We start from the raw sequence: 144179 nt of genomic DNA on the forward strand, positions 1-144179 counted from the left end.
GCCATTGACATGTCGAAGAGGTTAACACGTGTGGAGCGGATCTAAATTGTGTTGATATCTGGTGAACGCAGTAACCGGGTCATTGCAGTAGACTGCAAGACACCCTACGAGACCACCCATCTCCCATGCTTTCGTGAAACTGGTTCAGTGTTGGATTTGCCAAAATATGGACGCAAGAAAACTGTCACTAATGAAGAAACATCAGTGGCTGTCCTAGCTTCATTCAGCAAGACCCTCAGTTCATGCTGAAGATTTTGTTCAGTGATGAGGCAAACTTTATTGTGAATGGTGAAGTTAACAAACAAAACCACCGCTATTGGTCTGACACTAACCCACATTGGATGGATCCCTCCAAGACTGTTGGAACAACAAAAGTGATGGTTTGGTGTGGTATATGGGGTACAATGATAGTCGGTCCATTCTTCATCAGTGGAAACCTCAAGGCCACTGGATATTTGAAATTGCTACATGATGATGTGTTTCCCTCTTTATGCACTGAAGCTGGCACGTTTCCTGAGTTTTTCCAGCAAGATGGTGCACCACCACATTATGGGTGCCAGGTCCGAGCATTCCTAGATGAACAGTTTCCTGGAAAGTGGATTGGTCGTCGTGGGCCAGTTGAACGGCCCCCAAGGTCTCCCGATCTGATCCCCTTAGACTTTTATCTGAAGGCAATTGTCTATGGTGTGAAGATACGAGATGTGCAGCACCTGAAACTACGGATACTGGATGCCTGTGCTGGCATTTCTCCTGCGGTGTTGCTATCAGTGTGTGAAGAGTGGAAGAAGAGGGTTGCATTGACAATCCAACACAATGGGCAGCACATTGAACACATTTTATAAGTGGTCAGAAACTTGTAAAAAACTCATGAAAGAATAAAGTTACATTGAAACCAAGCACACCATTGTTTTTCTTGTGACATTACCCAATAAGTTTGATGTGTCACATGGTCCTCTTCCTATTGAAAAAACAAAAGTTGTATCCAAGATGGCCGACTTCTAAATGGCCACCATGGTCACCACCCATCTTGAGGAGTTTACCCCCTCACATATGCTAATGTGCCACAAACAGGACTTTGAAATCACCAAGCATTCCCATGTTATTACGGTGTATCCATATAAATGGCCCACCCTGTACATGACAAAGACAAAGATTTTTAAGCATGATTTTAAGGATAAAAGGCATTTTATTAAATTTTGATCTTATTTGACCTCATGAAGAGGTCAGAGATCCAAAGAAAGGTGATAGCTAGAATCCCCGTATATCACTCCCTTTATGTCAATATACATATAATACAAACAATGGCAATAAAAAACATAGCTTTAAATAGCCTTGTCTAGAATTATTATTACTTTGACCTTCAGATCAAACTACTGATCTTGAAGCAGAGGTCAGAGGCCAAATGTATTTTTATTCAGTGCTTTCTGTATGTTGATAATACACATCAAAACTTGTGAGATTCATAGTTTCAAGTTATAAGGTTTTCGTCCATTTTCCACCAGTAACCATTAAGTTGACCTTGAAGTCCTCGATGGATGTAAATCAACTTATAATGGACTGTTCACATGACCTCACTCTACACCTCTACAAAGTTTTATCAAAATTTATTCAGGAATATAAATTCAAAGTAGTAATGAGATGAAACACCAATTATTGATCACGACTAATAAGGACAGGGCGTCGTGTGCAGGCAGGAGTGGTGAAATGGAGGACCTACAGTGCAGACTCCAGAGACAAAACATGAACTCAAAAAAACAGCTTTAATGCCGAACTCAAAAGTAACAAACTTCAAAATACAAACACTCAAGCACGCAGCCAAAACACACAGCTTGAATGAGGGTGGATCACGACACAGACAGATGAAAACACAGGGCTTAAATACACAGAGGGAACAATCAGGGAATGAGAGACAGTAGGGAAACACAGCTGAGGCAAATCTGGGCTGACAAGACAAAGGAAGCAAAACCAGATAACATGAGACAGACTTTCAAAGTAAAACAGGAACTACAGACTGAACTTACAGACACAGACTCACAAGCAGGCACTGCAACAGAGGGAACAGAGACATGGACTGACTGGACACAGAATAGAGGGAGTATGGAAACCAAAACTTAAGAACTACATAATCACACACCAAGAAGAACTTGGGAAAATATTAATGCAAAACAGAAACCAAGACCTTCACAATAATAAACTAAGATGAGAACACAAATAAAAGGTACAAAACTGAAACCACTGGGTCAACGACCCAGGTACCCTAACACAGAGCAGGCAATTGCTAAAGAGGGAAAAAAAGATAACCTTGGCAGGAAGTAAAAGAACAAAGGGAATGCAAGAAAGGTTTGCTTCCAGTAAAGTTTCATAGAAATTTTCCACTTTTTAATGTTTCACAGGCTGGTTAGTGCTCTTTAGAAAAGAGCTCAGTTTCATGTGCAAGATGAGTGGGACTAGTCATGTTGCCTTTTCTTTGACATACTGGATTTTCCCAACTAAATAAACTTGGTTTGGATGACCATCCACTGCACCTCCTCTGCAGTGTGGAAGTCAGAGAGCAGAAAGAAGCAAAGCTGCGCTGGGGTTTAATGTGTGCGCGCGATCTGTTTGTGGCTGTAAGCTGAAACAGGTAGAGTCAGATGATTTTTCAGGTCCAAACCAGGACTTGGCAACAGTCACCCTGCAGGACAGAGCAGCTCTGTGTGTTGCTGATGGCTGTGACCGATGAGCCTTTCCCACTGTTTGTCAACGTGTGGGAGGATAAAGCACAACTTCCTCAGTTTACAATAAGGATGCTCAGAAATGAAGACTATTGAGGAAGCTCTAACTAGTTCTGCATTCTGTGCTGCAGTTTGAGTGGTGCGGATATAAACTGTGAAACAAATATTTTGCAAACAAAAAGCTGCCAGCTTGTTAAAAGTTGACGAATGAAGCAGAAGCGTCCCCGTGCAGAATTGCAGACGTCCTGGCTGGAATCTCATGTGCATAACTACACGTAACATGACCCAGCATGATGAGGAGACACGAGCTGAGACAGAGAGGGCGTTAGTGATTGTAATGGAGTCATTAGGGGAATAACAGCGCCACTTATTCTTGATGCATATCAATGAATGAGTATCAGTGTCAGGGCCCGACTCAAAGAGCCACTGTTTGATCTCTCAGTCAGCACAGGGTGAAAACAGAGGGGTGAAAGCTGGCAGATTGGCTGCCCATTCTGATGAGAGGAGGTGGTGATGCAGTGGTGATGGTGGGGGGGCTCAAAGACACGCACACACACACAGTGAATGGGTGGAAAGAAAAAGAGAGAGGTAAAATAGAGCTGATTGTTAGAGTAGCTCCTGATCAGCCACAACTGCAGGAGAACAGAGAGAGGCACTGTTAGGATACACACACTGCACAAACACACACACATACATACTGTACAAAGACGCACTGTACAACGCTCACATATATGTTACCCAGAAATCTACACACGCTCACCCTCACACCATGTAATGAGTGAGGGGGAGAGCAGCATGTGACTGAATAGCAGGTTTCACATCTGTAGGTGGACTTGGCTGCCTGATCTCAGATCAGCCACTCTGTGGAAGTCTGTACAAGTGCTGCAGGATGAGCATTTACCCCCCTTCAGTAACATCATCTGAAAGGCTACTACAGGTGTTTCAGACAGGGGTGCACTGGCCACCCCCACTCCATACTGAGAGAGCGAATTCAGATTTCAAAATCTTATTTGCTTTCATATGTACCTATTTTCAGTGATATTAACTTTAATAGCAGGAAATTAACAAGGCATATAATTCTTTTCTTTCTCTCTTATATAACTTATATTTGACAACAACATAATAAAACCGCTAATTCTCTTTTTGGTGTGCCACCCCAATATTTTTAATGGCCCTCCATACAGCCGCCCCTGTGAAAGAAAATCTGGAGCCGTCCCTGACCAGAAGGTGGCAGTAACTTATTCTGCGGTGGACGAAAGCACACGGGAAACGGAAACTACATGCTATCCGCCTCATTTTTGGCTGCAGCCTGGCTGAAATATCCAACACGGAGGCACAAGTCACCTAACTGAAGCAGTAAATTATTTAAAAAGTAGCAATGGCACTTGAATCGCGGATCACACAGGAGGAAATAAAGAAAGAACCAGAGAAGCCAATTGACAGGGAAAAGGTAACCAGCGGATTTTGATTCGCGTGCTGTTTTTGTTATTAGCTCTGAGTTAGCCCTGAAAGCTAACTGGTCAGTTTGATGCAGACTGCCTGATGTTTGCTCAGAACTGTCGCAGTTTTAGGGGTAAGAATAGATAAAGCTGCATTTGCGCTTTGTTTTCAGGATATGCAGCGTTAATGCTCAGAGTCGCCAGTTTGGATACAAAGTGTGCTAGTTAGCTAATAATCAGTTCGATAGCATCCAGCGGCACTGTTGCATATGATTTATGCAGTTTTTTTCGTTGCATATAACCTAATATAATTTTGCAGCTGATTAGTAACTGTTTGCTTAGTGTTTACGTCGTAAAATAGTAAGAAAAAAAATTAAATTAAATTAAAAAAGCAAAGCTGTTATTGAATCGTAATTCACAGCTGGCAAAAGCACGAGGCATTTCTTTCCTTTTTTAAAGCTAGAATACCTTTAAGGTCTTTATCGAAATCCTGGCGTTTTGAAATGTGCCTGTAGGCAATTGCAAGAAAAAGCATTTATCACTTAATTTAGCTCAGTTGTCCTGTTAGATTTAGCGTTAAAGAACTTCAGTGATGTCTTACTATGAGTTTACTTTTGTGGCATTTTGAGTAAACAAATAAAATAGCGCTGCAGTTTAAAGTTAGATTTGTACGCAAAAGTTCAGAAATTAGCAATAAGGGAAACATTGTGAAGTGCGTAAAATAAATCGGTCAGTAAAATGTGAAGGCTCTAATGTAGAGCAGGGCGATATGACCAAAAGTATTTATCACGATATACATTTGAAAATTTGCGATAACAATATAACTGATGATATAATTGACACGAGACAAAATACTTTACAACTTTATTAGTGCAAAACAAAAAAAATCAATGTATTTTCACTTAAATAAGCAGCTGGGTTTGTTTTATTTTTATTTTTTTATTAATGTGCATTAAAAGTTATATAAAAATGTAACAGTGCAAATTCCTTGCTGGCAGTTTAACCAAAAGGTATTTCCAGTGGAAATTGGCCGACAGATCCTCAGCATAACCATGTGTAATATCTACATAACTTAAAAAGAGCTTATACACACACAATATGGTAATATTATGTTGAAGCACAGTACATATTGCTCCTGCGTACGACCCAAATTCTATCACCATATTTCATTTTCTTATCGTTGCCCAACATTATACCCGTATTACCGTGAACGGTATGATATGGCCCAGCCCTACTCTAATGCGTCTCTTACATATCTTTAGAACAGTTTGTTTGCACCAGACAAAATGAAAACGCATTGATCTTACTACTGTGATTGAATTGTAAATAAGCCTGTGAGGCAAGCAAAGGGAATCTATGGTGATCGAGGCGATCACCATAGCTTCCCTTTGCTTGCTTTCTTGATTGAGATTGGGAAGTAGATCTTACATCTTTCAATGCAGAATAATGAGATGGAAGTCAAAGCAAACAAAACTTTCACTTAATTTAATCTTGCCGTAAAATAATTTTGACCACATTTCCATTAACTGGCTTCACTTACTGTGACATTGGTAGTGAGAGTTTATACAGTCTTTCTGTCAACTGGAAAGTAAACCCAGATTTTTCCAGTCAGACTACATTATGCTCACATGAAAGGAGCTGCCTTGGCCATGCTAGTGCATTACAACTGTAAAACAATTTGTACCTTGTTCTTTCAGCTGCAGTCTCTGGAGTGTTTAGTGCTCTGACAAAGTAAAAAATAAGAATGAGTAGGGCGAAAGCGGATCGTTGAATGAAACGGATGAACCGTGTTTTTGCGGCACACTTAAAATCAGTCCTTTGATTTTCTGAAAAATCGACCGTGCCCCTTATAATCCCGAGTGCCTTATGTATGAATTCTGGTTGTGTTTACTGACCTCGAAACGATTTTCTGTGGTACACGGCGCTCGAAAATCTGTCAAATGTTTTAGTACGACTTTGCTAAGCTACGAACCCGCACCGCTTGATGGATTGTCGGAGCATTACGGTTATCGTAGGCAGGCGCCTCGAGGAGTGATACGTACTGTGCTTCAACATAATATTACCGTATTGTGTGTGTATAAGCTCTTTTTAAGTTTTGTAGATATTATACATGGTTATGCTGAGGATCTGTCGGCCAATTTCCACTGGAAATGCCTTTTGGTTAAACTGTCAGCAAGGAATTTGCACTGTTAAATTTTTATATAACTTTTAATGCACATAAAAACAGCTGCTTGTTTAAGTGAAAATATATTGATGTTTTTTTTGGGGGGGGGGTGCACTAATGAAGTTGTGGAGTCATAAAGTATTTTGTCTAATGTCAATTATATCGTCGGTTATATCGTTATCGCAAATTTTCAAATATATATCGTGATAAATATTTTTGGTCATATCGCCCTGCTCTAGTATCAGGTTCTGTTATTTTGTGCAGGGTTTCTTAGTAGTCATTTAAAAAATAACAGAGAATACACACCTGAATTATTTGAAATCAATATTTTTTTTTATATCTCTTATGAATCAAATGTTTTCATTGTTTTTCTTCCATTGTAAACTGAATTTGTTCAGTAATATTATTATTATGTTTCTTTGCTGCAGACCTGCCCCCTTCTGCTGCGAGTCTTCACCACCAACAGTGGGAGACACCACAGAGTCGATGAATTTGCTCGAGGAAATGTTCCTTCCAGCGAACTGCAGATATACACTTGGTAAGATCACAGATGTGTCACTGGTTTTTGTTTTTTGTTTGGGTGGTTGGTTGGTTTTTTTGTGAGTGTGGGTGTTTTGGCCGGAGTCAAGGATTTGCCAGTGTTTTAAGCTGAGTTTGTAAAACAACAGAAACATAGTGTTATAATGCTCTCGGGGTTGGATAATTTTCTCAAATCAGTGCTCCTGGCCATCTCCCTGTAGCATCGCTGATCAGTGATAGCATTGTTGCTGTGGTGACAGAGGACGTTGATTGATTTGGCAGTCATGGTTAACATAATTGGGAGCACATCGGCTAAATAGTTTAAAGAGGACTAAATAAAAATATTTGCAGGCCCTTTAATTTTTTAAGTTAGAGCTATAGTTCGCATGAGTCGTCCAGTTTGTTTTCTCTGTGTCATATCCCACCTGTCTCTGGCTCTCTTTTCATATACGGTGGATTTTTCCCACAGACAAAAACAATATTGTGAAAAAGTTAAGGAGCTAAGGGTGTCGTTTTTCGGTTTGTTTTCTTTTTGAATAAGGACACTGGAGCTGGTCTCTGATTGTGTTTATGTGTTTCAGGATGGATGCTACACTAAAAGAGTTGACCAGCTTGGTGAAGGAGGTATATCCAGAGGCCAGGAAAAAGGGCACCTACTTTAGCTTTGCCATTGTCTACCCTGATCCCAGAGGGAAGATGTACAAGTGAGTATCACACCAAAGACTGCGCTCTTTGGATTCACGCAGCTAAAGAATGTGGTGATCTATGTATATTGCATCTTTAATAACCTCTCTTCTCCCACCTCCTTCAGGTTGAAAGAGATTGGCAGTACTGTGTCTGGCAGAAAAGGTGCAGATGACTCAATGACACTGCAGTCTCAGCGCTTCCAGATTGGAGACTATCTGGATATAGCCATCACACCACCCAACAGAGCACCGCCCCTTGGCACACGCATGAGGCCATTCTGAAAATACACATGCACAAACCTACACCTTCTGTATTTTGTCTTATTTTCATCATCTTGGGATGATTTTGACTCAGTTTTTTTTAGAATGTGATCTGTAATAAAATTGTCCCTTTTTTTCCAAAGTCTGAATAGTTTTTTCTGTGTCACTGTGAGGTGATTATTGAACTTGTTAAACTAGCAAAGAAACAGAAGTGAAGCAGGGAGCTCGCCTCTTCCTTGAATGCTGTATTAATTTCAAGGATTGGAAATGTAGCCATTTACTGAATGCACATTATTTCGCTACCTTTGTATTTGTAAGCTATAATATTAAAATTAACTGAATTGCATTTTAATTAAAAACATGAATAAATATTACAAATTAAGTGAAAAAAAAAAGTTAATATTCAATATTCACAGTACCCACAAATCACCAATGTCAAATGAGTCCAAGCTACATGTAAGGCAAGAACAGCTTGATCAAAATGTTCTTTTCTTTTGAATGCAAATCTATAGTTAAAGATCAATGAGAAAAACATGGTTGCCATCAATGTTCCCTCTAAACTGCGCGCGTGCACAATTGCGCACTGCTGGCACAGAAAAAAAATCTAACCTGAATTGAAATTGAAATTAAAACTTTAACAATTCTGTTTTGCAGTGTTAGTAAGTGACTGTCTGCTCCCGTATGGGATTAGAACGATGCTACCTTATCCCATAGTCCAGCCAATAATGCGATTCACATTCGTATATACGCAGCTAATCAACGTCGTTGACAGGTTATAACAGCGTCCTTATGTGCCGACACAACCATTGGAGATGTGAGCAGGACAGACGGAACAATTGACGGAAAAAGTGTGGACTTTATACCAGTTTTTAAATTGTGTTGATAGGCCACGTAAAACCAGAGTTATGATAAAAATATCTGCAATGTTTGGTTTTCTTCCTGAATACTATCGTTGTTTATATTTACTGCGGGAAGAAACGCTCGAAAGCACTCTCTGCCTGTGAGCAAAACCAAAAACGAAAAAAGTACCATGTCGACCAATCAAAAAATGATATGGCATTTAGTTGTTTAGGAAGGGGGAAGTTTTAGGAGTGACGGCGGTGTTTTGAGATGTGAGAGATTTGCGACGTTTAGCGCAAGTTTTGTGTAGTTAGTGTGTAGTGTAGTCAATAGTTTTGTTGTGTGTGTCAGAACAATGAGGCGACTACTTAATGTTATGGCAGTGATACATCTCCTGCTGTCAGGCCTGCAGGTATCAGGCTGTTGTTCTCCTTTATCTCATAGTGGACAGAAATTATTTTTTGGAGTGGCACAAATAATTTCTGTGGCATCAAATTTGATGCAGAACACCTGATTGTTCTGTAAATAGTTTGAAATGCTTATTTAAAAAAATGCCTTGGCTGCATTTTTAGGTAAACAGCTGCAAAAACTTTGTTGTTTGCATAGCTCAGTTACTTTTTTGAAGAAGTAACTATATAATTAATTGCCCAACAGTGGTCATTATTTACTGTATTTTGCAGACAGAGAGTTACAGGACTCTCTCCCAGACCACAGACTCATAATACAAGTCAGAGCCTTATTGATTTTTTTTTAAACAACAGCAGCAAGCTTTATAAGCTGTTGTTAGAATTTATTTAATATTACTTTCTAGTATCAGCTGATGTTTGCTGGAGCCACAGCTGTAAAAACTGCTGGTCATGATATCGGTTTGGATATGTGGTGAGAGGGAAACATGAAGGTGATACAAATCATACATATATACCAACAAGACAGTGTACATCACTTTCACAACAGCGTTTGTTTTAATTCAAAGGCTTTATGGTTTTTCCTATAATACCTGGTGGTGTAGTCGGCAGATTTTTTTGTCAGTTCAGCCTTATAGACCAAAACAGCCAATCAGATTTTTTTGCATCCAAGTCTGTGATTGGCTGGTTTTGTGGCACAACTATAATGGTGTACAGAAAGAGTTGAATGTGCACGGGCAGAAATGTTGAGAGCACAAGCAACACATTGCAAGCCAGCACAAATGCAAAAACTGAGTGAGAGGGGGCTGTGTGTGTGTGTGGATAATAGTAAACACTGAAATACATTTTTTTGCACACAGCAATGAATTTTGTTCACTCAAATTTAGCTTTTCTTCGCTCAAAATAAATTTCTCCTCAAAATGCAACACTTGCACCTGCAATTTTACTCTTGTTAATGTCTAACGGCGGTAGTCAGTGTGGGAAAAGTTTTATTTTGATACCTATAAGAGGAAGTTGTACGCTCTCCGTCAGCGCATGCGCGAAGCTACATACTGAAGGCTAGCAGAAAATCCAAGCGACTGTTAGCTAAAGAAACTATTTGGTTTCCGTATTAAACACGGGGTGAAATGTTTCGGAGAAAACTGGGCGCTCTGGATTATCACAACCCCGACGGCTTTGACTGCACAGGTAAGAATAAACTTATGAAAGAGCAGTTCGGTTGGTCAGTTGAGTTGAACGTGGAGCCGGCTAACGTGTCTTGTCTGTATGGAGACAGAGAGCTGCCAGATTAATAACGTAGAACATGTATGTTCAGTATGAGACAAACGTGTATATTTATGAAAAAAAGCAATGTACAAGATGCTTATGCTCGACACTTTTAATAATTTTAACTAGTTTTGACTATAGGTTGTTTGCATTTTACACGCAATAAACACACACTCGGGCTTCATTAGTAGATAGGCTGCAGATACCAGTTTAGCACAGTCATACCAGTAAGTTCAAACGCTGGCTACTCCCTGGTGCCAAAGTAAATTGTTTGCGTCCTGTAGTGAGTGATTCAGCAGATATGGTCTTGGAACCTCAGTTTTATTTATTCACTCCTTCACTTACTTGCCATGTGTAGCTGCTGATGTGTTGTTATCGCTATTGTCTAATTTCTTCTCAGATGAGACACAGTTTAGGAACTGCATTGTGTGGCTGGAGGACCAGAAGATTCGACATTATAAAATCGAAGACCGAGGCAACCTGAGAAACATCCCCAGCTCAGAGTGGCCCAAAGCCTACCAAAAGGTAAGACTGCTGGATCATCTGAAAGTAATCACTGCTGTTATTAATGGGTATTACTAACATAACACTGCATTTCTGATATAATATGAGGAGCACGGTGAGTTGTGTTTGAGTTTTCTTTACCTGTGTGCAGTACCTACAGGATGTGAACTGTCCATTTGAAGTCGATGAGAGGAAGGAGGCTGTAGATTGGTTACTGGGCCTTGCTGTGCGGTATGAATATGGAGACAATGGTAAGGGGTTTCATTTGGGTCACATTTACTTGTATAGCGCAAGAATCCCTTAAAAAAAAAAAAAAAAAAAAAAAAAAAAAAAGACTCCTGGCAGAACCAGACTGGAGGGGACCACCATCAAGTGCAAAAGTGCAAGTAGCTACAGTAAGGGAGTTTTTCCTTCCTGCTGTTTTCCAAGTGTTCTCTTAAAGTTGGTCATGTGATTGTCGGGGTTTTCTCTCTGTATTATTGTAGAGTCTTTGCCTTATAATATAAAGTGCCTTGAGGTGTCTGTTGTTGTGATTTGGTGCTATATCAATAAAACTGAATTGAATGCAGTACGTAGAGAGCTGTGCTACAGAGCAGAGGTTTATTGGGGAAACCTGAGGGTTAACTTGGATTTACAGGTTTGCAGAGGGGGTTCACATCAACACGGTTGTGTGCCACACTCCTAATCGGACTTTTAGTAGGTTATGGTTAGGATAAGGGATAATGTACACAAAATTGCCACCTACTGGCCAGTCAGTTCCCTAGGGTTAGGGTTATGTTAGCCTGTGTCACTAGTTGAAATGCCACCGATGACCAGGAGATGGAGACATTACAAAAGGAATACTTTTTGCTAAGTGCCAGATCATATGTCTACTTTTACTGCAGAATAAGAAGAACAAATTGTTACTCTTCTACTCGTTACTGTGAGCTCCCCTGTTAATGTAGTGCAAGTCAGTCTGTTCATCGGTGACGTGTTTTGTGTGTCTCTTCACAGTGGAGAAGTACAAAAACTGTCAGCCCCTGGCAGCTTCCAGTAACAGCAATAAAGCCATGGACCCTCTGGTTAACCTCGACAGTAAGTAAAACTTGGATTTGAGCTTCCTCTGTCCTGGCATTCTTTCTTCTTTCCCTCCTTTAAATCTTTGCAGGATAAAAGTTAAAGTAAGTGTGTGTGTGTGTGTGTGTGTGTGTGTGTGTGGGTTTGTTTTTTTTTTTATTTGTTTTTTTTTTTGTTTTGTTTTTTTCAGGTAATTCTCCAGATTTCAAAGCAGGAGTAACAGCTTTGTCCAACATCCTCAAGATACAGCGGCATGACGACTACCTGGTTATGCTTAAGGTGAGAGCGCACTAAAGGGCTCTTTAATACTGTAGCAAAGCTTACCTGGGCACAGAGGAAGGCGAAGTTTGCGTTTGCTTCACAATAAAAGCCCTTAAAATGATTTAATGCTTTCCATGTGAGCCGGCAGCCCTGAGTCGTTCTTTTAATGCAGGGTAATGGTCAGACTGATAACACGGAGATAATAGTTGGCACTCAAAAAATGCAGAATAGAAATTTTGCACTCTCACTTGCCACTCGCAATAGAAAGTAATCCTATTAACCATATTAAGGGAATGGTTTTTTTTGTTTTTTAATGTAAGTCTTATGTATTAGAATGATCTCAAATCATTAAGAAGAGTTTTTCTTGTTTTTCTTTGCAACTGCCAGGCCATTCGTATTTTGATCCAAGAGAGACTTTCTCCAGAAGCCATTGCTAAAGCCAGCAACAATAGAGAGGTAAACTAAAGACACATGTGCATAATATGCATCAAAAATCATATGTCTGTGTATAGACTGCTGCAAGTCTAGAGCCATGATTTCAGCGGCGTTACTGACAAAACTCAACCAGCTATATTTTCTTTTTTCCTACAGGGTGTTCCAGTAGCTTTAGACAAGCACATCTTGGGTTTTGACACTGGAGGTGAGTTATTTATTTAAAGAATTTTTTCAGCAGAAAGGCTGAAAGCCGATGAGCAAATGCTATGACGATCGGTCTGCCCACAGTTCATAAGAATTGCTTCTCTTAAAGTATTGGTCAGCTTTTGGTAAAACTTCTGTCTTTTCTCCTCAGATGCAACTCTAAACGAAGCGGCTCAGATCCTGCGCCTGCTGCACATTGAGGAGCTGAGGGAGCTGCAAACCAAGATCAACGAGGCCATCGTAGCTGTTCAGGCCATCATAGCCGACCCCAAGACAGACCACCGGCTGGGCAAGGTTGGCAGATGAGAGCGAGGACGGTGACGGACCGCAAAGGGAGTGAGGGACTGAACCTGATTTGATTTTTGAGAGGAAAAACCTTTTGTTTGGTTAAAGGACATCAAAGAATTTTTGTTGATTTTTTTTTTTCCGTTGTTGCATGAGATCGGACTGTTTAAATTGGGAATCTCATAAATAAAAGACCCAAGTGTTCATGTGTGGACAGCCTGGATAAGTTCTTAAAACTTAATAATGTATAAATAATAATAATAAAAAAAATGGTTTCCATTAATTATCCAGTAACAAAGTTTAAAGGTTCTGAAACTGCATCTTTTCTTCTGCAATATTCAAACTGACTGTTATATTTGTTTCTGGTGTTTCTGATGAAATATTCTTTGCAGATGGACAGAAATTTTTATTTTCAGGTGGGAGGGGAAAATATATAAATCCAGCTGCACACAGTTTGACTCCTGCACTTCTGTGGTGAATCAGACAAATGTTCAAAAAGCATCTCCCGTAACAAGTCACATTTTATTTTATAAATATCACACCTTATGAAAAAATTTAAAAGTAGAAGAAGAAAAAGTATTTGCTAAAAAAAATGTCATTTGTGTAAAATACAATTAGTAGTGCAGCTATATATAGTAGGGCTAATTGGATGGGGGAGGCTGGAGAAACATACTCCGATTATAGTAATCGGATTACAAAAACTGGTAAGCATACAACAGTATCAGTGACAAGGGTTACAACTATCATGATTCCTTGGCAGGTATCGATACATTTGGGGAAAAAGATGTTCTTACATTTTACTTTGCTGAAATAAAAGAATCAAGTCATCTTTAATCTTTAGTGTTAGGTGCTGTATTTTATCCCTGCTTCCACTCGTTCAGTGATGGTAAACCAGTCTTCTTCTGACTGTGGCTTTATGTTTAAGCATATACTGTATATAAAAGAAGAAAGTAGCCACTGTGACTTTACCCACTGAGGCTATGTCCCCATGTACCTGGGTATTTTTGAAAACGCAGATTTTTCTATGCGTTTGCACCTTTCGTCCACACGTAAACGACATTTCCGGTCACTAAAACAGAGATTTTTAAAAACTCAGTTTTTGCATTTACGTGTGGACGAGGAAAACTGAGAAAACGCAGCGTCAAAGGTGTGCGCCTTTTTTGACGTCACACTGTGCGCCACGTTATTGTTTCGGTGAAATAAATTTCTACAATGGTGGACTTAGACAAAATACTGTTACTGTTAATTTTACTGTTTAAATGCTTACATATATACACACAGTTTATGTCCCGCCACACATAGGACTAGTTCTGCTTCTATGCGCCATCTTTGTTTACCCTTTCCCACCCAGGCTTCTAGGCTTCTGATTGACCAATATTTCTACACGGTTAGGAATATATCGCCACCTATTGTTTTGGCATGTTCCTAGCAGCGTTGTCCTTCGTTTTTGCGTTTACGCGTGGACAGGATTTTAAAAAAAACAAAAACGGAAACGGAAAATCTCAGTTTTCAAAAATACCCGTGTACGTGTGGGCGTAGCCTGAGTGAAATGCCAAGGTGTAAGACAGCATGGCATAGATCTCACTGAGAAACTAGGACTTTGCACGCTGAGAGTTTAATGTCTCAGAGCTCTTATTCTCTTAACTGTTATTTCTTACAGACGGTTTACAAGACAGTCCAGAATGAAAGGGGCTCGGTGGAGCAGTAGCCAGACAATGTCTCCTAATAACAGTCACCAACAACCAACTTCTAAAGTGTACCTAAAGTCTAACATCAATCAAGCATTTTCTGATGTAAATCTTTAACAGACATTAGCATAATGCTAGCATTTTATGGGCAGAACTAGCTTCAGTGTAACAAAGACATAAGTGTTGTTTTATTACAATTTGGACACATTATCAAACCACATAAAGTGCTGCGACACGAAGTGCGCAAAAGTCGCCAAAATCTGCTAACTCAGTTACCGCTGAGTTTCGAACCTGCTCTGTCATTAACATCAGCACAAAAAGCTGTGTGCTAGGAACTTCATGGCATGGGTTTCCATGGTTGAGCAACTCCTTTAAGTGTAATGTGTGGCAAGGACTTTTGTCCATATATCCAGTTTTTTCTTAGTCTGTGTATTTAGCTCACAGATGTGAGTGCAGTATTATTCCCAAAAAGTATTCCCCAAAAAGCCAGACTGCACCTTTAATGTGCAGTTGTTCTTGTTGTTAACCAGAGACCACTATGAGTGCATCTGTAACTTCTCAACTTAATGGCCAATGTTATTTGTTGATATATTAAAAAAAACCCCAACAGCTTGATGTTAGTTTTCCCAAAAGGAAAAGCTTCAAATTATTCTTCTTTGGCTTTAAAGTACAATTAAACCCCCAAAAACTACAACCATGCATTTTAACATCGGATTTCATTGTTCTGCACCTTTATTCAACAGAAAAACAAAAATCTCAAGCAATACAAAAATACAGTAGAAAAAAACTAAAAATGAGGTATAAAACAAATTTACAAATCATTTACTTTGGGTTACATTAAGGTGAGATACTGGGGTTGAAGTGGGTGTAAATTTGCTCTGATTGCTGATCTGGCTGTCGTAAGCCATCTTTGCTCCCTGCTGAGTGTCCTTCTTCCAGAGGGACACCAGAGGGCCTGGACCTGCCTTATGTCCATGAATCGCCTCAGAACTTTAGCACCAAAGCACACTGCGGGTGCAGGCTGTCGTTAGTGGCTCCCTGTGACACACACACACAAAGATAAAAGCTCATCACTTTGAATCATCATCCCATAGTGGAAGTACTTTAAGGATAAGTTAAAATGAGAGGTTAAAGGTTTCATTTTCTGTGTGAATCCAAATGTGACAGGATGAAAACTTGGGCGCTGCAGTGCTCTAATGACAGAACAAACAGTCGTGCACTTTGTAACTGGAAGCGACTGAGAATTATCTCTGTAAAGAATGTGTGTATATTTATGTATTGCACAATAAGAGCTTTTAAGCCTCTCGCAAGCTCCTCCCAAAACTTCAGGATCTGTGTTTTAGACCTGTCATCATGGCAACAATTACACCACACATCGTCATCTTTAAAGCTAGCGACTATAATCTAGTCTGACTGTTGAAGGATGTGACTTTTACAGCAACACACACCAGTGATAGTGTTCCTTCCGACTGTTTTCAAAGGCAGATGCATTGTGACGAGATTATGTACTCTGCAGATGTGTGTAGCTTTAATGGTGACATTTGCCAAAGTGCTACTTTAGGGATTATCCTGTGTACTTTGTACTTTAACGTGAGGCTTTGAAAGGACTCGAAGCCATCTGCAGACAACACATCAAACATGATGCGTGCAAAAAAACAGGTAGAGGGTCGCACACAGCTGTGTAATCTTTGTTCTTTGGTCTCTCACACACGCAGGTCACAAATAGAGGGTCACAGACAGCTGTGCAATCTTTGTTCCTGTCTATTTCATGGGTGTATGTGAAGTCACCCCTCAGACACATATACCGGTATCTGCAGAGTGGTAGGTGTTAGCCAGCTGTGTGATGATCAAACACGAGCTGTGATTACTTCCAACAACAAAGACTGCCCAAAGAAACCAGTTTGATTAACCTTTATCAGTAACATGGATTTCTGAAAAAATTAAAACGTACAGCTCTGCTATCACTTCCAACATAAATGATGGCAGGAAACTAAACAGTAGTGACGTTTGTAGGGTCACAGAAGTTGGACTAGCTGGTATATAATGAAGTGCTGCGTGGTGGCTAGCTACACAGCTATGGTTAGCATAACATAGCAAACACAGTGAAGCTGGAGGATGAACGCTAACTTTTTTTCCACTTGAGAAAAGTTAACATGAGGGTTCCTGATGGTTAGGGACAAATGCAATCCCATGGCAGGATCCTGTAAATGGACCAAACTTCAGTCAGGAGAACAACTGAGATAATCCATCCACAATACGAGGTTAGTTATTAATATACTGCTGCATGGGCTGGGCTGTAGTTACATCGTAAGGTTTTAAAAACTGAGCACAGTAGCTGCATGTCCTGGTTAGAGAGAACAATAATGGGTGATAACGATTCTTAAGGATAGCAACAGATGGCAGAAAGATACCCTACTCAGAAATGTTTCTGATGAACTGAGAGAAATGTAAATCTCACACAAGTAACACCATTCATTTCAGAGGAACTGTAATCAGTGGATATGCAGCCTGCACAACATGTTGCTGAAGGCATCTAGTTTCATTTCATTCATACTGTCAAATGTCATGTTTTTCAAAGGATCTGTGAGATTATAGGAAAGTGCAGTGCAGGAAAAGCAAAGTTGGTACACAAACTAATGAGTTCACTGTCTGCAACTCCTTTAAGTTAGAGTGTGTGCATAATACAGTTAGTTTTCCTTCAGTTTAGCCCTGTGACAGACTGGCAGCCTATCCAGGGTATATCCGGCGTTTCACCCAATGACAGCTGGGATAGGCTCCAGCTCTGCCCCCTGCCATAACTCTTAACTGGACAAGTGGTTAAGAAAATGGATGGATGGGTGGATGTTCCTTCAAACTTGAAAGACGGACTCTGATTACACAATATATCTCACCTGGTAGGCAGTGGGTCGTTGCTACGGTGATGCCATACAAATGAGAGCGCTGCTCAGGCAAGTACTCATCAGTGAACAGACTTCTGTGTTTGTTCACTGCAATCACACCATCCCTGTGAGTAACAGGTTAGAGAGGAATGATATCAGCGATATACACATATCAACTTATTGAACTGTAACCACCACTGTGATCTGAGTAGAAGGAGATGAATGAAGACTACCTCCGCCAGTCAGTGTAATAGAAGTGGTTCCTGTAGTAGACCATGCTGAATGGGTAGTTGAGGTTGGCGTGGATTACTCTTCGACCTGAACCATCTGAGGATATACACTCTAGACGCTTTGTACCTGACAGACACAGGAAGACAGCATGGCTCATTACAACATCAAGAAAATATAGGTTAGGTAAATTCTAGAGTATTAACTTTTAACTGAAGAGTTTTCAACTATCTCAATAAGCAAGATATGACAGTATATAGTCTGAGAGGCAGCTGTACACTGTTTACAGATGTCTTAAAACCCTGGGACAATAAATAAGGGACCAATTCACATGAATGCAGCATCAGCATAGAGGCCATGTTTACCTGCGTCAGCCCAGCAGATCTGTTCAGTAGCAGAGTCATATGTTAGAGCATTTGGCAAACCAATCCCATCAGACACTATCACCTGGCGGTTTTGACCATCCACTGATGAGCTCTCGATCTTAGGGGCCTCTCTGTTCCAGTCTGTCCAATACAGAGTACTGCAGGGAGACACAGGAGGGGAAAACTTATTACTCTTACTCTGATTGTTCCTTTACTCTTTTCTCCATAAAGACAACATTTGATAACCTCCCCCGAAACCATGATGGTGATTTTTTTACACCTCAGAATATATTAATAAAGATGTGATTTGACGACCGTTAGAATAGTGTCCAGGTTTTTCCAACAGGTAGCTGCATATGCAGAAACCATCCTCATTAATATCTGATGCAAACCCAGTCATTTCCTTCTTAAGCAGGCCTGGAATATGACAGAAACTACTCTGTTGAGAAAAGAAATTCAAGCATTTCTTCTAGTGAGCTTTCAGGGACTAAAAGAGTTAAAAGGGACCTACTTGTGGGAGTCAAGCAAAACTACTCTAGAGTCCAACATTAAAAATATGGAGCTGGACATGAGCAGAATGAACCCCTTTCCACACCCTTCCATCTGGATTGTTGACTACAGTCATTTTGCATTGATTTGAGGTCAAGGTCAGGCTTATCTTTTTAGTTTCTGGTCATGCTTTATCTGTGTACATAGAGAACGTGGACCACACTGCCTCACACATGCAGGCATATTTATCAGTGTTTTCATATTTCCTGTTTAATGAAGATTTAAATACTATTTTAAACAGTGCACTGTGTGTGGGCTGCTTACGTGCTGGCAGTCCTCTGGGAACTACAGGTAATACACACCACATGAACGTTCAGCTTATACACACACACACACTTATGAATTTGGTGAAGGTGCAGGGCAGCAGATGTCTGACACATTCACACGTGTATATGCTTTTATAAAGCCTTTGCGTGTCATTTTGGTGTGTCTGCTTCGCTGAGTGTCGTGGTTAGAGATGAGAATATTCAGCGACCCTCCCCAATTCGGTCTATTCGCCTGTTATTGGTTAGGGTTAACTGCATGTGTTCACTTTACAGCCTAAGAAACCACAGAGGACATGCTTAATCATAAGTGCATAAGTGTGCCCGTATGGAACAGTAATTACTTTTCAAACCTGAGTTTTTGTCAGAACACACACACCCCATATATTTACCCCTAAGTCAGAAACTAAGCTGTAAAATCAATAATGTCAAGCAAACGTTTCAGGTTTTATGACCAGGGTTATTGCTGCTGTGTTTAATCATTTGTAACAACCACATTAACTAACACACACACACACACAAACATGCACGCGCATAACTGTTGATTATGTGATTAGTTGCTGTGATGAAGAGCAGATGTTATTCCTGGCGAGTTGGCCAATCAAGGCCTCTTGCTTTCATCCTATGAGCGTGTGTGTCCAGGATTAATGGCATCAGTAAATTCAGGACAGTCTTCTTGGCTCAGTTTGCTGCGACACACACAGCACTAAAAGTCACTTGTGATAGAATTAGCAAACATGTGTTACTAAAGACAGACTCCACCTAAAAATCCCCATTGCCATTATTTTTCTATGAGTGCCAGTCTCATAATGATGAAGTCATGTTTTGGTCACAGTCTAAATCTTAGAATCCAGACTCAACAACCCCCCTTACTGCCAAATAGCCTTAAAACAGAGTTTGCACTGTACTAATGAATTAGGTACAGGCCTCATTGAGTCATAGCTTGTTAAAGAACTAGTGTTTAATTTTCATTCTCGTAGTAACAGACTGAAAACCATCTGTGCCCTCTTCTTCCATAAAATCTCTGTGGATACAGTGAAGGCTATCTCAGCAGAGCACCTCCAGGTTGTTGCAAGACAGTGTGTGGGCTCTTGTTTGTTTCTTGTTCCATGTCTGCAAATCCAGATTATGTTAACATACTTTTCTTCATTTCTAAGTAGAGCTTTTATGCCTTTCTGTATTTTTTTCCATATACATATGTTGTGATGTTGTTGAGGCTTCAGACTGCTCTAAACACTCAGCCAAGGCTATCCTTATTTGTATGGGAGAACTGAGTGGTAACCCTGCAAACATTTCAATGTTCAGTACATTTTATCCTATCTAGTCTGAAAAATACTTTCAAAATGAAAGCTGTGCAGACACTGAGATGTAAGTTTGCCATCAACTCGCTGTACTTCTTGAACATCACCTGCATGCCTCTGTTTGACTGCTCAACAATGGTATTCTGTGTTCAAGGCAGACTTCATATTATCCCTTCTTACAATTCTTCTAATTCTTCAAACTATGACAAAATAATTTAAGCAAAATATTCTTGATAGTGACATCGAAAAGCCCTAACCTTTTTTGTCATAATTCTGCAGCCAGTTTCAACCCGACAGATTAGATTGCATACGCATATCTCTTACCCAAGCTATGGCTAGCAATCTGTATCCATGAACATATGGTGGATGTTTTTTTTTTAAAATATATATCTTAAGAACAATTGGCTGCTTTTATTAGCAGGTGTGCTGACAGCAGATGTAGCTAGTAGCTGTTTGCTAGGTCCCTACTATTGGAATTATCTAACAACTTGCTATGTGGCACAGACTATCAAGAACTCTGTCAGCATTAGCTGACAACTCAACATTCAGTCATCTCATCCAAATGTGATTACGTCAGGGTCTTAAAAAAAACAACATAAGCACAGCCAAATTGCTAATGTTGAAGCTTTCGTATGGGGAATCCAGAACCCCGCGGAAGACGTCACTGTGACTCCATCTGTTCAAATCTGCTCTTTGTGAGAGGCAGTGGGCTTAAGGGAAGGAGAGCAGGAGTTAGAGGAAGAGACGGGTTGCTTCAGACAGTGCATCACATTGACGTCAACAGCAAGAAGGACAGTTTTTTTCAAATAACACTACGGATCTGGAAATTGGCATTTTGAAATTAGTGAAAGCAAAGAAAGATGAACAAATGGTTTTACCCGGTGGAAGAAACCACTATGATTGCACGGGGGTTCACCAAGTCTGTGTCAAACAGGGTCCTCCTCCCACTGCCGTCCAAGTTGGCTCTTTCAATCACATCAGGAGTAGAGTCAACCCAGAACATCAGCCGGCGTTTGACATCCACTGCCAAACCTTCTGGACTGACGAGATCTGCAGAAGCGAGAAGAACAGAGATCCAGACATCATAGAGGAGATATTGAAATCATTTAAGGCATTCCACAACAATCATTACAGGAACAAGCACCACACAACTGTGAAAGCTTACTTGTGTTAATGAGAACCTCAGGCTCAGCACCAGACACCATTGAAGCTCTGTTGATTGATCTCGCAGACAAATCTGTCCAATAGACTTGGTTTTCCTTGCAGTCATAGGCTATACCAACAACTATGGAACCCTGGAGACGCACACATAAATACAAGCTTCACAAGTGTTGACATACATCAGTTCACACAAGTGTACCTCAAAGATGAGAACTCACCTCCAACATTTTGGTCATGGTGTGAACCAACAACAAAACTCAAAGTTAGTTATAGATACTATGAACTATATGCTTTTCTTCTATTGTGGTCTCTCTTTCCCATCACCAAATTGGTCGAGACAGATAGCTGCCTCTCCCTAAGCCTGATCCTGCAAGAGGTCTCTTCCTGTTATAAAAGGAAGTTCTTCCTCCCCGCTGTCACCAAGTGCTTGCTTATTGGGGACTGCCTATTCCCTGGGGTTCTTTCTCTAATATTTTAGGTAGTTTTTCCTAAAGTATAAAGTGCCCTGAGAGGACTAGAAATAACTAAACAAAATAACTAAAACACCATATTTATATATCTGACAAATTTAAAACTTTCTACCCAAATATGTAATACTTTATATTTATATACATAATATTTATTATACTAGTCAGATATTTTCTATAATCAAGGTGCCGGGTATTTACAATGACATACAATTTGAAATACACGATGTGAAGTCAGTTTTTACTTATAATTCTAAGACATAATTCTGCTTAAGACATAATGCTGACAGTTTTTTTTCTTTCTTTCTTTTAAGTAGCAAACAAATTTATTACAAAAATTAACAAAGATTAAAAAAATAATTTTATAGAGTATGTGATCTACCCATTAATTTCTTACATGTAGAGCCAATAGTGTTTTGGATCGGCTTTCGTCTAGTCTGGTCCCGTTGAGAGGCAGCGCTCCTATTTTCTGGCCCTGAGCGTACAGCAGTGTGATGCCAGTGTTTATGGGAGGGGTGACATCTGGACGGGATGTTGGACGCACCGTAGGCGGTGGCACTGACGAGATGCCTGGGATGTAATTGGATGGATAAAAATGTTTGAGTCACAATTAGTGAAAGACAAAACTTATATAATACAGTACAATGACATATATCTTTGACGATTATTGCTTACATGCAGGTTTGACAGCATCATCTGATTTGGTTCCGGGAACCATGCGTCCATTCTGGTCCACACACCAACAGTAGTTGGTCTCCCCGTAACACTGGACTGGACTGGGATGGTGCAGGCAAACGGAAAAATCAGAAGACTTTTAAACAGCAATGCAATTATTTTTTCCTTGAGAACTTCCTTTGATGACTGCATATCTGCTGCTTACCTGAACTCTCCATCTGGCTCACACTGAGGTACATACTGCTGTGGGCCAGGTTTCCCACCATAGTGCTCAATCAAACTGGCTCTCCATCGCTCACACATGCTCTCAGGGCGTTCTGTTGGAGTCACTGCAACTAAGGGGAAGCCAAAAACCCCAAAACAACCCATCAGTACTTCCATTCATAAAGCTAAAGATAAATTACAAGTCAGATGATATTCTTCTGTAGTTCATCATTATTTATTCAATTGTATTCTCAGGATGTTCCCTACTTTGCTGAGTTTATACTACAGTGTTAGTTGGAAGCTAATGGTGAGGGGATGCTTCGTGTTTAAAGAGGCACACATATACACACATCGTACTTTTGTCAGAAATGTTTACCGCGTTCAAATCCCTTTAATGACTCGCTTTATTGGAGAGCATTAAAACTAAACCTCAGAGCATTTCTGGCTTCTACTTGTGTTTACGCTAGCCTCGCTCTCTCAGTGTCAATTTTGAATGTGAGACTTTGCTGTTTGTAGACTGAGAAGGAGAGGAGGACACAATTTGAAAGGGAACAGTTCTCTATTGCGAGATAAAGACAAACCAAAATATTAATGCAGTTAGCTTTTCCAGAAGTGTTTATTATAGTGGCAGTTAGCATGTTGCAATTTAGTCTTCTGGATCACTTGGTTTTGCTTCTATTTAATGTTCAGACTACCCACTAAATATGGTGGTTTGGAAAAGAGCAACAACTGGATGATCCATCAGTTCCATCTGCAGACTGGCAAACTACAGTGGGGCAAAAAAGTATTTAGTCAGCCACCGATTGTGCAAGTTCCCCCACCTAAAATGATGACAGAGGTCAGTAATTTGCACCAGAGGTACACTTCAACTGTGAGAGACAGAATGTGAAAAAAAAATCCATGAATTCACATGGTAGGATTTGTAAAGAATTTATTCGTAAATCAGGGTGGAAAATAAGTATTTGGTCACCTCAAACAAGGAAAATCTCTGGCTCTCACAGACCTGTAACGTCTTTTGTAAGAAGCTTTTCTGTCCCCCACACGTTACCTGTATGAATGGCACCTGTTTGAACTCATCATCTGTATAAAAGACACCTGTCCACAGCCTCAAACAGTCAGACTCCAAACTCCGCCATGGCCAAGACCAAAGAGCTTTCGAAGGATACCAGGAAAAGTATTGTAGACCTGCACCAGACTGGGAAGAGTGAATCTACAATAGGCAAGCAGCTTGGTGTGAAAAAATCAACTGTGGGAGCAATCATCAGAAAATGGAAGACATACAAGACCACTGATAATCTCCCTCGATCTGGGGCTCCACGCAAGATCTCATCCCGTGGGGTCAAAATGATCATGAGAACGGTGAGCAAAGATCCCAGAACCACACGGGGGGACCTGGTGAATGACCTGCAGAGAGCTGGGACCAAAGTAACAAAGGTCACCATCAGTAACACACTACAACGGCAGGGAATCAAATCCCGCAGTGCCAGACGTGTTCCGCTGCTGAAGCCAGTGCATGTCCAGGCCCGTCTGAAGTTTGCCAGAGAGCACATGGATGATACAGCAGAGGATTGGGAGAATGTCATGTGGTCAGATGAAACCAAAGTAGAACTTTTTGGTATAAACTCAACTCGTCGTGTTTGGAGGAAGAAGAATACTGAGTTGCATCCCAAGAACACCATACCTACTGTGAAGCATGGGGGTGGAAACATCATGCTATGGGGCTGTTTTTCTGCCAAGGGGACAGGACGACTGATCTGTGTTAAGGACAGAATGAATGGGGCCATGTATCGTGAGATTTTGAGCCAAAACCTCCTTCCATCAGTGAGAACTTTGAAGATGAAACGAGGCTGGGTCTTCCAACATGACAATGATCCAAAACACACCACCCGGGCAACAAAGGAGTGGCTCCGTAAGAAGCATTTGAAAGTCCTGGAGTGGCCTAGCCAGTCTCCAGACCTCAACCCCATAGAAAATCTGTGGCGGGAGTTGAAAGTCCGTGTTGCTCGGCGACAGCCCCAAAACATCACTGCTCTCGAGAAGATCTGCATGGAGGAATGGGCCAAAATACCAGCTACTGTGTGTGCAAACCTGGTAAAGACCTATAGTAGACGTTTGACCTCTGTTATTGCCAACAAAGGTTATGTTACAAAGTATTGAGTTGTATTTTTGTTATTGACCAAATACTTATTTTCCACCCTGATTTACGAATAAATTCTTTACAAATCCTACCATGTGGATTCATGGATTTTTTTTTCACATTCTGTCTCTCACAGTTGAAGTGTACCTCTGGTGCAAATTACTGACCTCTGTCATCATTTTAGGTGGGGGAACTTGCACAATCGGTGGCTGACTAAATACTTTTTTGCCCCACTGTAGGATGGCAATTATTATGAGTTATGTGGGAGCAGATAAAAGCAGATAGAAAAAAAAGTCTACAATTGAATTTGAACAAAAGAAATTTGTCAGTATGACTAAATCAGACAAATTGCCTGTGTGGGTCAGATATCTTCAGATCCTGAACCAAATGTGAGTGAGAAATGTTGTCATTATGAAATAATAAACCTCGTTTGCAGTTCATAGACTATATATTAAAGATGTACTTGTTTTGCAGCTACAACTTAGGCATTTTGTCTGTTGCATTCTTGGTGATTTAAAACTGGTTGTGAGAGGTGAGGGGGCTGGGGGTGAAGAAGTCTCACCTGGTCTGTCACAGTCTACAGGTGCTGCACCAGGTGGAGTCCTGGTTCCTGCTCTCTCCTCTCCTCTACTGTCCACACACCAACAATAACCAGTGGAGCCATGGCACTGAAATAAAGATGAGAAATACATTCCATTTTGGGGAATTCTGACCTTTATTTGATAAACAGTGAAGAGTTTTCAGACATGAAAGAAGGGAGGAACAGTGGTGGAAACCACGCAGCAAAGCTCCCTGAGTGAGAGTCGAACATAGACTGCTGTGTTGAGCTTTTCAGCATAAAGTTGCCTGCTCAACCACGTGAGCTAAACTAACACCAATAAAAAGGGTCTTAAGAAGAACAAAAAGAAATCACTGATAAAAGCCAAAGAAGAAACTGTAGTTATTCACTAAATAAATAAATAAAAAGTCAGAGTTTCACCTGCTGAGGTAGATACTGTCCTTCTGCATCACACTGTGGTTTGTAGACTCCAGTTATGGGATATCCATCAGAACTGGTGGTCTTTACGCTGTCTCTGTGGTGCTCACAGTGAGTTTTAAGATGCTCTGGTTGAACTGAATGAGAAAAAAGAAAAAAGGAAATTGATGCTTTGTTGTGCCAACAGAAAATAAATCTGAATAAAAACAATCTGAATGAAGTACGGGCCACTGGAATACCAACGGCACCCAGAGAGAACAACTGCTCCTGAAAGAAAAGGACTCCACTAAAACTTTAATATTTGTGGACGCTATTATTACTGCGTGTCACCCCTCCCAGGGTATGGGCCTCCAAAGGTACTGTAGATCTCCAGAGATTTCTGTCCTGGGCCATTATTTCTAGTTGGGTCCAGGTGTAGCCAATCTTTTTTGCTTCTGCCTCAAGGTCCTGTCGTCAGGTGTTTCTTGGGCGGCCTCTCTTTCACTTGCCTTGGGGATTCCACCTGAGAGCCTGCCTGGTGATGTTGGTTGGTATTTTGCATAAAGCGTGCCCTGCCAAGCACTAGGGCTGGGCCATATTATACCGTTTCACGGTAATACTGGTATAATGTTAGGCAACGATAAGAATATAAAATATCGCGATAGAATATGGGTAAAACACGCATGCGCAGTGCCTTTGTTTTCATACGCACATGGCCGAAAAAGCATGGCGGCAACGGAGAATGAGAAGGGGGAAAGCGGATCGTTGACTGAAACGGATGAACCAGAATTGGTTTGTAAAAATGGTGCACCTTCAGTGGTGTGGAACTGGTTTGGTGTTTGTCCGTAAGATACCCACCAAAGCACTATTTTTTGTAGAACATGCAAAGCGGGCCGTCGTTATTGCCGTATTTGTCGGACTAAGGTGCTCGTAAATCTGGGAGCAATCTGGGTCCAAAACTCCGTCCGCTTCAGGTCCCAAAGTCAAACGAACACTGCGGCACATTGAGAGTTAAAAACTGTCGAAATTATTTCACCTTTAATAAAATGATCAGCATTGCTGCTTTACCAGGTGTAACAATTAAGTTTAACATCCAGGCATCCATGAAAACAGAATTTATTACATTTAACGGAGTTAGAAGTTAGCAGGAAGTTTGAGGAAGTTAGGTAGCTAGCGAAACTAGCGAGCTAAGCATGATATAGCATGTTCTGACTGAGAGATTTCTGAAAAAATTTAAACGTACAGCTCTGCTATAACTTCCAACATAAATGAAGACAGGAAACTAAACAGCAGCGATGTTTGTAGGGTTACTGAAGTTGGGCTAGCTGGTATATAATGATACGCTACGCTAGCAACACAGCTATGTTAGCATAACATAAACCGTGAAGCTGGAGGATGAATGCTAACACTTTTCCACTCGATAAAAGTTAACGTGAGGGTTCCCGATGGTTAGAGACGAATGCAATCGCATGGCAGGATGCTGTAAACGGACCAAACTTCAGTCAGGAGAACAACTGAGATAATCCATCCACAATACGAGGTTAGTCATTAATATACTGCAACAACATGGGAATAGAGCAGCTGTGATAGAATACAGCATTAACGAATCAATGGTACAGAAGTGGAGGAAGCAAGCAGAATGAGTTGAATAAAGTTTGATTTATTTGACCGCTTTGTTTTGCTTAATGTGCCTTATAAACCCGTGCACCTTATGGTCCGAAGAATACGTATTTGACTTTTTTATTTGGCACACTGCAGTTTAATGTTGCAAAGCACCTCTTTTTAAACCTTTGTGGTGTCCTCGGGATTCCCATATGCTTGTTTGCCATTCACCTAGGGACCATTTGTGATCCGAGGACACCACATTACCTTTAGTGGACATTATACATGGTTATGCTCAGGATATGTCCGCCCATTTCTACTCGAAATGCCCTTTGGTTAAACTTTCAGCAAGGAATTTGCATTTGCACTGTTAAACTTTTATATAGCTTTAATTCACATAAAAAACAGCTGCTTGTTTAAGTGAAAATAAATGGATGGGTTTTTTGCGCTAGTAAAGTTGTGGAATTGTATTTTGTATTTTTGTCTCGCATCAATTATATCATCAGTTATATCATTATCGCAAATTTTCAAGTATATATCGTGATAAATATTTTTGGCCATATCGCCCTGCTCTACTCGGCACCATCTTCTCTGCCTGATTTCTTCCTTAGCAGCGAGTTGACAGGTTATTTCCCGTAGTTTGATGTTACTGATTGTGTCTGGCCAGCGAATGTGGAGAATCCTTCTGAGACAGCTGTTGAGGAATGTCTGGATTTTTCTATTTGAGGTTTTATTTGTCTTCCAGGTTTCAGCCCCTTACAGCAGTACTGACTTCACGTTGGAGTTGAACAGTCGGATCTTGGTAGTCAGGGTCATCTCTCTGGATGCCCAAATGTTTTTGAGCTGGATGAAGGCGGCTCTTGCTTTTCCAATCCTTGTCTTGACATCTGCATCGGTTCCACCTAGTTAAGTAAAAGAGTGTATTTCCTCAGGGGACTTCCACTAAGGATGACTGGGTTGTTACTATTGGAGTTGATCCTAAGGATTTTGGTCTTCTCCTTGTTGATTGATGAGTCCAACCTGTGCTGATGTGGCTGCCAATATGCTGGTCTTTTCTTGGAGCTCCTCAAAGTGTTCAGACCATCTTTTCATCTGTTGCACTAGTTCTGTGATGGCCTTTCCCTCTTTGTCCTTGATGGGTCGTTCTGGCTTGCTGTACTTCCCAGACAATTTCTTGATTATTGCGTAAAGGTGTTTCATGTTACCATTGTATGCTGCCTGTTCTGCTTCAGCTCCCATTCCATCTATATAGACATTCTTGTCTTTCCTAATGCTCTTTGTCACTGCTCTGTGGGCTTCTGCCTATTCTGCTTGGGCCTTGGCTTTGTCTGCCCTAGTCCTGCTGTTGTTTATGTGGTGTATTCATAATTGTCTCTGGTACATTTGTTGTATGGGCAGTATGTGTTCACTGTTTGATTGTGTAATTACGTGTTACGCACTGGCAATGCATGCCGGTAGATGGTAATACAGGAAGTAAAAGAGATGGTCTTACCGCACACAGTGGTCCCGCATACTTATTCAGATTCAGAGTAAGAATCACACATGGTGTCAGAAGTGCTGTGTGACTCGTAAGACTCCATACATCTGCCGAGTGTGAGGAGAAGGGGAAGGTGGAAACAAAATGCCGAATGACGACGTAGACGATCGTCCGAGGGCAGGAGTTAGCACCGCGGCTAGCACTCCCAGCGCTACGTTTAGCATCCAACCACCAGAGCCCTTTGATTTTTCCAAACCACACGAATGGACAAGATGGGTCCGTCGCTTCGAGAGATTCCGTCAGGCAAGTAATCTGTCTGCGAGCTCGGAGGAAAATCAAGTGAACACTCTCATATATTGTATGGGAAACGAAGCGGATGACGTCCTGAGAGGACTAAAGTTAAGTGATGTAGACCAACGGGACTATGCTAAAGTGAGAGATAGCTTCCACAACTTTTTCATTGTCAGGAAAAATGTTGTTTATGAGCGCGCACGTTTTAATATGCGCAAACAAGAGCCGAATGAGACTGTTGATGCATTCGTGACTGCCTTGCATGCATTAGCAGAGCACTGTAACTATGGACCGCTCCACGATGAGCTGATAAGAGACAGAATAGTAGTGGGCTTGGCCGACACGAGGCTGTCTGAGCGCATGCAGATGGAAAAAGACTTGGACTTGGATAAAGCTATAAATATGGCCAGGCAGTCAGAAGAAATCAAAAAGCAACAGTCAGCTTTGAGAAGTGAAACAAATGTAATGCATGTAAATGCGAAAACAGTTGACAGAGTGATACAAAAGCACGACAAAACAAAGTTCAACATGTTCAAAAATAAAACTGTCAAAACACAACAGCAATATAGCAAGAGACAAAGTAACAAATGCTACAAGTGCGGAGGCTCTCCACATCAGAAACCTGAGTGCCCAGCAAATGATGCAAAATGTCATTTATGTGGAAAAAAAGGTCACTACCAGCGAGTCTGCAGACAAAGCAAGACAGTGCAAAGTATTGAGGAGGAAGAGGAGCAAGGTTTCTTCCTAGGCTCAGTTTCCAGTGACGGCCAGGCGTGGACAGCCAACATACAAGTGAAAGATGCAAAAATCACTTTCAAACTGGATACTGGAGCAGATGTGACTGTAATAGCTGACTCGGACTTATCAAAGATTTTTGCTAACGAACACAGACCAGTTCTCCAGCAGCCAGAAAAACCTTTGTTAGGCCCTGGAAAAACACCACTGGACGTTGCAGGTTTTACAAAGCTACAGCTCAACTACGGAGCGAAACAGACAACAGAGAAGGTCTATGTTGTAAGAAACCTGAGCACTCCACTGCTAGGCCTGCCCGCCATTACAGCTCTTGGCCTGCTGGTGCGAGTTGACGCGGTTTCAATGGACACTCTGAAGACTACTTACCCTAAACTTTGCAATGGTCTAGGGAAAGTGCAGCGGGCCTATCACATTAAACTCAAACCGAATGCTGTGCCGTACTCACTCAAAACTCCGCGAAGGCTTCCTCTGCCTCTGATGGGAAGGGTAAAAGAGGAACTCCAACGAATGGAAGAGCTTGGTGTTATTACCCGAGTTGAGGAACCAACGGATTGGTGTGCCGGCATGGTTGTTGTTCCAAAGAAAAACAGCCCTAGGCTAAGACTTTGCATAGACTTTACCGGACTAAATGAGTATGTGTGCAGGGAAAAATATGTGCTGCCATCGGTTGAACAAAGTCTCGGAATGCTCGCAGGAGCCAAAGTGTTTAGCAAACTGGATGCCAACATGGGCTTCTGGCAGATTCCCCTGTCCGATGAGTCTGCCAAACTCACCACCTTCATCACACCCTTTGGGCGGTTCCACTTTAACCGCCTACCGTTTGGGATCAACTCAGCGCCCGAACACTTTCAGCGCATGATGGCGGAGGTCATCGAGGGTCTCGAAGGAGTGGTGTGTCACATTGACGATGTGTTGGTGTGGGGACGTAACCATCAGGAGCACGATTCCCGTCTCCATGCTACACTGCAAAGACTGGAAAAAGCAGGCATAACGCTGAATGTTGAAAAATGCGAGCTCTCCCAGAGCAAGGTTGCTTTCTTGGGTCACATCATAGCGGATACAGGAATCAGTCCTGACCCGAAGAAAACGGAGGCAATTACAGAAATGACAGAGCCAACTAATGTGTCAGAGTTGCGCAGTTTTCTGGGCATGGTGAATCAAGTGGGCAAGTTCATCCCCCATTTAGCTGAAAAAGACAAAGCCCTGCGAGATCTTCTTTCCAAAAAGAACGCATGGTATTGGGGAACTGACCAAGTGAGAGCTTTCAAAACATTACGAGATGCCCTGACCTCACCCCCAGTGCTCGCAATGTATGACCCCAACAGAGACATTAAAGTATCAGCAGATGCTTCATCCTATGGTCTCGGAGGTGTTCTTTTGCAGCTGTGGGAAGAAGGATGGCGACCAGTGGCGTATGCATCGAGGTCCCTTTCTCCTACAGAACAACGATACGCACAAGTGGAAAAAGAGGCACTGGCATCTACATGGGCGTGTGAGCGTTTTCGTGATTTCCTGATTGGTAAACATTTTTGTCTTGAAACGGACCACAAACCTCTCGTTTCCTTACTGGGAGGACAAGCTCTGGATCTCTTGCCACCCAGGATCCAGCGATTCAGAATGAGACTCATGCGTTACTCGTACACTGTGCAGTACGCCCCAGGGAAATCGCTCTGGACAGCAGATACTTTGTCCCGCTCACCTCTGAAAAAACCAATGAACCTGTCAGACAAAGAGCTAATGGAAAGCACAGACATATATGTCGACAGTATTGTAGCAAACATGCCTGTCAGTTCATCATATATGCAAACACTGAAGGAACAACTGAAAAGCGACAGTGTGTGTGCTCGCGTCATGGACATGTGCACCGAAGGCTGGCCAGAACATGCAAAACAAGAGCCTTTACTGCGAAATTACTGGCCTGACCGAGCCACGCTCACTGTTGAAGACGGCCTTTTGTTAAAAGACACACGGCTTGTCATTCCTTCAGCAATGAGAAATGAGGTGCTGGAAAAACTACACGAAGGACATCAAGGTGTTGTAAAATGTAAAGCTCGTGCACGCCAAACAGTGTGGTGGCCCGGGCTGAGTCAACAAATCTCTGAGATGGTGCTCAAGTGCAAAACGTGTATTCAAGAAAGACACAATAACAGTGAGCCACTCATGCCAACAGAATACCCTGCCCGCCCATGGCAGAGAGTGGGCACAGATCTTTTCGAGCTGGGAGGGAAAACTTACCTTCTCGCTGTTGACTATCACTCTAGATTTGTTGAGATTGCTTTGTTAAACAGGACAAAATCAAACGATGTCATTACTCACCTGAAATCTTTCTTTGCCCGTCACGGCATCCCAGAGGTCCTCATGTCTGATAATGGACCACAGTATTCAGGTCAAATCTTTACAGACTTTGCAGCAGCATACGGCTTCAAACACATCACAAGCAGTCCCAAGTTTCCGCAAAGTAATGGAGAAGCAGAACGTGCTGTGCAGACTGTAAAAAAATCTTCTGAAAAAAGCAGCTGATCCTTATCTAGCTCTTCTTGCCTATAGAGCTACACCACTGCAGTCCGGATACAGCCCTGCAGAGCTTTTAATGGGCAGACGTCTGCGAACCACACTGCCGATGCTTCCATCGCAGCTGGAGCCCACACTGCCGGACAACGCACTGCTCGCTCGAAAGGAAAGGGAGAAGAGGATGATGGACATGGCAAACTTCAACAGGCGCCACCGCGCAAAACCTTTATGCAGCCTGTCCCCAGGAGAGCAAGTTTGGGTGACTGATGTCAAAACTACAGGCACTGTTATCCAAAATCACTCTACACCCCGATCATACACAGTGGAGTTACCACAAGGGACTGTGAGGCGTAATCGTGTGCATTTGATTCCTTTAAGTTCACCTGTGCATGAACCTGCTAATGTGCCTGTGTTGCAGAAGCCTCAAACACCCAGTGTGATCCCTGCTACACCTGTTAACACTGATGTGGTCAGAACCAAGTCAGGGAGGCCAATAGTTAAACCTAAAAAGTTAGATCTGTAAGAAAAAAAAAAAAGGTTGTTGTTATGTAACTGTGTTATAAGGGTTTTGTAGAGCACAGTAAAATAAAGCTAAAAAGAGTTGTTAAGAAAAGAAAAGAACAAGAAAACAAAAACAAAAGGTTAAAAATGTAATGCAGATTGTTTGCCAGATGTTCTTGTATGGCTTTGAAAAAGAGAAGTTCTGTCCTGAGAAAAGGAATATTCTGTTTTTGTTTAAAAGGGGAGATGTGGTGTATTCATAATTGTCTCTGGTACATTTGTTGTATGGGCAGTATGTGTTCACTGTTTGATTGTGTAATTACGTGTTACGCACTGGCAATGCATGCCGGTAGATGGTAATACAGGAAGTAAAAGAGATGGTCTTACCGCACACAGTGGTCCCGCGTACTTATTCAGATTCAGAGTAAGAATCACACAGTTTACTGCCACCTTCTTGTGTTTTCTCTCTTCTATCTTGCCCAAGGTCTCAGCTGTGATCCATTCTTTATGATGCTATTTCTTTATTCCGACCACTTCTTCACTGATTGTTCTCAGTGTCTTCTTTATGGTCTGCCAATTGGCCTGTATGCTGCTTTTCTCCTCTCCCTGGTGCAGCTAATTAAGCACCTTGATCTTGCTCTTGAACCGAACTCCTCCCTTTATCTTTACTCGACTGACATCATTCTTCGCTCTACGCCGTGTTGTTTTTGTCCAGTTCTTCTTTAACTTCAGCTGCATGTTGGCTACTACAAGATGGTGGTCAGATGCCACATCTGCTCCTCTTCTCACCCTAACACCCTGGAGAAAACTTCTAAACTTCTTGCTAATGCTGATGTGGTCAGTCTGGTTCTCTGTCACACTGTCCAGTGATACCCAGGTTCTTTTGTGGATCCACTTGTGCGGAAAAATGCTACCTCCGATGACCAGGTTGTTGAATGCACACAAATCAACTAATCTCTGCCCATTATCATTCATCACTCCCAGCCCATGTATCCCTATGATTTGTTCATATCCTGTGTTGTCAAACCCAATCTTGGGTTCACATTAAAATCTCCCATAAGGATAATGATGTCTCTGGTTCGGATTTGAACTCATCTGAGATTTTTATTAGATACACCTGTGGTACCAATCTGAAAATCCCATGTCGCCTTATTCTCGAGTTATTGCAGGGTGACAACAATACCCCACAACTTTTTAGGGCTGAGGGGTAATAAAACCAAACAAATGGAACTGATTACATAAATCTTTGGGGGGGAACAGTCTCACCTGGTCTGTCACAGTCTACAGGTGCTGCACCAGGTGGAGTCCTGGTTCCTGCTCTCTCCTCTCCTCTACTGTCCACACACCAACAATAACCAGTGGAGCCATGGCACTGAAATAAAGATGAGAAATACATTCCATTTTGGGGAATTCTGACCTTTATTTGATAAACAGTGAAGAGTTTTCAGACATGAAAGAAGGGAGGAACAGTGGTGGAAACCACGCAGCAAAGCTCCCTGAGTGAGAGTCGAACATAGACTGCTGTGTTGAGCTTTTCAGCATAAAGTTGCCTGCTCAACCACGTGAGCTAAACTAACACCAATAAAAAGGGTCTTAAGAAGAACAAAAAGAAATCACTGATAAAAGCCAAAGAAGAAACTGTAGTTATTCACTAAATAAATAAAAAGTCAGAGTTTCACCTGCTGAGGTAGATACTGTCCTTCTGCATCACACTGTGGTTTGTAGACTCCAGTTATAGGATATCCATCAGCACTGGTGGTCTTTACGCTGTCTCTGTGGTGCTCACAGTGAGTTTTAGCACGCTCCGGTAGACCTGAAGGCAAAAATAAAAATAATCACATATAAGCTGTGCTGTGTCAACATGAAATCAACCTGCGTAAAACAATCTGAATGAAGAAGTCTCACCTGGTCTGTCACAGTCTACAGGTGCTGCACCAGGTGGAGTCCTGGTTCCTGCTCTCTCCTCTCCTCTACTGTCCACACACCAACAATAGCCAGTGGAGCCATGGCACTGAAATAAAGATGAGAAATACATTCCACTTTGGGGCATTTTGAACTTTATTTGATAAACAGTGAAGAGTTTTCAGACATGAAAGAAGGGAGGAACAGTGGCAGAAGAAACTGTAGTTATTCACTAAATAAATAAATAAAAAGTCACAGTTTCACCTGCTGAGATAGATACTGTCCTTCTGCATCACACTGTGGTACATAGGCTCCAACTATAGGATATCCATCAGCACTGGTGGTCTTTACGCTGTCTCTGTGGTGCTCACAGTGAGTTTTAACATGCTCTGGTTGATCTGAAAGAGAAACAAAGCACATCTAAACCTTCCTGTGTCAACTCCAAATAAACCTGTAAAATACTGGTGGCCGCCAGTACTACCCCTCAGCTTCATAGTAGCTGCACCTGCATGCATCAATGTCAAAATCCTTGTTCACAAATAAGAGTTTTAGAAAACTTGACCTCTGACCTTTAGGTCAAGGTCACTGAGATTTGAACTCATCTGAGATTTTTATTAGATACACCTGTGGTACCAATCTGAAAATCCCATGTCGCCTTATTCTCGAGTTATTGCAGGGTGACAACAATACCCCACAACTTTTTAGGGCTGAGGGGTAATAAAACTAATCTGAATGAAGTACAGGACACTAGAATAAGAGTCTCACCTGGTCTGTCACAGTCTACAGGTGCTGCACCAGGTGGAGTCCTGGTTCCTGCTCTCTCCTCTCCTCTACTGTCCACACACCAACAATAACCAGTGGAGCCATGGCACTGAAATAAAGATGAGAAACACATTATTTAGAAGAACAAAATTAAGTTTTAGATGAAAGCCCAAAGCCAAACTGTACTAATTGGAGTTTCACCTGCTGAGGTAGATACTGTCCTTCTGCATCACACTGTGGTTTGTAGACTCCAGTTATAGGATATCCATCAGCACTGGTGGTCTTTACGCTGTCTCTGTGGTGCTCACAGCGGGTTTTAAGACGCTCCGGTCGATCTGAATGAGAAAAAAACACAAAGACAGAAAATTTAGGAAAAACAACACACAAACCAGAAAAAAGCATAAATTCATGAGTTGCAAGAGACAGTCTGTCAACATCAGAAGTTTCTGACTGGCAAAGACACCTGTTTGGAAAGTCAAGGGTGAACAGTTCAATTCCACCTGAAATCACAAAGCCCCTCTGGGGTTAAGGCACAAAGAGCTTCTAGTGTAAAGCTATGAACCATATCAAAACCCCTTGTCAGCAGGGACATATATTAGCCCTCGACACAACCCCTTCATGGTTAAAATCAGACTGAATTGGAGTCTTTGCCTTTAAACCAAAGGCATCTTTTGCAAAGGCACTGGTTGACTAGATTTAGCCCAGAATACAATATCCATGGAGTGCTACTGACCTTCCTGCTGAGAGCAGTAGAAACCATTCCCAAAAAACCCCAGCTGACACTGACACTGGAAAGATCCCAGTCCATTAATACATCTGGCATTGATGTGACATGGAGAAGAGCTGCACTCATCTATATCTGAAAAAAAGAAAAAAACAGAAGGAGAGAAAGGAGTCAAAAACCACAACTGGACTGGAAACTGCACTACCAATACAACTAAACACTCACACAAAAAATACTACCTGGCTGCTTAATAGATGTTATTTATTTCAGTGGTGATTTATCAGTAGTGTGATTATCTAAATGTAAAGTATTATACTTAGTTTTATTTTTTATTTTTTTGGGGGGGGCTCAAAGAAAGTTCATCAAAAGTTCACACTTTTACGTGAAAGGAGGACATGTATGCGCGCACACATTCACAGACAGACACACAAACACACACACAGCCAGGACCTTGCTCCTCCACACATTCCAAAGCAACAAACACATTGTGCCATTGCTCCATTTGTCTTTCCCTTAACCCCCACCCGCCCTGTTTAATCTCACCCTGTCGTTCTCACATTAGTTCTGTTCTCACATTTCTCATCTATCCTCCCCTCTGCCTGTGTTTTCTAGCTTTTTGCAGCTGTGGATGAAGAAATGTTGTAGCTCTGCTTGGACAAACAAGTGAACCTTTTCCAAATATTCAACTCATTTTGGAACTTGGAGGACAAAATGCTCCGAGAATACTTCTCAGGGGGACAGTTAGTCCAGCTGACAATGGATAAAATGCAACAAAGGCAGAATGGAAGAATGATGTGTTTGCCACAAAAAATATGTGTGCACATATTTGGTTAAAATTTGCATTTGCATCAAAGGTACGGTATGTGAAAGCAGACAGGATGCCACAGCTTAAAAAGTCAGCAGAAACCAGCACATTTCTAAGCAGAGATTGATCAAACTGACACGGTGTTATGGCTTTCAGTTGATTTCTTTGCACACAGGGGATATTCTTAAGTGGGATTTCTGAAATGCTAAACATTCGGTTTAGTTGAAATTAACTGTCTGTTTGCTGAAGCTAATCATCAGCCCTCCACCACCGTCATCATCATCATCAACCGAGGGACTGGATCCTCTCTAGAGAAGCAACTGAATAACACCGAGCGCCACAACACCAGTCACCTGGCTAGCCAGCTGACAAATAGTGAAAATTTTCAAAATAAGAGCTCATAAGAAAGGGTTTTCCAACAATAAATTGATGATAGATGATGCAACACATGTCAGTTCTTATGCAGAACAACTGAAAATGTTCACACTTGTTGCTGATGATGTGATTAAACTGATAGGAGGCAGTTCAGAATGTGCAGGCTGCAAGTGTCGCAAGGAAGTTGATATCAGCCCTTAACGTAAACAATCTGGGAGACAAAAGACGAAGAATTCATGCAAGAGATAGCAAAAGAGGTGGACGAGAAGTAAAAGAACATAGAAAAGAAGCACAACATTTTTGGCTTCTAATGAAATTATTGGATACAGTTCCATTGATTGATGTCAAGTCATTCATGTTTCCCTCAGAGCGACCCGTAATAACTGATGAGATCTACTGACTTTGCAAAAAAATTTCCTCTCACATTTTATACAGATGTTTTGTGCATTTCTTGAAGGAATTTCCAAACTCACCAACACAGGTACGCCCATCGTAGCCAAATTCGTAGCCCCTCTGGCAGTGACAGCGGTGACTCCCAGGCAGGTTCACACACTCAGAATTATCCCCACATGTGCCCAAACCCTCAGCGCACTCATCTATGTCTGCAGAGAGGGAGACAAAGAAATTAGCTTTTCTTTAAATTTACAAGTCTGTAAATCAGGAATTCCTTGTCAACACATGTAAAAGCTGTAATTAGGGCTCATTACTGGTGCTTTTACTGTATAAAAAGAAAAAGCAAGGTTTCATAGGACTCTGTGCAGTCTAGTAGTACACCCTTAACAGCTTCTAAAGAATTAAGAGGGTAAATAACAGGCAGGTGCTTCCCTTGATTAAGCGATCATCACCAAGTTTGAGCACCTCTAGAAAAGCAGGGGTTTTGGCAGTTTGCTGTTCTGACACATCCAGGTGTGTGCTAACACGATGCCACAATCTTCCAAGAAGCAAATGTCTAAGGTCAGTACAACTGACGAGCTACAACTCAGACTCTACAGACCTCAGTTAGCATGTTAAATATTAAAGGTTGGTGGGGGAGTGATGATTCAGGGTTAATTTGCAGGACCTGGGGACTTTGTAGCCATTAAGTCGACCAGGATCTTCTCTGCATACCAAAGTATTCTAGACAAATGTCAGGCCATCTGTCTTACAGCTGAAGCTTGGACATACATTGGCTATGCAAAAGGATAAGGATCTCAAGCGTGCCAACAAATCTAAAACAGAAATGCTGAAAAAGAAAAGAATCAAGGTGTTGCATCAAACCATTCGAAGTCCAGATCTTTACCCGATTAATATGTGTGGAGGGACATTAAGAGAACTGTGCATGAACGAATGCCTGCAAACTTCAATGACCTGAAGTGACACTGCAAAGAATAATGAGCCAAAACTCCTCCACAACAACGTGAAATAATGATAAGTCGTAAAGAAAACAATTACTTCAAGTTATTGCTGCTAAACTGAGAAATGGTGGCGAGTCTTGTGCACATTTTTTTTCCTCACATGAATGTAAAATGCATTGTGTAATACAACATGGAGATCATCTGAGCAGAAAGGCGCACTGAGGCCCATCCGTGAGAATTTAGGATGAGCCTGGGGCTTTCTTTGCTGTCAGCAGCGAAAAAGACCTGCTGCTGGGCTAATGACAGACCACACACCAGCTTGAAGTCCTGAAGGCCCTTTTAACTTGAAAATTAACCTTGAAGAGACGAATGGAGAGGAAGGATGAAGAAAAGAAAAGAAAAGAAAAGAAAAGAGTGATTACAGACGATTCTGCTCAACCAACCTGTACTTGACCCCTCTACACTGGCTGGACAGATGTTGATAAAACACAGAAACACTGTCTTGGACTTCGACATTTTGTATGCGACAGAAAACGCTAGACTAAACAAAGGCAGAGGAAGCACTCTGAAATGTACATAAACCATCTCATTGCTGCACAGTATATCCACAGAAGAATTCACTCTACGTGCTTGTTCACAGAAGGACTGACACAGACACAGATAGATACCGTAACAGTTGTGCCCATCTCCTGTATAACCAGTAGCACACTGGCACTGGAAAGCCAGGTCCTCTAACGGGATGCACTGGGCTGTGGTGTCACAGTCGTGGGTCCCGGCATAGCAAGGGTTGTGCAGCTCAGGGCCTGGAGCTTCCATTTCATGAGGGAAGAAAAAGAAAGGATTGTGTTTTTAATCACAGTGGATGCAACTTAACAGTGACCGAGAGTGACAGTGAAAAATTACTCTAAGATTCCTAACAGTGCTGCTGGAGAGAGAGGATCCGTTTGGACACCAGGTGTCTATGATTTTTAGGGTCAAGTACAATAACTCAGTTTTGTCTGAATTTAGAAACAGGTCATCCAGATCTTTATGTCTTTTATTCATACCTACAGTCTAACTAGTTGGTATTTGTCATCTGGTTTCATGGATAGATAAGCTGGGTATCATCTGCATAGCAGAGAAAATGTATGCTATTCCTTCTAATAATACTGGCTAAGGATAGCATGTATAATGTAAATAGAATTGGCTCTTGCAAGGAATCCTGTGGAATAATTAACCTTAGTGTGTGAAGAGGACTTCCCATTTACACAAATAAGTAAGCTTAAGTACTTTTTATATGCTAACTTTCATATAACTCCCTGTAACCAGTGTCTAATATAATTTCCTTATTTAATATAATATATATACTTCTGCCATGGTGGATTTTTCATGTTCAAAGTTTCATTTGAGGTCAGCCTTAAAAATAATTCAATATTTCTTCTATTTCAGACGTTATTTTGTCTTACACTGGCTCTGTATGATGACAAAGAGAGACCATATCCCTGTTATAGTCATCTCAGTCAAATTGTTTTGGCTATGGTTACAGAAGCCCCACCCACTTGCTGGTAAAACCTTCTGTTTAGGAGTAGCAGCCAATCAGATGAAAGATGGCCTAAAGAGCCAAAAGCAGGTAAAATGGCTTGTTTCAGGTAACCTGATGGAACTCATGCAAAGCTACTCTATTAGAAAAAATTGCTTGTGTACTGTCAGTAATGTCCATTTGATTTCATTTTCATTTTCTAGTCTTTCAAAGCACATTAAAAGTGGCACCTTCAACAAATGTTAAAAAAGAAAGAATTTAAAGAAGCAGACAATAACATTAACAGACATTAGAATCTGAAAATAAACTGCATTAGACATAAAAGAGCAACATTGTTAAAGCTGGTGTGAGAAAATTCAACCAGACAACCACACAAAATCTGCTACACACCAAATATCCTGAACTCAGATCAACTGAGGTCTGGATTATTTAGTGAAACTTCAGTGATTAGGGCAATGATTACAGGGCAAGTTAACCAAACACACATGTAAAATCACTCCAGACAAACTCCCACAGGATGGACTCCTCTTAGGAAGCAACTCCCTTCATGTTCTCTATGTTCAACATATGGACAAGCTTAGACGCATATGGGGGGGTAGACACATGGACAGAGGGATGAGTGAGCGGATGTGAGTTCAGGGTTTCTTCATACTGCTGCGTGGCTCAGACACACAATTTCAAAAACAAACCTCAGACGAATTTTGAGAAAATCAGAAATATAAACAAAAGAGCAAAGAAAACCATGGGGGAAAAAATAGAAATGTTAAAGATGAATAAATATGCTTAAAGTTCAAATTTGCTCTGTACAGCAGGATACAGCAATGATCCTGTTATAAGAATGCTCCAACTCTTATTTTTTTGTATTATTATAACTTTAACATTAAGCAATATTATAGTGTCGTTAAAACAAGTCTCAGCATCTTTGATCGATAACTTTGGTCTCGTGTCATGTAAAAATATTATCTAATGTAAAATACCCCACACTGCTCAGGCATTCTTTAAATATTCCTTCTACCCACACAATTTAAATATTGGCCCAAATATGGAATTTAGATTCGGCTCAAACACAAACCTTCAGTGTCTGCATGGTTTCGCTTTTATTTCAAGGACATCTATAGTTAGTCGGCTCCAGTTGGCTGGGATGTAAAATATTCTCAGTTATGCACATGAACACATCTGTTATAATATCTGTTTTTAATAATCTTAGAGTGTTTCATGCTGGACTTTTGCTTTACTGTCAGCTTCATCATATGCCATAAACAACAACACACTTGCACATAAACAAAAACAAACATACACACACGCAGCTTGTTTTCATCTCCTGAGGCCAGAGAGCAATTTTGGCTCATTATCAGAGAGAGAGAGAGAGAGAGAGAGAGAGAGAGAGAGAGAGAGAGAGAGAGAGAGAGAGAGAGAGAGAGAGAGAGAGAGACCCTGCAAAGTCTGAATGTGGCGGTAAAAAAGGGGAGATGAGAGGGTGAGATACACATGGACTGTAGAAAAGGCTGAGGGATAATTAAAGAGAGAGAGAATGGGAGAAGCACGCACGCACACACACACACACACACACACACACACACATCATCATCATCATCATCATCAAAGTGGTGAGTGCAGTTTCCCACCTGTTGCTTTTCAAAAATCTCCTCCACACACGCATAAACACGTAGACACAAACAAACTGGGTTTATGCACTGGACACTTAAAGTCCAGCAACACTAAATCATCTGAACGCACTGAAAGCTGGATTTAAGTGGTTTATCGGGCTAAAAAAAAAAAAAAACCCGGCACAGCTAAGGAGAAAACTACCCAAATGAATCCATAGTGGTGTCAACAGTTAGCTAAAGTGAGGCTGCAAATAAAAAACTAACTGCAGGCATGGTGCTTAAAACATGGGGGCAATTAACATGTAGTTCTTTTAAAATATGCAGCTTTGGCTTTTGCACTACGGGGAATGTACAACAGGGGCCCGAGTCTCATTAACAGACTCAGACTCTTTAAAATGACGAGATGTTTGTTCAAAGCAAAATCCAGATAAGTAAGATAAATATGAATCACTTTAGGTCTAAAATGCTAAATTGGCCACAGGTGTGAATGCGGGAGTGAGTGTGAGTGCAAATGATTGTCTGTCTCTGTATGTTAGCCCTGCGACAGACTGGCGACCTGTCCAGGGTGTACCCCGCCTCTCGCCCCATGACAGCTGAGATAGGTTTCAGCGCCCCGCGCGACCCTGAAAAGGATAAGCGGAAGCGAATGGATGGATGAATCATTTTAGCGGCACCGTGGCACGGTGGGGTCTTTCTGTGCGGAGTTTACATGTTCTCCCCATGTTGCGTGGGTTCTCCCCGGTTGCTCCGGCTTCCTTCCACAGTCCAAAGACATGCAGTTAGTGGGGATAGGAAAACACTAAATTGCCTATGGGTGTGAATGTGAGTGCGAATGGTTGTCTTTGTCTATCTGTTAGCCCTGAGACAGACTGGTGACCTGTCCAGGATGTACCCTGCCTCTCACCCTAAGACAGCTGGGATAGGCTCCAGATGGATGAATAATTTCAAATATTTACTTCAAATACTTTAAATAACAGGTGGCTACATTAGATTCAATTAAATCATTGAAAATAGGGGGCCCTCAATAAACTATACCACAACTAGTTAATTTGCAGTTTAATAAAGCGTATGACAGGTTTACCTGTCAGTTCAGCGTCTTTTCTTCCACAATTCTCATGACATCACTAGTCAGCTATTCTACCTGGCAACCCCCATTCAAGACACCCCCCACTCCACAGCACATATGTATGCCCTCTGTGTGACAGGCTCATACTTAACCCATGTTTACAAAATCCCTTATCCCCAAAAGCTCTTCCAGCTGTGGTCTGGGTGGATCATTGTGTGTGAGCATGTGCATGTGTGAGATATGTCATCATAACGTTTTTAATCAGCGTGCTGACGTCTCAATGACAGATTCCTGGTCTGAATCCAAAAACAAGGTGGTGGTGTCTGTCTCAAATTCTTTTTCAGACTTCTTTTTCCCGTCATCTTACAAGGTCACGTATCCAACTGTCACTATCTGCTTTTCAGCAGACAAAGTGGGTAAAGACAGCACAACTGCTGCATGTTGACAGAAAAAGAACACAACACATGTTCTGTCCTGTATTTATATATCTATGAACATTTTTTCTTCCATTATTTTAAGGAGAGCAGATGAAGGTAATGGACATAAAAATTAAAAACAACGCGGGAAAAATTGTTGAAAAACTTTTCATCTAATGTAACATAATTAATCTAAAAGGATCTTTTCTTTGGCTTAGCAAGCCACAAAGACCTCTGTGATTCTCAAAGTGCTTGATTTACCATTCACTTGGGTGCAGTAAAGCTTTAACAACGATAAAACTGTAAATAGAAAAGATAACATCAAATATGTCTGTCAACCACACACACTCCCCAAACACATTCAAATCCAACCCATACCTTGGATATCACTGGACCTAACTGCCTACAGTTACTATTCTGTGACCAACGCAGCGAAAAGTAGCTAGCAGCTAATTTCAGGTTTACCTTCTGTAGATCATTGATTATTGAATCATTAAATGATTGCCAAGCAATATTTGTTTATGAGACCTGCCGTAACTGTGGTCCAATAGCATGGTGGCAGGAGTTTTGTTTTTCCGGTACTGGCATTGTGTTTTAACGCTGGGGTACGCATTAAAGTTTTACAGCGGACTAACATCCAGAGTGATCATTGGCTTGTCGCATCACATGAGAATGCTACACCTTCTATTAGTAAAACTATATTAATGTCCATTCCATCCATCCATTCGCTTCCGCTTATCCTTTTCAGGGTCGCGGGGGGCGCTGGAGCCTATCCCAGCTGTCATAGGGCGAAAGGCGGGGTACACCCTGGACAGGTCGCCAGTCTGTCGCAGGGCTAACACATAGGGACAGACAACCATTCACACTCACATTCACACCTAGTGGCAATTTGGATTATCCAATTAACCTATCCCCACAAGCTGCATGTCTTTGGACGGTGGGAGGGAACCCACGCAAACACAGGGAGATCATTCAATTCATTTCAATTCAATTCAATTCAATTCAATTTATATAGAACCAAATCACAAAAACAGTTGCCTCAAGAGGCTTTGTATTCTAAGGTAAAGACCCTAAAATACTACAGAGAAAACCCCAACAATCAGATAACCCCACTCTCTTTTAACAGAAAGCAGATGTCTTTGATTTGTCTTCCTCCCCTCACCCCCAACCGGTGGTAGCAACGTCTGCCCCTCCCTAAATTTCTGGTTCTGCCAGAGGTTTCTTCCTGTTAAAAGGAAGTTTTTCTTCCCACTTTCTCCAAAGCCTTAGCTAATAGGGGGTTATCTTATTGTTGGAGGTTTCCTCTCTAAATTTTTAGGGTCTTTATCTTACAATATAAAGCCCCTTAAGGCAACTGTTGTTGTGATTTGACATTACGAATAAAATCTAATTAAAATGAATTGAAGAAAACTCCAGCACAGCCAGGCTCATGGAGGTACAGCCATCTGTTGTGACTGGTTGGGGAGGGGTAAGAAAGGAAGACTGAACCAAAGAGACAATGTGGAAGTCAGCCAGAGATTAACAGTAACTAATGATGAAATACGATGCTGTGTTCCAAAAGGTTGATTCTGTTCATCTGGAGGTAGCGTTTTCAGTGGGAGAAATGTTTCGTCACCCATCCAAGTGACTTCTTCAGTCTCAGCTGACTGCAGGTTTCCCCAATCTTATAAACAGCACATTTGCATAATGACTGAAACCAGCCCACTGAAGGAACAATGGGCTGTAAGGTCAGTTCCTTGATCATTAGATTAAGGTGAAGAAGAAGAAGAAATGCTCAGTGCACCATGGGAAACCCCCAGCAGCCTAAGTCTATTGGGACGTACCAAGGGAGGGTTCAGTGTCACCTGTAATCCAATCCTTACTATAAGCTTCATCAAAAGGGAAAGTTTTGAGCCTAATCTTAAATCTAGAATAAAGGTCGTCTATCTCCCAATTCCAAAGTGGGAGCTGGTTCCACAGAAGAGAGGTACTTTTAAATACCCTCCTTCCCATCCTGGAGAGGCCATCCACAGTTTCTCAGCTGAGAACCAGAGACTCAGACTCTGAGCTGCTAATTGTCAGCCACTTCACACAAGTGGATCCAGTGTGAAAGTGAGTTTACTAAAACTCATATCCTCTGCCTCTTCATGGCTCCTAAAAAATTCTGTCCATAAAAGTTGTAAACATAGTCAGTTGTACCAATAATACTTTAATAATTATAATAATTACTAAGTAGTATTCCAAGCACATTACTTTTTTATTCCTAGGTTGCAGACGATAAGGCAGAACACAAACTTGGGGGCAAATTCCACAGAACCAGTTCTGGTTTGGTGGTTTTGGCTTGTGCTCTGGAAACAGAAGGTGCTTTTAAACAGTAAGGCAAATCTTTTTTTTCAACACTCTGAGATTTTTTCCCCCACTCATGCTAAGTTCTCATTAAATTCTGTTGGCCTATCTACAGTTTTCACTCCTTGACCAGCTCTTTTCGTTAACTGTGTTAACACATGTCTGGATTCATCTGCAGCTGAATTCGTTAAAATCCTTAAAGACAGCTGTGACAGCTGTGACGTAAACTGTGGTTCAAATTATCCTTAAAAGGGTCTGGTGTGTCTGCACCATGGTAGACACTGAAGTGAAAATGGAGACATTATGACAACATTTTCTATGGTTTCAATCTGTAAATCCACAGCATGTGTTCTTAAACCTGTGCTCTATCCAACTCTGTGCCATTGGTTTGGCTGAGGTTTCTGTGGCAACCCTGCAATAATTAATAGCTGAATGGTTAAAGGCTCTGGAAGAGAAGTCATGTTTCCAACACTGTAGGCGTTGACTGAAGCTGAAAGACTGAAGTTACAAAATATGTGGTACAACCATTCTCGGGACTAGTCTGGCTTGTGTTGTTGGTCCATCCAAGTTATAACATACAAAGAGCTGAAGTGAAAGCAAGTGTTAAAAATGATGGGACGTGTCCACTGCAGTCACTATCTGTGGTTTTCATTTTGTATTTTTTATTATTATCTTTGATGGAGTTTTGTGTGCTTCTCTCTTTCCTCTGGCGAACTCTGTTGCGGCTCCCTTTGCTGTTACGGCCCACTTGTCAACCAGTTAGCATTCGACAACAGACAGCTTGATCTGCATCCAGCAACATGCAGTTGGGGTTTTGGAAGACTGCACAGGAAGATGTTTGCGGTGGGTGAAAACCCCTCACCAGAAACTGTCCATATGGAATGCCATACGCAAACAGACACAACTGGTAGATCATAAAATACACATGACAGGGATGGTCTGAAATCCATTTAGCCATTAGAACCATAAGATTTGTTGATTTAAACTGTTGTGTTGTTGTTTGCTGTTTATGTGTCTAAATTTGTTGACTTGATTTTATAAGAACTTTGCATTACGTGTGGTCAGAGGCTTGACAAGTCGCAAATGTTCACTTTACTTCAGGTCAAGGCACTACTTGCTATGGTCGATTTAAGAAAACACTACCATGTTAAAACTCACACATTATATGAGTAAATATGTAGTATATACAGTAACTGGACCACCTGTGAATTGCTATTAAAGTGTGATCTCTGTAAACATAGTTTGTCTCACCTCTAACTGGGCTGATTTTGTTGGTGATGGCGTATCTCAGGATCCGCTCCTCCTTCACGAACATGACAAACACCCTCTCCATAAGGATCTGCAAAGTCTCTGGGGTGGCAGCTTGGTTGTTGTGTGGGCAGTCACGGTAGGTGATATTCTGTTTCAGCTGGAAAGAGAAGGACTCGGACCCTCGGTCTGCTGTAACCACTGAATACTCTCTAATAGAGGTGGAGGTTGCAACTGTAGAAAGAGAGATGGAGTCACTTTAAGCAACAAAAAGGGCAATCGAATGATGTATGCTGTTCAATCCTTGACTTTACCTGAGGGGTAGTACTGGTAAGTCTCTTTGAAGGGCTCCATGGTAACTTCAGCACCAGGAGGAAGGAAGGGCACACTGCCGCTGATTACAGTACCCACGGTTAGGTGGTTGTGGTCATCGAGGCCACGGGCCGTCTGAATAATTGACAAGCGCTGGTTCCCAGGGTAAAATACAACCTCTGCGTGACGACTGAACTCAGCACCTTGTAACACAAATAATCATCAATCTTTTATTTACTGGTTTATATATAACAAACATGCAGAAGCTACATTTCAGAAAAAGTGCAGTGTCTACAATAGTTACACACTAACACAACCACACAGCTGTTTCCCATTAGTGAGGGGAGGGGGAAGACTGATATCACATCACATCCCTGGAGACACTACATCTGGCTGGGAGACCAGAAACACACACATGCAAAGAAACAGACACACGATGTCCTTGCTATTAAGGAGTTCCCGCATGTCTCTCCAGAATGTCAAGAGTCAGGACGTACAAGGCAAAAAACTGTGCAAACATGTTTACCTGTCAGTTTGAATCCCGCTTGGCTATTCTGCAGCTCCAAAGCAAACAGCCATCCAAATAGCTCTCCAATGGGTGCAACTGGCATCAGTGCCCAGCCCACTGGTTCTGGTACCTGACCAAGAGGGATAATGTTTGCTAAGTTGACTAAGTTTACATAAAAGACATTAAGATGTTCATTTTTTTCAGAGGCTTTTTAACCAACATATTTCAATTTCCTTTACTTAAAAATGATTAAATCCAAGGTGGATTTGAAAAAATTGTGGTTGAAAAAAATTCGAATCGAATTCCCCCAATGGACACTATATCAGGTGTTTGTGCTGATATGCTGTGTTTGGTTTCCTCCTTATTTGGTGTTGTGCATTATAGCCAAACTTTAGTTTCATCCATCCAAAGAACATTGTTTCAGAAGTCTTGTGATTTGTTCAGATGCAAAGTGGAAAACCTAAGCTGTGCTGTCATGTTCTTAGAGGCTTCCTCCTGATAACACTTCAAAGCAAACCATACATGCACTTTTTTATTAAATAACGATGGTATCATGACATTAAACATTGATGGACTCAGACTCTACAGGCCTCAGCATGCCCATGTAGTTCTTGGTCTGACATTGGAATGAATTCACTGGGATTTCCATTATGTTAACACACCTCAATGCTCCAGACCAGCAAACTGACAAAACTTTTATAGAGGTGCTCAAACCTGCTGATGTCAATTAATCAAAAACATTCGATTAGCCAAGTATTAGGGTTACCCTCTTAATTCCTGTGGAAGCAGTACGGGTATGCTTAGTTTGTCTCATGACTACGTGCAGTCCTCTGAAAACGTTCTTTTTCATGACTGTAAGTTAAACCTTGCTCCTGATCTCCTGATCTGATAAGTTAGCCCCACTCTGAAAGCTTACCAGATTGGTTCCTTAAATTTGTTATGGAAAAAGTACTGGCTGCCTTAATCTTAATTACAATATAGAAGAAGCTTGTACACGATTAATGGGGCTGTTTTTCAGGTTGTACCTCGCTGATGGCAGTATACGCCCTCCCGTCTCCCACCACGATGTAGGCATGGAGATCAATGTTGTTCAGCGATACTGGAGTCGATCCCACATACACAGTACCGCTCACCTTACCGCTAACACGCTGGGGGGCACCTGGATGAGCAGCACAGAACGCACACAACAAAGCAGCTTTAATATGTAAAGACAACCAATGGGCACAGCACTTAGAAAAAATGGCCAAGATCTAACCATCAGGCAGACACTGGCGTCCATTTCCATAGAAGCCTGGTTGGCAGTGACAGCAGAAGCCTGTGGCATAGTCAGTGCAAAATGCATTCTGGGAGCACTGCTGCAGGAATCTAAATGAGAAGGAGAAAGTTGTAGTTTTAAGTACGATCGGTGCTTTTTTGATATGTATTCATGGCATCAGACAAGGCATGAGAATGGACAAGTGTCAGATCAAGCAGACACTAACTTAAAATATTATTTCTGCAGGAAAGAGCTTTTCTTTTTTAAGAAAGATCTTCAGATTCTGAGAAAGCAACTTTTACTCTTTACACTGTTTTGAACAAATCTCAGTGTTGTTAAGACACCTAACAAAGTTGTCTTTGATGTCTTTTCAATGTCATACCAACAATGTCTGATTGGCTGTGTAGGTAAGCAAATTAAATTGCATGTCTACTCTTTACATACCTGGCACATGTTTCCTTATTCTCTGTAGTATATTGAATCACTATGAGAGAAAAAAAGTAAGATTAGAGGATACATGATACGACATTTAAACTCATTAGCCTAATGTTTCCACTCTAATGCTTCAGTTATACCCACTACATTGGTTAGTTTGCGCTCCACTGGTGACATCATCACTCAGCCATATTCATTTAAGCTCTCTGTTATGACGCAGGTACTTGCAGTATTCTCCTGAACAGTAAGTGTTGCTACTCAGACAAAACCTTCATATTGCTGATGGTTTAGGGGGACAAGAGTTTTTCCGACTAAGTCTTATCTTTTCAAACTGTTGCAACATCTCCCTCTGTATCATCTGTGAATGTCTTCTGCAAAATTTATGAAAAATCTTTTATAATGATCAACATTCTATATTATTTTTATGACTTTTACCTGAAAATGAGTGATGGTAAGATGATTCACTTGAACAATTTATATTTTGTCTCCAATCTACACATTGTACAAAAACTTCAATTCAAATGTATTTGTATAGCACCAGATCACACCAACAGTCAGCTCAAGGCGCGTTATACTGCAAAGTAAAGACCCTACAATAACACAAAGAAATCAGATGACCCTCTATGACCAAGAACTTACTGACAGTGGGAAGGAAAAACTCTTTTAACAGGAAGAGACTCTGCAGCTGGTTGGGGGTGAGTGGAACAACATGAAATTTGCACACACACACATGCAGACATATTTGCATACACTCCAAGATGCTATATGAAAAGAAAACCAGCTGCTGCAGTCCTGCTTCAAACATCCACACATGCACATCTTTCCTCTTTAATGAGAACCTTCATTGACATAATACATTGTGTAGTCTTGTAACCCTCACCACTCACTGGCTAACCACAACCCTAAACTAAGCCAAATATTAACCTAAACCTCAATACCAAGTAATAAACAGTCCTTGGATGTGGCCAAGATGAGACCCAATGTCTTCACAGCATATACATGTTCTGACTACGGCTCTAAATAGACTCTAAACTAAAAGACTGTTTATTTGTTGAAAGTGTCTCTGACTTGAATGCTGCACAATTTTTTTCTTTGAATCGACAAAAAAATAAATAAATAACTGAGTCAGCAAGAAAACTGCTGACTTAAGATATTTAGATTGAAACCTTAAATGCCTATTCTTATTAGAACTGCTCAAGTCTGACCACAACCTCACATGCTTAAGTAACTTCTCTTAACAAAAAACATCACATGGAGCTTGCATAACTCCTGAGCGAGTGCATTGTTCTCTTTGACTTTCTCATTTTCTTTCTCTCTTTTTGGGACGTTGGAATTTTCTAGGGAGACAAAGACGTAACAATTGTACTCCAAGTTTCATAAACATCAAATCCATAAAAATGCCGAAAAATATAAATGTGCTTTCTAAAAACTTCAAAACACATAAATATAGCACTTGACATTTGACCTTTTTTAAAACCCGCTTGAAAACACACTTGTATTCTTTAGCTTTTAATTGTGACTAGTCTTTCATTGTTTTTTTACTATGAATGTTTACTATTTCCATTATCTACAGCACTTTGGTTCAACCTGTGTTGTTTTTAAATGTGCTTATGAATAAATTTGATTTGATTTGATTTGATAAATATAGCCAAATACTCTATGTACGTATACTAGTACATGAAGTCTGATATTCTTTAAGTCTACAAGATATGGTCTAAAATGGCCTTAGCAGCAAGATGCTCCATATCCCATCCTGCCTGTTTCCACTTTTACTATAGCTCTACAACAAAATAGTGAGCTTAAAGACATATCTTGTTTTCCTAAAAACATGCATAAAAATGTCAGATAGAACATTAAACACTTGGCGACAGATCTCGAAGGCTTCTCAGAAAAAACTGTTTCTTTTTCCCAAACTGACCTAATAAGATGAACTCACTTACACAGACAGTTTGCTTGACCTTATATAAGAGGTTCACTGAGAACACATTCTTATTTATGGCAAAATCCTGTGGGAATAGTTTGAAGGGGAGGGAGCGTGAGCACACACACCTGGTAGCTACACAGCACAACGGCAGTATTGTATTAGGTACCGCTCGGCAGCTGGCCAAGACAGCGAGGTAGCGTTTTCCATGAAACTAATTTCAAAGAGTAGAGAAAGTGCAACCAAGGTTATTTTGTTATAGCTACAATGTACAGATGTCCCCAAATGCATCACATGCAGGCAGTGACAAAGTTACTGATATGAAAAGAGGACAGCTATGAGAATTCACTCTCTGTATATGTGTATGGGTTTGACTGTGCCTGTTCAAAACGTGGCTGTGTGAAATAGGCACATTTTTGGCTGTGGCTTTCTTTAGAATGGCTCCTCAAAACATAGTCTCATGTGACTCACTTCATTGTCACAGGAATCCAAAGACAAATAAATAAATAAAATTGCATGAAAAACAAAACAAAGTGTATACTTGCCCAGTTATCACTATGACAACTTGACTGTGAAAAAGACTGAACTTTTGACCAGCTGTCCTTTTGTTTCTGACGTCCTTTAAATGGCCTATTTTGGCCTAAGCGTGAAACGAGCACACTATGAAGTAACTTGGAAAAGTGTTGGAAAGTGTATCTAGACGATTCAGTGAGGTACCACATATTGATTTGACTGCTCTGTGCACTTCTTTAGGATAAAGTTTGCTGATAAGTTTTAAAAAAAGAAAAATACTCATTGTTTTTTTCTTACCTCCTGTGTCAAAATTAACCTGTTCTTCATCCACACTGACCACATGTGCTCCAGGGGAAAGAGGCGGAGCATTTCTATGTGGGGTGTGCACATTCACCACTTTCAGAGGCAGCTGCAGAGGAAGACACAGGAGAAATATGTTCTGGCATTGAAAGCAATAAAATCCAAGCCTGTAGCTGTAATTCTCTACAAATATCATAATCCAGAAAGTTATGATCTGCGCTATGTTCTCATTATTTTGTTGACAACACCATTCCACTATGACCATGATATTTTCTTAAATTGTCCTTTGAATTTAAAATCCTTTTAACACCTGACAACCCTGCTGTTTCAATTCCCTTTTTTCATATCTAACTAAGGCAGTTGTGATGGCAAAAGGTGTGCATAATACCAAGTTGTGCATGATAAATGGTTAGTGGGTTATACTACAGTTCTTTGCACATTTGAACCACTGTTACCTGTGGTTGCTGTTCCTGGGGCTGCTGAGCACCTCCCTCTGCGACTGTCTGTGGAGGATTAGGGGAAGCGTACTGCCTCTCTGGTGGCTCGAAACCATACACAGGTTCAAAGGTCAATGGTATATTGTCGCTCCCATAATGGTTTTGCGGTAGAAGGAATCTTGATCGGTCACCATCAGCAGGTGCAGGCTGGAATTCAGGGTTCCTCTCTGTTAAAGGATAATCATCTTCTCTTTCTTGGGTATTAGGGTCAAACGTATTCTCCACATATTCTTCAAACTCATCATAGTCTGGGGTGGTGGTGCCCTGGAAGGAAAAACAATGGAAAAGTCAGAGGAGTAAAGAGCAGCATGGGTGTCTGAGGTTGTGGTGGCAGCTAATAAAACTGATTGGACTGGGGATTATCTAAAAAGAACATCAGAAACAGTGTGTAAGATAAAGAACAGTGAAAACAATCATAACAAGAGGGTTGTGTCTGACTGTCTTATCTGTTGGGAAGCCCAAGATGGTAGAAATGTCCTACACTGGTGCCAACTCCACCCAACACCCAAAGAAGGGTCACACCAACAGATTGTACTGTTAAACAAGTCTAAGCCCTGGATCAGATGGTGGCAAAACTTCCCCTGTGCAATAGGAGCAGGCGGTGGTTAACTGAGGGCAGATGGAAGAACTGCAGGCCCAGGCCGAGCGGCACAACCCGGTGCTGGAAAACCTTATGGTCTGGTCTGGGGCCGCAACTCAACTGCCTCTACTTACCATGGCTCTTTGATCATGCCACACAAGACAGTGGAGACGTATGACCGCAGCTGGTCTTGGATATGTTTGAGGATACAGTGTTGGAGGCTGGTAAGCAGCTGGTGGAGGAAAAGGCTGTGTGGCTGCTTCCCCTATTGTCTGGGGAAGGGCAGGCAGCAGCGCTCAGCCTACCAGCGGTTTTTCAGGGGAACTTTAAAGATGTCTGGAAGACTGTGCTGGACTGCTTGGGCTACTCCCATAAAGACCAGTGCTGCCAATTCCACAACTCCAGACTGGGAGTGGGAGATCAGCTATTGGCCACACCCAGCTGGCTGTAACTAGGGATGTTGTAGTGGGAAATGTACATCCTGTTGCTGGTGGTGCTGATATAATATGATAAAACCATAATAAAATCGTGACCCAATTCTTCTGGACGAGTCCTACTTGGAATGCCAGTCAGGTCATTTCACTGGAGTGCACAAGGATATCCTTTTGTTTTTAGTCTTGGTGAATTATGCAACACAATATCATGAAGAGGTGGCTTTGTGAAGCATTTCAATTTCTGCTGAGAGTGTGGTCCATGAGCTGTTTCTGGTCATATTCTGAATCCCAAAAGAAATATTTACTGACCAGGGCAATTTTTTCAAATCTCACACATGGGCTGGTGGAGTGTGTGAATAAAGCATTAAATTCCATGATGTTTGAGGAGAAGTTCATTCACAAGGATGAATGAACTTGGGACTGGTGGTTAGACCCACTGTTGTTTCCACTGTAGGAGGTGCCCCAGGCCTCCACTGATTTTTTCTTTTCCTTTGAAATGCTGTTTGGCAGAAAACCACGTGTGGTGTTGGACCTACTTACAGAAAACTGTGAGAAAAGTCCAAGCAAAAATAAAAGAAGAGAGGATGTCAGAGGATGACAACAGAGAGGCTAGACTCAAGTAGTTTACACCAGGAGGTAAACTACTTGTGTTTCTCCCATCCTCCAGCTGAAAAGTACTTGTCAAGTAGTAAGGGTCTTTTGTGGTCACACATGATGGGTGGGTGATGTCAATTATGAGTTAGCACATTCTGCCAGGGGTAGAGCCACAAAAATATACTGCCTGAAAGTGCAGAGGCAGGCAGATCCTGTTTCTCTGGTGAGCTTGATGAAAGACAAAGATGGGTTGGGGCCCATTCCCGCCATTCCTTCGTGACGACCATCTCACACAAGCCCAGAGAGCAGATGCTGTTAGGTGGTTCTTGGAGCTGAATGGGTTCATCATGAACTTTGCAGAGCTAACTAGTCCCCTGACCAACCTCACCCGAAAGTGTGAGTCAGACCTGGTCCATTGACAGAGCAGTGCCAAGGAAGCTTTAAATTCCATTTGACTGGGTAAAATAAACTCTCTGGGGATAACCATGCTCCATAGTCCTAACTTCTCCCTGAGGGCAGGTGGCCGTTTTGTGTTTGCAGGTGAGGGGATTCGACTGAGGTATACATCGGTTGTAAGCTGTCAGAGCGCAAGACTAAATACAGCACAGCAGATAAAGAATGTCTGGCAATTCTGTAGGCAGTTGAAGCCCTCCACTGTTATCTCCTGATATGCTGATTCACCCTATGTTCGGGCAATGTTTTGCAGAATGATGGCTCCATTGCACGAAGGATGCCAACACCCAGATCATCCAACGATATCTAGCTTGACAGCCTTTCAAATTCACGATGATCCAAAGGCTTGAGGTATAGATGGTTGTGGCTGATTTCCTCTTCTGTGGGCAAAGGAAGTTTAGGCTCCGCATCCCAGGTTGGGCGATTGGGGTATTTGGTGGCGGGGTGTGGTTTTGGCTCAGCGCCGGGAGAGCTGGAGCAGAGGGCTCTTTGGGCTGGCTGGCACAGCTGTCAGCAATTGTCTCATTATGTCTCTTCTATTTATGCAGTAGCTCGCTGGGACCAAGGTGTGTATAGCAATCACTTGGACTAGCAGCCAGAAGAGCTACTAGAGCTGATAAAATTGAGTGGACATGTCACTGTTAAAAAAGCGTTAGAGATAACACTGAATGAATAAAGAAAGCAGCATAGCAAGAACGTTGTGTCTGACTGTGTGTGTTGGGAAGCCCATGATGGCAGAGATGCTCTACAGCAGGTGTGTCAAACTCATTTTACATGGCGGGCTACGTGCAACCCACTTTGATCTTAAGCGGTCCGGACGACTGAAACTCCCCATTCTGTAAAGAAGTTACATATTTAACTGTTTTTCTACATGTGCCAATAACAGAAATCTGTCAGCACGGCTCTTTGGACTTAAATTGTAAGAAATAAAATTAAAGTAAAAGTTCTGGTAGCTCATTGCTCTGACTTCCAGTTTTGTGTTATTTGTTTTTTTTAAATTGTTTTTTAATTGTTTTGTTTTTAACTGTAGTCATAAAAAAAATGAAATTTCTATAGTAGAAATTGAAAAGCAAACTTTTCTGTTTTTCACAAAGTTACAGAGGTTTTACTAAAGACATGGCTAAGCCTTTTGCAATTTAGCATAATCTGGAATGATTTATGAAAGTTGAAATTTCTGATGTACTCAATAGCAGAAATTAGGCTTTCTTGTTAGAGGTCATTTGGGGAGAAAAAATTGTGGCCGACAACACTGTACAAAGCAGTAGACTGGTGCATAATAAGCAAGCAAATAAGGCAGAAAATGTAGATTTTTGATGCACTACAGTATATTTCAAGAAGATATATTGTTATCTTCCAAAAGCTAAATCAAGCAAATAACAAAATTACCATATGGGAGTCATATCCTACAGTTGGTGGAGTAGAAACAGGACCTTTAATGGATGCAGGTACAATGTTGTCAAAGGAATAACGGTTTCCAGTGTGGAAAAGCCAAAGGCCTGGAATTCCACTGTTACCAAACCTAGAGCAGAAGAAATCAGACATTCACAGAAGGATGTAAATAATTATGTGCACCACAAAAAAACATTTTCTGTTGTTATAAATGTCCTAAGCTTCTCCTGCAACAGCATTTGAAGAAAAGGTTCAACAAAGGACATAAGGCAAGGCACATAACAATGAATGTGAACATCTTTTTTTGAGTTACTAATTTTAGCTTGACATTTACAACCTGTAATTATTAGCTATCTGCCCCTTATTGTGCTATACATGCACTGTCATTAGCAAGCTCTTACTACATACACATTTATTTACCAGTATTTGTTTTAGCGATTACTGTGTGTGTATGCATCTTGTTACTTGTTTCGATTCTGATCATAGAACAAGTCATTATTTGCGTACATCTAATTCTAAGGTTAAACTGTTGGCTGCAAAGAAATTTATGGTTTAACCTTTTTTACTTACTGGTAGAGGTTTTTAACACTCTGCTCATTACTGGTGACACTGTAGTAAGGGCCTTCATTTCGGGAAGTTAATATATTTGGAATTTCTCCTCTGCTGAAGCCAACTCTTGCTGGAAGCTCTATCTCAACATTATACGACTCCTAGAAAAAAAAAAAAAAAAACCCAAAAAAAACCCAGAACAACATAATAACCATGTTCTCAAATAAAATAAAATAAAATAAAATAAAATAATTTGTCAAATATTTAGCAACAAATACTAACAATAACAAAAATTAGGAACTATAAAGAATAATTCAATAGTCATTAAGGAACAAAATAATATGTAAAATCTGAGCAACCAAAACGTGCACACAGATACTAACATAACCCTGGTCAGGTGTTATGTTGACCCCTTTATGCACCTAAAGCAGCAGTGGCTATGTGAAGTGATAAAAATAGTGATATAAATACAATGGTTCATTTTGCTCGTGTACATTTTGCCCTACAGCTGTAACAGTGATGACTTAACTCTTGTTTGCTTACCTTAGGCAGTGTGCCAAAGAAGTTCAGACCGCCTTCAGGGTAGAGGAAGAGGACATATGAGTCTGTCTCATCATAACCAATAACAGCCTGGAACGTATTGACCTGTGGAGGCAAAAGCGGATTACAACATGGGCAGCAAGAAAAAATAACCCTAACCTGCTCAGCCAGGGTTCCAAGTGATCTGAGCAGGTACTAAAATGTGACATCATCACACTGCATGCCACCGATTGGCTAGTCTGTGGTGTCATTCCATGAGTCATGAGAGCGTGTCGTTCAGGAAAATCAAAACCACATTTTTGAAACCTAGCAACAAGGCTGAACAACGCCGTGTTACCCCGAGCAGCAGGTATAATCTTGCCTCGAAGTCCACTTTTATTGTTGGTTTTGTGTTGCATATTGATTACATTGTGGGACACTCAGACGCGTTGCTATGACGACAACCACGTCCATCAAGAGGTACTAAATTGTAATGGAAAACCAGTCGATCCATGTCAAACCGATCTGAGTAGCTACTAATGGAAAAGGGGCTTGTGTGGCGTCAATCAAACACTTTCCAGGTGGATCAAATCTGGAACATCTAAACAGATATGACAAGGTCCCCAACGCCATTGGCTGACATGCAGCTCCTAACCATGACAAAACCTCCAACGTGTTTACAGATGGTTATAAACTTCACTGTTGTATTCTATTGTATTGTATGCCTGTGAGACTGTTCTATATTTGCAATCTTTCATCGATTGAACTAAATAAATGGAAACAAAAATTTTTGTGAAAGGCTACTGATAAGAAAGTATCTAAAGTACAGTTTAAATCAGTTCATCGCTTGAGCCTTGTTTTCCCCTTTCCCTTTTTTATGCTTGAACTATTTGCAGGTTAAGTTACTTAACCCAAAAATTAAAAATAAAATGAGAAAGTCTGGCTCACTGGAAGCAAACTACACTACATATTTATGTTTTTCTGATTAACATAGTGTTGAATCCAGTTTTTACACATCTATAAAATCACCTCCAGTGTGTCCTGCTCAGCTTAACCTCCCTCCGATTATTCATTATTTTTACACTTACTCCTCATGTTTAAACTTCACACCTCTCCTGCACCTACCCTCTCCTCCTCCCTGTGTAGCCTGCCCTTCTTCTCTCATCTGCTGGGTCCCATGTTTAGACTTCTCACCTTTCACACCCCCCACGCCTTGCGGTCACCAAAACGACTACTTAATCTCATCTCATCTCACTTTACACAAACTAAGCTGAATTGAATGAAGTCTGCATGGACTGACGAATGAGGGAATTCCATTTACACGGGAGACTGTGACTTGAAGAACTTATCTCCTACACGTATGGGGGAGGCCAAGCCCACTGCTCAACCACAGTTGAACAAACACAGATTTAGTGAATGAAGGAGACACTGTGAGTGATCCCATGTTGTTTTCCTTTGGAACAAAATCCAATTATCCGTAGACTCACACATAAAAAGAAAGCAACAGATATACACACACCTCATACTCTCAGCCCCCAGCCCAGATGTTGATCTCCACAGCTGTCTTCCTGTGTGTCTCAACATCTTTCAGGATGACTTTACAACATGCAAACCAGAGACCAGCTACAATGTGTTAGCCAGGGGCCATGGAGGGCACACACACACACACACACACACACACACACACACACACACACACACACACACACACACACACCTACAGATGTTCCTCCACCTATATTAATCTCATGTGAATGCATGTGTGTGTCCCCCACCTTGTTTACATCAACATCTTTAAATGCTCTTGCTGTTTGTGGGCGGGAGGGATTTCGGAGCCTCTGGGCTCTGCGCAGTTAGTGAGGAGGGGGGCTTGTGTTTTCAGGGAAGGAGGAGAAGACGCTGGAGCAACATGACGTGATGTGTACCTTTTTTGGGGGGGGAAGGGGGGGGATTCTGATACTCCAATTAGATGTCTCTCCTGTTTTTGTTGCTGCTTTCTTGGGAGCAGGAGGAGGAGAAATGAAGGACACAGCGAGAAGCAAAAGGAGCACTAAAATTGTAAGGATGATCTGATATCCTCGTGTTGGTGTTGTTCCCAGACCATCATGAAAATGTTGTTCCAGGTTCAACATTGCAAGTGACCAATCGCATTGTTGTGACGTCATTCTTTTGCGCGCCAAGCCATTCGTGCATTTATGAAATTCCAATGTTGCAAGGACAATATCAATTCTGCTTACCGTTTATTAAAGGGTTACGGTTAGGGTCAGGGTCCGTTGATTGGCGGACAGAGGCGGTTTCACGCAGCTTTAGTACAGTTTTTTGTTTTACGCCGGTTTTTCCCGAAGTTGCAAAAGTATGACGTCACAACATTCTGATTGGTCACTTGCAATGTTGATCCTGGAACAACATTTAGTATGATGATCTGGGAACAACACCAACACGAGGATATCAGATCAACCAAAATGTAAGGTTAAGTTGAGAAAAGCAAAAGGAAGTTTGTTTGTTTTTTCTCTGTCTACATGTAACATACACCAATCAGCCACAACATTAAAAACAGTGACAGGTAAGGTGAGTAACGCTGATCATGTCTTTACGATAAGGTGAGTGCTAGGAAAGCTTGGGCCTGACATCCATGTGGATGTTACTTTGATAGGTACTATCCACTGAAATATTGTTGTAAACTACAACCGTATGAAACCTAATAACCCCTCAAGTCGATGTGATTTACTCCTGAACTATAAGTGTTGCTAAAAACACAGATAAAAGAAGTTAAAACACGACTTTGGGGAGCAACTGAAAGTAGCTGAGAATATTTAATCTTTCCCAAGTGTTCGAGCAAACACCAGCCTGTTCCAGCCTGTAGAGATAGAGTGTGGTGATGGACATGGGGGGGGGTATAGATGATGATCTCATTTTCACAACAAATAAATCCATTCATAAAATGCTGAACTAATGCGTTTTCGTTTGAAAACGCATCGTTTTCTCCCAGTTTTGGCCTCCCGTCCACACTGAGACGGAGGAAAACACAGCGTTTTGAAAACGCTCTCGAAAACGCATACATTTGAAGACGGTGCTTCAAATGCAGTGTGGACAGCGAAAACGGAGACTTTAGAAAACGATGATGCATATTAGTCATATGATGCAGTCATGTGACCAATTAAACTAAGATAGCGGAGGGCATTGTACAGCAGTTGTTTTGTTTACTCTCAATTTTGACAGCGATATTAAAGATTAATATCAGTTTGTACATGCTTCAGATAGCTTTTCTTCAAATTCTTTAACTCTCACTCGCTTTTGCAACTTTGTACTTTTGTGTTACTCACAGCAGCAACTCCACGTCATTGTTAGTCCATTTAAAAAACTTTTCCTCAACATTTTGCCGCGATGTTTCAAAGAACCGGAAAGTAAATAAACGGCAGACAGAAATGAGGCAGGTTGAATCTCCTTGCGTTTCACGCATGCGCAGTACTGGAATGTAAGCGTTTTCGGGCGTTTCAATGTGGATGCACAACTCTGTGAAAACACCGTTTTCAAATCTATCCAGGCTAGTGTGGACGTAGCCTCAGTCCTGTAAGGTCCTCTGTGCTGGTCCCCATCCCGTCTCTGTCTTTGTACTCATGTGTTTGTCTGTCTCCCCAAGTGTGTAAAGAAATCTCACAGCTGGAGAACAACAAATTGCAGCCAACACACATCAAAGACGTTTAGACTCTGTAGCTCAGTATGCATGTGAGAGGTCCCCCGCTCCACACACACACACACACACACACACACACACACACACACACACACACACACATATACAACACTCAGACTCCCTACAGGCGTTGTGTCACACCTTTTTAAAGCGTTTCCTCACACTCTTTGCTGCAAGCAGACGCAGGCACAGACGTTTAATTGTCTCTGGGACCAACAAATGTTTCTTTTGGGGGCCATGCTGACTGTTTTAAGGTTTAGGTGGTAACATCATCCATCTGCTAGGCCTGTCTGCTTCACAGCAGGGGGTGAGAGAGTCTGAAAACACCTCTAAAGAAAAATACCGGAAGTTTATTTAGAAAGGTGATAAGCACTTACATGAACTTGCCTTTTAGACCTGTGTATAAATCACATTACAGTTTTTCTCGATTGCTTAAACACTATAACCAGGCCTCTAAACTAAAATTTCAAAACCGTAACGCTATTGGTCAAAAAGCACACCCATTTCCCTGAACTATAAACACTATTCCCTGCTTTGACACATGACTCAAATTTGGTGAACTGTTACTGCAAAACTCTACACACAAATCCCTACATTTTACAGTGCTTACACCATGTAGTCATTTAGAAAGCACTAGCATGCAATAATGTTAACTTACAGTTTTTTCTGATTGCTTAAGCACATTTTTTGTAACTATTGGCTAATTTTGCAAAACTCTTCACACAAATAAGAAAACCTGTCACCCAATAATCAAAACATTGTAGTTCTCTTGCAAAAGCGAACACAGCTAGATTAACTCTTCACACCTTCGTAAAAATGGTGTTTCCGTATCAAACAGTACACACAAGCCATCATCTACTAAGCACACAATGCGCCAACTGCACACTGATGGTATGAATACAAAACACATCTGGCTTTTGCTTTCTCTGTGCACAAGGTAGGCTATGTCAGTTTGAGCTCATACTTCTGTCATAGATCCATAAGCATAGAGGGATCCAAACTTCAAGTACTGGTGTTTATTCAAACACATCAAAACGAACACAAGTGTCTATTTCCAAGTATAGGATTATTTGCAATCGCCATAATGACTATATGGGTTACGTGGTCTGCAGTGAACATGCTTCCTCTGCCCCCAGCATCTGGTCATCTAGCAATTCTGTAAAGTAACAATTTCAGTATTTTTACATCAATGGTATTGGTGTGTTTCTCATTGGCATATGGCAGTGCTACAAATCTTTGTGCGAAGTGCCTGTACTGACCGATTCTCATTTCAAGATGTCCTTATGGTACTTGCTACAGTGTAGCGGCTCAAGTTAGGCTGGACCCGTTGGCCAGCTACCCTCAGGGTCATTCCACGGTTGATTACATGGTCCACTATTGTAGCTCTGATGTCATCAGCAATTCTATTTCTTACTCTTCCTACCCTTCCTCTCCCCCCTCCTCATCTTCCTCTCCCCCCTCCTCGTCTTCCTCTTGCTCCTCCTTGTCCTTGTCGTCCTCTTCATCCTACTTCTTCACCTCCACGTCCTCTTCCTCGGCCTCCTCTACTTCTCACTCTTTCTGCTCCCTCCATTGTACTCCGCACACACAGCTTACCTGTATTATAGTGCTTAGGCTGATTGCAAAGTGAACTAATTATCTAAAAAAGTTTTCACATGTGAAAGTGTGCCAGACAGTTGGCAAATTAGTGTTAATGATAGCCATACATGTGTATACTTTTGCTAGGAGTGTGTTGGAAATTTGGTAATTGAGTGTTGTGCAGTGAATTGTGCCTACAGTTTTGCAAAGTGTGTGTTACAAAATTGCAAACTGAGTGCAAAGCAGTTTTTGTGCTTTTAGTTTTGCAAACTCAGTGAGTGGTTTTGCTATAAGTCTGAATAGTTTTAGAGATTGTGCTACAAGAATCACAGTTAGGGTTTAAGCATTCAGAAAAAACTGTAAGTCAGCATAGCTTGAGCTCAATTAGCACACAATTAACCAGGTGGAAACACTAGGAGTCAAAATTTAGCACACACCAATCAGAACCTGCGATGGATAGATAAAAGGGCCAAAGTCAGCTCATTCAGGTTTGAAACAATGGATCCAAAGAGATGCAAAGGAAGAGGACGTGGTGGAGAAAGAGGACGTGGTGAAGGAGGAGGACGTGGTGGAGGAAGAGGACATGGTGAAAGAGGAGGACGTGGTGAAGGAGGAGGACATGGTGGAGGAAGAGGACATGGTGAAAGAGGAGGACGTGGTGGAAGAGGAGGAGGAGGTGGTCTAGGACAACAGGAAGGTGGTGGAGGAGGAGGGAGAGGTGGAGGAGGAGGAGGACGTGGTGAAGGAGGTGGAGGTGGAGAACGACGGCGACAAGGAAGGGGAAGAGCAAGGGCACGAAGACAGTCAGTCTCGGATGAAATTCGAGCCACTTTAGTTGACCATGTCCTTGTCCATGGGATGACTATGAGGGAGGCTGGGCAACGAGTACAACCAAATTTGAGTCGCTTCACTGTTGCCTCCATCATCAGAACCTTCAGGGAGGAAAACAGGTAGGTGTACTTGCAGTAAGACTGCTTTGTACAGTAACTTGTAAGTTACTGAACTTATGTGTCTTGAGTTTCAGTATGTTTCCATTATTTTCCTGTAAAATGAATGTGTGACAGTTACAGTAATGAGTGCTTCTATTTTTGTAGGACACAGAGACGACCACCTGGTGGAGGCAGGTTAAGGCTTTTGTCGGAGGAGCAAGAGAGGGAACTTGTAAACATGGTAATTGCAAATAATGTAATCCGCCTGCGAGAGATTCAAAGGAGAGTGATTGAGGATGATCATCTTTTTCGAGGCATAAATGCCATCAGCCTCTCCACAATTGACCGCATCCTCCGAAAGAATCAATTCCGGATGAAACAGGCATACCGAGTCCCTTTCGAACGAAACTCTGACAGAGTGAAGAACCAACGTGTGGAATATGTTCAGGTATGAGTTTTGATACTGTATAAAGTATTGTGTACCATCACAGCATGGCAGTTTATGCTGCCATTTCAGCACTCTTGAACTGTGGTTCAGGGTACCGATTGACTCTACTGTGTTATGTGTTTTGCAGAGAATCTTTGAGATTGAAGGACGGCCTGTTCCCCATGAAATAATCTTTGTGGATGAGGCAGGTTTTAACCTGACCAAAAGAAGGAAAAGGGGGAGGAACATAATTGGCCATCGGGCTATTGTAAATGTCCCTGGTCAGCGTGGGGGGAATGTCACTATGTGCGCAGCCATCAGCCAACGAGGGGTACTCCACCACCATGCCGTACTAGGACCCTATAACACTATGCTTCTCCTTGCTTTTCTTGATGGTTTAAGACAACATATGTTCCAGCTGGACTACAGGGAACCAGCACAGCCAGAGCAGCCTCACTACGTTGTTGTGTGGGATAACGTCAGCTTCCATCGCGCTGCTCTGGTTCGTGACTGGTTTACCAATAACCCAAGGTTTTCTAATATCTTTCTGCCTGCATACTCTCCCTTTCTAAACCCGATAGAGGAGTTATTTTCGGCATGGCGGTGGAAAGTGTATGACCGAGAACCTTGTGTCCGTGTTCACCTCCTTCAGGCCATGGAAGAGGCCTGCCTAGACATATCAGTAGATGCATGCCAGGGGTGGATCAGGCATGCAAGAGGATTTTACCCCCGCTGCCTGGCTGGGGCCAATATAGCCTGTGATGTGGATGAGATTCTCTGGCCTGACCCAGACCAAAGACAAGATGCTGAGGTGGGATAATGTTTCTGGTGTGTGTTGTACTGTATAGTACATGAATGACAATGTGCCACTGTACATACATTGGTTGCGTCTTTTGTGTTTACAGTTTTTTCTGAATGCTTAAACCCTAACTGTGATTCCTGTAGCACAATCTCCAAAACTATTCAGACTTATAGCAAAACCACTCACTGAGTTTGCAAAACTAAAAGCACAAAAACTGCTTTGCACTCAGTTTGCAATTTTGTAACACACACTTTGCAAAACTGTAGGCACAATTCACTGCACAACACTCAATTACCAAATTTCCAACACACTCCTAGCAAAAGTATACACATGTATGGCTATCATTAACACTAATTTGCCAACTGTCTGGCACACTTTCACATGTGAAAACTTTTTTAGATAATTAGTTCACTTTGCAATCAGCCTAAGCGCTATAATACAGGTAAGCTGTGTGTGCGGAGTACAATGGAGGGAGCAGAAAGAGTGAGAAGTAGAGGAGGCCGAGGAAGAGGACGTGGAGGTGAAGAAGTAGGATGAAGAGGACGACAAGGACAAGGAGGAGCAAGAGGAAGATGAGGAGGGAGGAGAGGAAGATGAGGAGGGGGGAGAGGAAGGGTAGGAAGAGTAAGAAATAGAATTGCTGATGACATCAGAGCTACAATAGTGGACCATGTAATCAACCGTGGAATGACCCTGAGGGTAGCTGGCCAACAGGTCCACCCTAACTCGAGCCGCTACACTGTAGCAAGCACCATAAGGACATCTTGAAATGAGAATCGGTTAGTACAGTCACTTCGCACAAAGATTTGTAGCACTGCCATATGCCAATGAGAAACACACCAATACCATTGATGTAAAAATACTGAAATTGTTACTTTACAAAATTGCTAGATGACCAGATGCTGGGGCAGAGGAAGCATGTTCACTGCAGACCAAGTAACCCATATAGTCATTATGGTGATTGCAAATAATCCTATACTTGGAAATAAACACTTGTGTTTGTTTTGATGTGTTTGAATAAACAGCAGTACTTGAAGTTTGGATCCCTCTATGCTTATGGATCTATGACAGAAGTATGAGCTCAAACTGACATAGCCTACCTTGTGCACAGAGAAAGCAAAAGCCAGATGTGTTTTGTATTCATACCATCAGTGTGCAGTTGGCGCATTGTGTGCTTAGTAGATGATGGCTTGTGTGTACTGTTTGATACGGAAACACCATTTTTACGAAGGTGTGAAGAGTTAATCTAGCTGTGTTTGCTTTTGCAAGAGAACTACAATGTTTTGATGATTGGGTGACAGGTTTTCTTATTTGTGTGAAGAGTTTTGCAAAATTAGCCAATAGTTACAAAAAATGTGCTTAAGCAATCAGAAAAAACTGTATCATGTGACAAGGGTTTTGAAGGGGAGAACCATAAGCAACCTAATTGTTTTGGAACTATTGTTTTGAATTAATTGTACCAGTGTGCAAAACTCTGTTGTAGTGTGTGTGTTTTTGAGGGCTTGTGTTTGATGTCTGAGGGCAAAGTTTGGTTTTTCAGCAGGAGTGAATAGTTTTGGGTGTAGAGCTTCATTTTGACCTGGAAATAGGATGTTTGGGGAATTGAGTGAGAGGTTATGGATTTGTGTTTACTGTTGTGAGGATATGAGGCGTAGTTTCAAGAAATGTGTTTTAGCAATCGAGAAAAACTGTAAAGTCAATTATGTTTTATTATCATGGGACCAGTTCTCTACAACCGCTGTCACAAAGTGATTTTTACTGCACTGTAAGGAAACAAGCCTACAATATTCAAGAGATACGCCCAACATATCAGGTGATCACGATGGTGGGAAGGAAGAACTCCCCTTTAACATTAAGCAATCACCTGCAGAACCAGGCTCAGAGAGAGGCGGCTGTTCGCTATGACAAATCGGGACTGAGGAGACAGAGAAGGTAAAAAGAAGAGGGAATGAGACCAGGTACAACAAACAGGACAAAACAGAAGAGAAAGAAGACTGAAACCTGTGTCAAGTTTTGTTTTCTTCATCATTTTTGTCTCTCAATGGCAGCCTATGAAGTGTCATTTGTTGCATTTTGAGTGGCCCAATGATTTATGTGATTGCATATGATGATGATTCATAACAATCTCCCTTCTTTTGGTGTTTTCCTTTTAAAGGAATAGAATTAAAATTAAAATATTGATATCACTTTTAAGTTTGCACTCTAAATATGAAGCTAGAACTAGCTTAGATAGTTAGCTATGATTAGCTTTGCTTAGCATACAGACTTGATACTATAATACTATTTAATAAGCTTTATTCTGTATACACAGATCATGTAAGCAAGAAATATTCCTCATCAGCCCTAATCTAAACAACATTTTACATATACTGCAATATAGATCCAATTATTTACAGCCAAGAAGTTATTTTTGCAAAAGTTTGCTTAGCTGATGCCAAGTAGCAATGAAAAAGAAGCTAAAAGGAGTCAATCCAAACGCCTAACTTATTTTCTTACAGCCTGGTACAAAAACTGTTTCCCTATTTCTAAAAACTATCTGATATGATAATATTCATATCACTCACCCTATCAAAATCTATTCATGTTTAATGTTGTTAAACGACCACTTTAAAATGTCATCGCTTTCAGCATTCAGTTGTACTAAAAATCACTTTAGTGAGTTGCTTCCTCAGTTTTTCCACTAAGTTAACTTTGCTTTCTAGGATATTTCTTGCCAAAATTAGCATGCCATACAACATTACACTAAACTACGTGTATGACAACATCTCATACAAATATGGTCATGCATGGTCAAGACTGATTACCAAACTACAAACTTAGAATTCATGAATCCACAGGGCTGTGTAAACACACTGGCTGTATCCATCTTTTATATACACTCTTTTCTTGACACTACGTTAACAAGGCTTTGAATAAACGACAGCAGCCGCAAACATATATCAAACTGTTGTGTAGAATTAATTTTAGGACTCTCTCAGTTTACTCAACATAGTTTATCTTACTTTGGGATTGTTTACTATTTACTTATTTATTAGTAGTGTGGTTTACTGCCTTGAGATAGTTGAGTCTACTTTACCTCACATAAATTAAACTGAAGACAGTTTCGTTGATTTTCCGTCTCATCTGGCTTTTAAATAAATGACTCAACACACTGTAGCGGATGTTCTGAATCATGTCACAGATATTTAAAGCTGGAACCCAGTCTGCTTTGCCTGGAACATCCCAGGGAAACGAGTTCGGGATAAATGGACTTCACTTGTTTGTTAGTTGCTGGTGTTTTATCTCGTCGGCCGCACAGCTCCAAGCAGGCAAAGTGAGGCAGACAGCAGCTGCAGCCCAGTTGCCAGCCTCACCAGAGTGCTACAAACGGAACTGCCTGCAGCGTGGGAACTGGCACACACACATACACACATACTGACTACAGCCCAACACTCCTGTCAGTATCTTACTGTTGTCATATGAAAATCTCTATCGGGTTTATTTTTTTGTGACTTTTTTTTTTTTTTTACCTTCAGCTGTTTATAGCTGAAAAAAATCTGTCCAGCTTTGGGGCTTTTGAAAGCTTTTCAAAAGCTTTTTTTAAAATCAAGAGCAAATGGTGGTTAACCATAGCTGCTTTTCTTAGATCCTCAAAGGTTTGCGAACATGAATCTATTACGTAACTACAAACCAGACAGCTATGAATGTGTACTTATAATTACTAAAGCGATGTCCCAAGTCATCATGAGTCATTTTTTGGACATCACAGAGCAGTACACTAAGGCAAACTCATTTTTCCCCTTACTTTTTGTCCACTAATAAGCAGAATCTTTCTCAGGGCGTAAAAGCAGAGTAACATCTTCTAAAACTTGAAGTTCAGTCAGTCTGCTTTGGACCGGGATGAACATATTTCAGGGGGATGCCTCCTGTGTCACTGCAAGGAGCCACCAGAAATAACAAATAACACCGATGGCAACAGCACCTCCTATTGTGGTACAGTAACAAGACAGTTCAGCTGGCAATACCTTTCTTTTTCCACATATAGCAAATGCAGAGGACAGATTTATAAAACCAGAAAACATGCAAAGATATATTCTAAGATCAAATCTTCTTCATGTTTCCTCTTAAAAGGCCAGGACGATTGCTAAGAAATGACTGTGTTGTCACTTTGAAAGACAGTCATGTTACATATGGCATCACGCACTATCTGAGTTGATCTACATAATGCTTGTGAACTACATCTTGAACTGAAGCTGAGTAAAACCATATATAACTATACAAAATGATGGATGGCACTTATTGGTTTGTAAGTCCAGCTGTTGAGCATTATTGCCATCCTCCGTATGGGTGAGAGACGGATCTAGCTTAGAAACAGAGGGACACTGGACAATCACATCATCATAAATTCATCAGGTAATGAGATAATAGGTCAGGGGAGCCGAGAATCATTTTGCTACTGACTTCTATTATACACCTAGATTTTGTTTTTATGACCAAATGATTCCCCTCATGCCAATCATTAGCAAGAGCACAGGTTTAAGGCACTCCAAAACCTGTGAAAAACAGAATCAATTTTTTAATATTTTGCAATATATTAAGTACTGTAATAATATATAAATTAAGATTTATCACCTTTTGTTAACCATAAATTATGTCTTCAAAGTTAAACTTTGTCAGTATCTATCTTATATAACAAGATAAAGTTACCTCACTTATTTTTTGCTGCAAATTCAGATTGACAAGCATACCAACGCTGTCAATAAACTTGGCCAAATGTTGCCATAGGATGGAGTCAGTCTGCAGACAGTCTGCAATTAAATGGGGTCAGGTTCTCAATTATGTGCAATCTGTTTCTGATAATCCAGCAATTAACAGGGATAAATCATTGAAAATGACATATCTGTAGCTGTTTACGTAGACAGAAATTCACATTTAACTATTACATTTTCTGTCAGCAAACCACCTGTTCTGTAGGAATATGAAAATGAGATCATCATCTACAGGGAGTGCAGAATTATTGGGCAAATGAGTATTTTGTCCACATCATCCTCTTCATGCACGTTGTCTTACTCCAAGCTGTATAGGCTCGAAAGCCTACTACCAATTAAGCATATTAGGGGATGTGCATCGCTGTAATGAGAAGGGGTGTGGTCTAATGACATCAACACCCTATATCAGGTGTGCATAATTATTAGGCAACTTCCTTTCCTTTGGCAAAATGGGTCAAAAGAAGGACTTGACAGGCTCAGAAAAGTCAAAAATAGTGAGATATCTTGCAGAGGGATGCAGCAGTCTCAAAATTGCAAAGCTTCTGAAGCGTGATCATCGAACAATCAAGCGTTTCAATCAAAATAGTCAACAGGGTCGCAAGAAGCGTGTGGAAAAACCAAGGCGCAAAATAACTGCCCATGAACTGAGAAAAGTCAAGCGTGCAGCTGCCAAGATGCCACTTGCCACCAGTTTGGCCATATTTCAGAGCTGCAACATCACTGGAGTGCCCAAAAGCACAAGGTGTGCAATACTCAGAGACATGGCCAAGGTAAGAAAGGCTGAAAGACGACCACCACTGAACAAGACACACAAGCTGAAACGTCAAGACTGGGCCAAGAAATATCTCAAGACTGATTTTTCTAAGGTTTTATGGACTGATGAAATGAGAGTGAGTCTTGATGGGCCAGATGGATGGGCCCGTGGCTGGATTGGTAAAGGGCAGAGAGCTCCAGTCCGACTCAGACGCCAGCAAGGTGGAGGTGGAGTACTGGTTTGGGCTGGTATCATCAAAGATGAGCTTGTGGGGCCTTTTCGGGTTGAGGATGGAGTCAAGCTCAACTCCCAGTCCTACTGCCAGTTTCTGGAAGACACCTTCTTCAAGCAGTGGTACAGGAAGAAGTCTGCATCCTTCAAGAAAAACATGATTTTCATGCAGGACAATGCTCCATCACACGCGTCCAAGTACTCCACAGCGTGGCTGGCAGGAAAGGGTATAAAAGAAGAAAAACTAATGACATGGCCTCCTTGTTCACCTGATCTGAACCCCATTGAGAACCTGTGGTCCATCATCAAATGTGAGATTTACAAGGAGGGACAACAGTACACCTCTCTGAACAGTGTCTGGGAGGCTGTGGTTGCTGCTGCTCGCAATGTTGATGGTGAACAGATCAAAACACTGACAGAATCCATGGATGGCAGGCTTTTGAGTGTCCTTGCAAAGAAAGGTGGCTATATTGGTCGCTGATTTGTTTTTGTTTTGTTTTTGAATGTCAGAAATGTATATTTGTGAATGTGGAGATGTTATATTGGTGTCACTGGTAAAAATAAATAATTGAAATGGGTATATATTTGTTTTTTGTTAAGTTGCCTAATAATTCTGCACAGTAATAGTCACCTGCACACACAGATATCCCCCTAAAATAGCTAAAACTAAAAACAAACTAAAAACTACTTCCAAAAACATTCAGCTTTGATATTAATGAGTTTTTTGGGTTCATTGAGAACATGGTTGTTGTTCAATAATAAAATTATTCCTCAAAAATACAACTTGCCTAATAATTCTGCACTCCCTGTATATTCCCCCCCCCATGTCCATCACCACAATCGACTTGAGTCGAGTGACAAAGACCTAAGCGTGATGACAACATGTTGGTAATCTGTCTGCATTTATACATTAAGCAGGAACTCCAGCAACACTTGAGGGAAGATGAACAACTTTAATAATTGACCAACGCCTTTCGGCTTGTGGCCTTCATCAGGGTCATAGTAAAACATTGTAAAAAATTGCTTAAATACAAGACAGGAAACAGAAAAAAAGTAAATACCGGACTAGATCATTACTGATGAGGAGGAGGGGGGGGTGACATAACCCCCATATGTCTGAAAATAACACATGCATGAAATGCAAAAGGTGGATGCTATATACACACAGGTTTAAAAAAAAAATTATGTCTCTAAAATGTAAAATCTCTAAAATTTAGACTTAAATTGTAGACTTAAGATGAGATGTCTAAAACGTTACTTCTTCTTTGGCTAAAATAATAAGATTAATTGAATAAACATTACTCATGTGAGAGTAATTTAACTGATAAAAAAAAAGGAGGTGTAGTTCATAAAAACTCATTGATCCTCTCCATGCACCTTGGAAGCAGGTGAAGTTGTGCCAGAAAATTTTTGCTGCATTTATACATTAGACAGAAGTTATGTGCAAAACTTTGACTCTCTCTGAGAGTAATTGCAGTCTGTCCAAAGACTGTTGTCCTATTTTCAATCGCATGACCGGGCACTTAGCTTGCTCTGAATTAGAGTGTGTCCAGTGTCGAATGTTTGTTGTTGTTTTTTTGTTTTTTTTTAATATAGATGATTTAATGTAAGTTTGCTTGGCTAACGTTATCTCAGGATGGTGGTGCATGAGATGAGCCACTTTGCTTGTAGTATTCCCAGAGTTTTTTAAATGTATTTGATAAAATATTGATATTTGGTGTTCCTATATTGATATAATACCCCCAAGCAAAGTACTGCAATACTATACGGTATTACAACATTTTCCCCACCCCTACAATATATTAATATTAAATATAAATAGAGACATCTGACAGATGAACTGATAAACCTGCGGTTTGCCTCCACTTATCACCTCAGAGAGAATGCTCACTTCAAGGGACACACAGGCGTTTCTGATTGTTTGCCTTTATGCTATGAAACATGACAGTAGGACACAAGGAACTGAAGTTATCAAGTTTTGCTTTGATGAACAAGCAAGTTATAACATGCAATTAGTTAGCTTGTGAATCTGTAGCTGTTGTAACTTGCAGAGCCTGGCTAGCTGTTTACCTTTCATCTGGCCTCTGCGTTAAGCTAAGATAGTCATCTTTTTTATCTAATTCGTGACAAGACAGTGAGTATGTGTGAAATGTCAACCTGCTCTTTTAACATCAAGATAACTCTAGTGCTTCTTTGGATGAGATATTTTTCCAACTTCGGGCTGCTTAGTGTTACTGATAATCGCTCAAAGTAAAGTCAACACTTCTTAAAAGATCTAAACACTGAAAGCAGTCTTTAGCGAAATGACTGCGGTAATTAGCTAACAGAGCACCCTGCTAGTTGATGTATGGGTGTGTATTTTAAGTCAAGCAATTTCTGTCCAATTTTGATAATAGCATCTCTAAGGCTAATTTCATCGAAAACACAGCTCAGCTTATTAGAAGTGTGAGCCTTCACTCTTTCGCTTTAATTCTCTGTCTTCTGTTTTCCTGTTATTTCATCTCCAGACGCCACACATTCTGCCCCCTCCCCCTGAAACAGCATCCCAACACCCCCCAGTACCCACCCCAACAATCACACACTTCAGGTCACATACAAACCAATCTGCCCTCAACACACATAGGGTTGCCAACCGTCCCTTAAAATACGGAATCGTCCCGTATTTAGAAACAAAAGTACACGTCCCGTATTGAGCTAATAAGGGACGCACTTTGTCCCGTAATACAGTGAGAATCAAAAGTAGTCTATAACTTTTAATGGAATTAACGCTTTGTTTGAAAACATAATTCCCAGCCCCTCTCCTGCTTTGTGACCAATGAGCTGACAGCACACTTATGACAATTCGAGTATGACAATTCAGATTACCGCTTATCTCATTGGTCGAGGAAAGGTCGCTTACGGAGAAAATACCGGAAGACAACAGATGACCACAACAAGAAGCATGGCCAACAGGGAAACAAACGCCGACACTGCGGTGCAAGTCTCGGACGACAGTAAACCTAAAGCTGGGCAGACACTGTGCGATTTTTTCAGTCACGTTATTCAGCTCCTGCTCAAACTGCACGATTGACTCGCAGGGGTTAGAAGTTGGTAGGTCACGATGCAGGGTCTCACACTATACGGCCCGATGCTCTGATGAGACCTGAGTGCTCACACTGTGCCTCCATAACACGAAGGTTATAACAGAAAATCTGTCGCTCGCTCTCTCTCTCTCCGTCTTACACTCACACAGACACACACACCACCATCAACTTTGCTAAATTGCTAATGAAAAACATGATCAGGCAGCTGTGATTGAGCAGCGATGTAAATCCAACTGTTTTCACGGTTGTTGTGGTCGTGATAATTTTGTGATGCCACATCGAAAAGGCTCGGATGAGCTTTCCAAAGTTCTACAAGTTGTGCCTCCATCGCTTGTGTCCAGATCACACGCTGCACAGCCGTGCTGCTCTATCTTTTACACCAACGTTTACGTGTTTGCGCGCGAGCAGTGTGAGCGGCTGTGATGAGACCCTCACGAGCGATTGATGATCGGGAGCTGGTCGTGAGGTGTTAATCACTTCTCGTTACCCCACGTATACTACACGATGCACGATGAAGGCCAAAATCGGTCAAAAATCGGCTCAAAATGGGCCTAAAACCGCACAGTGTGAGCCCAGCATTAGAGCAGCAATGTTTGTTCCCCTCAGAGAAAGGGAAGAATGGGAAAAGGAAAACACCTGGCTGGAAAAAGTTAATATGGGCATGTGCAGTGAATATCAGCGCTATGTGGCCAGAAGTGTGATAATATAATTTATTTTGTGTAATAAACAACAGCAAGGATAGATGATTACAACAAATAGATGACTAATACATAAAAGTAATACATAGATGAATAATGATGATGAGTTAAGATGCGTAATCATGGGAACAAGCGGGTTTACAAACAGGAGCAGCTGATTAGCATTAGAAAAGCTGAAATAATATTTCAACTGAAGCCGATTGTACTAAATGCACTAAATGTGCACTGTTACAAGAATGTTTTTCTTTCTATTGTTTTCTATTATTTTAAGTTAAGCAGGACAGAGTTCTTTTAAAGAAAGATTTACTTATATTCTCAAAAGTTAAGCATGACAGGCTTCTGTTTAAGAAGGAGACCTGTTTTACTGTGTTAATGTTGTCATTTTGAGCTAAAAATAAATGGCTAAATGATCATTTGTTTCACATGTGTTCATATTAGAGATGGACCGATCCGATATTACGTATCGGTATCGGTCCGATACTGACCTAAATTACTGGATCGGATATCGGAGAAAAATAAAAAATGTAATCCGATCTATTAAATATCACGAAAGCACCTCACAAAACTTGCAACACGCTGTAACTCACCTCAGAACGTTAGCACGTGGGAGCAGTGGCTGTGGCATGCGGGACCTGTCGTGGTCTGGATAGCATGTGGAGCTTCGCTAGCAACCTGGCATTTCATCTCCGACAAAGTTATCCCCGAGAGAAGTAAAGCAAGTGTGTAAGTCCATCTCTGAATGTTTGTAAAGCATTCCTGCGTTAAGCTTAACAAGCGACTGCCTCTCGCTCTCCGGCTGCTACTTCAATCTTGAAACTGATCAGCTGATCGGGTTTTCTGTCGCGAGTCCCTCTCTTGTTTGTTTTTGGTCCACTTTGCACCAGAAAGAGCAAACCAGCAGCTGAACAACAGCAGCACGTTTAAGCTTGATCAGCTGTTGTTAGAATTTATTTAATATTACTTTCTACACCAGGATCTTTTTCTACGTAGCTGACGGCTGTAACTGTGCAGGGGCGGATCTAGCAAAGTTTAGCCAGGGGGGCCGATAGGGCATGAACAGGGAAAAGGGGGCACAAAGACATACTTTTCTTTCTTATTCTCATTTAAAATGTCGAGCTTTTAATAAATAATTATCTGACACCCAAAGTTTTAATTTGATGTAAAATGAATAGAAGTCAATTACTGTATATAGTGACTATTAAGTCTAATATATACCCTAGTAAGCTATAGTACTTTTTACTTTGGGAAGGTACCATCTGTGCAGTCTGCAATTCTGTTGAAGAAAGATGTTGAATCTATTTAATATTTCTTGAAAAATAATTGATTTCTGTGCATTTTTTTTTCACACTGCATCAAATTAAGGTTGATTACGTCGATTAAGCATCATGAGGTGGCGCGTGAGGGGTGGTTCCCTATTTTTTATTTATTTATTTTTGTTGTTGCTGGGAGTTGGAACCCTATTAGTTAGGTTGCTTAATATTTACGCTAAGTACTCTTTAAAATACCAGAATAGGGAGGATGGTGTAGGTCTAAGTTTATTAGATTGATCAGTATTGCTGAACTATGAAATATTTTTTTTGTATACAGGTATAACAGAATAGCTTTAGTGTAGTTGTTGTTTTAAACTTGAGTATGAACTTGCAGACTTGCAAAATGCAGCAAGATATTTTAAAAAAACAGTTTTGTTGATTAAAAAACACTATATCGGATTCATATCGGTATCGGCAGATATCCAAATTTATGATATCGGTATCGGTATCGGACATAAAAAAGTGGTATCGTGCCATCTCTAGTTCATATCACAAAGAATACACATCTACTTAAATCAAATTCAAGTCAAAGGGTTAAAAAAATAATTTCACACACAAAAAAAGAGCTAGAAAATTCACCACACTGGGAAGGGTGAAGACAACTGGGTCGCCCGGCCCTGGCCACGAGGTGTCCCTTATTTATTTTTCAGGGAGTTGGCAACCCTAAACACACACCACCCAGCACCTCTGGCTAATCACTTCAAAGGAAGATGCTATCAGTCTAAAGAGAGACCCACTCAAGCAACTAAGAGAGCGCTCCAATCTGATGAGCAGCACGGAGCGCTTAAATAGCAAAACACGTCACTTCTTGTACTTTAGGAGGTACGCTCCATCCTCTAATTAGCATGTTGTCAAGAACTGAGCTAAGACAAAATTCCAATTTTGGGGCTCGGAGAAAAAGCCCTTGTCCACTTGGGGGCTTGTAAATCCCGATCAGTTCCAGAGAAAGCAGTTAAGAGGGTTAATGTTGCAGTAGCCATTAGACTACTCTATGATAATTTTTTAAACATTCAAGGAGGAAGAAACAAGCCTAAAAGAAAGCAGACCGTGAGAGCAACAAAAAGAACAAACAGAGACGAGGAGGGCTGACAGAAAGAAAGATCCCCTGGTGTTTTTCCTTAAACCTACCACTCCCTTTATTCCTCTTCACCCCAAATTCTGCACACCAAGAACATCAAGGAGCTGTTTGTTTGATCAATAGTAGGTCTGGCTTTACTTGGAGTCTCTCCCAAAGTTGGACTGTAACAAAGCAACCAATGCTTCTCCTGTTAACTCTTCTTAATACAGCTCTTTAAGTTCTGAATCATTTGCTTGGACAAGATTTTAGAAAGTATTAATATTGACATTAATATGAAAGAAAACCGATACAAATGTCTGACGGATACACCATAATTTAAACCCTGCTAGTGTCACTACACTTTGTTACACTTTAAAAGACATGAGCATGTAGGTGGCAGGAAAGGTCTCATGCAAGGGTCACTGCTGAGCTGCATTATGACTGCACTGCTTCTGCACCCACACGAGAGGCAGGAATTCTTAGACTCCACTGATTTGATATTGACCATTCCTGAGAATCATCATGCTTTAGTGATAGCTGTCATTACGGTCGTGGTTACACAGCAAACAGGAACTATCAGCGACCAATACTTTAAATGGCAAATACAGCATTTAAAAAATGGCACAATTATCCTAGATTACACAAAACGGAAAGACAAAAAAGGATTTAAAGAGTGAAACACGAGGAAAACCATTAGTGGCAGAGGGCAACAATGGTCAATACATGTTTGTGTCTACTGGTGTGTGAACTGGAGAGGATAAAGAGGGCGGGGGACACTTTGATGACTCTTAAAGATGATCTTTGACCCTTTAAAAAGGTTAAGAGGCAAATTTGGGGAAGAGGGATTACAAATAATCTCCCCAACCTTAGGGTGATTACAAGTCATGCACAACAGCCAGGAATTTGGGATTAAGTGTCACACAAGAACCAAAACATACTAGTGTGGGGTATGTGGGCTGTTTACATGATGATAAAACAGAACTCCTCCATACAGGGAGGCCCTGGAGCTACTGGTGTCTCTTCCTTTAAAACATCTTACCTTGTTTGGAGGGCTAGGGGGTCGAGTTTGTTCTTCGTATGCCGGGACATTTTCCCACGTTGCCACTACAGCGTGTGTGGGTGTGAAATTTGCATCTGGGAACCCCCGGTGTACTTCCTAGGCGAGGAGATGAATGAACGAATGAGGGAGGAAGGGAAAGGACGACACATGAAATAAGGGAATGAAAGACAAACACTGAGCTGATGGATTGAGACAAACCAAATCTGTAGTTAATTAAAGTTCAACAGGTATTTTTTTCTCTAGTGTTTTATAGCATCTTATGAGTTTTCAACACTAAAACTGTAATCATTACACACCTGTGCGACTCTGTTGAGCACACTGGGTATTTCAGTCACCCTGTAGTAAATCTGTCCTCGCCCTCCGCTTGTGTCAATGTCAGCCAGGAATGGAGCCACCACAGGGAAGTCTGTGGGGAATCCGTCATCAACGTATTGCTTCTCCATTGGCAAGTCCTGGGCTGATATGATGCCATTGGTGGCCACCTAAAGGGAGGGAAAGCTTTAGTTTGGAATATTTGGAATACTATCACGAACCCAACAAACCTCCTAATGAACCCATTCGCCCTTGTAAACCACTAGAACCCCTTCATGGACTCCAGGAACCACATAATGAACCCCTATTTTCCCCAAAAACCACTGGAACAACCTCGGGGTGCCCTCCCAAATTTTTCTGATCAAGATTTAGAAAAGTTCTGACCACATGCAGCCACAGCTGTACTCAAGCAATTCAATATTTCCATTTGATGCTACTTCACAACATTTTAGAAGGAGATTTTTACAAGGCTGTAGATAGATCCCCGTGAGTCAAAAGATCAGTTTTTTCTACTCTTGGCTCTGTATGACATCAGTCAGAGAGACTATCCCTAATATGGTCATTGAGAGCCCAAACCTTTGACTGTGAGCACAGAAGCCCCACCCAGCTGTGTGTTAAAGTGATGTACACATCAAAGCATCAATATTGGTATTCCTGATTATTAAAGTGGCCATGTTGCATAATGAGCATTCTCACATGTGACAGTATTAATCAGTGCAATGTTGCTACCACTTAAACCTATCTATCTATCTATCTATCTATCTATCTATCTATCTATCTATCTATCTATCTATCTATCTATCTATCTATCTATCTATCTATCTATCCTGAAATCTTTGATTCTCCTTGGATAGCTTGCATGAGTCACAGTTCAACATAATCTCTATTTATCACATACCAGCCCATGGTGTTGTAGAAGTGCATTGCTGAGACTTAGTTCAAGTTTTAAGTGAGGATAATAACAGTTTACCACTTTCTTTGGATCTAAGAAATGTTGTTGATCTCAAACAAGAACAATACAACATCATTTATTTCTTGGTTATATTTTGAGTTATTTTCCCAGATCTGCAAGCTATCAAATAATAGTCAGTTAGAAAATAGTTAAGTAGAAGCTTTAAGTGGCTTTTTTCCTTTGAACCCATTGGTTCACTCCTACTTTGCAGCATGGCTACTTTGCAGGCTCTGACAGGAGGCACTCTGGGCAATAATTACTTTTACTTTTAAAGCATTAAGTACATTTGACTGAGCAACACTTCTACTTATACCGGATGCTCCTACAGCAGTTATGGTAAAAGAAAAAGAGTTAATTTATTTGCATCTGTTGACATCTGCTGAATATAAAAGTGAAGTTGCTGAGAGATTTGGATTTAAATATTAGGAGCGCAGTTTGTTGAAATCCTATTCAAACATTGGTCCTTCATGAAAAAAAGAGTACACATGATAATAAACCCAATCTCCTCTGCTGTCCATCTCTTTTTTTTATTCAGCCGTGAATGAATCGCTCCATTTAGCAGAGGGGAAACAGCAGCACAACTCTCCTGCGCAGATTATTCAACAGCTGCAAATATCACCTGAGACACGTGAAGCGGGAACTTCAGCGAATCTTTTTAGGTGCTCACAAAATAGACAACCTCGACTGAGTGCAAATGAATAGTAATGAAGTCGTACTTACATATAGCTGGGAGAAAGGGGAGTTGAAGAAGTACAAGGGTCTGGGAAGGGACAGCACTTTGGACGTCTCATCGTCGCCCTCTCTCAACACCGAATCTCCATTTAAAGTGCCGTAAGGAAACATGTCAGCCCTCTGGATGGCAGTAACCATAGTGCAGCTGCAGCACAGCAACACGCACGCGGCCAGCATCGCCCATCTCTCCATTGCACAGCCTGAGTGATCGAGCAGCGCTCCGCTATGAGAGGGAGCAGCAGGAGAGAAGCACAGCTGGACTCAGAAAGAGATCTTTACTCACTCCTCCTCTCCACCGAGCCCCCGCAAACTCCACGGGGAGGGAAGGAGGAGTTTATGCCCACTGTGATTGGTCAAAGGCGGGGTGAGTGACAGCAGGCCGGGGCTGGAGGTAACATCTGGCTCGTATTAAAGAAAAGACAAATAGAGCATTTTTAATCCGGATGTAACTCTATCTGTTTCACAACACTGAAAAGACATGTGGTGTCATTTAAAAAAACAAACAAAGTGAGAAACATGTTTTCTTAAATAGTTTGTAGGTTTAATTTGAGGTTTTCGAGGAGGACACATTAAGTGAGGGGATCTGGAGGACTTCCCTGGGAAACTTTTAACTTACTTCCTGAATTCTTGTAAAGTTTTCTTAACAAATATGTGACTTTTCTGCATTTATTCGTAATGGAAATATCGTTATGTAAAGGAAAACATAAAATTCCGACACATCAGGTAATGATTCAGTATGTTAGGTTCACACTTCTATATATTGTATATAGATCGTTTTTTTTTTCTTCGTTTTTTTCTTTGTCAGTTTTTTTGGAAGCCACATTTGAATGAGATGAGATATTAGATGGAACAATAAGGAGTTAGCACTCTTGGTTTTGCACCCTTTGTTTCTAAGCATATACCTGTATGATCACCTGACAATCCACATCTGCTTCTTGGATGGGCTGTACGATTAGGCAAAATGCTAAAAAACAAGGAAATAAATAAAGCTTATAGTGCTACGTCCAGTTGTCTGAGGTACAGACAGCATGAATGGCAATGGTAGTGATGGTAATCTTTATCAGTAGAACCAGCTGTAAAACTTGTGGAAATACAGCAATAAGTCTGAAATTTTATGCACTTTATCACATTTTTGGAAAAGCCATCCAGTGGGCTAGACTAGAGTCTTTGCGGGCCAACTTTGGACTCTCAGACCTTATGTTTGACACCTCTGCCTTAGAGGGTGTCACTTAAAATCAAAAAATAAAATTATTACGAACTTTTCTTAGCCGACTAAGTAAGAAAAAGTAGTACGGTTATAACATAAACAATTCTTTTGTGCTTTTTATAGGGTGTACAAATTCAGACACACACTTACAGACAATTTACACCACGTCCAATGTATGAGCATTTCAGAGACTACTTACTGAAAACCCAGAACCATGCAAGAAGCCCTAAAAACTCATTGTGTTGTCTTGTTTGCCACCTGGTGTCTGCAAAGGCATACTGCAGAATATGCACCATGCCCCAGCTAAATTGAGTTTGAAAACAGTCATTTACAATTTTCAGCAATTGCTAAGAAACGTTTTTTGAATCCATCCATTTAGGACTGGACAGGCTGGGCAGGTCACAGCCCATTGCTTCTCTTGAAAGTTTCCACCCTACATTTACAAAAACACTCTTGCAAAATCTCACAAACACATCAAAACAGCTGTGTTTTGATGTGCTTCAAACCACATCGTTTTATCTGATCATGCATGCAATCAAATGAAGAAAATACTGGGCATTCAGAGCACACCACATCAAAAAAATTGAAAACAACTGGTGCAGGAACTGGAACTTGGACCTTTAATCTCAAGTGGTTGTTTCACAATATTACAATGATTACCAAAATATAAAGCAGACATGTCTCACATATTGTTTCTACATATTAGTGTTGAATTTAAGTCTCTCTCTGTTTTTGTGGGTTCTGGCTTCTATCGCTTCAACTTTTGGCATCTGTGGTCAATGTTCTGCATCTAATTATTGTGCAAATTGTGCTTCAGTGAGTGAGAGTGTGTTTAGTTTGTGGTGTATGGTGTACTTGGGGAACTCCTTCCAGATCTGGACAATCTGAGGGGCAACCTGGCAGCATCAGATGGACCGAGACATAATATCCCAGAGGTGTTCTAATGGATTTAGTTCAGACAAGCTTGGGAACCAGTAAGTAGTATCAGTTCCTAGATCAGTTCCAGATCCTTCAAGAACTGCCTGCATACTCTGGGCAATGCCGTGCACCAGAAGGAACCCAAGACCCACTGCACCAGGTCTGACAGTGGGTCCAAGGATTTTAAACCCTTCACCTCATGACAGTCAGGGTGCCATTGCCTAGCCGGAAAAGGTCTGCACATCCCTTCACCACCAAACTTGTCAAGCTGAATGTAACAGCAGCAAAATGTTTTCCACAAGTTCTGCAGACTCTTTCATATCGGTCACATGTATTCATGGTTGGAATGTGTTCTCATCTGCAAAAAGCACAGAGCACCAGGCGCCAGTCAGCTCTGCTATTCTATGGCAAATGACAACTGAGCTCCATGGTGCCAGGCAGTGAACACGGGTCCCACTACAGGATATCAGACCCTCAGGCCACCACCATGAAACCTGTCTCTAATTGTTTAGAGAAAGACATTCATGCCAGTGGCCTGCTGGAGGTCATTTTGCAGCGCTGGCAGTTCCACAAAGGAGCAGATACTGGTCCTGCTGATTAGTAACTGGGTAGCATCTGGGGTAACTTTCTGTCTCCTGGAATCTCCTCCATGCATTGACACCGGACTAGGAGACACACCAAGCCATCTGGAATTGGATTGCCAGTGCAACCTCTGTAGGGTCCAGGTATGGCTTCATGTTACCAGTAGTGACACAGAACCTGGCCAAATGCAAAACAAGTGAAAAACAGTCAGATAAAAGACTACGAGGGGAAAAGATTCTCTAGCCTAGCTCCTCTACTGACCCTGTTGTTAATTTCACCAAATCAGCTGAAACTGACTAACAACCCCATCTGCTACCTAACTAACCAAGATCCCAGGAGTTTAACTGACTTGATGCTATACTCTGATTAAAAAGTGTTCCTTTCATTTTTGTGAGCGGTGTATTATTGTACACAGCCTATGCTTTATTTCCATAGTTGTAGTACAGATGGTCGATATGCTTTGTTCTGTTCAGTGATGGGAAGATTTTCATTTTTGATTTTTTTGCTTTTTTGTAAAGTGTACTACTTTGTTTACCCAAATAAATGGTCATTTTTTTTGTTTGAATCTGTTTTTTTTGTTCTGCCCTTGGGTCCTCTGCAGATAATTCATGCCAGTAGTAGAATGCAAAACCCTGAAATCAGCATTTGACAAAAGCAGAGGTTACGTCTCCCATGGAGAAATATTCACTTTGTGATTCTGACGGTACCGAACATTTTGACCACTCTGGTTTAGACACTGTTAAAGGTATCCGTAGTATCCAATTATCTGTAGTATTTTGCTGCATATATGAATTGTTTTGGGAAATGTATCTTAGGCACCAATCAATCAAAGATTCAAGAGAAAAAACAACTTAATAATAAGATTTTTTTTGCGATCCCACCAGTGTGATTTACCATCCCTTTTCTCACTCTCCCCCATCACCCTGTTGTGTGCTGATGTGTGTGAGTGACAGGCTTACTGTTCCTGTGAGACACGGCCTCCAAGCTGCACTGCTGGAGCATGAGCTGACATAACTGGCATATCTGCTCTGCGTTACCTCATCAACAGCTAGCATACAGACTTGTAGTGTCATGCTAAATTACTCTTTGTACTTACCAGTTTCTCTTCTCCCCTTTCTTAGAATTGTCTTGGTGTCCCAGCTATAGCCTCTCAGCTCTCTCTCTCTCTCTCTGGAACTCCTCATGTGGACACAAACCACTCCACTTTAAAGACCATCATTTACACGCTTTAGAGTTATTGTTAACAATAAAACAGTGTAACAACCAGATGATAATATTTACAAATCAGTAATAACATATAACCTGTTACTTTGTATGATATTAGTCAGGTTTGTGTAATTTAGCATACCTCAGACTTTTCCCTTCTTAAAGAATGGCCTTGTGACAGCCAGCCTTCCACTGAGACCAACATAAGGATCAGGTCCCGGGTCAGGTTTTTGCTGAATAATTTCCTGTTTATTAACAACATGACTTTCACACTGTTTGTCCTTTTTAGGTCTGCTACTTCTTGTTTTGTCTCCACTTGTCCACTTTTCATTTCAAAAACCCTGAAAATGCCCCTGTCCAACAGCTAAGGGAAGTTCATACAGGTAGATTCTTGACATTGAGGTTACTGTGTGCAGAACTGATTGCCAAAAAATGAACACTTTCTCCTTTAAGTTAAACGAGACCTAAAAACAACCGCAAACGTGTTGTGAAGTGATGGGACACAAGTGAGGAGTATTTCCTACTGTACATACCTGTATCAGCGAGCTTTTCTTCAGACAGGAAATCCGAGCTTGCACTTACACACAGAAACCAGTAGGTGGAGACAAAGACAAAGCAGAGAGATTAAATTCCACACAGTGTGGGTCGTCTATTCTGTGTGATTTTGCTGTCTGATTTGTGGTTTACTTTGCACACACACACACACACACACACACACACACACACACACACACACACACAGATATTTTAAACCGTCTGTCTATCATGTAATAAAGGAAGACCCACATGCAATCATATCCCATATTTATAATTGGACGACCGTGTGCCATAAAATAAATACACATATATAACAAAGTGCATTTCCCATAGTGTGATTAGAAGGTTTGATGTGTTCATCTTCCGTTTTGCTTTTCACTGTTTCAGTGTGTAATTACAGGATGTCAGTTCTTTATGCTTCAGCTGTGAAAGTCAATATTCACTAAAAAAAGAAAAACAAATCGATGAACTCATCAATGATTCAAACACAGACCATTAGCAGGCTACAGCAAAGCACACACATACAGTTGTATCCTGTTGACAGCAGTGGGGCTTGTGTGTGTTTGTGCAGAAAAGAAATCACGAGACACTAACAATTTGTACAGCAGCTGTCAGCACTTTGACTGATGCCAAACTCCCAACAAAGGCTGTTTACCAGAGCAGCAGGACATAGACTTTGTGGATCAAGACCTTGATCAATAATTGAAATGGTTCTAAATAAAGAGCAAAGACAGACAACAATGATCGCTATTTATAAATCCTTTGCTTGGATCAATATCGACTCACGGGTGGGGCTGTTACTTGAAAAATCTGGATTTGTAGGTTTTGTATCTATAAGCTGAAAATTGTGATTGAGTCTTTTAATTTGTAATGGTTAGGTGATCAAAGAAAGCATGAAATCAACTGTAAAAGGGCAAAAAGTAGAAGGACGGGGAAATGACAAGAAAAAGGACATAATGGAAAAGGTGCTGACAGAGGAAAGGTAGGAAAAAGAAAGGAAAGGAAACAAAATGGGAGCAGACAAGCTGTAAGGGAAGCGAAAGGTATTACAGGAAATAAAAGTGGAAGCTACAAGATCTGCAATATGAAAGAGAGCGAGAGATAGAAAGAGTTTTTAAAAAAGGAAGAAAGACCAGGCAGGAAGGAAGGGTGTGTGAAATTTCTGTGTGTGAGCTGTGAAAACTGTAAATAACATTTAGAATTTGAGGTGTTGGGCAGGAGATTATATGTGATACAATTCTGTGGTTGCACGTGTGCTTTAGACATTAGCTGATTACAAGGCTTTTCAAACCAGAGGAGACGAATTGTAAAAGAAAAAAGAAAAGAAAGAAAAAGAAAAAAGGTAAATGGTAAAGAAGTCACTCACTGACCTGAAATCCCCATTGAGCTTAATCTTACAATGTCCAACGATGGCAACATGTTCCAATAAAGGCACATTATTGGATCTTGTTTGGCATTTATTCTGTTTTCTTCTTCTATCTGTTTTATCAAGTGATGTATTGATATTGGCATGGAATTTTTCTACAGTTTTTTTGTTTGGTTTGTTTGGTTTTTTTTATGCTGATTCATACGGGACAAACACTTTTATTCATCTTCTTGGGAAACTCACCTCAAATGTACATTAATTTGAAGAAAAAAACAAACCCCAAAAGAATACACAAACCCTACATATGAGAAAACAGACATCTTTCTTTGAATCTCCTAATTGTACATTCGAGATAAAAGCAGGAGACAGACACACACACACACACACACACACACACACACACACACACACACACACACACACACACACACACACACACACACACGTCATTTTATCAGACAGGAAACAGTCCATGCTATAACTTTTCTTTTTGTTTTTAGTGTTAGAAACTCACCATGAATAATAATGCCATGTAATATTGCTTTAGGGACTTCAGAAAGAAAGGGAGCAGATTACATTTTTATATAATTACTTCACATTAGTGCTACAGCTGTTTGTTTAAAAATTTTTTTTACAATAGTTCCCCCAAAATAGCTGCTTGTCGCATTTAAAAGTCTTGTGTACAATCTGGAGAGTGGCCTTGTTTCTAAAAACATTGTAAGCCAGTTGAAGGCTAGTGTGAAACCCCTTCTTCATTAAATAACCTATTTGTTAGTATAATGCAGCATTTCCAAAAATAAAGACATATAATGTTACAAACAATGTAGATAATTCGCTTCTGTGGTACTTTCTTTAACTTAGGAGTGATCGGTTGTCATTCTTACCAAAGTGAAGCTACATGACTTGTTTAAACAGGGAAGTATCATCCCCGTCACGTGACTGCAGTCTGACAGACAAACTGAACAAAGACTGTTCTGCAGCTGAACTCACAGTGAGCTCTATTTAACAGTATTTTTAAGGTAAGGCTTGCACGGGCACGCATTCACTGCGTGGGTGGACCTTTTGGGTGTGACGTCACCGCACGATTCCCTTTACCCGGGTCCACTCATGCCTGACTCTCACAGCAGCGCGCGCCTCGCTCTCGCACCAACTTACCTTGAATCCAGAGCGGCTCCGTAAGTGAAAGAAGAGGGAATATACGGTGGGTATTTTCTTGTGTTTTTACCTGCATTGCGACTCGACTGGGACATTGATAAACGACAAACTTCTACACTAGTGAAGGAAAGTCAAAAAGCAGGTGAGAACTTAATTTTTTTGGATGTGTGTTGCTTCTGTGAGGGACAGTCGCGTTGTTTTCTTGAGTGTGAATGATGTAACTGAAAGCCTTCGTCACATGCTTCAAACATCTTTTTACCAATTAAATAAATACTTTGAAACCATACAGCAAACCGCCGTGTCTTGTTTACAAGAAGTCATCGATATTAAATTAAACGGAAGCCGGCTTGTTTGTTTTCATTAAAGCGTGTTAATTAATAAAGTCACATTTTTCCAGAATTTTTTAAATAGCTGTCAAAAACTGACGTCATGAAAAATCTGCAAAGAACTTCATCCAAGAACCAAAACCTGGTCACATCTTTCAGACTCCCGACGTTGTTTTTGTAGCTGTTTAATCAGTTCAGGAGCATCTGAAGCCCAAAGTAACAGCGGGCGTAATCAGTCACAGCAAGTGAGCCTGTTACACATCCAGTGGAAGTGAAGGCAATCACACCCACAGAAAGTCATGCAAACGGCGCAAATGTGCAATATTAGTATGCAGACGTAGACTTTGAAAAATCAGCACAGCCGTTGTAAAAGTAACTGTGTGAAACCTTGAGATACACTTTCTGATTTTCTGCCTGTCAGCTGATATCTCTTAACTGCTGAGGAAAAAGAGGAACAACTTTGGGTTTCACAATTCCAAAAGATATACTAGTGGAATTTTTGCAAATGTAAAAAAGGAGAAATGGGAGGGGGGATCTTCCTTTGCGCACAGCATGCGTGCGGTCAGTAAGGTCAGACAAAGTCCTACAAACATCAAGTGTGCGCCATGTGTTATCAGCGTTATTGGCTTCAGTCAAAATGGTGTGAATTTAAATGACACCAGTAAACATTCTTGGCAGCCAACACTGGATTTTCTTGGACCAGTGAGCGGAAGTTAAACAAATGAAAGTCATTTTGAAACTGCTGGAACTTAGCGCTTAGAGCATTCCCTAAAGCTGAGTCAGAATTCAATTTGCTTTGCAGTGAAGATCATGTGTTGAGGTTCATGTTCCCTCATTATGTTAAAATGAACATTAAAACCAACAGTTTTAATGCAGTTGTCGAGTTGTTTAGTACACGAAAACATGATTTCTTTTTTCTTGTCTTATTAAGCCACAACTGTGACACAGAGTTTGAGGCACCTGCTGGAGCTGCATGCATTACTTCTGTTAGTTCAGTATATTTTATGATATTGCTCCGTTGTTAAAGACAGTATTTTATCATTTACATTACACCCATAAATCAACAAATCTTTGTATTAAAAGTCCTGGATAAGAGATTTGTAGGCCTCTAGTTTTTCCTTTGCACAGACTTGAGTTTGTCTTCAACTGCCAGCAGTTTGGTTTCACCCACAAAACACATGAGCAACTGCAAACATGAAAGATGACTATGACTGGGCGTAGTTGAGTTATGTAGCATGTTTGTTTTTCTCTGGAGGGGAATCTATCATGCCCTTTCATTTTATTTGTCATCATACACTCTATTATATCGTTGACCTGACTTTAGCTTTTATGATGTCACATGGACACACATGGACTTCCTAAAGATTCTGAATGATGTGAAGGTCCAGAGTCAGTGGTGGCCACAGTATGTGAAAATGATGTCTTGAGCCCCCCGAACAACTCTTTCACAATTTAAAAGGATAGTATGTAGCTTTCGGGATATAGCCACAGAATCAGGGAAGAAAGAAATGAATTCATGGAAAAGTTGGAACAGGGTAAAACTGGGCTCATTAGACTATGTGACTTTTTTTCTACTGGTGTAGAGACCAATATTTTCACTCTCTATCAAATTGAAGCCTTTCTTCTGGTTAGCTTCACTGATAAGTGGTCTTTTTAGGGCTACATAGCTCTGGAGACCCAATCTCTTGAGTTCTTTACATAATATGTGTATGAAAGTGCCTTTCTTGCAATGTATTACACTTGCATTACACATTCCTCTTTACTCGACTTAAAAGAATGCACTATGGAATGAAATTAGATGCTGGAGAAAGTAATTTGACTGCTTGGCATATTACTTTCTCGTTACTCTGTAAAACATAATTACATTTTACTTATAAACACAAAGCCAAACAAAGATGAAAACCAGCCTAAACATTAAAGTAGAATCGCCAGTAATTCTATTTTAGAAACAAAAACAGGTAGAAATGGAGGCTGCAGGCTGATGGCCCATCACTGTGGAAATTCGGGGCCTGGTTACTGTGCTGGAGTCATCATGGACTCGGCTTTATCATCACTCTGGGTTCTTGGCTAGATTTGTGTTTGCATGCTGTCTGTGCAGGTGCTTGCAAAGAGCTGAAGTTGTGTTAGCCTTATAATGCAGTTGGTACAGTAATTTACTTTACTGCATTATAGAAAACTCTAATATGATTACAGTCAAGCGTTACTTTGTAATCACGTTACTTTGTAATCACGTTACTTTGTAATCACGTTACTTTGTAACTTTGTAACATGTTACATACAAAAGTGTATCTTTATTTAGTTATTTTAATCTAACTGAATTTGTTGAGCACCATCTTGGTATCCTGTCTCTTCAGCACTGTAGCCAGGCTGACAAAAAGTCAGAGCTCTTTTGAGCCAACCATCCCTTTAACGTTAACTAGTAATGACTTCATGAACTTCTTCACAAATAAAATTTTTATCATTAGAGAAAAAATTACCAATAATCATCCCACAGATGTAATATTATCTACAGCTACTCTTAGTACCATTGATATTAAGTTAGACTCTTTTTCTCCAATTGATCTTTCTGAGTTAACTTCAATAATTACTTCCTCCAAACCATCAACGTGTCTTTTAGACCCCATTCCTACAAAACTGCTCAAAGAAGTCCTGCCATTAATTAATTCTTCGATCTTAAATATGATCAACCTATCTCTAATAATCGGCTATGTACCACAGGCCTTCAAGCTGGCTGTAGTTAAACCTTTACTCAAAAAGCCATCTCTAGACCCAGCAGTCTTAGCTAATTATAGGCCAATCTCCAACCTTCCTTTCATATCAAAAATCCTTGAAAGAGTAGTTGTCAAACAGCTAACAGATCATCTGCAGAGGAATGGTTTATTTGAAGAGTTTCAGTCAGGTTTCAGAGCTCAGCACAGCACAGAAACAGCTTTAGTGAAGGTTACAAATGATCTTCTTATGGCCTCTGACAGTGGACTCATCTCTGTGCTTGTCCTGCTAGACCTCAGTGCAGCGTTCGATACTGTTGATCATAATATCCTATTAGAGCGATTAGAACATGCTGTAGGTATTACAGGTACTGCGCTGCAGTGGTTTGTATCATATCTATCTAATAGACTCCAATTCGTGCATGCAAATGGAGAGTCCTCTTCACACACTGAGGTTAATTATGGAGTTCCACAGGGTTCAGTGCTAGGACCAATTCTGTTTACATTATACATGCTTCCCTTAGGCAGTATCATTAGAAGACATAGCATACATTTTCACTGCTATGCAGATGACACCCAGCTCTATCTGTCCATGAAGCCAGATAACAGACACCAATTAGTTAAACTGCAGGAATGTCTTAAAGACATAAAGACCTGGATGGCCGCTAACTTTCTGCTTCTTAATTCAGATAAAACTGAGGTTATTGTACTCGGCCCTGAAAATCTTAGAAATATGGTATCTAATCAGATTCTTACTCTGGATGGCATTACCTTGGCCTCCAGTAACGCGGTGAGGAACCTTGGAGTCATTTTTGACCAGGACATGTCCTTCAACGCACATATTAAACAAATATGTAAGACTGCTTTCTTCCATTTGCGCAACATCTCTAAAATTAGAAATATCCTGTCTCAGAGTGACGCTGAAAAACTAGTTCATGCATTTATTACTTCCAGGCTGGACTACTGTAATTCATTATTATCAGGATGTCCAAAAAACTCACTGAAAAGCCTTCAGCTAATCCAAAATGCTGCAGCAAGAGTCCTGACAGGGACTAGAAAGAGAGAGCATATTTCTCCTGTTTTGGCTTCCCTTCATTGGCTTCCTGTTAAATCCAGAATTGAATTCAAAATCCTGCTCCTCACATACAAGGTCTTAAATAATCAGGCCCCATCTTATCTTAATGACCTTGTAGTACCATATCACCCTATTAGAGCGCTCCGCTCTCGCTCTGCAGGCCTACTTGTTGTTCCTAGAGTATTTAAAAGTAGAATGGGAGGGAGAGCCTTCAGTTTTCAGGCCCCTCTTCTGTGGAACCAGCTTCCAGTTTGGATTCGGGAGACAGACACTATCTCTACTTTTAAGATTAGGCTTAAAACTTTCCTTTTTTCTAAAGCATATAGTTAGGGCTGGACCAGGTGACCCTGAATCCTCCCTTAGTTATGCTGCAATAGATGTAGGCTGCCGGGGGATTCCCATGATGCATTGAGTTTTTCCTTTCCAGTCACCTTTCTCACTCACTATGTATTAATAGACCTCTCTGCATTGAATCATATCTGTTGTTAACCTCTGTCTCTCTTCCACAGCATGTCTTTATCCTGTCTTCCTTCTCTCACCCCAACCGGTCGCAGCAGATGGCCGCCCCTCCCTGAGCCTGGTTCTGCCGGAGGTTTCTTCCTGTTAAAAGGGAGTTTTTCCTTCCCACTGTCGCCAAAGTGCTTGCTCATAGGGGGTCATATGATTGTTGGGTTTTTCTCTGTATCTATGAAGCGCCTTGAGGCGACTTTTGTTGTGATTTGGCGCTATATAAATAAATTGAATTGAATTGAATTGAATCTTTCTAGGTCTTAATAATTTGTTGCAAAGTTGTTGTACCAGACTGTATATACTGTCACCGTGGCATTGGCTCATACTAAACATGGTTGGTTCTTTGTACTTTTGTATGCTGATGAGGGCCACGGTGGTACAGTGAAAGAAAGGCATTGCGGAGTCTAGTTCTTTCTGTTTTCTTAAAAGTAAATAATACATACTGATAGTGTGATAATAATTCCCATATACAATTTTGCTAGTGTTATTTGGAACTCTGTTAAAAGTACTTATATCAATTGAGTTGTATTTTGTTAAGACATTTTTCACCAATCATTTTGATCAAGCTAATAATAGTGAAAAAAAAATTTGTTGTCAAGACTACGTCTCACAGATCTCTTTTCCTATTTTTGGTTTAACAGGATGGGTGAAAGCAACTGCTCAAGGATAGATGTAGACAACGATACATGCCACTTCAAGCACCACATTAACCCTCCTGCGAACCCCCTGGTCAGCGCCTCCATGTTTGCTATAGGCATCTTTGGAAACGTAGCTGCCCTGGTGATCTTGGAAATACGGCGACGCAGGAACGTAAGGAGTGGAGGCACATGGCAGCGCAGCTTGTTCCACATCCTCATCACATCATTGGTGGTTACGGACTTGACTGGAACCTGTTTGGTCAGCCCATTAGTGCTGCTTTCATACTCGCGCAACTTAACCCTGATTGGTATGAGGCCTAAAACTTGCGGCTTGTGTTCGTACTTTGGTGCCAGTATGACCTTCTTCAGCCTGGCTACCATGTTGCTCCTCTTCTCTACAGCACTAGAAAGATGCTTTGCCATTGGGTACCCCTACCTGTACAGCCGGCATGTCACCAAGAAGTGTGCATACATCACAGTATTGCTGGTGTTTTTGTTGTGCATAATATTCTGTCTCCTCCCTTTTGCTGGATTTGGGAGATATGTACAATACTGCCCGGGCACATGGTGCTTCATTGACATGAATGCAGTGAAACCACAGAACAAAGCCTATGCCATTCTGTATGCCACTTTTATGCTGGTGCTCGTGGTGGCCATTGTAGTGTGTAACGCCTTTGTGGTGTACCAGCTGTATAGGATGTACCAGCGCCGGAGGAGAAATGGCACAGTGATGTCCACAATGAGATCCAACAGTGAGCGCAAGCTTCTGTCCATGTCAGAGGAGGTGGAGCATCTGACCATGATGGTCGTCATGACCGTTACCTTTATCATCTGTACACTACCACTAGTGGTAAGTGACAATGGAGTGTTGTTCTGCAAATGACCTTTGTTCATCAGTTTGTTTGGGCTGAACTGAATCCGTAGGAGCCATTCATGGCCAATTCAGTTTTTTTTGTCTCTTCTTTTGAGGAGACCACTCTACAGGTGGATGAATCTACCAGAGGTGGAGGATGGACTTAACCTTGTTGTTTATTGTCTTATGTAGTCTGGGAGTTGACTGAATGTTAGGGCGGGTGTAGTTTTTTTCTCTGTGGTGGGGTCAGATGGGCACTGGGGTCCTTTTCTCCCCATCCCTAAATATGTCCCTTCTCCCACTTAATTACAGCAGGGAGTGGGGACCAATAGGAATGGTCAACGCCTCCTTCCGTAGACAAAATAAATAAATAAATACATTTTTTTTTTACTTCAATGCCTACAATTTTCACAATTGCAAGACCCTTCACTGAACTGACTCTTAGCTGTCTGGTTCTGCCCGCCAGACCACATGTTTAACATCCCTTGTCTACTATTTGTGACCGGCCTGATTAGGTCACTGCAGTTTTTGTGCTACATTGTTGGTCATGCAGGCTTACAGGCTAGTCTTTTTTGACACTTTATATCCTTTATACACTTTGGTAATAGTGATATTTTGGTTAGAGTACTTGTTATTAGGTTCACACTGTGTCACATTACCTTAATACTACACTACCACTATTTCAGACCCCCTAGAACACAAACCACGTTCCACTTATACAAAATTAGAGACAATGTTTAGCTATTTACAAAAGGAAAGCGAAGTACTGGCTTAGCGGTTTGACTGATATGCAACTCATGTATATGCATCTCTTTTCAGCTTATCTGATCTCGAGTACTGATTGAAAGATAAAACTGTTTTTTGTTTTGTTTTTTTTAGCCTGGTTGCTGAAAAACTGCTGTCTTATCAGATGTGTATCAAAATGTCACCCACAGCCGATACTGTTTATTGTGTGAAGTCTGATACATATGCAAATGTAACTGTTTCTCTGTGGACACGTGGTGGAAATGCAATACTCATAAACATTGCAGTAGATTATCGGTTGCTTTGATGCCAATGTGTAGACAGGAATTTCTGTAGTGCCTTTGTGAAGCTGCTGCCTATTTTAAAGCCAAAGATGATGCACTTCAGTTTGTGTACAGGGGCTTGCTAAAATATTCACATCTTTCCTTTTTTAACTTTTTTTTTTGTCTTGTCTTGTTTTTGATTTTTTTTTTTTTTAGTTAAGCCACGTAACACTGGCCTATGAATCATTCAAGCATACAAAACTACCTACAGTGGGGCAAAAAAGTATTTAGTCAGCCACCGATTGTGCAGGTTCCCCCACCTAAAATGATGACAGAGGTCAGTAATTTGCACCAGAGGTACACTTCAACTGTGAGAGACAGAATGTGAAAAAAAAAATCCATGAATCCACATGGTAGGATTTGTAAAGAATTTATTCGTAAATCAGGGTGGAAAATAAGTATTTGGTCAATAACAAAAATACAACTCAATACTTTGTAACATAACCTTTGTTGGCAATAACAGAGGTCAAACGTTTACTATAGGTCTTTACCAGGTTTGCACACACAGTAGCTGGTATTTTGGCCCATTCCTCCATGCAGATCTTCTCGAGAGCAGTGATGTTTTGGGGCTGTCGCCGAGCAACACGGACTTTCAACTCCCGCCACAGATTTTCTATGGGGTTGAGGTCTGGAGACTGGCTAGGCCACTCCAGGACTTTCAAATGCTTCTTACGGAGCCACTCCTTTGTTGCCCAGGCGGTGTGTTTTGGATCATTGTCATGTTGGAAGACCCAGCCTCGTTTCATCTTCAAAGTTCTCACTGATGGAAGGAGGTTTTGGCTCAAAATCTCACGATACATGGCCCCATTCATTCTGTCCTTAACACGGATCAGTCGTCCTGTCCCCTTGGCAGAAAAACATCCCCATAGCATGATGTTTCCACCCCCATGCGTCACAGTAGGTATGGTGTTCTTGGGATGCAACTCAGTATTCTTCTTCCTCCAAACACGACGAGTTGAGTTTATACCAAAAAGTTCTACTTTGGTTTCATCTGACCACATGACATTCTCCCAATCCTCTGCTGTATCATCCATGTGCTCTCTGGCAAACTTCAGACGGGCCTGGACATGCACTGGCTTCAGCAGCGGAACACGTCTGGCACTGCGGGATTTGATTCCCTGCCGTTGTAGTGTGTTACTGATGGTGACCTTTGTTACTTTGGTCCCAGCTCTCTGCAGGTCATTCACCAGGTCCCCCCGTGTGGTTCTGGGATCTTTGCTCACCGTTCTCATGATCATTTTGACCCCACGGGATGAGATCTTGCATGAAGCCCCCGATCGAGGGAGATTATCAGTGGTCTTGTATGTCTTCCATTTTCTGATGATTGCTCCCACAGTTGATTTTTTCACACCAAGCTGCTTGCCTATTGTAGATTCACTCTTCCCAGTCTGGTGCAGGTCTACAATAGTTTTCCTGGTGTCCTTCGAAAGCTCTTTGGTCTTGGCCATGGCGGAGTTTGGAGTCTGACTGTTTGAGGCTGTGGACAGGTGTCTTTTAAGAAGAAAGTGTGTACATTATTGTACTTTATTGAGCCCCGTGGGGAAATTGCTCTCTGCATTTAACCCATTCACTCAGTGAAGCAGTGGGCAGCCATTGGGCGCCCGGGGAGCAGTGTGTAGGGACGGTACCTTGCTCAGGGGTACCTCAGGGTAGCTGTTAAGGGGAATCGAACCCCCGACCTTCCGATCATGGGGCAACCACTCTACCTACTGAGCTATCCCTGCCCCATTTTATACAGACGATGAGTTCAAACAGGTGCCATTCATACAGGTAACGAGTGGGGGACAGAAAAGCTTCTTACAGAAGACGTTACAGGTCTGTGAGAGCCAGAGATTTTCCTTGTTTGAGGTGACCAAATACTTATTTTCCACCCTAATTTACGAATAAATTCTTTACAAATCCTACCATGTGAATTCATGGATTTTTTTTTCACATTCTGTCTCTCACAGTTGAAGTGTACCTCTGGTGCAAATTACTGACCTCTGTCATCATTTTAAGTGGGGGAACTTGCACAATCGGTGGCTGACTAAATACTTTTTTGCCCCACTGTAACTCAAGGGATAAACCAGTGTTTTGTCTACATATCAGAAAACTTAAATGGTATCTTTAGGCACTTTGCCACTAAGCAGCTACAGCAGAGAAATTGTGTCTGAAAAGTTATCCCCGATAAGGATAAGCGGAAGAGAATGAATGGATAGATGCATGGATGGATGCATGAATAAAATAGACTGGTGAGTTTTTCAGGGTGTTTTCCAGCATGCACTGCACTAACGGCTATGTTGAATGATCAGCCAGAAATTTGTGTTGAGCCACGCCTCCACAAGTGCTCCCTGCCCGGCAAACTTATGCTATGCTTTGCTCAAAACAGCAGGAAACTGCATGGCACAAGCCATAGAAAAGACTGGGTTTCAGAGCGCAGCACAGCACATGCCACTTCCTATGTGAAAGGGTTTATTACAGCTTGGCCAGGCTTCTGCACTGCCACAACTCTGAATTACGAAATTATTAAATTAAAAATAAATCAATCCAAGATATTTATAAAGCTATTTATGATCCCAAGCTATATTTTTCCTAATGATTTCTTCCATCACATATTGATTCACATATTTAGGGATAGCTCAGTAGGTGAAGTGGTTGCCCCATGATTGGAAGGCTGGGGGTTCAAATCCACTGAACAGCTACCCTGAGGTACCCCTGAGCAAGGTACCGTCCCTACACTGGTGGCTGCCCACTGCTTCACTGGGTGAATGGGTTAAATGCAGAAGAATAATTCCCCTACGGGGACTAACACATAAACATTGTCATTTTTATTATACTTAAGAGTCATTTAAATAGTGAGTAGATAATGAAATGTCCAGGACTACAATCCAACCCCCCCCCCCCCCCCCCCATCAAATAGAAGTTATGTTTTAAGGTCAAGTTATCATTCCAAACAGCAAGCTTCACTTGCAGTATGCTTGGTAACTGGAAGCAACCTTTAAGATTTTATCAGTAATGTCATCAGAAAGCAATTTGGATTCAGGCTGTAATGAGAAGATCATGAGTATCTGTCTTTCCAAGTGCAATTAGAAATGTCACTTGTAACAATATCACAGATGATTGCTCAGGGGATGGTAGTAAAACACCAAAAACAAAACCTCTATGTTGTTAGACTTTGTTATATGATATTTCTGACTAGCATAGCATGTTTACAAAGTAGACATATGAGAAACATTTGATTTCCTAAGCGTCACTTTGTTCTTCAAATGCTAAATGAGTAGCTTTCCCAGCAAAATATGATGCCATGCACTTAGTTGCAGACATCGGTTATGTGCTAAAGTGCCATCCCGTGTGCTGTTGCTTCTCAGCTCTGACCTGAAATACGGAGTCATAACCTTCAGCTCTGCAGTGTCTGCCAAGTTGTGCATTATACTTAACTTAATATCAGCCACAATATAAAAAGCAGACGACGCCAAGGCGGAAGCCACTTTATGAACCGTGTTCTTACAAGCAGAGCCCTTCAGAGAGTGTTCCTCAAGGAGTATTATTAATTTAACAGTTATTATTTGATCGTTATGTAAATCCCTCAAATTGTCACACATCCACTCACTTAAAATTTCTAGTGCTTTTGTAACATAAGCTATTCATACACAGGACTTTTAAAAAAATGTCTTTAACAGTAATGAGGAGCGTAATCATCACAGGATGCCGTAAAACTGAACATTTTGACAGCTTCTAATTGTGTTAATGAGAATCAACTATCAGACAACTGCAGCCAGATGTAGAATTCTGTAGGCAGGTACAAGACACTGAGTTCAGGTTTCTTCACTGCCTCAACAGGCAACTCAGTGAAATGCATGACTTTTGGTACAGCGAGGGTAAACAGGGACATGAGGGAGGAAGGAAATCTACTTGGGCTACAGTAGAACGCAGTGGGGGAAATAATTATTTGTTCCCCTACTAAATTTGTAAGTTTGCTAAATTCCAAATACATGAAGAGTCAAATTTTGGTGGTTTTATTTTTACTGGAGAGACATAAAATAAAATATGTATTCGATGATGTATATCTCCAGAACTGGGTTGCCTTTTTTCAGTCCATAGAACCATTTAAAGATTTTTATCATATTCTCTGAGTAAATTGTTTTCACTTAGTTGGGGATAATCCGCTTTAATTACATGTTACCCATAGTAGTCTTTTTTAACACCATCAACGATGCAGTATTGCCTTCTAGCAAGAAAGTAAACTTACATGTGTTGATATCAGTTTAAATGTATGTTATATGTTGAACATTTTCAGTGCTTTTCCTGGTTTCAGGTGGTGCTTCTTAACAAGTCAAACTCTTGAACTCCACCAGACGACATTGACAAAACTGCTAATTTTACCATGCAAAGCTGTTAGTTAGGGTGTATGATTATGGTGACTTGATGGCATCATTTAGATGCAAACTTATTCTGTATTTTTTTAATAGAAAAAAAGTTTGTGATTCTGTTGGACAGACTGCATCTTCATGTCAGTCATGTTCAGCTATTATGCAGCAACAATTTTGAGTGGCTGAGTCATCAGACTTTTTACCACCGCTCGCTGGTTTTTGGCGGTCGCTTGGGTGAAGTTGGATGCAAAGAAGTAGTTGCACCAAAAACTTCCTAGTCATTGCTTTGGTTCCTAGCAGATTGCCATAGCTGCCTGTAGTTTTTCATGTTGGCCTGCAAATACTAGCCGAATGTTAGTGCAAATTATCAAGTGCAGCACACATTGAAGATGGAGGTTTGCCTTCAAAGTAGAGTCATACGTTAGCATTCAAGCCAAGTGTATTTTAAAGTGATAAAACTGCTACCCTTTTCACTGATAAGATCTGATGTTGTGACTGTCATCACTGAGCAGTTCTCTAATAATGACTGTAGCTCAAGAAGGTGGGGCTTGAATAAATATTTAAGGTTTTTCATGTTTGCAAAATGATTGTGAGATTCCCAAGGACACAGTGATATACTGTATATACTCTTGGGTGTCCAGATTGTAATGTGAGACCACAGTCAGGATATCAAATACACACAGCCACATGGCAAGATCATATTACATTTTTCTGCGGATATGAAATCGTGGACAGATGATGTGGTTATCTGTGATCGCATTAAAATGTGAAAACGCTAGCCAACATTAATAAGTAACACGATATCATGAGGGCAAAATTAATAATGTCATCACCTCTGACTCAGTATCTGCTCAGCATACACTGTAGCTGTGTAACATTTTGCTCTTCGAAATGAAACTAAAACAGATGACATTAGTTCTCTGATCAATACCCTCAAAGACTCACAACAACGCTTCCTGTTGGTGCTGTGAGAGAAACGTGGGCTCACGGTGAAAGTCTGACTTCTGTCTCCTCGCATTCTCGTTTCTCACACATGGTGAAGGCTGTCACTGATCAGAGTAATGATCCCATCTGGCTTTGTTTAAAATGGCACTGGGGTTTGCACTTAAAGAACAGAACACGCAAAAGGCACATTTTGTGTTTTATTCCAAGGTTGTTCACATTGTTCCTTCATCATTTGTATTTTTGAAATACATGCTGATTTTTCTTGCAAATTTTTCATGCAAATTACTCCTTATTTCCAGGTGATAATCTGAGTGCTCTCATAGGTGCTAACACAAATGTAGAGTGGAAAGCAAAAGAGAAAGCGCTAAATAAAAACTTGCAGATAGCAATAAAAAAAAGAATTTCAGAGAAAGAGAAAAGGGTGGGTGGAGGACAGGAAGTGAATAAGAGAAGCACTGTTAGGGAATACAGCGAGTATGTAAAATATTAGGAGGTTATTGTCCGTTGTTATTTGATCCTTTTAACTGTATATTGTTCCCCTCGATCCCTGAGAGAGAGTAGCAGTCATTTCTAAACCTGCAGACTAGTCACAGCTTCCATGGATTGTATTAACATGCTGGTTCTCAACCTTGTGGTTATGTGCTGAGGGAATTTACTGCTTCTTCCTGCCAATAAATGCAGTGGCTGATTTCACTGACATTCCAGCTGCAAAGGAGGAACTAATTAGTGTAATTTGATGCTCATTCTTGGCCTAAGGGGTGCTAATGAAAGCAGCTGTATTTAAAAGCTCAAGTACTTTATAATACATCAATTTTTCTACTACCTTTCTTTGATTTTGTCTTTTGAACAAGGTTGGAGGTTGTAGACCGAGGCAGATGAAAATCATATGGTGAGCTTACAAAAACGGAAAAGATCTGAATTTGAACTCAGTCGAGTTTAAAAGGTGCTTCAGTTGGAAGCATGTTTCCTACCTGCAGATCATATGTTTGAGACTCTTTAGAGAGGATTTTTATCCAGACCATGTACAGCTAACCAAACTGCTTATTATTACCTAACCTTAACCAAGTAGTTAACTATATCAGTAGATATGTGATTGGCCTGAGAAATATTTTTCATGCAAACAAAGTTAAAGGAGGGAACTTTATATCCTGGAACGTAAAAAAAAAAAAGGAAAATTTGTCCTAAAACACGGGGGGACACAAGTACATCATGAACTACCACAAGAGTAGTTAGAGTGTGATTTTAGTTTGGTTTTTACGTTAGAAAGTACGGAGTTTCATTTTTAATATTTGGTCTGTTTATCCAAACGGCCCGAAGTATCTATGTGCTTTGAAAATGGTGGAGATTTCTTGAATTATTGGTAGGATGAGCTAAAAAACTGAAATATGTAAGAATACTTTCATTTTATTGTTATTTTTGTCTGTAAACTGAGTGAATAAGCATGAGAGCCCATATTTGGGAGTTGCAAGAAATTTAAATATTCTTCCTGATGTAGAACATTAGTTAGTAAAAATATCTTGTGTGCGCATTACTAGGGATAAATTGTAGTGCTATTTATTTTTGAGAAATCAGTTATGCAGACTAAAACCGAAACAATTAAAACTATGCATAATGAGATCAGGTTGTAAGATAAACTGAGCCCAAATTATCATTGGTTATTATGTAATCTAGTTTAGATCTGGGCTTCTATCCTCAGCCTCTTGTGTAAGTGGAGACCATTTCTCCACCTTTTTAAAAATTTACAGCACTCGCACTAGTCCACTCGCCAGCAACATTTTCGCCGTTGGATTGATTGCTATCATGCTAATCTCGCTGGAAGAAACAAAGAAAAAGTCTCCAGTTTCTTAGATGTCCCAACAGTATTTCCTCAATAATCAAAATAATCAATATATAGTAGAGCCACAGATTCTGCATAGATAAATAAATAAATGGGCTAGTATAAGCGGATGTGATTTTGCTAGCTAGAGCAATAATGCAAAAACATGAAACATGAACATTCGTAGTATTTTTTTACCACTTTTATTCTACAACATTGGCTTTCTTGTAATTTCTTCTTTGGATGTTGGCTGGCTTTTGCACTGTTCACTGTCAAGATGATTCCAAACTCCTTCCACATGCAGGCAGCATTAAATTAAAATTAAGTCAAATTCAGCCCCCTATATCAAACTGTCTTTATGTGATGGTTTACTATTAAAGGCTTAATGTTTGATTTGGAACCAGGATGCTAGCTGTGGTGTGTCTTTCTCTCATGATGTTCGCTTTGAGATTGTACCTTGGAATCTTCATAATCTCTCTATCCTCACTCCTTGCTTCCTCTTTCCTCCCTCAGATTCGAGTGTACATCAACTACAATGGCGAGAATGATCATCCCTCAGACCTGATTGCTCTCCGCTTCATCTCCGTCAACTCCATCGTCGACCCCTGGGTCTTCATCCTACTCTCCCCTGGTGTTCAGCACTTTTGCTGGACCTCTGTCTGCCAGTCCACCCTGATAGACCAGAGAGGATCTGTGTTTAAATCATCGCTGGCTAAAGAAAATGCCAAACTAGAACTGTCTCGGCCAACGCTGTACACGGAGCGAATTGATTCAGTAAAAAATATGTGACTGCAGCAGTGCTTTGCCATCACTTGATATTTATGTTTACTGGACATGAAAGTAGACTGTGCGCTGTCCTACCTGAGCACCGAAGCTGCAGAAGTTTGCTGGGTCACAGCAGTGTTTCTTTTGGGTAATGGTCCATGCCATCAAGCTGATAAGAACTTCTAAGCAGCCTTATCAGTTTCGGGCCGTCTCTTGCCAATTAGTGGGCATTTCCATACACTTCTAGCATTTCAGCTAAATGCACACTGACTTCTCCGGAGATTTTGTCTCCCTCATGACTTGCATTCTTTATGAATGAAAGAAAAATGGCTGCTGATGGGAAAGGAAATATCTAAAGTTTGGCAGTGATGTCATAGACAATGTGCAAGTGCGTTACAAATATTGATCACTGGTATTTTGATACTTCTCTTATCAACCCTGAGAGTCTAAACCTCGTACTTTAATCTAGGCTGCCAGATTGATGTTAGAAAAGTCAAAGGGCAGGATGCCTACAGAGTCTTAGATTAAGCTATCTTTTAACCAAAAAAGGTAGAGAGCTACAGTATTTATTTTTTATGTATAGTGTGTAGTATACAGGATACACTACCATGTTATTAACAACAAGGTTTCATGTGCAAATGTATTTTGATTTAAGCTTCTTAAACTGTTAAGGAAAAGCGGATCAATAATCTCATGACACGTGGCTGTTATTGTAATGCTTTTGATGCACTTTATGAACTTAGGGTACTTTTTAAAGTGGGTCTTATTAATGACAAAACAATTAAAAATAATGTGATCAAGTTAATTTTCCAGACCAGGTAGGTTTATATGTTAACTATTATAGCATAAACATACCTTTTCTGCCTTAAGTGATACTGTAGATTAAATTATGTCAGCTGCGTGATTTGTAAAGAAATGGCTGATTACATTCAGTATTTATCACTGTAATGGCAAACAGTTATTGGCAGCAGTTCACTAAATACACGTGCAAATGCATCTTTATGCACAATACAAAGAATATGCAGTGGCCATTTATAAATCCTGTCTCAAAGTTTTCATTATAAATATTTACACGACAAATATCTGAAGTCTTGAGCTTTAGCCCTACATCTACATCAGCTGGTTTGAGATGATACCCTTTTACACACCTGTTTGGCGAATATGAACCACGCCACGCCATTTATTGGGTCTTAGTCTGGCTAAAGTTGCTATGTATCCAACTCATCTCTACCCAACTCCACCTTCTAAGCCGATGATGTGATTTTTGTTTTATTTGTGTTTGCTATGTCCTATTTGGGGTCATCTTCTAGCTTTCCATAAACAGTTGTGTTCAGAAGTTTCATGGACATGAATTTCATAGTTTGGGGCGTTTAATGATTTCTTTGAATTTATCTCTATTTTTATAGTGTGGAAAGACTGTAACTTTAAATGGAAAGGTGCTTTGAGTGTTCAGGTAGAGAAAAAACAGTCCATTTAAATGTTATAAACTTGCCTCATTCACACAAGCAGTTTTTCTGTGCTTCTCAAAGTTCTTTCTATCTAACGTTGACACACATTTTCTAATTGAAAATACGGTTGAATAAAACTTTACTGTAACTGAAGTAGCCTAATATGGCAACTTGACTTGCTCATACAAAATTAAGACATTGTAGGGGGGGGGTCTCCTACAGTAACAATCTGGTGTTGAAACAAGACATCTTTCTAAATTAGGGCTCACAGCTAAGATCCTCTTAGAAATTCAGCTGATAAAGCAAAGGTTTCCAATGTAAGTTTCCTTTCAGGTCCTTAAGAATTGTACCCCGCATTAATCATTTTGCAGTTAGCCTACACAGCTCACGCGCTTTACTGATCAGCCACCCACCATTACACAACAGTGATGTCACTTTTAGCAAATCAGCTGAAATCAGATGACTACTGATTTTCTTGGAAAATGTGGGTAGTATTCTCCACTTTGTTTTTTTGCAGACTTTCAATGGGATAAAAAGTTATATGTGGTTGAATTACACAATATCTTTCTTTTAAAGGAACCCTGGGGAATAAAATAAAGCTACTGCAAACTTCTGCCTGCTCTCCTGCCATTATCTCTCAAAAAAAGGGAAAACTCTCCCACTGACGTGACTGGGTTTAGGAATTGAAATAGTTTGGTGCTCAAATGAGTACAAAGTGGAAAAATGTTCACAGAAATGTGTGGTAAAGGCCAGAAGATTCAGTGAGCATCACTGTGAGAATTGCCCGTTGTGTTGTTAAAATCTGCAGTTTATTGCCTCTGCTGGTATGTTGTTGATTCTTAGCTCAGGCTCAATATGTTCAGTGTTTACGACAGAGACTTACTGCTTCCTGTCAGTGGTAATGTGTTCTTTCTGTGTGCACTAATGCCAATGTGTTCTCTTGTGATTTTGAGAATGAGCGTGTGTATGTGAGTCTTTGCGTCAGTGTGCCTGTGATATGTATCAGCTTGTGTGACAGACAGCAAATGTAATGTCAAACCTGAATGCTACCTACCTGGATTTTTCTGTAATTAAGTACTGTACATGAAATTGAATGCACTGAGCGCACAAGCTTGTGTGTGTGTTTTATGGCTTGTGTAAATAAACATCTCATCTACCAAGTATTCTGAGCAACCAGATTTGTAACTTTTCTCACACACACACACACACACACACACACACACACACACACACACACACACACACACACACACACACACACACACACACACACACACTTTTTATATGCAGTATGTGGATGGGTTCCAGATGTAGAGAACAGAGTCGAATATGGCAGCTAAAACTACATACCAAGACCTTCTGCTTTGTTTATGATCAGCTCTCTTACTTTTGGATGCAACGTACAACCATATATGCTATGTTATAAAGGTGCTAAAATATCTGTCCTGGTAAAGCAGAAGACGGTCAGGACAAAGCGGGGAGATGAATGCCCTTGTTTGAGAGGGAAAAAGTCTGACCTGCACAGGCCCATGATCACTACAGAAGTACTAAATAACTGTGAAGTAAATTACTAAATTGAGTTTGCTAGTTTTCATTACCAAATTATATGGTTTAATCTAACTCATAGTTACAGTGTATCAATAGAATTCAATTGAGGGGCCACAGTGATTTTATTGGGCTACCCCTGAGGCCTGTTCAAACATCTGTTTAACCAAGTTGAAACCACTGAGGCAGACTAAATACAGCCTGAGAACAAGTGCAAAAATCTTTAACATATTTTGGAAAATTCTGCAAGTCATATATTGAGCCTTTGCCTCAGATTTGAGGCAGGAGAGTTTTCTCCAAGCATGACATCCCGGTGCATTTCAGACCCAGACAAAAACTGGTTCACCCGAAAGACAAAACACCAAAACACAGACTTAACAATGTGGTGTATGCTGTACAGTGCAGCGAGGAATGCCCAGACCTCTACATTGGAGAGACCAAACAGCCACTTCACAAGCGCATGGCACAACACAGAAGAGCCACCTCCACAGGACAAGACTCAGCAGTCCATCTGCATCTTAAGGATAAAGGACACTCTTTCGAGGATGCCAATGTTCACATTTTGGACAAAGAGGACAGATGGTTTGAAAGAGGAGTGAAAGAAGCCATTTATGTCCACTGTGAGCGACCATCTTTGAACAGAGGCGGGGGTTTACGACACCAACTCTCTGCCATCTATAATCCAGTTTTGAGTTCCCTTCCCAGACGCCTTAACGCCCACTCACATCCTGGGCCATCTGATCTCAGGAATTCGCATGATAAGGTGGGGCCAGGTTTCACAATGAACACACCCGAAACTCTGGCTGATTGGGACCCACACCCAGTTTCACACCTTGGCTCAGGCGATTAGAGGATCATCAGGGGGTCCTTTTGTCCCTCTGTGGGGGGATACTCCCACTAGGTTTATATCTGGGACTCTCCACCATTTGACCTTAGAACTGAAGAAGCTTCTCGGATGAGAGGTGAAACGTCTTCAAGCAACTTAAAGAAGTCCAGACGCTTTTCTTTGCAAGCTCCTTTGACTCAGATTTGAGACAAAAAACGCTGTATTATATTGAAATGTGAGATTATTCATTTAAATTTATTCTTAGACACTCCAAAGGCCATTTAACTAATATTGTTTGCTTTTGAAGGTAATATTCCAGCGTGCACCCAAATGAATTGTGGAATGCAAATGGAAAAAGATCGCTCCTGCTTTGGGCCAAAACCTATGCAAGCATGGGTTAATAACTTTACACAAGGCCCCAACTATTTAAATAAGAACCTTTTTGCCATCATGTAACAGTGCTAACCAACATACTGTGTTGCTAATTTATTCTTAGCTGGGTAATTGTGAAACTGGCAGAAGAGCACTTGATTTGCTGCAGCTTTGTCCTAAATGAGAGGTGCTACTGCCCAGAAAATGTGAATAATATTTGAACAAGTCAGAACAGGAAACACTGGTGGGGGGGGGACATATTTATCAAACTTAAATGTTTCAGATTGCTAAACAAATTTTAATATTAGCCAGAGCTAACCCACATAAATGACAAATTGCAATTTTTCAATGTTGCTTTAATTTATTAAGTAAAAACAGCTATCCAAAAGCAGTAAAGCAGCCGAAGGCCATCGCACTACCACTAGCATGTTTGCCGGGGGAATACATTTTTCCATGGTGGCCAATGTAGACAACACAGTGGAACCAAGCCATTAACACAGTACTTTCATTTTTAGGACATTTGGAACCACAATATATAATAATGTTCCATTAAAACATCAGCAATCAGTGTGTATACCAACTTGATTTAATGATAGTACATAAGACATGGTTTAATTACTAGAAACACACTAATTAGCAGTCAGGCACATCACAACCAAGTCCTCGATCTACAAAGGTCAACCAATAATAAATTAATTCATGAGTCAGACCCACACTGTCATCACTGAAAGCTCACATCAGTTGATTCCACGTGATAGGAATGCCATTTCCCTTTATAATTACCTGTATTCCACCATGTGTTCTGTTAGTTAATGTCCCAACAACAAACGGCTAATGTCTAGTCAGCAGACCAGACATCAGGAACACATTAGCCTTAACTAAGTTTATTCTGCAAAATTGAAAACTGATTAATTAACCCTGTCTGGTTAATTTTATAATCTCTTCTTGTTGTGTTTCGATTAGGTCAGAGGAAGGAAGGAAGGAGCTCCCATGTGTGTTTACTTTGTGTTTGTGTTTTATAGATTGCTAATTCCAGATAGTGGCATCGTAGTGCTGTGGGCTTACCCGAAGGATGGTGGGTAGAATTACAAACGATACTGATCCACAGCTAGTAGGACTAGAAGACTGATCTGATTTCTCACATGCTGGAGGGAAATTAAAGCACAGGAGGCAGCCAGCTTGACTCACAAATCAGAAACCTCGATATGAGGTTCGGAGTGGAATAGGGAGACAAAAGCAGCAGCAGCAGCAGCAGATAAAAGCTAAAAGGAAGCTCAAGCTGAGTAATTACCAGGAAATGACAACAACTCAGCATTTTTGAGGTCTAACCTCTTTCACATCTGAATGTGCGGGAAAAGTTGTGTTTGGTTGAAAGTACAGGCAAAAACAACAACAGTGTGGCCTATGGTTCAAAGACTGTGAGGCCCAGAATTTCCGTTTAAAGTTTTGGGGAAAAACCATTTATTTTCGAACAGGCTATAGCCATGTGCTTTCATTTCAGTTCTGGTGGGAACACGAAGACAAAAATAAACTGTCAAGATTCCTGGTTCTTATTTTGTCACAGATGAAGTAAGATCATTTTGCATTTCCTGGTTGGCAGCTCGTAGCAAAATGCAGGGCAGATTCTTGGCAGTTGATCTTGCATTTTCAGCCCTGTCTCCGTTTATTTGGAACTTATTAGCTTTAAGTGGTGTTTATTAGCTTTGATTTTATTTTACTAGCCCATGTTTATGCTCATATTAAATACGGCCAAAATTGCAAACACTGTAATGCGGTTAGTGTGTCCACAAGTAATTCCTGTAAGACACACGTTACGTCACACTTAGTTTCAGACTGTTCCTACTCTTGAATCTGCATAATGTCAACAGAGATCATAGGCTTAACATGAAATATAAGTCACAGAAGCCCCAATCCCCCACCCACCTTTGTTCGCTTTACAAGAAAAAGTGAATCAAAAGGAAACTGGATTAAAGCAGGGGTGGCCTTGGAGGGAGAAGAGCTAAAAGTGGGTGAGGTGCTGCATCAAGGCCTATATAATATAAATAAGGATTATTCTGAACTGTGTTATACACCACTCTGCATTTTTACAGTGTGTCTTTTGTGGAAGAATGATGTTTAGGAACATTTGCTTTTAGGTTTCAGTAAACTTGTGGTTTAGATCCCGCCCCCTTTTTTTTTAACTTTGTGTAGCATTTCGAGAAAAACTCGAACCTGAAACCACTTCCTCATGAGTAATATTGGTATTAGTCAACCAGCATTCCCATCATGTGTAATCACCCACTTAATTTCAAGTTGCTGATGAATAATCAACAATATTGTTTTAATATGCAAATTTCACACCTCATTAGTTCTGAGGAAAAACAAGTTGTTAACTTAATGAAAAAAGTCATGCCTGAGCTTATGTACATACATATATATATACCGTAATTGTCGGGCTATAAGCCGCTACTTTTTGCACAAGCTTTGAACCCTGCGGCTTTTAGTCAGGTGCGGCTTTTCTATGGATTGTCCGTGATTTTTGTGATATCGTAAGAGGATTGTTTTGTTTGTTCCGCTGTTGTACGGCACTACGTTGCCTGGCGGAAGGGCATGTGATCAGACACACAGTATCGGGGTTCAAGAGTGGTATGCTGGTCACATGTCCATCCGCCAGGCAACGTAGTGCCGTACGAAGTAGCGCGAAAAACAAACTTCAAAGTAGCGCTACGCGTTCAGCGGGAGGCGTGGATGATGAGCGGCGATAAACTTGCGAAAAGCAAGTTATGCTCAACTCCACCAGTGGATTCTGACAGCGTGGAAAAGTGTGAAAACATCCATGATCACCAACGGATTTCGAAGGGCTGGACTGCTGCATGATGGAGAGGAGGACACCGCCACGGCCCTTCTGAGGGTGTTCGACTCTGACACTGACAAGGAGGATTTCTTTGGTTTTGAAAGTGACAACGAAGGAGAGAAGCTGAGAGTGGATGACGTAGCCACCCTGAGCCTGCTCGTTTCCGACACTGGAGAAGAGGACTTTGGTGGTTTTAGAGCGCAGGAAGAAGAGAAAGATGGTGGTGAATGACTGACTTTTCTTCTTGTTAAAGCCGTGTCGCTGCACCTGAGCCTAAAAGGTAGTCCGAATCTATTTTTCTAGTGTGCTGTAGGTTATTGTTATGTACTACATTTGTTACTCATTTATGAAGCACAGTACATGTTTCGTACTTGTAATTACCGGTACTTGTACATATACCTAAAAAGTTATGCAAATATGTACCCATAACTTGTTTTTCAAAATATTAATAAAAGTGATGTGTCTCCAAACAGCCATCTCTTTCCTGACAATTCCCTTTGTGCATATTCTCTTACATATGATGAGTCAACATTGAAACACCTGCGGCTTTTAGTCAGGTGCAGCTAATGTATGTACAAAACAGGATTTTCCCCTGATTTTAGCTTGTGCGGCTAATATTCAGGTGCGCTTTGTAGTCCGGGAAATACGGTACATACATACATACATATATATTGTAACGACTGTGGGTTTGGGGAGCTGACTGGCTAAACTGCTCACTAGCTAAACGGCTAGCGGGGCGCTAGCAGCTATTGCTAAACTTCGCAATGAATGGAGAGCGCTCGTGCCTCGTACACCGCATGACCCCGAGCGTCTCAGCAGCAGACTGGCAGTAGTGGTTCACCACAGGCATTTATTCACCATCTTTTTCAACAACAACGTAACACTGCTGACACCGAACCCCTATCACGCTCCCACCACATAGAGTCGCGGTGTCAGCCAACCATGCCAATTCACCCCCCTCCACAGAACACACATCAACTTCACTGTGGCTTACATTAACATAACACTAACACAACATGCAAATCAAACACATATGAACTAGCAGAACGATAGAAAACACAGAGACAACACAATACCCAGAATGCACCTGGCTAACAACCCCAGCCAGGTCATTACACAGCCCCCTCCCAAAAAGGTTTAGTGTCCCCACAACCTTAACTGTCCACACTGTAGTCCAGCAAATGTCCGGGCCGGCGTCGGTGTCCAAAAGGAAAGGCTGGCTGGGGTCAGGATACGCCAAGACCAGGGCACTCACAAGGGCAGTTTTCAGCTGCTCGAAAGCCGTTGCACAGCCCTCCGTCCAACCAAACCGCTGACCCTTGTTTGTCAACTGATGCAAGGGGCTAGCGACGGTGGCAAAGTCTTTTACAAACCTCCTGTAATAGGAGGCCAGCCCCAGGAAGCTTCGTAGCTCGGCGACGTTCGATGGGGTAGGCCAGTCCCCCACAGCAACCACCTTCTCGGGGTCAGTAGCCACCCCCTGTTCGCTCACCACATGTCCCAGGAACTTCACCTGGCGAGCAAGAAGGTTGCACTTGGCTGGGTTCAGCTTTAGTCCGGCCCCGCGGATGGCAGTCAGAACCTCTCGTAGGTTGGCCACGGCCTGTTCAAAGTCCTTAGCATGAGTCAGCAAGTCATCCAAATAGACCACGCAGCGGGCACGGGGAATGTCTTTGAGGACCCTTTCCATTAACCTTTCGAACGTGGCTGGTGCATTGCATAGTCCAAAAGGCATCACCTTAAACTGCCACAGTCCTTGCCCTATGGTGAATGCAGTCTTGGGCCGCGCCTCGGCAGCGAGCTCCACCTGCCAGTACCCACTGCGGAGGTCTAGCGAGCTGAACCAACTGGACCCAGCGATGTAATCCAGTGCGTCATCGATGCGAGGTAACGGGTAAGAGTCCTTGCGGGTGACCGCGTTCAGACGCCTGTAGTCCACACAAGGGCGCCACCCCCCTGTTTTCTTCCGCACCATAACCATAGGTGCGGCCCATGGACTATCCGAGGGTTCAATGACGCCATTAGCTGCCATCTCTTTTATCAGTCCCTCGGCAGCTTGGCGTTTGGCGAGGGGCAGGCGGTGGGGCCGCAGCCGGATTGGAGCAGCTGCTCCAGTGTCTATAGTGTGTTGCACCAGGCCCGTCCTTGTGCAGTCCTCTTCCCTGGCGGCAAAAGTGTCCATAAACTCTGCCAAGAGGCTCTGCAACTGCTGCTGCTGTGTCGCACTGAGGTGCACCCCACTTCGCCGCCCAAGCTCCTCTACTGCCGCGACAGTCTCAGGTGACGGGGAGACTGCCGAGCTAGGCGGCGACTCTGGCTGCGGGATGTTGGCCCTGCTTACGTCCACCCCCTGGGTCCTCTTCCGCACCCTTGCCGCCCTCGGCCCCTGGCTGTGGCATGGAGCTGCGGGGCGTAAGGGCTTTGGGGGTGCTGGTGGGGTGGGGGTCTGTCCCTGGCTACCGCGGCCCACTTGAAGCTGCACGGTCTCAGCACCAAGGTGGATGGCAACTCCCGGTACATCGACCCGTGCCCCCCAGTGGGCCAGCAAGTCCAGTCCAACAATGCACTCGTCTGTTATGTCGGCAAGCCAGAACTCATGGTTCACACTGTTCGTTCCCACCACCACCTGCAGAGTCTTTTTCCCCGGCATCACAGTCTTTTCTCCTGTGACAGTGTACAACGCTGTGTGAGTAGGGGTCCAGTCTTTTGGCAATGAGCCACCCGTCTCCGGGAGCACCCCCCTTCGCAGCAAGCAGATGGTGGACCCCGTGTCTACCAGGGCCCGGCAAGACCATCCATCAACTATACAGTCCAGGTACAGTCCACGGGTGGACCCACAGCGGCCCACCACGGGATGAGTGTCATGGAGAGGGTTTAACGATTGGGGTGGGGGTTCCCTCACTGTCCCACCCCGTGGCCGTTTCCCGTCGGTGATGTCACTCGGCTCCGAGGACTAGGTGCGGGACAGTTCCGGGCGAGGTTACCAGGTTCCCCGCACCGATAACAGCAGTCCGTCCGGCGCCTCCGACGTGGAACTGCCTCTGATTGGGCTCGTCTGGCCTCCTCCTCCTCATCCGACTGGGACGCGTTCATCTCTCGCTCGACGATCCTGGCCGATCGTCGGGTCCCTGGCTCGCCCCGCAGCACCTCCTCAGCCCGCTCAGCCTCCCTCAGTGCCTCCTCCAGGTCTCGGGGGGATGACAGCCGGACATGCTGTCGCAGCCTCTCCGGTGTGAGGCCCCTCAGGAAGGCGAGGAGACCCAGCTCCTCTCGTGCCGCTCCTGGGAATGTCGGGTAGCCCCGTCGGGCATAGAGGCGGACGTCCGCAGCAAAGGACCCCAGGCTCTCTCCCTCGCGTCGGCAAGCCAGCTCCTCCCTGCTCTGTTCGGCTGGTGGTCTCTGTCCAAACCGTCTGCCGAGCGCCGTGGTCAAGGCCCGGAGGTCGCGCTGCTCCTCTGGGGGCAGGTCCAGCAGAACCTGGAGCGCTGGGCCCTCCAGTGCAAGCGCCAGGTGGGTGGCAGTCTCTTCTTGACCCCACCCGTTGTGAGTGGGCCAGATACGGCTCCAGCTGCGTCGCCCCAGTGTAGTGCTGTAGCTTAGCAGCCGTCCTGCCAGGAAGCTGTGGTGCGGCCCCAGGAATCCCCTCCTGTCGCAGGGAGAGCAGGGGGTGGCTGTTCCGGGGCGCGCTGTGGCCCTCTGGCCGCCCCAGCTCGGGTCTTCTCCGCTGGGTCTCGGCAGCCATGCTTTCCAGAAGCGAGCTGTTGTCTCGGATTACACGCTCTAATTCGCCTATGGTCGGCTCCATAGTGTCTGCTAGACACTCATGAATCCCACTTCTGACACCAATTGTAACGACTGTGGGTTTGGGGAGCTGACTGGCTAAACGGCTCACTAGCTAAACGGCTAGCAGGGCGCTAGCAGCTATCGCTAAACTTCGCAATGAATGGAGAGCGCTCGTGCCTCGTACACCGCATGACCCCGAGCGTCTCAGCAGCAGCAATCCCCGAATAATCCAGCAGGAGGCAGTAGTGGTTCACCACAGGCATTTATTCACCATCTTTTTCAACAACAACGTAACACTGCTGACACCGAACCCCTATCACGCTCCCACCACATAGAGTCGCGGTGTCAGCCAACCATGCCAATTCACCCCCCTCCACAGAACACACATCAACTTCACTGTGGCTTACATTAACATAACACTAACACAACATGCAAATCAAACACATATGAACTAGCAGAATGATAGAAAACACAGAGACAACACAATACCCAGAATGCACCTGGCTAACAACCCCAGCCAGGTCATTACTATATATATATATATATATATATATATATATATATATATATATATATATATATATATATATATATATATAAAAAGCAGAGTAAACCCTAGGTTGTAAATCAGTCAGAGGACTAACTCTCGCAAGTGGAACACCCATGCACACATTCACATTTACAATCAATTTTAGGATCACCAAATAACTAAATAACCATTCATTCTTTGCACTGTGGGGCAGAAACTGGAGAAATCGATCCAGGGTCAGGGAAACATACAAACTCTACCACCGTGTAGGGTTTCTTTAGTGTCAAAGTCCATCTATAACTGGTGACACTGGTGACAAAAGCTTCCTTATATTGTAAAAGTCCGGGAACACATTGACAGCTTATGATTGTGTAATTTAAGAAGGAAGTCTACAATACGTGATGCTCTCACTGCTGCAGTATTGTTAGTCATAACCCAGTTATACTAATATAACCAATGAGAAAGTCAGGTAACTGCCAGAAGAAGTTGAGAATCTTTTGTTGTACTTTTCCAGTCTGACATAGACTTCTATTTGAAAACTGGCACTCATCTCCTTTGTCCTCACTATAATTTGGAGACATTCTTCAGCTAATAGCTTTGAAAACTGCTCAAAGTGTCTGCAAGGCTTTTATTGCGGAAATCGCATCCTGTCACAATGTGAATGTATGTGATATTTGAAACCGCAAACACAAACGCTGCAGAAAGCACAGCTTCATTTAAAAGGTTGCTCTCCTCCTCTTCTGTATCTAATTAAGAGGCCTGCTTTTCCTCAGGCAGCTGACAAATTGAGGCCCCTAAATGGCTAAATGGCTTGTTGAAGCAAAAGTCATGCGAAAAAAAAGCCAGTTTGCAGATTCAATTCAATTCAGTTTTACTTATTTTGTGCTAATTTACAACAACAACAATGTCTAGATGCTGTAAATTGTAAGGTAAAGACACCAGACACTAGAATTCTGGTAACGTGACAGTGAACCATCCCTTAGTTATGCTGCAATAATAGTCTGTTGAGTGGATTCCCAGGATGTTCTGAGTGTTTCTTCTTAACCTCACTCATCTTTTTTCACTCTCTGCGTATTTGTATTTTTCAGATCATTTGACCTCCACCACCAAAGCAAGCTCATGTGTTGATGTTTCATGCACCCGAAACCTCTGTAATCTCATACCCACGGCATTACCTACGTGTGTAAAAATGTGTAAAATGTGTAAAGCTTGGGTTAACCACAGAGTTTTTTCAGGTATCTAACTAACAGCCCTGAATCGAAAAAAAGAACTTGAAGTACAAGTATGCCGTGTTCCAACATCTGTGTTGCATATCCTTATCTGTATTGTCCTGAATGAGAGGAATTCAGATAAAGGGAGGATAAAAACAGAAATGAATATGTTGTTTACTTACCATGCACCCCAGATGTTTGAAAAAACACACTTCCAAAGTGAAATGTTCTTATTAAGGCTGCTGTAAGAGTGAGCAGGCGGTGAGTTAGGTCGTATGAAAAAAATATCACCATTTACACCTTCTGTGTGAATAAGAGGCCACACAACTGAAATAGTATGTGTATTACATTTTAATGACCATTTTATGTTATAGCTGATCAAAATCATAAAAACAATTCACATGGAATCTGGTATACCAGGGGACCTTTTAGGAATTTGGAATTATCCACACACACTTGTGCTACTTCTCACACGCTGGCATGAGATAAAGTCTATTTTTATTTGAATTTAAAGGCAAACCTAACATCAATATTAAAAGGCTGCCACAAAGCAACTTCTAAACCTGTTGAAAAACAAATATTTCTTACTGAGACCTTTTGAAATTGTACTCCTTTCCCGAATTTTGCTCTTTCTCAGTAGATCTACATGCTGTTTAGTGACATTACCTCTTGCAGTGCAATTAAAATGTTGTCCAAGCTTCGGTGTTTAATTGTCAACACTGCTTCTGTAAGTCTTGTGTGCGTAAAAGAGGGGGGAAAAAGGTGTGGAGGAAATAAGATTGTACCATTGGACCACTGCACATCTTTAAAAGGACTTTGGTTATAATGATCATTAAGATTTTCAATGACCAAATGTAGAACTGGACATTTAGCATAAGCAGTAGGGACCATGAATGCATAAACTCACCCATCTGTCACTTAAACTGGCCACACACCTAAAAATGCACAGCTTTAGACCTCAATTTAAACTGATGTTTTACATAAAATGAATCTGTTATTCAGTTTTAGTGAAATCTAAAATAAGCTATGAGGCTGAAAATGCACAACATAGGACCCAAATGCAGACACATGGAGACAAACTGAAGTAAACAAAAAGCGAGCCATTTATTTAGGCAGTTATAGTAAAAAATAAAGGTAAGACAACATACAGACGCAAACTGAAAATTCTCACTAACAGAAACCTAAACTAGGATCCAACACTAGGAGACAGGACTACTGAAGCTGGGAGACATTTTGACAATCAGCAAGGGGAGACAGAAACTGTATAGACGGCGATTAGGAGAAGTGGAAACACCTGGGGAAAAAACACATAGCAGAACTGAATCTAAGTAATGAGGCAAGGGAAGCAGAACTGAACATAACATAACACACATGAGGCGAGAGACCACAAAATTAAAACAGGAAGCATGTACACTGAGGTAGAGACACACAAACCTGGGCCCTATTTCAGGAAGCCGGTTTAGAGCAAAATCTGAGTAAGTATACCCTGAGTTAACGAAAACTCTGGGTTTTCGGTTTCACAAAGCGAGTTTAGATTAATTCTGAGCGAGTTACTATGACAACACACTCCGTGAAGCTAACCTGCCCCCTAGCAGGTTTACTTCAACTAACCCTAACTTTCTCCGCCTCTTTGTCGGAAACCTGACTGTAGGAAGTGTCAGATATGGCGTGTCCCTTCCTTGAAGAGCCAGTAGATGTTGAAGCCCAAATTCTCCGCAGAGCTCTCCGCCGGGAGAGAGTGATTAGAGCACGTTCGGACATTTTATCATTTTCTGATGATTTCCTGTGTGAACGTTACCGTTTTTCAGCACAATCTATAATTTATTTGAATAACATCCTCAGGCCTAATATTGCTCATGTGACACATCGCGGACATGCTCTCAGTTCATTACATATTATTTGTATTGCACTTCGGTTTTTTGCAAACGGGAGCTTTCTGTATAATATTGGTGACGCTGAGCACGTTTCCAAGGCTACCGTCTGTCGAGCAGTCAGGAATGTTACAGTTGCACTGAAACGTCTCCTGTACTCGTTTGTGGTGTTCCCCGGTCATAGACCCACAAGATTTATCAAAGAGGGATGCCACAAAATTGCAGGTAGCAGGATGAACGAAACTTAATTCATGATGTGGTGATACTTGAACTACTACTTAAATTTTACATTTATTCTCACGGTTCCCAGGCGTGATTGGCTGTACAGATGGCACTCACATTCCAATTATTGCTCCTTCAGTAAATGAAGGAGACTATGTGAACAGGAAGTCTTTCCACAGCATTAATGTACAGGTACATAGTTCCCTGTAGCATTTCAAACTAACAAATTATTTCATTATAGTAATGGATGCTAATTTGTGTTCTCTGCACTGTGAAGATCATATGTGATGCTGCCAACATTATCACAAATGTGGAAGCCAACTGCTCAGCCTCTGTGAGTGGTGGTGGTGGTGGTGGAGGACCCCCACCTGTTTTTCAGGCCTCCGCTTTTTTTCTGTTGGCTATAACGGGTCGCATATGAGCATACAGAGTAAGAAAATATGTACTTGTAATGTGCTCAGATAATTTCAATAAGTGCTTACAGAGGGGAAATTAATGTAGCCTCTAACTGCAATTGATTTACATCGGACAAACAGACCAAGCACTATGGCTCATAATACAATTACACCTTACCTGTTTGGACTATATTTTTATATTTCATTTTTACTTGCTGCCAGGAACATTTGGGGCCTGTTGGGTTGCACCTGCGCTCAAATCACATCACAAAATAAAATGTATGAAATAAAAAATAAAATAAAATATAATAAAATAACGTGTTAAATGGGTGGAAATCCCTAGATCAATGTTTAAATTAACACTCACGCATTGACTCTGTCGGCTATGTTTTGCCATGCATGCTCCCTTTCTTTTGCAGCTGAGGCTGTGTTACTTTTTTTCCGCAAAATTTGCATGTTATCGCCCACCCCCGTGACATCACGCTCCAAAGCCCTATACTGCCATCAGAATTTCGGCCTCAAGCGCTGTAAAATACATTGACCGCGCCTTCTTTCCCTCCGTCTCCATGGTGACTCCCTTAATCTGTGCTCCACTAATCAGGGCTTTATGTATCCTCGTGCGCGCGCTTAACTTGGGGTGAAAGCAACTCCACGTTGATTGAACTAATTGTTATCAGCCTTTCTGAAACCGAATATTCCGAGTTGGACAGTTCGGGGTTACTCAACCCTGAGTATCGTTTTTCACTCTGAGTTTTCTAAACCGGCTTCCTTGAAATAGGGCCCTGATATACACAAAAGGTAAACAAGCAACAAACATGACAGACTGAAGGACACAAAGAGACCAAACCAAGGTTACCACAACACAAGAGGGAACCAAGACATGAGACTAAGAACTAGTAACATGAGAAATAACATTTTGTTTATTTCTCTATTAAAACTGGACATTTTATCATGGTTGTTATTTATATCTTGCTCTCATCTATACGATGTCTTTGTCCTGTCTTCCTCCCCTCACCTCACGAGTCGCAGCAGATTCAAGTCAATTCGATTTTATTTATATAGCGCCAAATCACAACAAAAGTCGCCTCAAGGCGCTTCATAAGGCTCCCACTCCCTGAGTCTGGTTCTGTCAGAGGTGTCTTCCTGTTAAAAGGGGTTTCCTTCCCACCTGGCTCACATCCAGGGCTGGACTGGGACAAAAAATCGGCCCGGGCATTTTGACTGGTGGCCGGCCCACCAGGTATTATAGGAAAAAGCATAAAGCCTTTGAATGAAAACAAACACTGTTGTCACAGTGATGTACACTGTCTTGTTGGTATATATGTATCAGTCTAATAAACTTAAACCTACACCATCCTCCCTATTCTGGTATTCTAAACAGTACCCAAAAGTAAACTGCTTGGTCGAGTTAACCTCCTGAACTATCTACAACACATGGTGAAACCCTGAAATTAAGACAGAGAAGACTAGAGGTGAGACCTGATCATTACTGATTACTGATGACAGATTTAGATATATTTTCATAAACTATTCGTTTGCCACATCAATAAACAGCATGGCAGGGCAAAATATTTTTTCTAACATGGCAACCTTTAAAAAGTGAAAGGAGACAGAAAGACAGGTGAGAAAGAATAAATCTTAATTGACTTTTTGATGGCATTTTACACACAGTACTGGTACAGTATCTAGAAAATGTGGGAAAATACTGGCATCATATACAGTACTTAGCTACTTCTGAAGAAATTATGATGGGACCCTAAAAAAAATTACTATGTACAATAATGGATTTCTATACATTTTACATCAGATGAAAACGTTTGTTGTAAGATTCAGATAATTATTTTTTAAAAGCGAGACATTTTAAATGAGAATAAGAAAGTATTTCTTTGTGCCCCCCTCTCCCTGTTAATGCGCGACCTGGCCCCCTGGCAAAACTTTGCTAGACTCGCCCCTGCACAGTTACCAGCTGTCAGCTACTGTCAGAAAAGGATCCTGGTGTTATTTCTCAGAAACAGTTCATAACTTCCCTTCAACTCATTCATGTCACCTAAAAGGTAAACCTGTTTCTCCATCACCTGTTCAGCTCTGATGATTCAGTAAGGACATCTCCTGGTTTCATCTTCATGTTTCCCTCTCACCAGATAACCAAACCGACATCATGACCAGCAGCTTTTACAGCTGTGGCTCCAGCAAACATCAGCTGATACTAGAAATGAATATTAAATAAATTCTAACAACAGCTGATCGAGCTTGAACGTGCTGCTGTTGTTTAACGCGACCTCCGCTGGTTTCTTCTTTCTGGCGCAAAGTGGGCGATGAACAAACAAGAGAGAAAAGCCGATCAGCTGATCATTGATCAGGTTCATGATTGAAGTAGAAACAGGAGAGGGAGGGGGAGAGAATGAGAGAAGAAGAGGCAGCTGACAGCGTAAAGACAGAATAACTCCAGCTTTGTATCTTTTTCATTGTAGCTGAAGTACGGGACAAACTGTTCCTTTTCAGCTCAATACGAAACGCACAATATTTTCTCTGAATACCAGACGATTCCGTTTTTTACGGGACGGTTGGAAACTCTGCTAACTAACCTTATGAATAAAATAAGATAAAACAAGTTCAACATCAGTAACATCATAGCACCCGCCCAGCTGTATAGAAACTCCATCATGCTAGCTAGTACGCAGTACGAGTTATTGTAACTGACTGTAAAAAGTCAGCATAACGAAAATAAACTCCACCTAAACTTGGTTTATATCTGACCCAGATAGACTGCAGGTCATAACGTGACCCAGGTGATCGTGGCTCAAGAGTTGGGAGTTCGCCTTGTAATCGGAAGGTTGCCGGTTCGAGCCCCGGCTTGGACAGTCTCGGTCGTTGTGTCCTTGGGCAAGACACTTCACCCATTGCCTGGCCCGGTGGCGCCAGTGTCCGGCAGCTTCGCCTCTGTCAGTGCGCCCCAGGGTGGCTGTGGCTACAATGTAGCTTACCATCACCAGTGTGTGAATGGGTGGATGACTGGATATGTAAAGCGCTTTGGGGTCCTTAGGGACTAGTAAAGCGCTATATAAATACAGGCCATTTACCATAACTTCTTACCTGAAGTTCAGTTCACCGCCTCGGGTCTCTGCTCTTCCTGCCTTTCCGTCATCCACCTGCCAGCGTGTTGCATCTGCTGGCCTCCACCACTTGCTAATGTTACTGAATCTGTGTAAGCTCCGCAGTTGCCCGGTGGGCCGATGGCCAGTCCAGCTATGCTCACATCTAATTTCTGAGGCTTTCTCTGTTTTCTCTGTGTTATTGTTGGGTCTTTACCTTACACCGAAAAGTACCTTGGGGCAACTGTTGTTGTGATTTGGCGCTATATAAAATAACTGAATTGAACTGGGAGTGTATAGGGAACTGGGGCCAACTGCAGGAAGCTCCTGAGGATGTTTTACCAGTCAGTGGTTGCTGGAGTACTTTTCTATGCTGTGGTGTGCTGGGGGAGCAGCACAGCAAAGAGGGACTCATCCAGGCTGGAGAAACTGATCAGGAAGGCTAGCTCTGTGGTCGGCATGAAGCTGGACACTCTGGTGACAGTGGCAGAGAAAAGGACATTAAAGAAACTGCTGGACATTATGAACAATGCTGGGCATCCTCTGCACACGGCCATAAACAATCAGAAGAGTCTGTTCAGTGACAGGTTGCTTCTCCCCAAGACAAGAACTAACAGACTTAAAAACTCCTTTGTCCCACACGCCATCAGACTGTTTAACTCCTCTCTGGAGGGAAGAGGGAGGGGAAACAGGAGGACAAAGGAGGGGGGAACAACTAAGCTGTAGTGCCTCTTCACCTCACTGTACAATACCTTGTGCAATACTTTTGTAAATAGTCAACAGTGCAATAGACTCAATACTTGAAATGTGCAATTCACTTGTATTTTTATTTTTTATTCCTATTTATTCTATTTATCCCCTTTGTATATTTTATTTATATTTGTCTCTGTATTTATATATATATGTGTGTGTGTGTGTGTGTGTGTGTGTGTGTGTGTGTGTGTGTGTATATATAACAATTCTGTAACTGTAACTTCGGTCATTGCTGTGCTTTTTTTGGAAGTCGAATTTCCCAGAGGAACCCACCCGAGGGATTAATAAAGTTCTATCTTATCTTATCTTATCTTATCTAACTGGACCCCTAGTATTAGTTAAAAAAATTTTAACTTCCTGTTTAATTCACATACATGAAAAGATAAGATGAAATTACTCTAAATCAGACGATTTCATCCGTTTTGCCCTCTGGTAATCATCTGTGATTTCAGGTCTTGATATAGTGAAGATAGTATGCTCCATTTGTCCACTGATCACCGTAACACAGACCACCACTAATTGAATATATTACAGTTTTGTTCAAAATTGTAATATATTCATTCCAGATACCCAATGGCTGGTTGCATCTAATCTGCTGTGCAGATCCAGACAAACGTTTTTAAGGATTATATAACATTTAACATGTAAGAGATAAGGGGAAATTATCTGCACTATCATGTAGTGGAGAAAAAAAACAAATGTAAACATGGGGGAGCTCAGGCAACAGGTTTGTAAGAGAGACACAACCGGCTTTTTAGATGTACTAATTTTGACACACCTCCCACTTTTTTGGGGGAGGGGGGGGGAATTGGCTGAACAGAAACTAACTGTATGAAACATACTGACAGGTCTGGTTGTTGGCTCACTGCTGTAACTTTGATGGTCTTGCTACAACATGCAATGGAATCTATGACTGGCTTTCCCAAACCATTTAGAAATCTTGCTTTTCATCTCATTCACACGTCTGTTTGGGAGGAAAAAGAACACTTCCAAACAGACAGTAGTTCAGACTATTTGACATTAGGATGTTTGTCCTTTGGCTCGGTCTTCCAAACTCCAGCATCCTTTTTAGTTTTCCTGCTCAGTACTCACATTTGCAACTAACTCTGAAGAGGACCTTTTAGAAGTTCCTTTATTTTCTCTTGCATTATAATAGTGGTTTGTAATGAGGTCACTGTATGTATGTCATCCAGGGAAGGACGGATGTTGTTTTGCTGTGCTGTATTTTAATGTGAAGTGTACTTATTTATTTTTTATATTGCATGTATTGGTCATATTTTGTGCAGTGTTTTATTTAGATTGCATGTTTTGGTTATACCGTCAAATTGTCCTGGAGAGACTCCGCCCTTTCCCCCGTTTTTACTAATTGGACACACCTGAGAGGAAAAAGAGGGTAATTTACAGAGTGCTCAGTGACACATAAGACTGGAGCTTGGCGTTCTAGGGGAAGAGGATACAGCACCAGCGACTAGGGACGCGGAGCGAACAGTCGGACGGCAGTAGTAACAAGAGCCCAGCTTGTGCACTGCGGGAGAGCAGAGGCGTCGAGACAGCTGGTGCCGATTTGCAGTTTTAAAGAAGCGGCGGGCGGAGTTGAGAGCTCTGCCCACCCGGGGTAAGTCTTCGACTTATCCCCTTTTTACGAATGAAAACTGCCTGAAAAGAATAGTGACTGCCGCTCCCTCCCTTTCTTCAGCGTACCGGGACGCGGAATGCGGGGAGGAAGGCGAGGACTCCGCTGGGTTTCCCTTTTACACCACTTCGCTGGATTTCTTAGCTCTTTGTGACTTTTATACCGTGGCGGATGCCACTGGACTTTTAATGTTGTGTTTTATTGATTTTTATTGTGCTACCCCTTGGCCAGGGTTGTTTTAATTCATTTTACATTTTTAACTATTTAAATATAATAAATTATATTTTAATTATACAGTTTTTTAAGCGTGTGCTTTCCCTTGGCGGCTCCACTGCTCTGTCCGTTTGGAGGAAGGTTTCCTTCCTTTAGAAAAAACACTGTGGAAATAGAATCACCTTCCCTCCGTTACATGTACAGTTTTTATGAACCATAGTCAAAGGAGCATGCAAAGAAAAGCGTCTGGACTTCTTTAAGTTGCTTGAAGACGTTTCACCTCTTATCCGAGAAGCTTCTTCAGTTCTAAGGTCAAATGGTGGAGAGTCCCAGATATAAACCTAGTGGGTGCATTTCAGACCCAGCAACACGCTCAGACAAAACCCGAAAGACAAAACGCCAAAACACAAACTTAACAATGTGGTGTATGCTGTACAGTGCAGCGAGGAATGCTCAGACCTCTTCATTGGAGAGACCAAACAGCCACTTCACAAGCGCATGGCACAACACAGAAGAGCCACCTCCACAGGACAAGACTCAGCAGTCCATCTGCATCTTAAGGATAAAGGACACTCTTTCGAGGATGCCAATGTTCACATTTTGGACAGAGAGGACAGATGGTTTGAAAGAGGAGTGAAAGAAGCCATCTATGTCCACTGTGAGCGACCATCCTTGAACAGAGGCGGGGGTTTACGACACCAACTCTCTGCCATCTATAATCCAGTTTTGAGATCCCTCCCCAGACGCCTTAACGCCCACTCACATCCTGGGCCATCTGACCTCAGGAATTCGCATGATAAGGTGGGGCCAGATTACACAATGAACTCACCCGAAACTCTGGCTGATTGGGACCCACACCCAGTTTCACACCTTGGCTCAGGCGATTAGAGGATCATCAGGGGGTCCTTTTGTCCCTCTGTGGGGGGAAACTCCCACTAGGTTTATATCTGGGACTCTCCACCATTTGACCTTAGAACTGAAGAAGCTTCTCGGATGAGAGGTGAAACGTCTTCAAGCAACTTAAAGAAGTCCAGACGCTTTTCTTTGCAAGCTCCTTTGACTACGATGACCTGGATGACTGAGAACCTTCACAGACATTTATGAACCATAACTCATCCTTAGGGGTGCTCATACACTTTGTCCAGTCTTGATCTGAATGATTTCAGATTTGAGATCATAGACTCTTAATGTGGTCATTTCAGTAACACTCCATAAATGCCTTAACTGAAAAAGAGATCTTGAAGGGAGCATACATTGTTCGAAATCCTATATATACATTTGAGAATTGATGTTGACTTTAAAGACGTGTAAGCTGTCAATTCGATAAGCACAGATGCTCCATCTCCTCTTTGATTTGGAGGATGGGTCATCCATGTCTCCCAAATGTTGATTTCAAATTTGAATTTGTGGGGATTATATCATTTTATATCATGTTAGTTCTTTTACATCTTTTTATTTAGCTTTGAGCAGTGCCGTTTGATTAAACATTTATTCCATTTATTAAACATACAGTTTCAATCATGTTATTACACACATTGCATTTGTACCTATGATAGAGTTGAGCATACAGTCTAATGAAGGTTAAAAGCATCGTTCAGCGCTATGTCTGAATTGATATATTGATGAAATGACTTGTATGCTGTGAATGAAGGCCTAACATGCTTACATAGACATTAAGTATAATTTCTAGGGTAAAGGTGAAAGACATCTTGCTTTGTCTCTGCTTAGCAACTAGTGATCTGGGGTCTACAGGAAACATCTGGAGGGGCCAGACAACCATATAGGGAAAAATGCTGTTGAACACGGAAACTTGTTGAACTGTCGTTAATTATAACCTATATATGTGATGTTTTGTCTGACGTGAGAAGGGGCGTTAACCCTGACATAATAAAACCATGCTGAAAGTATGTTTTGACGGAAGATCAGTGTTGACAATATAAAGCTGTGCATCTTTCCACACGTGTTTAATAAAATCATTGTTTTGACACACTTGGACCAGTAGTCGTTTGTCTCACACCTCAATCATGAATCGGGACAAATTGAAGACAGGACAAAGACAAGCTGTGGAAAGGAGCCAGAGATTAATAACAACTAAAGATTAAATGTAGAGTGGTGTGTAAACAAATGGCGAGTAAAAAAGGTAAGTGAAGAAACACTCAGTGCATCATGTGATTCATGAAACCTCCACTCTACCCACTTAAGTTCTATACAGCTTAATCACTGACAAACTCATTACTTGGAATTTAGATTATAATCACAGTCATAGACTTTTTCCTAAGATAGATCTCTTCCTCTTTTCCTCTCACCCATCTTAATCATGAAGCCACTTGCTCTGCAAACCACTAAGGCTTTCCTCTTTGCTTACTGTCACATCAGTCCAAATCTCACTGACACACTTGTAGAAACACTGGTGAACAAAGAAATATTAGTGGTCATTTTGAGGCAGTGAAAAAGAATTGGTTAGATACTGAGGGATTTCACCTCTGGTCACAGAGCGTGGAGAAATCCAGAAGATTGGAAGGATTTCACAACACAGAAATATCCAAAATTACACAGCACTGAAAAATAATCTCTAGACACGCAGTGTAATTTTAGCAAAACACAGGCTTTCCCAAACAGTCACAAGTGTGCATCAAAACATATGTGGGAAAAAACTTTCCTTCTAAAGAAAGTGATTCACCATCTGTGTTAGTCAGATTCTCAGAGTGTTGGATGTTGTGTGGCTGGCTGTTCCAAAAGCTGGAGCGATAGGAATATTTCAACAAACAGGGATAAAGGTGAAAAGGAAACATTGAATAATAATGCTGAAGTCACTCAGACAAAAATAACTGTCCTCGGGGCTAATACAAAATCACAATCATTGTGCATGTGAAACAGACAGAAATAGGTTAGGGTTACACTTTATTCATGCTGCATGAGCGTGTTTATGTTCAGCTGCACGGAAGAATAAGAGTAAATAACTAACAATGTGAAGTAATGCTCTCCTTTAATCTGGTTTTCAATTATTCAAAAAAAATCACTAGGAATCATTACAAAAACAGTAAAAGGCAGTGATTTCTCTCAAATAACAACTTTTATTTCATTCAGACTGACCATCTTTAACTGTGTCATCAACCCCCAAAGGCCCATGCTGATCCTGAAATATGCGATCAGATAATTAAAACACATTTCACTGGGTGCCTTAAATGTGGCTGTGCTCAGATTTTAAGCGTTATCTTAGTTCAGTGAGATCTTTCACGCTCAAGGGGGATTTGCCCGTCATAATAAGGGCAGAGTTGAGCAATGAGGTGCATAATTGAACAGGTTGTTGAGAGGGGGAACAGGATTCATGTATTCTTGAAATCTAAAAAAGGTTAATTATGTCATTTTCCAGGCAACAGAAAGTGAAACATGCATCAGCATTGAGTTATGGTTGAGTGAGAGGTGGGCTGATACTCGTGTAATTCTGATCTTAGTCTTTTGAGAACCACATGCAAAAAGTATGTTTTAAACAACCAATAATATATATATTTTTTAATCTTAACAGCCAACTCTAAAAGTAAATAAATATTAAAACTGCATTTCCTCTAATGGTCACTTGAGTCTGTTAAAATGTTCAACTTTAAGGGAGAAATTAACAAAATACGTTTTGGTCAGTGGGGCTATTTTTGCTCTTCATAACAACTGGGGACAAACTTTCCACTAAATACATTTACTATGCTAATAATTTACAGGCATAGATGGGAAAAAACGACTAATAGTATCTACAAAAGAATTTGTAGTTTGTAGCCGTATTTTGTGTTTATCCGGAGAGGGCACATCCAGGGCACATCTGGTTACAGAGTACAAAGTACAAAAAGTGTTTCTGCACTTTAATGATACAGACACATGGTGTTGTGAGTCTAGAGTTGATGCCAAAGACAACAGCAAGTGTCCACAGTGGACTAGGTCAGAGGTGTGTTTGTGTGTTGTGTTTAAAAAGTTGAGAGGGTGAGAAGTCAGCAGTCTAGACCAGTTATGTCCTGGGGAGAAGTAGTTGTTCTGCACAGAAGGAGATGAGTAACAAAGTTTCTAAGTACTCGTTTTAACTGTAAATAGCACAACATTCCTCACCAATGTCCGTTCTCTGGCAAACAAAATGGATGAGATACGGCTCTCCATCACTAACAACAGACGGATTATGGACTCAAATGTCATGTTTTTCACCAAAACATGGTTGAACAACAGCTGCCCGGACAATGCTATCGAGTTAGCAGGACGCCACACACACCGAGCCGACAGGCTAGCAGATGACTCCGGCAAGACCAGAGGTGGAGGTTTGTGTATTTATATTAACAATGCTTGGTGCATGAACTCCACTACTACTGAGAGTCACTGCTCCCCTAATGCGGAGTTTTTAATGGTCAAATGCAGACCTTATTACCTCCCCAGAGAACTCACTTCGATCATACTCACTGCCGTGTATATACCCCCCGACGCTAATGCTAGGTTGGCCATGAAAGAACTTTCTGCAGCCATTAACAAACACCAGAATAAACACCCCGAGGCTGCTTTTATTGTTGCTGGCGACTTCAACCACACCAACTTAAAGACAGTCCTCCCCAGATTCCACCAACATGTCTCCTGCCACACCAGAGGAGACAAGACTTTAGACATGTGTATTCCAACCTGGCTGGAGCCTACAAAGCCACATCCCTCCCCCACATTGGACAATCGGACCATCTCTCCCTGTTCCTCACACCTAGGTATTCACCACTCATCCAACGTGTGAAACCTGCTTTGAGGACAATTAAAGTGTGGCCAGAGGGGACAGACGCAGTGCTCCAGGACAGATTTAAAAACACAGACTGGAATATGTTCACCCACACAGACCTGGACCAATACACCTCATCTGTACTGGATTACATCTCCGAAACCACAGACAGTGTCACCACCCAGAAACGGATCACCATGTACCCCAACCAGAAGCCTTGGATGAACCGGGATGTTCGTCTCCTCCTGAAGGCCCGCAACACCGCCTTTAGGTCAGGAGATGCACACGCCTACAGCACAGCCAGGGCTAATCTAAAGAAGGGCATCAAAAAAGCCAAACACCATTACAAAAAGAAGGTAGAAGAACACTTCTCCAACTCCAACCCCCGACGCATGTGGCAAGGACTCCAGACCATTACAGACTACAGGACCACCAAACCCTCCCCCGCATCCTCTGATGTCTCCTTCCTCAACGAGCTCAACAACTTTTATGCTCGTTTTGAGCGAGGGAACCCCACAACCACAACCGAAGCAGACGTGACGCCAGACCACCAACCTCTGACTCTCTCCCCCACCGATGTAGGAGCGGTGCTGAGCAGGATCAATTTCCACAAGGCTGCAGGTCCCGATGGCATCCCCGGGCGTGTTCTCAGAGCATGTTCTGGGGAGCTTGCAGGAGTGCTCACAGACATATTCAATCTGTCCTTGGCCCACGCTGTGGTACCGGCCTGCTTCAAATCCACCTCCATCGTCCCGATACCCAAATACTCCAACCCATCTTGCCTCAATGACTACCGCCCAGTAGCACTCACCCCCATCATCACTAAGTGCTTAGAGCAGCTGGTCCTAGCACACTTCAAATCCTGTCTCCCCCCACCCTGGACCCCCACCAATTCGCATACCGCCAGAACAGGAGCACAGAGGATGCAGTCTCCATCGCACTGCACTCTGTCCTCTCACACCTGGACAACAACAACACCTACGCCAGAATGCTGTTTATAGACTTCAGTTCAGCGTTCAATACAATCCACCCCTCACAACTCATCAGGAAACTGACAGACCTGGGCATCAGTTCCCTCATCTGCAAATGGTTACTGGACTTCCTGACCAACCGCCCCCAACATGTCCGGCTGGATAACCACTGCTCATCTACCATCACAATGAACCACAAGGCTGTGTGATGAGCCTTTCCTCTACTCCCTCTTCACCCACGACTGCAGACCTACTGATGGTTCCAACACCATCATTAAGTTTGCAGATGACACCACGGTGATTGGCCTCATCAGTGACAACGATGAGGCCGCCTACAGGGAGGAGGTGGATCGTCTGGCTGAGTGGTGCGACACAAACAACCTGCTGCTTAACACCGAGAAGACCAAGGAGCTCATCGTGGACTACAGGAGGAATGCTGACCCACATCCACCCATCCACATTAAGGGGACGGCTGTGGAGCGTGTGAGCAGCTTCAAGTTCCTGGGAGTCCACATCTCCGAGGATCTCACCTGGACGACCAACTGCTCCAAGCTGGTCAAGAAGGCTCACCAGCGCCTCTTCTTCTTGAGGACTCTGAGGAAGAACCACCTGTCCTCAGACATCCTGGTGAACTTCTATCGTTGCACCATCGAGAGCATCCTGACCAACTGTATAACAGTCTGGTGCGGGAACTGCTCTACCTCAGACCGGAAGGCGTTGCAGAGGGTCGTGAAAACTGCCCAGCGCATCGCCGGAGCACCACTTCCTGCCATAAAAGACATCTACAGGAAGCTGTGTCTGAAAAGGGCTGGGAAAATCATCAAAGACCCCAGTCACCCATCACATGGACTCTTCACCCTCCTGCCCTCTGGGAGGCGCTACAGGAGCCTCCGGACTAAGACCACCAGGTACCGGAACAGCTTCTTCCCCACAGCCGTCAGACTCCTGAACTCTGCCTCCTGACATCTGACCCACGTTAACACATGGACTGAACATACACACACCCACAATGGACAACTGTACCCTCAAACACAATAATAACATGGACTGAACCACCACTCACAACCACTAGCACTTTATATAGCCTCTGTAGGAATTATATCTCACTTATCTTAACTGCACTATAGCTCTGTGTAAATAATCATTCTGTACATTTGATAATTTTTAATCCTACAACTGTTTACAACTTGCATAGTTCCCATTTCTGTATAACTGTATATCTCAGATTCTGTAAAGTTATTTATTTCATATTCTGTATAGTTTTTCATATTTATATCCTGTTCATTGCCTGTACATAGCTTGTACTCACTACAGCTTGTACATACTTATAGTTATAGAATATTCACAACATACTTCATACCGTGTACATTATAACACACCATAATAGCCCCATTTCTGTAATATACTCACATATCTATATTATTGCTAATATATATTGTAATATATCTATATCACTAAAGCACTTCTGGATGGATGCAAACTGCATTTCGTTGCCCTGTACCTGTGCATGTGCAATGACAATAAAGTTGAATTCTATTCTATTCTATTCTATTCTAACATGTAACTTAGACCGGACTCAAAAAGAGGAATGCAGTTACCTTTAAGGGAAACGTTGATTTTTAAAGGGCCACAATGAAACCCGCTGCAACCAGAGTGTTTTTTGAGAGGGATGAGTTAGTGAGACACAACCATAGATTTTACACTTGCATCGCACTACACACATGCATGCTGGTTAGTGCTGAGTAATTACCAAAGTCAAGCACAAACCACTTGAACTTGGAAGTTATGATACAGATAATTCCATTTAAAATGGTCCAAAATTCACTGACACAGTTAAAAGGCCCATTTTACTAAAATAGCAATGAAGGTTAAGCCTAGCAGTCAGTGTTCAGCAACAGCTTTTAGTCAGAGCAGCTAAACCCACAAATTTATGTCTTTACTTAAAAAAAAAAAATCACCCTCGTGAATGTTATGAAAGGCGAAATTAGCTACAGAGCCCAAGATTTATGTGTATCTTTTATCATAGTGTGTCACTTTAACCCCTTAAGTCCTTGAATGTAAAATTACCATAAAATTCCTTTTTTTTTAATGGAGAGTTTATGAACCATTAAAAATTCGTGAAAACAATAATTAAAATAATCAAAATAATTATTATTTTGATTTATGATTTCTGGAATGACATCTGGAATGTTTTTTTAAATGGTTAAAAATATATTGTGCAAGTTATTTAGGTTTCATCGGGGGAACAAATTCACACTGATGATGTACGAGTCTAAAAAACTCACAAATAACTCTATGTAGCGCAAATTATACATTAGGTATTATGGTCCTAACGGTCCAGATGCAACAAATCACTTTTCGGGCCAGCCTGAAGTTGTCACGGCAAGTGACACGAGCCCTGTGGGAATTAAAGGAGGATCCAAACGCAGGCACTTGTAAAGGTGTGAGGGTGGTTTATTAAACACAAAAATAAAAATGGACAAATGGCGAACGGAACAAAGACTAAACTATACTGAGAACAAACTGACTACAGAACACAAACCTGAACATGAACATGAACATGAACATGAATGAGAGTGAGCAGAAACAGATGGTGGTTGACAGGAGGGGAAACACACAGATGAAGCAGGGTGGATACACAGACGGACCAGCAACTACAAAGACAGAAGACGAGACTTAAATACACACAGAGAAACACAGGGAGATGACACACAGGTGGGGGACACAGCTGGGAGTAATCAACAAGACGAGACAAGAGGTAAAACTGAACACACTCACATGAGACGCAGACCTTCAGAATAAAACAGGAAATAAGAACACTACACAAAGACGCAGACCAGACACAGAACTAAACCCACACAAAATATGAGAACACAAACCCTGCGAACAAAACCCCAAACCAGAACCACAGTAATAAAATCTATCGTAAGTAATCAAAACACCAGAGAACCCCAAAATACTCCATAATGCAAAAATAAATAAACTCAGAATGCTGGGTCGAACCGACCCAGAACCGTGACACAAGTGGCTAATCAAGGAGTTGTGCTCTATTTTGCATATATTACACGGTCAGTTAAATAATACAGGTAAACAGTCTATCCAACATTGTAATCCTTATACTTTTAGATCAGACATTATTATTATTATCATAATCTTCAAGAAAATAATGAAAGAGTGAATATCTGAATATTGAATATAAGAAATGGGGAACATATATGCACAAAAAACAATAATAATGCTTAAAAAAAACCAGACTGCTGATTTATGTGAGATTTATAAAAACACTAAAGCAAACCTTTGGTTTCCACCTTTTGAGGTGGAAAAAAACAAACAGCTGACGACTTCATTATTGTCTCGTATTACCTATTACACAACACTGTCCCAGAGCTGTTCTACAAGCTCCTCCCCCGTCTGCTCTTCCTGTGCTGCAGGTCTGAACATATTGAGATTCACTCTAATGTTTTTGCAATGCTACCTCCTCTCACCTGCTCTGCTTCACTGAGAGCCACACTTAGTCAGCTCTCCACTGTTCTGTCTGAGAGTTTATTCCAGCTGGATGAAAATGTCAAATGCTCCTTATGTCTCTAGCGCTGACTTTAGCCAGGACAAAAGTACAGACGCATTTGTGTCGGTTTATTATACACAAATATGTGTTATGTAAGAGTTGCTACAGTAATGGCATCAAAAACTGCAGTTCTTATGAACGGAAAAGTTCAGCGTATCCTGAACATTTGACTCAGTAACCTGTAACAGACTGTCAGTTTTTACAGTGTCCTCCAGAGTAAATAGACCAAGCATTGTCTAAGCAAAGGACGAGAGGCATGGGCGAGCCTACTCACCCACTTGGGCCTGCTGATCTTGGCCATCGTTTACAGGTCTCGAAGAGAGGCTACCACCAGTCTGTGAGACACAGAGAGCAGCAGGTCTATTTTCCGGGCCACGGTGTCCCTCAAAATATTTTACGTGTACTCGAACGTAATATGCTTTGGTGATCGCGCCACAAGACAAACACAACAAGCTGGAGCTGGAGAAGACAAACTTGCTGCCATAAGAGAGGTGTGGGACAAGATGTCCAAGAGGATGCCCGTCATGTACGATCCTAGTCCTGAGGTGATGGTGGACGAGCATGATTCTTTCCAAAGGTATAGTATGATTATAATAATAATAATTATAATACAAAACTCTCATGGTCCTGGTGAATGGCTACATTTTTCCACCGTTTCGCTGAGTCCACCTCTGGGCACACCCATCAACACACCTGTCATACTCACATGATTGTGATCTGGGATATTCAATCAGTAATATTTAAGACCAGCACACAAAACTATTCTTGGCTAATTCGTCTGCTAACCTACGCTAGTGTTAGGCCATCTTTGCTTCTTGGGATTTATCATATACTTGTAAACTTATATTCTTCTCCTTGTGTTCTAGCAGCTTCACAGATCCATCATACTCCACCTTCGCAGTTATTTTACTCATGAAGAAACACTCTCTTCCCGTCTGGACACTCACCCAGCCAACAGTGCCTCCCCCCAGGGACTCTACACCTGCTAGTCACGTAAGCCATAGGAAACCATTTGATACATCTCTTCCAGTCTAACCTCTCTCTCCCTCAGTTTCAGAGACCCTCATTCAAGTTTCACACGCTACATACGATTCCCATGAGTAGTTTTTTCTTGTGTTTATGAATAAAGTCTTCTTAACCCTGCTTTTTCTGTATGAATCTGTGTTAATACACCTCAGTGCATGGAATCATACTTGTTATTAATCTCTGTCTCTCATCCACAGCATGTCTTTATCCTGTTTTCCTTCTCTCACCCCAACCGGTCGCGGCAGATGTAAATAAATCACCTGCTACACTGGACAGCATCTGTCTCCTGCCCTTCTTCAGCCACTTTGGCAAAGCTGTCTGGGAGTACATTAAAGTAGAAAGTAGATATTTGTTTAAAAATGTAGGGAGTAAAAGTAGAAGTTGTCAAGAAATGCTCGAGTGAAGTATAGATACCTGAAAATTCTACTTAAGTACAGTTCCCACCTCTGTAAGTGCTTCAAAATCTCTCTGTCATTGGCTTATATTTAAAAATAACATCTGAATAACAACATTTTAATATGCTTGGATTAAGTTAAATGAAATATTTTAACAAAGGTTAGAGGGCAGGACAGGAATTCTGATGTCTTAAAGTGGAGGAGTTGCTGAAACGCGTCCTGCATTTGTGGCAGATCTAACATTTCTCTCCAGTGTGGGTACGATGATGATGCTTCAAAGCTGATGAGTGACTTAAACGCTTGTTACACTCATGACAGGAGTAGGGCTTTTCCCCAGTGTGGGTACGATGATGATGCTTCAAATGTCATAATCGATTGAATATTTTCCCACACAGCTCACAGAGGAATAGTTTTCTGTCATCTTGCCTGGGAAGGTCCAGCTGCCCTTCCATAACATCTACCGTGTTCTGATTGTGAGGTCTTTTTGGGGTTGCAGGTAGGGCTGGGCGATATATCGAGTTTTTTAAAAATATCGATATATTTTCATACGAGATATAAGATGTGGCAATATCGTTTATATCGATATAGTCTATGTTACGTTATAATTATACTTGTGGAGCCGCAGGTTTGCCTCTCTTTCGTCCACTTTTGTCTCTACGCAACGTTACTCTGCCTCGCCTCTCCTTCACTGAACACAACTCCGCCTCCCCCATAGCTTCACCTGCAGGCAATGACAAGATGAAAGCGGAAAATCTCCGTTAGCGAGTTACCGCGGATGGCCCCGTGCGTGGGGCTGGACGGCGTCAACGTGTTAGTGAGCTAACCACGCTAACGAGCTAACCGCGCTAACGACATGCAGCCCGGAGGGGCTGCACGGCCTAAAATCCTTTCATTTTCTCAAAACTCGACAGTGCGCCTTATGTATGAATTCTGGTTGTGCTTACTGACCGCGAACCGATTTTATGTGGTACACAGCGCTCAGCAATCTGTCAAAAAATTTTTTAATATGACTTTGCTAAGCTACGGAGCTGCACGGCGTGATGTCGGAGGATTACGGCTACCGGGGAGGAGCCTCGCGGAGTGATACGTACTGTGTGTGTATAAGGACCACAAATGGCACCTGTTCAGAGACGTGGTGCAGCTGTGAAATCTGTCTCTTTGTTATTATGCTCAGCGTCTATTAGTTTACATTTTGACTGCACAATTGTGAGCTTTTTGTTATGCACAAAAACAACATTTTCTTTTATTTATGGACCATGATTATTTAATAAATGCTGATAATTTATTTTTGAGTAATTTCTTCATGTACATCTATGCTGTATGTAAATAAAAGTGCCCGTGTGACATCTGGGACACAGTGTGACTAAGAACTCTCTTTTTGTTCTTAACTTATGGCTTTAAAAAAAAAATCGAGATATATATCTTATATCGCCATCCAGCTAAAAAATATCGAGATATGAATTTTGGGTCATATCGCCCAGCCCTAGTTGCAGGTCTGTATCTAAAGAGAAAGAAGAGATGGACAGAGTAACAACAATCTACAACCATATTTGATTTGATATTGATATTTGATATTTGAGTTGTCATGAAGAAAGTGGAAATGGGAAATGTCAGAAGAGTTGTCGTGTGCTTCTTTCATGAACTCCTCCTGTCAGGTGCGTCAGGAAAAAAAGTGTGTAGTCAGAAGATGTTTTGATGATGTTCAGAAAAAAGAAAGCCTCCCTTAATATCAATTAGGTGTCACACTAGGCATCAAGTTTATCTATCAGCAGTATGTTCCCCCCTTGTCAGCATGCTCATTAACACAACAATAATTTTTAATATTAATTGCTTCGTTTTGCCCATCCCATTCTATAATTGGAGTGAGCAGGGAAACTCAATTTTAGTGAAAGTTAAGTAAAAATATATCCTGGTTGTACCTGTAATGCCAAATATGCTAAATTAACCGTTCCCCTGGCCCTTTTGCTCTGTGATAAATCGCTTCTGTGCAGCAGAGTTTGGCTCACATGTTCTGGCCTGTTGATTGGCTCTTCAGGGTTAGGGCATCTTTACAGGATTCTCCTATAGGTTTCTATTCAGCATGTGTCAGGTTAAAGTGACTTACAGTGGGGCAAAAAAGTATTTAGTCAGCCACCGATTGTGCAAGTTCCCCCACTTAAAATGGTGACAGAGGTCAGTAATTTGCACCAGAGGTACACTTCAACTGTGAGAGACAGAATGTGAAAAAAAATCCATGAATTCACATGGTAGGATTTTTAAAGAATTTATTCGTAAATTAGGGTGGAAAATAAGTATTTGGTCACCTCAAACAAGGAAAATCTCTGGCTCTCACAGACCTGTAACGTCTTCTGTAAGAAGCTTTTCTGTCCCCCACTCGTTACCTGTATGAATGGCACTTGTTTGAACTCATCATCTGTATAAAAGACACCTGTCCACAGCCTCAAACAGTCAGACTCCAAACTCCGCCATGGCCAAGACCAAAGAGCTTTGGAAGGACACCAGGAAAAGTATTGTAGACCTGCACCAGACTGGGAAGAGTGAATCTACAATAGGCAAGCAGCTTGGTGTGAAAAAATCAACTGTGGGAGCAATCATCAGAAAATGGAAGACATACAAGACCACTGATAATCTCCCTCGATCTGGGGCTCCACGCAAGATCTCATCCCGTGGGGTCAAAATGATCATGAGAACGGTGAGCAAAGATCCCAGAACCACACGGGGGGACCTGGTGAATGACCTGCAGAGAGCTGGGACCAAAGTAACAAAGGTCACCATCAGTAACACACTACAACGGCAGGGAATCAAATCCCGCAGTGCCAGACGTGTTCCGCTGCTGAAGCCAGTGCATGTCCAGGCCCGTCTGAAGTTTGCCAGAGAGCACATGGATGATACAGCAGAGGATTGGGAGGATGTCATGTGGTCAGATGAAACCAAAGTAGAACTTTTTGGTATAAACTCAACTCGTCGTGTTTGGAGGAAGAAGAATACTGAGTTGCATCCCAAGAACACCATACCTACTGTGAAGCATGGGGGTGGAAACATCACGCTATGGGGCTGTTTTTCTGCCAAGGGGACAGGACGACTGATCCGTGTTAAGGACAGAATGAATGGGGCCATGTATCGTGAGATTTTGAGCCAAAACCTCCTTCCATCAGTGAGAACTTTGAAGATGAAACGAGGCTGGGTCTTCCAACATGACAATGATCCAAAACACACCGCCCGGGCAACAAAGGAGTGGCTCCGTAAGAAGCATTTGAAAGTCCTGGAGTGGCCTAGCCGGTCTCCAGACCTCAACCCCATAGAAAATCTGTGGCGGGAGTTGAAAGTCCGTGTTGCTCGGCGACAGCCCCAAAACATCACTGCTCTCGAGAAGATCTGCATGGAGGAATAGGCCAAAATACCAGCTACTGTGTGTGCAAACCTGGTAAAGACCTATAGTAAACGTTTGACCTCTGTTATTGCCAACAAAGGTTATGTTACAAAGTATTGAGTTGTATTTTTGTTATTGACCAAATACTTATTTTCCACCCTGATTTACGAATAAATTCTTTACAAATCCTACCATGTGGATTCATGGATTTTTTTTTTCACATTCTGTCTTTCACAGTTGAAGTGTACCTCTGGTGCAAATTACTGACCTCTGTCATCATTTTAGGTGGGGGAACTTGCACAATCGGTGGCTGACTAAATACTTTTTTGCCCCACTGTACCTCTGCCACTGTCAGCATTTGGCTGCTGGTGTTAGCCTGCTCCACAAATTCCTCCATCAGTTAATCACATCTGACAAACATAAAGATAATAAGTTAGAGAAAATGATCCAAATACTGCCTTAAAAACAACACTGATGTTAAGACTTCTCATCCAAACACAAATGAATCACCACATATTTACCTTAAAATTTTAGCTTGAGAGTAAGATGAAATACTTTTAAGTAGTGTCACAGCGAAGCAGACTGTGTGGATTTGACTACTCTACTCAAATCTAGGGGGAGAAATGTTCGAACTGCTGTGAAATTTCCGGAGGCTACAAGTTCTGTTTTCAAGTCAGCTGAAAGGGAGGGGGTTAATGTTTCTAAGCCAGCCTTTAGCTATGTACTTTTCAGCAGGGGCACAGGCAGTTGGTAGGGACAGAAATTACAGGCTGTAACTTAGGCTCTCTGAAGGAAGAGGCTGTCTGTTCCCCAAGGACATTTAAGGAGTCAAGTTGCACCTCTCTAAAATCTATTAAGACTGTGGCTCTTACCAGGGACTGTTCTGTGTCCCAGTTGAATGTTTCTGAGGTTGCCCACTCTGCTAAGGCTGTATGCCCAGACCCAGTTGGCAATATTGGGCATTTTGAGACCCTTCCTGAGCTTCTCTCTCCTCCTGTTTCTGCTCCTAGGGTAGCTCGGGCCCAGCGTTCCCCTCCACCCGTTTCAGTTCCTCGGGTGGGAGGGGTTGGTGTTCAGCTGGTGCCGGCACCCGTTCCTGTGTCAGCTGGAGGCTCAGGTGAGCCCTTCCAGCAGTTTTTCTCGTGTTCAGAAGGCTCAGGAGGATTAGCTCAGTCACCATCACAACCACCATCACTACAACCTTTATGGCAGTTCCCAGCTCAGGTTCCAGTGTCCCCTGCCCAGCAGCCACCTGTAGCACAGTTTCCAGTGTTTCCTGCTCAGCAGCCGCCTGTACCCCAGTCACCAACTCCACCACCACCATTTTCACCTCAAGTTCAGTCACCCATAGGGGAGAACCCAGCCAGCCTCAAGTTTTGTCAGCTGGAGGGTCCGAGGAGCTCGTCCAGCCTCATGCCACGTCTGCTGGAGGGTCCGAGGAGCCCGTCCAGCCTCATGCCACGTCTGCTGGAGGGTCCGAGGAGCCCACCCAGCACCACGCCTCGTTAGCTGAGGGTCCTGGAGGACCCAGCCAGCACATCCTCACATCTGCTGACGATCCGGGGAAGTCTTTTCAGCCGTCACCTGCTGAATCATCCCCTGTGACTTCTACATCATCGCCTGCAGCATCATCGCCTGCAGCATCATCGCCTGCAGCATTCACATCATCGCCTGCAGCATCGCCGCCGTCAGGTTCCGCAGCCGTCCCGCTGCCATCAGGTCCAGCCTCTGTGCCTTCATCCACGCCTGGTCCAGCCTCTGCGCCTTCATCCACGCCTGGCCCAGCCTCCGTGACGCCGCTTTCGTCTGGCCCAGCCTCCGTGACGCCGCCTTCGTGCGGCCCAGCTCCGCCTTCGTCTGGCCCAGCTCTGCCTTCGTCTGGTCCTGCCTCGTCTTCATCTTCGTCTGGTCCTGCCTCGTCTGGTCCTGCGGTTGCCACACCGCCGTCAGAGCCAGCTCGACCCGTTTCGCCACGCCTCTGCTGGCCGTTTTCCGGGCCTCTAAGTTGGCATCATGGCCTTCGGGGACGGCCTCCGGAAAGAGTTCGTTGCCGCCACTGGCATCGCGGCCGACCTCCGGACCTGCTCAGTTGCCGCCACTGCCACCCGCATGGCCGGCCACCTGATTTGTTTTGTCTGCGCCGCCATTGCACAGTCGGCCCCCAGAACTGTTTCCCCATCATGACCGTTGCCGTCTACATGGTCGACCTCCTGAACTTTTTCGTGGACTCGTGTTGAGATCCGCTCTGGTTTTGTTTGGATCATTTCTGTATTTTTGGACTTTTGGTTTCTTGGACTGTTTCTAGGTCTCCAGTGTTTTTTGGTTTTTGACCTGTTTCCCTGATGTCCAGTGTTTGTGTTGCACTGTTTTTCCTTGTGTTTATGAACTACTCTGGACTCATGCTCCTTGTTTTCTGTTTTCTCACTTTTTTATAACAGAGATCTTTTAGCTCAGGGTTCATACGCCTTTCTCAGGGTCAAATTCAAGCACTTTTTAAGCACTTTCAGCCAAAAAAAAAAGAATGCATGTTTCAATTCGCATCACCTCAGTATGACCATGTGAAAATTTAAATAAATCATCCTAGGTGAACTTAAACACCTTTGTTCCCCTTTTGTTAAGACATAGAAAAACGCACCACACAAAAATACTGCAAAAGGAAACGGTCGCCTTATATACATCGTGTATAAACTCAAAATGCACATTTCACTTAAAAATTAAGATGTGAAAATGTGAACAGATCAACTTGTTAGAGATATTCTTCTCTTGTTGGGAAAAAACAAAAAAGAAATAAGTAAGTCTTCTCATCAGATATTGATGCTTCTTTCCCGTGTGACAAAAAAATAGGAGACATGTTTGTCTGTCATTTTTTGGTTTTTTAAATTAATTCCCAATAAAACTGTTTTATTGCTACATTGCTGTCTGTATTATTGCTGAAGTCCTAAATGATCACCTTTAAAGTGTTTGTGCTAATAACATCATGTACACTCAGACAGGAGAACAGCACTGATTGGGAGAGGCTTTGAACAGATCACATAGTTAAATTCAACATATAAGACATTAAGAATGCACAAGCATCTACTTAAAATCTATTGAATTTATCATTTGTGATATTATTATGTACAATTCCAATGTATTTTGTTCATCTCCCTTAAATAAACAGGCAGCCTTAAACTATGAAATATTCATATACAAATACACATATAAATGTGTCTACTCTCTCAGTGGCTGATAGTGCCCCACAGGCCTCAGTGTGAGCTTGAAGACATTTATAATGTTTAAGTAGTTTAATGTGTCGGTGCTGACGATAAACAGATTTTGAATGAAAGCTGGGGAACTTCGGTAGCACAGAAACAAGTGGCTATTTTTTGTGACCATATGGATCTGTCCCTCATATTACCATTATTTCACCCAAAGGCACCAAGTTAATACTCAAAAAAGCTGCAGTAATACACACAAATATAAACAATACTTGGGGACAACTTTGCTTTTAGCCTCTAACCCTCTGGGGTCCAGGGTATAATTTTTGACTACTTTTGATTTGGCCTCTATATTTCACCTTTAAAAACTGTTTATCTTGCTGTTACGGCCCAGCAGGGCCTCCTCCTGAAGGTGTCTGTGTGGGCGTGTCCCACTACCTCTTCTGCCTGAGGTGCCACCTTTCCCTTTTGTGCAGCTGACTCTCGTCAGTAGTTAAGGAGATTTAAGCCCAGGGAAAGGTGAGCTCTGGGCCAGAGTGCCATTAGTGTGGTTACAGCTAGTGAGCTGTGTTTTTTGTGGTTTTCAGCTAGTGAGCTAGTCTGTGTTTGCAGCTTGTGAGCTGCACTCTTTTTGACTTACTTTGTGCTTTATTGACCAACGCCTGAGTTTTGTTTGTTTTCTTAAATGGTGATAGCGGCTTGTCCGTCTCTTTTAGTTAGTATAAATTGAAACTTTAATACAACTCTTTAATTTAACCCTTTTGCCTCCTTGACTCCTTTTTCTAACCTGGTCACATTTGTTACTCTCCCCCCCCCCCCCCCCCCCCCCCCCCCCCCCCCCCTGCCTTGACCCCTCAGGGGAATGTAACACTTGCCAATCTGTTATTTTCTCATTTTGACATACTGTATAAGCACAATTTATCTAAATTCAGACAAATTTTAAATTCTGACTAGAAAGTGATATTTTTGACTGTAAAAACCACAAGCATGTTTAACAAATCATAGAAAAAAAGTCGCTAAGGGGGTCTAAAAGCTCGCTAAATATAGCGACAAAGTCGCTAAGTTGGCAACACTGATGTTAGCGCACTCATCCCTGACTGTCCGAGGGAGGGGCAGGGTCACACATTGAAACAGACAGCAGTGCAAGGCAGCACAGGCGGGGAAATTTTGCTTTTACATTTTGCGACTCATTTTATTTCTGATAAGAAAACTATTCAATCAGATAGTTATTTGTGGTGAATGAAATACAGTTACACATTCAAGCAGTTTTAAGCACCACATCTGAAATTCAAGCACTTTTCAAACCTTGAAAAGACAACATTATAAGTCAAGCATTTTCAAGGATTTTCAAGGATTTCAAGCACCCGTACGAACCCTGTTCGCTGCTGTGCACCATTACAAAGCCGCACAGAGGCCAAGGTGTGAGGATTGGAGGATTATAGAGAAAGTGGAAATGTGAGCCTACACTAGAATAAAGCAATACATAGCATGTTGGATGACAACACTGGAAGTTCTCAGGAAGTAAAAAGGGGAAAGCGGTTCAGACTACAACTGACAGAGGAGCTCCAAGGACAACGTCTTTACTTTGGTCACCTTGGCAGAGAAACTCCTCAGATGAAAACTGGCACAGGGGAAATAACGCTGACCGAAGTGCTGAGCATGAAATAAGAAAAAACATAAATACTAAAAATAAAAATACAATAAGGGTAAACAATAAAGAACACAATATCTTTTTTTTTTTTTTCTTTTAAATGACATCAGAAACAGCAGTATGCGACATTACGTGATGGCAGAGCTTCAGTTCATCCTTTGTCATTTTTTTTTTTTTTTTTTTAATAAATAGGACAGGGGGAATGAATGAGAGAAAGAGGGGGAGAGAAAGAAAGAAAACCAAAGGGGAGAAGAGACGGTGAGAAGGGGGGGGAAGAGAGAGAAAAAAAAAAAAGAACTCCTGGGTCACCTGTATGGAGAAAAAAAACAAACAAACAAAAAAAACAAACAGAGGAGACAGCAAACAACAAAGAGCAACATAATAATAGAGAAAACAAAGCACCATCACAATAAACTAGCTAGTCATAGATATCAATATTTACTAAATAATAAACGATATTGTGCAGCACGCAAGATAGACAGCGCACAGTGTGCTTTGAGGCAGCAGCCAAGAAAGCTTTAGTCCGCGTCTGTGAATACCCATGTGTGCATACCTGTGTGGATCAGCATGCTTGCATTCCAAAGGTTTCTCCATGTAATGATCTGCTAGGGAGTGTGGGGGGGCCACAGCCCCGTCCTCCAGGGTGTGAAGCAGGTATGGAGGAGATCAAAACTCCAGACATCCAGAGGCCCCCAGAACACAAGAGACCATGGAAGACCAACAGAGGGGCAGCCGCGCCACTGTTCCAGTAAGAGCTGAGGAGAGTCCCAGATGAGGGCTCGCCCAGCAGCCGCGGAGCAGAAGTCAGGGGGAGTTGCAGTGACGCGCCCGTGAGCTCCGCCGGCCCCCAGCTGTGCCTGAGTGACCGAGCCCCAGGCCGAGAGGCCGGGGGCACCCCACCTCCAAAGGGGTCCGAGCGAGCCCCAGGCCCCAGGCCCCGACAAGCGGCCGCCAAGGAGTGAGCCGGTGTGTACCCGGACGCCCACCCCCAGACACAAAGAACCACCAACACACCGACACCTGAGGGAGTCCGCCACCGGCAGGGGAAGTGGTGGTGGGTGGAGATAGGCCTCCAAACCTTGGAGGGCCTGAGGTGTCCCCAGAGAGGTGGCGTCTGATACCCAACCTGACATATAGACACAGACATACAGGCACACACAGACACAAACATCCATTCCCACCCTCATGCTCTCATATGCACTCACTCCACACTCAACCAACGTGGAGACAGACATAAAGAGACGCTGTACACACAATCACACTCCCCAAGCGTACTCTACAAACCGGGTCTAGGTACCCTTGCCCCTGGAGGGGGGAATTGCACCCAGACCCAGGTGGTGTTACCCTTTTCCCTGCGGTGGGGAGAGGCAGACCACCCCGACTCCGCAGCAGCAGGGAGGCCCCACACCCCAGACCGCAGTCGGACGGCCAACTCCTCCTACTAGCCCTCCCGCTCCAGCAGGCCACAGAGAATGGGGGTGGGAGAAGACTCCAAACCTCCCTCCACCCGCTCATTGTAGTGTTGATGCATATGTGTTCTAAGGTGCAATTAAAACCCAGGAGGGCATGGAGCTACCTGCCAAGGAGCAGCAGGTAAGCGCATAGTCCCTCCTGCTAGCCCTCAATGACTAAGTGTATTTAAAATTGAGAGGTGGGCAACGACGTCAGGGGTGAGGTATACACCCTGATGGTGATTTGGACTCCGTGATTGTGCCCACCCCCAAGATCCTATATGTATGTGTAATGAGAGTGTGAATAATGTGAATGTCTAAGTTGTGGGATAAAATTGAGGCAGAGGCAGCCAGAAGGGGACAGGGGGGGGGGGGGTAGCCTCCTCTGCACCCTGGTGACATACCCCCACTCCAAGGCCCTGCATGTGTGGGTGGTTGTGGAGGAGCGGGAAGAGGGAGGCAGCTGGAGATGGGGAGGGAAGGAAGGGAGGGGCAGGTAACCCCTCCCTGGGGCCAGCTCCCCCGCTGACCCCAGTAGGCACCCCCACCCTCCGCGACCCGCCAGGGAAGGGGGGCCCAGGCCCATCAGACCGGGGCCCAGTGCAGTAGCGCCCCCCGGCTCCACAGAGCCCTGGACAGTCCACCCAACCCCACCACAGAGAAAACTGCACCCACCCCACCATCCACACATCTTCCAGACTACATAAGACGGTAAACGCCCAGGCTGAGATCTTCCTCCACCTCTCCTGTATCTCCCCCTCCTGCAGAGAGTTCCTGAAGAGAAGAAAGCTCCTGCAAGATGTGACCATCCCCCCCACCAGTTGAAGAGCCCCCCAGGCGGCTCGACGCACCGGCGGCACCCTGCTCCAGGGCCGGGCCCCCATGCACCCACCCGCCCACAACCCCGGCAACACACCAACCAGGACCCAAGCCCCCGAGGCCCGGCCCGGGCCCCAGCCCAGAGACGGAGCGCCCCCAGAACCTCACGCCCATCCCGGACCCACCCAGGGGCAGCCAGGTTGCCAGGTCAGTAACCCACGTCCGTCAGCACAGACCCTCCCCTAGCCCCGCTGCACGCAGCCGCGAGGAAACAGTCACCTGAGAGCCAACAGAGCCCCCAACCGGACGTGACCGCTACCCCGGTTGAGCTCCCCAAGGAAGATGCCTCCGGGGAACCCCCCGACGCCCTAAGCCTGTCCCTACCCCCTCACCAATCACAACAGTGAAGGCGGGACCAAACTATGACCCCCCACCCCCACTAGGTGATGGAGCTGATAAAAGGGGCCCAGAGCAATTGATCTAATGTGGTGGCAGAGGC

The 144179-nt window shown here is 42.0% G+C and overlaps 5 protein-coding genes across 6 annotated transcripts; 4 read left to right on the top strand and 1 right to left on the bottom strand.

Annotated features, from left to right (window-relative positions):
* Positions 1-3968: 3968 nt before the first annotated feature.
* Positions 3969-7925, top strand: sap18 (Sin3A associated protein 18). Its single transcript, XM_085448168.1, has 4 exons — positions 3969-4164; positions 6746-6855; positions 7418-7540; positions 7648-7925. Exons 1-4 carry the CDS (start codon positions 4093-4095, stop codon positions 7802-7804), a joined length of 462 nt encoding a protein of 153 aa, XP_085304294.1. The 5' UTR covers positions 3969-4092; the 3' UTR covers positions 7805-7925.
* A 2108-nt stretch (positions 7926-10033) lies between these two features.
* rtraf (RNA transcription, translation and transport factor) lies at positions 10034-13242 on the top strand. The gene is made up of 8 exons (XM_085449364.1): positions 10034-10215; positions 10694-10818; positions 10949-11048; positions 11791-11871; positions 12044-12132; positions 12502-12570; positions 12706-12754; positions 12905-13242. Exons 1-8 carry the CDS (start codon positions 10155-10157, stop codon positions 13057-13059), a joined length of 729 nt encoding a protein of 242 aa, XP_085305490.1. The 5' UTR covers positions 10034-10154; the 3' UTR covers positions 13060-13242.
* Positions 13243-13541: 299 nt separating this feature from the next.
* On the bottom strand, positions 13542-80046 carry nid2a (nidogen 2a (osteonidogen)). Its single transcript, XM_085449362.1, has 34 exons — positions 79743-80046; positions 78055-78240; positions 77738-77854; positions 57412-57513; positions 56890-57029; positions 56317-56449; positions 52828-53133; positions 52370-52481; positions 49648-49687; positions 49204-49313; positions 48974-49107; positions 47967-48078; positions 47443-47643; positions 47132-47362; positions 39616-39756; positions 38087-38215; positions 36443-36568; positions 35911-36044; positions 35713-35818; positions 35212-35345; positions 34951-35056; positions 34725-34858; positions 34312-34417; positions 25935-26068; positions 25518-25623; positions 22820-22949; positions 22615-22715; positions 22337-22509; positions 21477-21606; positions 21190-21361; positions 18199-18356; positions 17839-17962; positions 17618-17730; positions 13542-15764 (listed from the first exon to the last, which is right to left on the bottom strand). Exons 1-34 carry the CDS (start codon positions 79944-79946, stop codon positions 15754-15756), a joined length of 4596 nt encoding a protein of 1531 aa, XP_085305488.1. The 5' UTR covers positions 79947-80046; the 3' UTR covers positions 13542-15753.
* Positions 63324-64905, top strand: LOC146681561 (uncharacterized). Its single transcript, XM_085449363.1, has 3 exons — positions 63324-63609; positions 63754-64036; positions 64164-64905. Exons 1-3 carry the CDS (start codon positions 63518-63520, stop codon positions 64833-64835), a joined length of 1047 nt encoding a protein of 348 aa, XP_085305489.1. The 5' UTR covers positions 63324-63517; the 3' UTR covers positions 64836-64905.
* Positions 80047-86549: 6503 nt separating the features above from the next.
* ptger2a (prostaglandin E receptor 2a (subtype EP2)) lies at positions 86550-104386 on the top strand. Of its 2 annotated transcripts, none has more exons than XM_085448026.1 (3): positions 86550-86771; positions 91986-92832; positions 101526-104386. In XM_085448026.1, exons 2-3 carry the CDS (start codon positions 91987-91989, stop codon positions 101799-101801), a joined length of 1122 nt encoding a protein of 373 aa, XP_085304152.1. In that variant the 5' UTR covers positions 86550-86771; position 91986; the 3' UTR covers positions 101802-104386. The 2 variants fall into 2 exon arrangements, with proteins under 2 accessions (XP_085304152.1, XP_085304151.1); XM_085448025.1 differs by having other exon boundaries at positions 86551-86867.
* Positions 104387-144179: the final 39793 nt, after the last annotated feature.

The sequence above is a fragment of the Copadichromis virginalis genome, linkage group LG23, assembly GCF_057382275.1.
Source record: "Copadichromis virginalis isolate Kocher_CV1m ecotype Utaka linkage group LG23, C_Virginalis_male_GT1.1, whole genome shotgun sequence".
Classification (NCBI taxonomy): Eukaryota; Metazoa; Chordata; class Actinopteri; order Cichliformes; family Cichlidae; genus Copadichromis; species Copadichromis virginalis.

Excerpts from the sequence above, each read along its gene's own strand:
- rtraf (XM_085449364.1), top strand. The coding sequence starts at position 10,155 with ATGTTTCGGAGAAAACTGGGCGCTCTGGATTATCACAACCCCGACGGC. Across the intron at positions 10,216-10,693 it reads CGACGGCTTTGACTGCACAG|ATGAGACACAGTTTAGGAAC; the intron begins GTAAGAATAAAC and ends ATTTCTTCTCAG. Across the intron at positions 12,755-12,904 it reads CTTGGGTTTTGACACTGGAG|ATGCAACTCTAAACGAAGCG; the intron begins GTGAGTTATTTA and ends TTTTCTCCTCAG.
- ptger2a (XM_085448026.1), top strand. The coding sequence starts at position 91,987 with ATGGGTGAAAGCAACTGCTCAAGGATAGATGTAGACAACGATACATGC. Across the intron at positions 92,833-101,525 it reads TCTGTACACTACCACTAGTG|ATTCGAGTGTACATCAACTA; the intron begins GTAAGTGACAAT and ends TTCCTCCCTCAG.
- LOC146681561 (XM_085449363.1), top strand. The coding sequence starts at position 63,518 with ATGACTATGAGGGAGGCTGGGCAACGAGTACAACCAAATTTGAGTCGC. Across the intron at positions 63,610-63,753 it reads ACCTTCAGGGAGGAAAACAG|GACACAGAGACGACCACCTG; the intron begins GTAGGTGTACTT and ends CTATTTTTGTAG. Across the intron at positions 64,037-64,163 it reads AACGTGTGGAATATGTTCAG|AGAATCTTTGAGATTGAAGG; the intron begins GTATGAGTTTTG and ends TGTGTTTTGCAG.
- nid2a (XM_085449362.1), bottom strand. The coding sequence starts at position 79,946 with ATGGAGAGATGGGCGATGCTGGCCGCGTGCGTGTTGCTGTGCTGCAGC. Across the intron at positions 39,757-47,131 it reads CAAAATCAGCCCAGTTAGAG|CTCCAGGCCCTGAGCTGCAC; the intron begins GTGAGACAAACT and ends ATGAAATGGAAG. Across the intron at positions 21,362-21,476 it reads TGAGGTTCTCATTAACACAA|ATCTCGTCAGTCCAGAAGGT; the intron begins GTAAGCTTTCAC and ends TCGCTTCTGCAG.
- sap18 (XM_085448168.1), top strand. The coding sequence starts at position 4,093 with ATGGCACTTGAATCGCGGATCACACAGGAGGAAATAAAGAAAGAACCA. Across the intron at positions 6,856-7,417 it reads GAACTGCAGATATACACTTG|GATGGATGCTACACTAAAAG; the intron begins GTAAGATCACAG and ends TATGTGTTTCAG. Across the intron at positions 7,541-7,647 it reads CCCAGAGGGAAGATGTACAA|GTTGAAAGAGATTGGCAGTA; the intron begins GTGAGTATCACA and ends CACCTCCTTCAG.